The 144,179-nt window shown below is 44.0% G+C and overlaps 2 long non-coding RNA genes across 2 annotated transcripts; one reads left to right on the top strand and one right to left on the bottom strand.

Moving 5' to 3' along the window:
- Positions 1-29,284: 29,284 nt before the first annotated feature.
- LOC306643760 lies at positions 29,285-95,528 on the bottom strand. The gene is made up of 3 exons (XR_013759041.1): positions 95,387-95,528; positions 93,194-94,707; positions 29,285-29,701 (listed from the first exon to the last, which is right to left on the bottom strand). It is a non-coding gene; the product is annotated as an uncharacterized lncRNA (long non-coding RNA).
- LOC306643763 lies at positions 35,127-113,343 on the top strand. The gene is made up of 3 exons (XR_013759045.1): positions 35,127-35,201; positions 81,721-81,966; positions 112,156-113,343. It is a non-coding gene; the product is annotated as an uncharacterized lncRNA (long non-coding RNA).
- The last annotated feature ends 30,836 nt before the right edge of the window (positions 113,344-144,179 follow it).

Consider the following 144,179-nt stretch of genomic DNA (forward strand, 5'->3'; position numbering starts at 1 on the left):
TTAGTTTTGTGCTCTTCTCTTGTTCCTCTTACACCTCTTTGCATTTCTGGCTAGAAACACTTATCATGTATCATGCCATGACTTCCAGGAGTCAGGCATGGAGGAAGCCTCTCTGGAATAAATACTGTGCACAGGAACCCAAAGTAGGATGTCTTTAAAATCTGTTGTGGGTGGTGGGGTTGTGATAGAGCTAATGACCACCTCTCCATTGGAAATGGGCAGGAGAAGTGTGTCCTGAACTCTGATGAGAGGAAGAGGTCACTCCACTCACAGGAAAGAGGGATGGTGCAGTGGTTTTTCTCTTGGGGAAACACATTCCCTCTAGGCAAAATCTATGCTGCCCTGGTCTTTACTGGGACACCTGGTGACACTTGACCAGGGCTGAGTGACAGAGGAGCCACCCTGCAGCTGTGCCCAGCATGCTCAGCCCTGCTGATTTGCATGCACCCAGAGCACAGCCCACTGCCCTGAGGATTTCTTAGTAGGTTGCTCACACCCTGTGCAGGAGTCAGTCCCAGTCAGGACACAGCATGGACATGAGGGCCCCTGCTCAGCTCCTGGGGCTCCTGCTGCTCTGTCTCCCAAGTAAGGAGGGACAAGTGGGGACTTGCTCAGATCAATGTGATAACTCCTGCCTGGTCTTCAGGGAAATACTCTTATAACATGGTTAATTGTGTGCATATTTCTTTTCATGTGTCCAATTTCAGCTGCCAGATGTGACACCTTGATGACCCAGTCTCCATCCTCCCTGTCTAAATCTCCAGGAGAAAGTGTCTCCATCACTTGCAGGGCCAGTCAGGGCATTAGCGGTTACTTAAGCTGGTACCAACAGAAGCCAGGGCAAGCTCCTAAGCTCCTGATCTATTATGCAAACCTTTTGGAATCTGGGGTCCCCACAAGGTTCAGTGGCAGTGGATCTGGGACAGACTTACAGTCTCACCATCAGCAGCCTGCAGCCTGAAGATATGGCCACTTATTTCTGTCTACAGCAGAATAGTTACCCTCCCACAGTGATACAGGCCATGACAAAATCCTCTCAGAGAAGAAGAAGTGTGAGGCTGGGCTGCCCCAGCTGCTCCTCCTGCTGCCTCCACCTGCTGACCGCACTTCTCAGAGGCACCAGGCACTCAGGGTCACTGGGAGGTTCTGTTAGGCTCAGAGAAGGTCCTCTGCACCCTGTTCCTATGTTCTTGTCAGGCCCAGCACTCACCCATCAAATCAGACCCATGTGAGTGGATGTTCCTGAAGGTGTGCATGCCCTGCTCAGTGCAGTACTGCTCCTCCAGCCTATGATTGACAGGAAGCACAGGAGGCCAATCAGAAGAAGCACCATGAAGAGTTCTTACAGTATGGGTGGAGGACCCTGGTGCTGGTGAGCCCAGCCAGGGGCCCAGTGGATCTAACCAGGTGTCCGGGTACAGGTGGGTGCCTAGACAGTCAGCTTTTGTGACAAAGATGACACTGCAAGAACTGTGGACAGGACCTCTTCACAGGAAAGGTTCTCTGTCAGCCTCATATGAAAATGGGCATCTAGTATGTGAATTGTGCTCAGCTTCAATAATCATCAGAGTGAAAGTTGCAACAAACCACCAGCAACATTCACATAAAAGACCTTGAAAGTAAACCATGAAGATCATTGAGCACAGCATGGGGAATGATGCGATCACTCTCCTGTGTTTGGGAATTTGAATGCACCTGAGTTGGAGGACTCCCTGACCATGCACAGGCCCTGTGATCCAGGTGTTCCTCTCAGAGCACACAGATGTGGGCACGTACCCATGTGCAGTGACCTCACATCATTATCTGTGATAACTGTGCACTGAAAGAGCTAAGTGCTGATCAAGAGTAGAATGGATACATAAAAGGAGGAAAGTGCATGTAATGAAATACTATACACCACTGAACACCTTCACTGCCTTCAAGAACCCTGCAAGAGCAAGAGGCACAGGATCTCATTAGCTAGCATCCAATTGTTATGGACTCAAGGACTGGCAACATTTTTATCATTGTTAAAGTTTACTTAGAAATTGTATGGAGAAAGGTGCAATGGTTGACTGGTTATTCTTGGTTCAGTTATCCTAGCATTTTGTGTGTATGGATTCTCTTTGCTCCTGCCTGCATATTTCTTCTGAGAAACCTCTGATAGTCCTGTGGAAGTTCCCGAGCATGTTATGGGCTCATTTTCTCCTTTCTTTTCAACACTGTCTTTGTCTTTATGTTTTCATCATTTCTTTACAATATACGCTAGTGCGACATTCTTTTTCTATTTTTTTTAAGTTTTACTTGTTCTAATTAGTTGTACATGGCCATAGAATGCATTTATACATTTTGATAGATCATACAGAAATTCAGTGTAATCTCTCATTTTTCTGATTATACATATTGTAGGATCACAGAAGTCACACAGTCAAACATGAACAGGAGGCAATCATGTCTGCTTCACTCTACTCTCATTCCTAGGTTGGTTTTATCTGGGAACTAGAAGCTCACTTATTTTGAATGTCCATATTCTTCCTAAATTCTGGGAAAGTTTCAGCCATTTACTCCACAGAGGCTGAAAATTTTCTGTCCCCATGTGTTTGTACCATGTGGAGCACATGGCTTGTCACTGTGCTGTGGGAAAGGAGCCCAGAAACGAAGCTACTATTTTTACCTGTAAAGAAAAACTCATTCTTAAAAGCAAAGTAATATATAAGTAAATAAGTCACAGTTTAACAAGTCAAACAGTAGAAGAGACAAAATAGAACAACCCTCATTTTGTCAGATAAACTCATGTCAGCTGACCTCTGCAAGGCTCTGTGAGGTTGTACTCTAGTTCAGTGTGATTGATGACCCAGTGAAGCACTGTTGTTCATGGAGCCATTGAAATTGTAGTGTTGTCAATACTTTGGTGAACTTCTTTTTATACCTCTGCATGCACTGTGTGTTTCTGTGTAAAACATTGCCCCAACCAGCAGCTTAACTATTAGCCTTTCACTTTGCCTGCTCTTTCTGTGGGTGAAGAATCAGGAGTGGCTCCTGGGTGGTTTTGGCTCCAGGTGTGTCTTCAGGTGTGTGGGACATGAGCCACAGGTGCAGCAGGGAGAGACTTCTCTGCTGGATCTCCAGGGGCCTCCCCTTCTTTGGCCAGTGGAAGCTGCTATTGGCCAGGGCCTGGGGTTCTCACTGTGCCCTGCCCTGGGCTGCCTGGGGGTCCTCACCAGGTGACCTCTGGCTTCCCCTGGAGCAGGTCTCCTCCTAGAGTGGTCAGCAGGCAAGAGTCTCAGTGTCCTGGCCTCTCAGGTTACTCACAGATACTTTCTGGCACTGGCTTGGGAACAAGCCAACTCTGTCCTGTGTAGAGGGAGAGTGTTGGACAACTGGAGGTGAAACCGGAGGCAAGGCACTGGGCCTCTGGGAGGCTGAACCTTTTCCTGACTCTCCCCTGGAGGCCTCCTGCCTGGAGCTTCCTCTCAGTATTTTTGCCCCATGATTCTGCAGGAAAGGGTTTTCAATTGTGCTGCTGTCAGGCATTTGACTCTAGAATGTTACACACCCCATGCTGCCCTGCTATAGTTGTGAGAACTCTGTCGATTAAATATTAAAGACATTAAGATAAAAAAGGCAGTTTTGTCAATCTTTCCTTATTTTACCTCCACTGTGCAATGGAGACCTTGCTCTGCTGCCACCTGCTTTTGCCTGAAAGACTCATGTGGTCATTTCCTGTGCTATGCAAAGACCCATGCGTTCTCAAGGTTTTGTGTGAAAAGGTGTCTACATCTCCACTGAAACCTCCATTTTCAGGCTACAGAATTTGTGTTTGAAAGTCATTTTCTAAGACATTGTTTTGGCTCCTCTCCCTCCACTGTCTCACTCCCTCCCTCCACTCTCCCTCTCTCCCTCCACTCTCTCCCTCCTTCTCTCTCCTCTCCTCTTACATACTTTGTTGTTTTCCAGCATGTTTTATTATTTGACCCCCATTAATAATGTAAGGTAGTTAGCTTCACAGTTCAGGTACCCAGTCCGCTAAAGTCATTTTTTGAGTTACAGTGGAAGCTCTTGTTATGGGCTGATTTGGAAATTAAGCTAACCTGACCCCGTTTTGATCAGTCATCTCACACTGTGTGAAATGGCCCCCCTTTTTGTGATTTCACTGCCATTGAGCGAGCACCTCCCCACTTCCTCCTTGCACCCTGACCAGCTTATCCTTGACTTGTGGGATGTAAACTTGCCCTTCTAAACATGTGCTGAGGACTTCTGAAAAAACATGTTTTATGTAACATGTGGTTGTAACTGCCACCCCCTCCCAATTTCTTTGTGTATTCCCAGTTAAGGGGCAGTCAGCAGCCCATGCAGGTGTCAAAGCCTGCAGAACTCTTTGCTTTCTGCTTCTCTGGCCCTGGCAAGAATGAATTCTTTGTCTTTTACTTCAAAAGAACCCAGAGTTACTTTGGATACTGGAAAAGTGCCTTAAGATTTGGAGGCCCCAGTGAGATATCCTCCATGGTTCAGGCTGTGGCTCTGAGCTGCTCAGGACCCTGACCCCACACACAGATAGGAGTGCCCCCCACTGTGGTTTTGCTGTCGTTTGGATCCTACATGGTGACTGATTCGAGTCCAGGCATGAAAGAAGAACAAATGAGACTATGTGCTGATCATTTCCCATATGGGGACCTATGGCTAGATTTAGTTTTGGACTGTCAAAAATGGTTGTGAAAGTCCCTTAAGGAGACAGCTTAGTCAGCCAAGAGTCTGACCCTGAGGGTAATAAAGATTTCCACAGTTATCAAAAAGATTAAGAAGTTCTATATATAAAATATGTTAAGTGAAAAAGAGGAAAACATTCCTAGGTAAGATAGTCTTTAGATGGTAAAAAAATAGAAGGTCTAATTAAGTGATAAAAATGTTTTGTGTGTGACTAAGTTAATTATATATAAGGAACTCAATCAGTTGGTTTTTCACAAAAGTCAAATATTAATGTATTGATATAAACCAAAGGTTAATCTGTATGTTAAAATGATAAGTATTTCGTAAAACATTGTCTCATAACATTATGTCTGTTAAATTTTACTTTCTGAAACCAGTATTCTTAAAAATTAGTGTTTGTACAACACTGGTTTAAAAATAACTGTTATTTTGAGTCTAGTTCTATATTACAAACTCTACATATAGTTTTAAAAAACTGAGTTTGGTTGGTATAAAATCAGCAGTGTAGTTGTGGTGCTATTCTTCTTTTTATATAAAAATGTTCATATCTCCATGCATACAAATATTTAACATAAAAGGGTAAAGAAACATTGTATCCTGCAGAACAAACCCTTGACATACACCTCTCTCTTTCCCTCTCTACCCCTCCCTCTCTGCCTCTCTCTCCTTCCCTCCTCACTCCCTGCCTTTCAGATGTGCATTTCTGGTGAAGTGCACTCTAAGAGGTTCCCTGCTCTGCCTTCCCTTCTGGCCCCTGTCCTCTTCTCCTCACTCCTGTCCTCTGTTCTCATCATTTCCTTTTTATTTCCATAGTTTATTGTACAATTTCATAATAATAAGGACCTGGTCCAAAGCTGAATGGCTACTCCAGGTCAGGGCCTTTGGCCTCGTGATGATATTTCCATTCTCCACACATTCTTCTTCTTTTTTAAAATTGTAATCAAATGGGATACATGTTCTTTCTCTGTTTGTACATGGAGTAAAGGCATGCAATTTGTGTAATCATAAATTTATATAGGGTAATGTTGTTTGATTCATTCTGTTATTATTTCCCTTCCCCCCACTCCTCCCACCCCTGATTTCCCTCTATACAGTCCTTCCTTGCTCCATTCTTGCCCCCATCCCTAACCCTAACCCTAAAAGTAACCCTAACACTAATCCCTCCCACCCCCTATTAGGAGTCATCATATGCTTATCAGCGAGATCATTCGTCCTTTGGTTTTTTGAGATTGGCTTAACTCACTTAGCGTGATATTCTCTAATTTCATCCACTTGCCTGCAAATGCCATAATTTTATCATTCTTTATGGCTGAGTAATATCCCATTGTATATGCATTCCACTGTTTCTTTATCCATTCATTTATTGAAGGACATCTAGGTTGGTCCCACAATCTGGCTATTGTGAATTGAGCAGCTATGAACATTGATGTGGCTGTATCTCTGTAGTATGCTAATTTGAAGTCCTTTCGGTATAGGCCGAGGAGTGGGATAGCTGGGTCAAATGATGGTTTCATTCCAAGCTTTCTGAGGAATCTCCATACTGCTTTCCAGAGTGTCTGCACTAATTTGCAATCCCACCAGCAATGTATCAGTGTACCTTTTTCTCCACATCCTCGCCAACACCTATTGTTGCTTGTGTTCTTGATAATCACCATTCTAATTGGGGTGAGATGAAATCTTAGGGTAGTTTTGATTTGTATTTCTATTATTACTAGAGATGTTGAACATTTTTTCATATGTTTGTTGATTGCTTGTAGATCTTCTTCTGTGAAGTGTCTGTTCATTTCCTTAGCTCACTTGTTGACTGGATTATTTGTATTCTTCGTGTAGAGTTTTTTGAGTCCTTTATATATTCTGAAAATTAGTGCTCTATCTGAAGTATGAGTGGCAAAGATATTCTCCCACTCTGTAGGCTCTCTCTTCACATTACTGATAGTTTCCTTTGCTGACAGAAAGCTTTTTAGTTTGGATCTAACCAAGTTGTTGTGTCTTGCTTTTATTTCTTGTGCTATTGGAGTCCTGTTAAGGAAGTCTGATTCTAAGCCAACATGTTGAAGATTTGGACCTACTTTTTCTTCTATAAGATGAAGTGCCTCTGGTCTGATTCTGAGGCCCTTGATCCATTTTTTGTTAAATTAAAAATCATAAATTTACATAGGGCAATGTTGTTTGATTCATTCTGTTCCTTGATCCATTTTGAGTAGAGTTTTGTGCAGGGTGAGAGATAGGGGTTTAATTTCATTCTGTTGCATATGGATTTCCAGTTTTCCCAGTACCATTTGTTGAAGAGGCTATCTTCTCTACATTGCATATTTTTGGCATCTTTGTCTAGTATGAGAATATTATATTAATTTGGGATTGTGTCCATGTCCTCTATTCTGTACCATTGATTTACCTGTCTATTTTGGTACCAATACCATGCCATTTTTTTACTATTGCTTTGTAGTAGAGTTGAAGATCTGGTATTGCGATACCCCTGCTTCGCTCTTTCTGCTAAGGATTGCTTTAGCATTTTCTTCCAGATGAATTTCATGATTGCTTGCTCTATTTCTGTAAGTTACGTCATTGGGATTTTAATTGGAATTGCATTGAATCTGTATAGCACTTTTGGTATTATGGCCATGTTGACAATATTAATTCTGCCTATCCAAGAACATGGGAGTTCTTTCCATCTTCTATGATTTTCTCTAATTTCTTTCTTTAGTGTTCTGTTGTTCTCATTGTAGAGGCCTTTCACCTCTTTTGTTAGATTGATCCCAAGTATTTTATTTTTTTTTGAAGGCTATTATGAATGTGGTAGTTTTCCTAATTTTTCTTTCTGAAGATTCATCACTTATGTATAAAATGCTTTGGATTTATGAGCATTGCTCTTGTAACCTGCTACATTACTGAATTCACTTATGAGTTCTAAAAGTTTTCTGGTGGAATTTCCAGGTTCCTCTAAATATATAATCATGTCATCAGTGAACATGGATAGTTTGAGTTCTTCTTTTTCTATTTGTATCCTTTTAATTTCTTTGGTTTATCTAATTGCTCTGGCTAGAGTTTCAAGGACCATGTTGAATAGAAATGGTGAAAGAGGGTGTCCTTTCCTTTTTCCAGTTTTTAGGGTGAATGCTTTCAGTTTTTCACCATTTAGAATGATATTGGCCATGGGATTAGAATAAAGGACTCTGCAATATTTAGGAATGTTCCCACTATCCTTATTTTTTTATAGTGTTTTGAACATGAAGGGATGCATTATTTTAATGAATGCTTTTTCTGCATCTATCGAAATAATGATGTGATTCTTAACTTTAAGTCTGTCGATATGGTGAATGACATTTATTGATTTCTGGATGTTGAACTTGGTAGCATCCCTGGGATAAAACCCACTTGATTGTGGTGCACTATCTTTTAAATACATTTTTGTATGCGATTTGCTAAAATTTTGTTGAGAATTTTTGCATCAATGTTCTTTACGGATATTGGTCTGAAATTTTCTTTCCTCGATGTGTCTCTGTCTGTTTTAGGTATCAGGGCGATATTAGCTTCATAGAATGAGTTTGGGAGAGTCCCCTCCTCTTCCATTTCATGGAATACTTTGAGGAGTATTGGAATGAGCTCTTCTTTAAAGGTTTTGTAGAACTTGGCTGAGAACCAGATTGAGAAGTCATCTCGTCCTGGACTTTTCATTGTTGATAGGCATTTGATGACCTCTTCTATTTCATTGCTTGAAATTGATTTATTTGAGTTGTGTAGGTCCTCCTGGTTCAGTTTAGGTAATTCATGTGTCTCTAAAATCTTGTTGATGTCTTTGAGGTTTTCTGATTTGTTGGAGTATAGACTTTCAAAATAGCTTCTAATTATATTTTGTATTTCACTTGTGTCTGTAGTGATATTTCCTTATTCATTCTGAATTTTAGTAATTTGAGATTTCTCTCTCATTCTCTTTGTTAGTGTGGCTAAGGGTTTATCAATTTTGTTAATTTTTTTGATTGTTTCTTTTGTTTCAATTTCATTGATTTCTGCTCAGATTTTAACTATTTCCAGTCTTCTACTACTTTGGTGTTGGTCTGCTCTTTTTCTAGGGCTTTGAACTATAGGGTTAAGTCGTTTATTTGTTGATTTTTACTTCTTTTGTTCAATGTGCTCCATGAAATAAATCTTCCTCTAAGAACTGCTTTCGTAGTGTCCCAGAGATTTTGATATGATGTGTCTTTGTTCTCGTTTACTTCTAAGTATTTTTTAATTTCCCTCCTGATGTCTTCTGTTATCTGTTCATCATATAATAGTGTATTATTTAATCTCCAGGTATTGGAGAAGTTTCTGTTTTTTATTCTGTCATTTATTTCTAATTTCAATCCATTACGATCTGATAGAGTACAAGGTAGTATCTCTATCTTCTTGTATTTGCTAACAGTAGCTTTGTGGCATAAAATATGGTCCATTTTAGAGAAGGATTCATGTGCTATTGAGAAGAAAGTGTATTCATACTTTGTTGGATGGTATATTCTATATATGTCCGTTAAGTCTAAATTGTTGATTGTGTTATTGAGATCTATGGTTTCTTTATTCAATTTTTGTTTGGAAGATCTATCCAGTGGTGAGAGAGGTGTGCTAAAATCACCTAGTATTATTGTGTTGTGGTCTGTTTGATTTCTGGAAATGAGAAGGATTTGTTTGACATACATGGATGAGCCAATGTTCGGGGCATAGATATTTATGATTGTTATGTCTGCTGATTTATGCTTCCCTTAAGCAGTATGTAATGTCCTTGTTTATCCCTTCTGACTAGTTTTGAAGTCCACATTATCTGAAATGAGGATGGATACTCCAGCTTTTTTGCTGTGTCCGTGTGCATGGTATGTTTTTTCCCATCCTTTCACGTTTAGTCTAAGGGTATCTCTTCCTATGAGATGAGTCTCTTTCAGGCAGCATATTGTTGGATTTTTCTTTTTAATCCAATCTGCCAGTCTATGTCTTTTGATTGATGAGTTCAGACCATTAATATTCAGGGTTATTATTGTGATATGATTTGTATTTTCAGTCATTTGAATCATTTTTGTTTTTTGACATGATTTGGTTTCTCCTTTATATGGCTATTCCTTTAGGCTTGTTCCTCCTATTGCTGATTTGCAGTGTTGTTTTTCATCTTTACCTCATGGACTATTTTGCTGAGAATGTTCTGTAATGCAGCTTCCTTTTTGTAAATTCTTTTAGCTTTTGTTTATCATAGAAGGATTTTATTTCATCATCAAATCTGAAAGTAAGTTTTGCTGTGTATAAGATTCTTGGTTGGCATCCAAAAGGTAAATGTTGATAAATGTTGTTCCATGCACTTCTAGTTTTTAGAGTCTGGATTGAATAATCTGCTCATATTCTTATTGGTTTCCCCCTGAATGTAATTTGATTCTTTCCTCTCATGGCCTTTAAAATTCTGTCTGTTTTTTGTATGTTACGTATTTTCATAATTATGTGCTTTGGTGTGGGTCTGTTGTAATTTTGTATATTTGGAGTCCTATAAGCCTCTTGTACCTGGTTTCCCATTTCATTCTTCAGATCTGGGAAATTTTTTGATATTATTTCATTGAATAGATTGTTCATTCCTTTGGTATGTTTCTCTAAGCCTTCCTCAATCCCAATAATTCTTAAAGTTGGCCTTTTCATGATATCCCACAATTCTTGTAGATTCTGTTCATGATTTCTTACCATCTTCTCTGTTTGGTCAATTTTGTTTTCGAGATTAAATATTTTGTCTTCAGTGTCTGAGAATCTGTCTTCCAGGTGTTCTATCCTATTGGTTATGCTTTCTATGGAGTTTTTAACTTGCTTTGTTGTTTCCTTCATTTCAAGGATTTCAGTTTTCTTTTTTTTCAGTATTTCTACCTCTTTATTGAAATGATCTCTTTCTTCCTGTATTTGCTCTTTTAACTGTCGATTGGTACAATCATTTAATGCCTGCATTTGCCCTTTCATCTCCTCATTTGTGTCCCTGACTGTTTTAATTATGTACATTCTGAACTTCCTTTCTGACATTTCTTCTGCTGTGCTGTCATTGGGTTTTATTGATATAGTATGTAGGTTTGTTTTGAACATTTTTTTTCCCTTGTTTTCTCATATTGTTCAGATATCAGTGGGACTCTGAGATATTGCAGATTTCCTCTATTGGCTTATAGTGTCCCTGTAGATTTCCAGTATATCACCTCCGAGCCTTCAGTAGCCTGAAGTCTTGGAGGAACTTGATAATACAGTGCTTCCAAAGAAAGCTGCCCCTAGCCCGCTACTGGGTCCAGGGCTGGGGCCTGGTTCTGCGTGGAAATCCTCTCACTGGGCGGTCCTGCTCCTAGAATCTGGCTATAGACAGGGCTTGCCCCTGCCTGAGGGAGCCAGGCTGTTCAGGAAAAGCCTCTCCCTGCCCTGCTTTGTCCCAGAAGTTTCCTGAGGGCCGGGGCCAACAGCTGGGTTCAGGGCTTGGGGTTGGCTCTGTGTGGAAAAGCTCTCACTGGGCAGGCCTGGTCCTAGAACCTGGCTGTGGATTGAGCCTGCTTCTGGAGAGAGCAGGGCTGCTTGGGGAATACACTCGCTCTCCTGCCCTGCTCCGAGAAGCTGCCCCTGTCCAGGCCTGCCGCCTGGGCCAAGCTTCACCCGGTGGGAGAGTCTCACCATGCAGCTCTATGTTGGTCCAATCTCTCAATACCACCCCTTTTCGAATCCTGAGTTCAGGAGCAAGAGGAGATGCAGTAACCCTCTAGTCCATCATCTTGGTTCGAGGATTAGAATCTTGAGTTTGCATCATAAGCATTTTCTGTGATATTGGGTGAGTAAGGTCACTTTCCCCAGGCTTCATTTTCTCATCTGAAACCTTGGAGTAATAACATCTCTCTTTGAGAATTGCCAGATGAGTAATGAAATAGCACCAATGAATTATGTAGCTCAGTGCTTGGGTCTACCATATAGTTAATAATCACTAATTTTGCTGGTTAGATCTACTTTCATGGAAAGCAATTCTAGAGATTCATGCTTGGTGGTCAATGGGTTTTATAATATTCTCCTTCATACAGTAGCCAGATCATCTCCAAGTAACAAAGAGGCTGAACTTGGTGATGCACCTGGATTCCCAGTGACTCAGGGTATTAAGGAAGTAGGGCTGCAAGTTAGATCCAGTCTGTGGAACTTAGCCAGATTCTTATCAAGATAAAATAAAAACCAAAATCCCCAAACAAGGCATGTTCTCCCCTGTGTAACCTCCTTGAAGCTCTCTCACTGAGCTTAGAAGCTCACTGTCCTTTTCCTAGGCTGACACCTGCAGTTCCCACCCCTGGCCTCTGAATTTGGAACCTCACAGAGAGCTCTGTAAACTCTTGCTGCCTGGATGTGAGCTCCCAGAGTCAGAGGAGGCTGTTCTGGTGAGGGTGGAAACGGCATTTTTTTTTTTTTTCTTTTTCACAATTCTGGGCATCAAAGAAATATCTCCCACATGCTAAGTAGAACATGACCTGGAGCTTATCCTCAGAATTGTGATTTCAGTGATCTCTGCAGGTGGTTGCAATGATCAGCCCTGATCTCAGCTGCTGCCTGGTGGTGTTTCTTATCAGGCTCCTGTACCTGGAGCCTTCTGTGTCCATCCTGTGGGCTGAACTCCTTTGTGACCATCCTTTGGGCTGAACTCTCTCCTGAGGAGTCTGGTTTGGTGGTTTTAACCTGCAATCCCTCCCTGGGGGAGCCAGAAGCCCTGCACCTTCCATGCAAAGGGAGCTGATCCCAGGCCAGTCTCCAATTCATGAAGACAGGTTCTCTTGGGCATAGAACTCACCTGTGCAATTGGCATCCTAGGACATGCTCCAAACTAGGCTGAGGCCATAGAGGCGAGATGTCCCTGTCTACCTCCTGCATGAGGTCCAGGCAGTGTCCTCAGCTGGTGTGGGCGTGGTGTGTCTTTTGGTCTTTACTATCACGGTCAGCTTACACTCTTACCAGAAATGTTTATTTTTTCACTAGAATATAGCTTTGATTTCCATCATTTCTATAAGTGGCATAAGTGTTCCCTTCACTTGATTTTCACTTTTATCATTTCACTATATACATGGTGTGCACATGGGTCATTTGTAAAGCTGGAGCTCAGTCTGGCATCTTTCCCTTCCTTATCTCTACTGGCCATCAGTGTCTTGGTCCCTTTCTCAGTTTTCTAGTTTTGTTTGGACTAATCAGTCCCAATTCTATTTTTACTTTTGGTAATGTGATAGTTATTGACTAGTTTATAATCTAACTGTGATTATTACTCCAATTGCTACAAAAATCTTGTGAAACATTTGTGTTGCTGGTGGAGATCAGTGATGGAGTGTGTGCCTGGTGTGCAGGAGTCCTGCATCCATTCCTGACACTTTCAAAAATTAATTTTAGCACTTTTATGAAAATCTGTCTTTGAGTTCCATTCATTCTTCTTCCTTGTATTCATACTATTGTTTCCTCTTCTCCAGATGTAATACATCTCAAACTCTGCTATACATTACAAGCAATGTTGATGCAGGTAATAACAGTTTACCTTCATCCATTCATTCATAATTTCCTGTTCTCATCACTTAAACATCTCATCTTTCCAATTTTCCAGTTAGGGATTCCTTCTCTCCATAGCACAGGATTCTAGCATTGCTTTCATAGAGTAGTGATAACTTTCCTTTTGAAAACAAAAGAACAAAAAAAAAAAACGCCAAATATTTTCTTCTGCCATGTTTTATTTCCTTCCTCTTTTGGGATTGCAAAAAAAATTTCTTACTCAGAAATTTTTAAAAAAATTTCAAAATATGGAGTTTATTATATTTTCCAGAAAATTTTCCCACATAAACCTTGAAATGAATAATGATATATTGGGTCTTGAATTGCATGCATTTGGTATGGGAAGAAAGTACCTGGGTCAGGTGACAGAGGAGACAGCTCCCATTCCCAAGGAACTGTGCCCAGGACTCCACCTAGAGGTTCCTGTTGTACTTGGACTCCCCCCATCTCCTGCTGACTGTTGCAGCCCAGCTCTGCCTTGGGTTGAGCATCACCTTCACCTTGACCATAACAGCTCTCTTCAGGTCATGGTCAGGCTTCTGGGGAGGGCAGAAACCCCTTTTGGAAGCTCATCTGTGCTGCTCTGACCAGACTGGGAACACATGAGATGACCAAGGAAACAACAGTGATACCTCATTTGTGTACAATGAATGAAAATAAATAAATGAAATAAATAGATAAGAAAACAGGAAAAGCAGCACACAGAGAGACGAGTGCTGACCTTCAGCGTGGAAGGGCCATCCTTGACATTAGCAGACCTGGGTCAGAGGACAGGAAGAGCCTTCAGAGTGTAGGAGGATGATGGTTCAGCTGGGATGGCAGGACAGCTTATGTACATGGTGAACGTCCTTCCGTTCTTACAAGCACCACCCCTGAGCTTGATTAGTTTTGTGCTGGTCTCTTGTTCCTCTTACACCTCTTTTCTTTTCTGGCTAGAAACACATATTATGTATTATGCCATGTCTTCCAGGAGTCAGGCATGGAGGAAGTCACTTTGGAATAAATACTGTGCACAGGAACCCAAAGTAAGATATCTTTAAAATCTGTTGTGGGTGGTGGGGTTGTGATAAAGCTAATGACCTCCTCTCCATTGGAGATGGGCAGAAGTTGGTCCTGAACTCTGATGAGAGTAAGAGGTCACTCCACTCACAGGAAAGAGGGATGGTGCTGTGGTTTTTCTCCTGGGAAAACACGTTCCCTCTAGGCAAAATCTGTGCTGCCCTGGTCTTTGCTGGGACACCTGAGGAACTTGGCCATGGTTGAGTGACAGAGGAGCCACCCTGCAGCTGTACCCAGCCTGCTCAGCCCTGTTGATTTGCATGTTCCCAGAGCACAGCCCACTGCCCTGAGGACTTCTTAATAGGCTGCTCACACCCTGTGCAGGAGTCAGTCCCATCAGAACACAGCATGGACATGAGGGCCCCTGCTCAGCTCCTGGGGCTCCTGCTGCTCTGCCTCCCAGGTAAGGAGGGACAAGTGGGAAATTGCTCAGATAAATGTGATCATACCTGCCTGGTCTTCAGGGAAATCCTCTTAAAACTTGATTAATTGTGTGTATATTTCTTTTCATATGTTCAATTTCAGCTGCCAGATGTGACATCTTGATGACCCAGTCTCCATCCTCCCTGTCTAAATCTCCAGGAGAAAGTGTCTCCATCACTTGCAGGGTCAGTCAGGGCATTAGCAATAACTTAAACTGGTACCAACAGAAGCCAGGGCAAGCTCCTAAGCTCCTGATCTATGGTGCAAACATTTTGGAATCTGGGATCCCTACGAGATTCAGTGGCAGTGGATCTGGGACAGATTTCACTCTCATCATCAGCAGTCTGGAGCCTGAAGATGTGGCCACTTATTTCTGTCAACAGTATTACAGTTACCTTCCCACAGTGATACAGGCCATGACAAAAAGCTCCTAGGGAAGCAGAAGTGTGAGGCTTGGATGCCCCATCTGCTCCTCCTGCTGCCTCCACCTGCTGAGAGCACTACTCTGAGGCACCAGGCTCTCAGAGCCACTGGGAAGTTCTGTTAGGTCAAAGAAGATCCTCTGAAACATGTTCCTATGTCCTTGTCAGCCCTAGCACTCACCCATCAGATCAGACCCTCATGAGTGGATGTCCCTGAAGGTGTGCATGCCCTGCTCTGTTCAGTACTGCTCCTCCAGCCTATGATTGACAGGAAGCACAGGAGGCCAATCAGAAGAAGCACCATGAAGAATTCTTACACTACCGGTGCAGGACCCTGGTGCTGGTGAGCCCAGTCAAGGTCCCAGTGGATCTAACCAGGTGTCCAGGTACAGGTGGGTGCCTAGACAGTTTTTTTGACAAAGGTGACACTGCAAGAACTGTGGACAGGACCTCTTCAGAGGAAATGTTCTATGTCAGCCTCATATGAAAATGGGCATGTGAAGTGTGTTCAGCATGAATAATCATCAGAGAGTGAAAGTTGGAACAAACCACCAGCAACATTCAGATGAAACACCTCAAAATAAACCATGAAGATCATCGAGCACAGCATGGGGAATGATCCATATCACTCTCCTGTGTTTGGAAATGTAAATGTACCTGAGTTGGAGGACTCCCTGACCATGCATGTACCCTGTGATCCAGGTGTTCCTCTCAGAGCACACAGATGTGCACTCGTCTCCATGTGCAGTGACCTCACATCATTATCTGTGATAACTGCACACTGAAAGATCTAAGTGCTGATCAAGAGTAGAATGGATAATAAAAGGGGGAATGGGTATGTAATGAAATACTATACACCACTGAACACATTCACTGCCTTCAAGAACCCTGCAAGATTAAGCAAGAGTAGGAGGCACAGGATCTCCTTACCTAGCATCCAATTTTTATGGCCTCAAGGACTGGCAACATTTTGATAATTGTTAAAATTTACTTAGAATTTGTATGGAGAAAAGTGCAGTGGTTGACTGGTTATTCTTGGTTCAGTTTTCCTAGCATTTTGTGTGTATGAATTTTCTTTCCTCCTTCCTGCATATTTCTTCTGAGAAACCTCTGATAGTCCTATGGAAGTTCCTGAGGATGTTAAGGGCTCATTTTCTCCTTTTCCTTTCAACACTGTCTCTGTCTTTATGTTTTCATCATTTTTTTTTTTTACAATATACGATAGTGTGACATTCTTTTTCTATTTTTTTAAGTTTTACTTGTTCTAATTAGTTGTACCTGGCCATAGAATGCATTTATATATTTTGATAGATCATACAGAAATTTAGTGTAATCTCTCATTTTTCTGATTATACATATTGCAGGATCACAGAAGTCACACAGTCAAACATGCACAGGAGGCAATAATGTCTGCTTCACTCTTCTCTCATTTCTAGGTTGGTTTTATCTGGGACCTGGAAGCTCAGTTATTCTGAATGTCCATATTCTTCCTAAATTCTGGAATGTTTCAGTCATTTTTGCTCCACAGATGCTGAAAATTTTCTGTCCCCTTGTGTTCGTACCAGGTGCAGCATATGGCCTGTCACTGTGCTGTGGGAAAGGAGCCCGGCAAGGGAGCAACTATTTTTACCTGTAAAGTAAAACTCATTCTCAAAAGTAAAGTAATAAATAAGTAAATAAATCACAGTTTAACAAGCCAAACAGTAGAAGAGTCAACATAGAACAACTCTTCATTTTATCAGATAAACTCATGTCAGCTGACCTCTGCAAGGTTCTATGAGGTTGTACTCTAGTTCAGGGTGATTGATGACCCAGTGAAGCACTGTTGTTCATGTAGCCATTGAAATTCTAGTTTTGCCAATACTTTGATGAACTTCTTTCTGTTCCTCTGCATGCACTCTGTGTTTCTGGGTAAAACGTTGTCCCAACCAGCAGCTTAACCATTAGCCTTCTACCAACTGAGCTATATCCACAGCCCTTCAGTACATCTTTAAAGTCAGCTTAGAAATTGCATGGGGAAGAGAGGGGTCATTGGTTATTCTTGGCTAATTTTTATCTCTAGCATTGCATGTATTATTCTCTTTCCTCCTTTCTGCATAGTTCTTCTGAGATGTCTCTGTTAGCCCTATGGATGTTCCCTAGAATGTCAAGGGGCTCCTTTTTTACTTTTTCTTTCAAAAGTGTCTCTATCTTTGTTTTAATCCTTTCTTTATAACATATTGTAGTGTGACCTTCTTTGTCTGGTTCTATTTGGGATTTACATTCTTAGCATCCTGAAGGTCCATATTCTTTCTAATGTCTGGGACAGTTTCAGCCAGTTTACTCCACAGAGGCTGAAAAAGCTCTGTCTCCTTGTGTTCAGTCTTTTGCTGAAAAAGTTTCCTTCACCAACATATATTTTGGCTGCTTTGTTGAGAAACAGGTGGATTAAGTGGGTGGGCTTATATCTGGCTTTCTTTGTAATTCCATTGGCTATGTGGCTATTTTTATGCAGTTCTATGATGCTTTTCTTACAGTGGCACTATGGGAAATTTGAATCAGGAATGGTGATGGTCTTTTTGCTCAGCATGGTTTTGGTGGTGTTGTTTTTTTTTAATATTTCTAAATAAATTTTAGGATTTTCTTTTAGTTCTTTTAAAAATTCCATTGGTTTTATGAAGGTCTTATTGATTCTGATGATTTTGTGGATAGCAGGTCATATTAACATTAATTCCCCAATCCATAAACATGGCAAGTTATTCTTTTTTCATGTCTTCTTCACTTTATTTTTTTCTGTGGTTTACACTTTATCAATAGTTTTTCACCTCCTTTGCTTGGTTTATTCCAGGGTACTTTATTTTGAGGCAATCATGAATGGGATTGTTTCCCTGATTCTATCTCAGTGATTTCACTGTGGGTGTGTAGGAGTGCTACTGATTTTTGTAAGCAACTTTGTATCCTGTTACTTTGCTGAATTTATTTATCAGATCTTTGAGAAGTTTGGTCAGTCATTAGGATTCTCATGCATCAAATAACTTAATCTGAAACAGAAAAATTCTTAAATAAATATGTCTGTTTGTCCCACCCCATTCTTTATAATTTAATGATTTTCATACTAAATCAAGAGCTCAGGGTACAATTTTCCAATGAGTTTTCTAGATTCAGTTGTATTTTTCCAAGAAAATAATTTTAAAATTAAAGGAATATATTCTTAGCCTTTTCAAATATAAGTTCATATGTATATATGTGTTTGTGTATGTGTGTGTATATATAAGTATATATATATATATATTAGTAGTAGCTGGATTCAATACTTTCAGTTTCTTTTTATGTGGTGCTTAGGATTAAATCCAAGGCCCCCACTTGCTAATTGAGCACTCACTCTACCATTGAGCCACAACCAAAGCCTCTGAAAGTTCTTTGACTAGTTAAAATTATTAATTACACATTTTAGACATAAACTTACATTCTTAAAAATATATTTGAATTTTCAATACTAATATTTGTTCAAACTTGCAAAGAAGTCTTCCATAGTTGTTCAGAAAAGTCAGAATTGTGATATGTTATATTCCTACATTAATTCAGAAAACTTTGTGTCTAACCAAAAATTAAATACTGTGTTCTATATTTATTACTTCTCCCTTTCCACTTATTTACTGTTCTTGGACATTTTTCTATGATGGCTTCAATGTGTTCCAAGTTGAAAGAGATAAATAAAAATATATATAAAACTCTTAATGCTCATTTTAGAAGAGAAAGGAGAAAAATTTTATATCAATACTCCATGTTTGTCCCTGAACATATTAATAAAACAGATTGAACCAAACCCAAAGCAAGCAAAAGCAATTCAATAAACTAATAATGCCAAATCCTGAGTTGGCTCAGGGTGTGGACTAACGTGTGGCTGCACTGTCTACCTGCCCCTCAGCTCAGGATTCCAGATGGGAAGCTGGGACTCCCCCTTGGACCTCTGCCCTGAGCTCCTGTGGGAGCAGCACGTCCACTGTGAACACTCTCCAGTCCACACTGTCCTGTGCTGAGGGGCAGGGGGCTGAGAGCTATGGCACCCAGCTTTGGCTCCAGGCCACCAGGGCTGGCATGACGTGAGACACACAGAAGTCAGATTCACAACTCCTAGACGGGGTCTAAGGTGACAGATTCCAATGAAAGGTGAGGAATGGCACCACAGCACAAGCAGGGACAGCCATCCTTGCTGACAGTGTGAACAACTCAGCAGGAACAAGCCCTCTGTTTCTCATTAAGAGTTTCCCTCCAAACTAAACCTAAACAAATGAAATAAGAAGCAAAACAAAAACAACCTCCCAAAACAAGCAAATAAGTATCCCTTTGTTAAAAATTAGACTTAAAATTTTATATTTTTTAATTGTTTTCCTTTCTGTGTGATTGTGTCTGTGTGTATGTATGTGTGCAATTGTCTGTCCTTATGGCACTGATAGGTTTGAGAATATATATTCATGTACTTTTTCGTTCACTTAATTTCTGTTTTCTTCATCTGTTATATTGCCTTGTTTTTACTTTGGTGGGGCAAAGTTTATGTGGGTTTGAATTTTTGTGTGTTTATTATCTGTTTTAGTTCCTCTTATTAATCCTCCACATTCTTCCCCCCTCACAGCCAAATGTTCTTGTTCCCCTTTCCCCTTTCTCTAATTTATAATTTTATTTATTTTTATTTCTTCTTTATTGCCATCACCGGCTGCCCATGTCCCAATTCCCCTCTGTTAAGATTTCAAATATTTCAAACTTGACATTTTACCTTATTTTCTCTTCACATAAGAAGCAGTTATTTCCCTATATGATACAACTGTTTAGTTTTTGTGATCTATTATATGAATTCATATTATTGTGGTCATCAATACAGTGGACACCATAGTTGACACCTGTTTTCTAATGTCTTGATTTAGGTCACAGCTATTTATTGTTGGTGCTGTTGTTAAATGTTGACCCCACCATATCTGTCCAGGTGACAATAAGTGTTATAGACATCACAGTAGGAACTGGACATCTATTCTAAGACTCTACATTGGTTGCTCCCATTATTCTTATTTATTTTTTCTTCTTTCTCTAGAAGGGGTTGGAAAGTGATTAGAATGTTATAAGTATTCATGGTATTGATCCTGCTGCTTAGCTGTGCCCACAACTCAGTCAGGTAACCAAAGAACTCACTCCACACTCAGATTAGCCCCACTGGAGCTTCAAAACTACTTCAATATACAAAACAAAGGATTCAAAAACCTAAAAGTAATTAATAGACCATAACTAGAACAGCTAGAAGAGGAATCTCTTGTCCCAGTACTGGACATCTGCTTGTGTAGGAAAAATAGAGTGAAGACCCTAGAAAAAAGAGATAAGTATATACTAGAAAAATATGCAAAAAAAAAAAAATAAGATATAATCCATTCCAATAAAAGCACAAATCTCAAACTTCTGAAAACACTAGGAAAAAAGCATACCAATTTCATACCCAAATTTACAATTACCCAAATTGGAAACCAGATATAGAAGCAGTTAAAATTCTAGAGACAGACTTCAAAAACTCATATTTAAAGGCTTCAATGAGATAAATAATATTTAAGGAAAAAATTAAAGGAGGAAATTCAGAGGGTGAAAGGATATTTCAATGAAGAAATGAAGATAATTAGAAGAATCCAACTGGAAAACAAAATGCAATAAATCAAATTAAAAATTTGTTTCAACTATCACCAACAGATTATTTAGCATAGAAAAAGCCCACAGAACTTTAAAGTGTACTAAATGAACATAAGTACTGACTATGCAACACCCTGGGATTCAGGCTGCAGTGTGCCCTGAGGACTGAACTCTGAGCACCTCTGCGATGAGTGCTGCACAGAGGAGAGGCCCAGGGCCTGAGTTCTGGGACAGGTGGAGAAGGAGGAACCAGGAAGGTGATTGAGAAGGGGCCATGGGGAGGGAGAGTGGCAGGAGGGAGTGAGTCTTGAAGCTCAGGGAGAAAGTGCCTGAGGAGGGAATGTGGCTGAGGTACTGAAAGATGCAGTGACCTGAGGTTTGTAACTTCCTAGTTTCAGGTTGAGCCTCCAGCCACATGTGAATTACACTTCAGGTTTCCCTGCCCTGTCCCTGTCTCTTAGATGTTCCTGCCTGTGGGTGTTTGCTCTGGTGAGGGTGATTCCCAGCATCTGCCCACTGCCATCTGCCCTCTGCCATCTGCCCTCTGCCTCCCCAGTCTTGGGTAGTGTCTGGTCCTGGGGCCTCACTTCCCTGATGGGGTCCAGGGAGTTGTTGAGGTTCAGTTGGCTCAGCCTTTGCAGGTGGCTGCTCCTTACCTGGTGCCTGGAATGCTCTGCTCTCCCTACCAGCATCTTCAAGTCCATCCAGGTTCATCAATTCTCACTATTGAAGAAGATTTCTGGTTCCCTGACCATCTGCTGTCAGGAGATGTCCCTATCTGTCTCCTCCCTGAGGTCCAAACCCCTGTCCTTAGCTAGTCTGGGAATGGCGAGTGTTTTGGTCTTCAATCTCACAGTCAGCTCACTCTCTTACCTGAAGTGTGTATTGTGTAACTAGCATGCAGCTTATATTTCGATCAATTTTATATTTATAACATTTTCTTAAAAATATAATAAAATTACTTGGAAAGATGAAGCCAAACATGGCTTAATTTCATTTATTTTTTCTATTTTCCCACCTGTTTTGTGTCCATTTCTCTGCTTTCTTGATTTTCTTTGCATTGATTACTTTCTTATTATTTTTCCTCTGGAAACTTGTTAATTATACATGCTTTTATAATCTTGCAGGCATTGTTACCTCATTTTTCCTGAGGGAATATTTCAAATGTGTATTTCAGGTGTAGATCATGGTGGAGCATAGGGAAAGCCCAGCTGATCTGGGCATTTGCATGGAGCCTCCTTAACAGATGGGACAGGAGCTGAGTCCTTGACTCTGGGCTGGGATTCTCCATGGACATAAGCTGTGCTCAGGGAAGGGAGAGGAGGCTGGGTCACAAGCAGAGGAAACCTTTCCCCCATTGCCATGGACTTGAGCAGGATACTGCCTGCTTTTGGTCTCTGTGGGCCTCCGTAATGAACCAGGGCCTTCACTGCATCTTCTCCTGACCTTCCTAGGCAAGATTGGCCATGTGGTCAACAACATCGTCACATTGACCACAAGGATTCTCCTGCGTGACCATCTCCCTCAAGTCATGCCCAGGCATCTGAGTGGGTAGAATCCCATTTTGGAAGCTCACCTGTGTCCTGCTGGCCTCATAGGAACATGTGAGTTGACCTGAGGGGAAGCTTGCCAGGATGTTTAGGAACCACATGGGCAGTAGAGACCCAGAGTTTGCATGAAGCCCACTTCCCCAGCTCAGGCAAAACCTTCCACCCTCTAGGTGACTTATGGGGGCCTTTTCCAACACAGATCCTTCCCAAGATGGAGGTAGGCAGTCGAGGGGTGACAGGCAGAGTGACTGCCATCTGTATTATCACAGTAACCCTGGTGGATCCTGGAATAATTACAAATGCAAGCTTGATTGCCACTTAAAAAACATTTTTATGATTTACCTTTAATTAGTTTTCGCAGGCTAACTCCTTTTTGAGTTAGTGATAAGGCTATATCCCAATTTTAGAAAGTACAGAATTTGCAAGCACCAGGGGACATCTAGAAGTTCCCTAGACCATTGCCAGAGTCTCACCCAGGACACAGGACAGGTCCTGCTCAATGGGCAGTGTTCATGCTCATCCTGTCTATTCATCAGAGGTGCCTGGACCCCTCTGCTCCTGTCCTCCATGTGCCAGGCCAGGCTGTTGCAGCTGACAGGGCCATGAATGGGTTTGGCCTGAGCTGTGGCCCAGGCAGTCATGGTCCACAGCCCTCAGCTGCACCCTGTTCCCTGAGTCCCCAGCATCCTCCTCTCACACACTCAGAGCATCTACTGAGGTGCTACCAGACCAGCAGCACATGTGGCAAGAGGTTTTTGTTCAGAGCTGCACCTCTGTGGGAGGAGAATGTGTACCTTGCATGCAGTAATAGACTCCAGCATCCTCAGCCTCCACCCTGCTGATTTTCAGTGTGAAGTCTGTCCCTGACCCATTGCCACTGAACCTGTCTGGCATCCCTGAGTCCAGGGTGGAAATCTGATATATTAGTCTCTGTGGAGACTTGCCTGGCTTGTGTACAACCCAGTGCAAATAGGTTTTTCCATTACTGTGTAGGACGCTCTGGCTAGACTTGCAGGAGATGGAGGCTGGTTGTCCAAGGGTGACAGGCAGGGAGAGAGGAGTCTGGGTCAGCAGGATATCCCCGCTGGATCCTGGAAAAAGAGAGAAACAAGGTATTTACAAGTATTTTGAGAGTGATTTGTATTTCTTTGTATATTTCAATAGAAACAATGTTCGTGAGTTTTATTTATGTGGCCCAAGTATTCAAATGATAGAAAGAAAACAAGTTCTTAAGCCATAAGTGACTCTGAGGAATCACCTTCAATGTTTCCCTCTTTTGCCGTGACAATCTACATCAGAGACCAAGTCCTTGCTCAGTCTGGAATGTCTGTGTCTCACACAGATCTGAACAGCACATGTACATCCTGGAAGGGAGACCTGCTCACCTCTCCTGGACAGAACACACATGTGCAGAATGGGGGCCACAGGGCTCACCTCCCTCCCCATTCTCCACCCTCTTCCCCTCTGTCCTCACCAGGGATCCAGAGCATCAGCAGCCTCAGGAGCTGAGCAGGGAGCATGATTTTGAGAAGTTGAGCTGAGGAGTCCTGGTGAGTGAAGCCCAGGTTAGAGCTGAGCTCTTATTTCACCCTTGCAGGCAGGTCCTCCCCAGGGGGCAGCATGCAAATGCCCTGGAGGTTGCTGAGTTGGACAAATTAAGGGAGGGTGGAGTCTTCCTTGTGAGCCCAAGGGACATATAATATCTCTATATTTGGAGAAAATACAGTAGAGAAAGTGTCCAGGCTGCCTGTGGTCTGGACAGTATGCACCATAATTGAAGCCTGGCTGAGTGGGGGTTACCTTGCCCTAGGCCTGCCACCCTAAGACAGCACAGACCCAGGAATAGTGATGTTGCCTGCAGGACAGTCCTTCAGAAGGAATGTCCATGCTGCTGGCTCTATCCCACCTAAGGATACAGGCTGGCAAGTCCCACCTCACAGGTATTGATTTTCTGAAATTCTTCTGCCCACAACATGGAGTTCTGGGAGTTGAAGATCTTCTGGTGTCTGCTGTCACCTGGAGAAACACAAGAATGTCAGGAGCAGTGTTAGCCATCATCTTTTCCTGGCCTAGTCATTGAAATTGGAGCACAAGTATCAAAACAAGCTGGTGGAAAAGAAATCTGTGTTTCACCGGAGATCCATCAGCCCTGCCCAAGGCCGGAGGAGAAGGGAAATGTCCTCCTGAGGCAGTGAGTGTGATATTCTGGGGAGCTAGATCTATAAGTTGGTGGACATCCTGTCCTAGTCAAGTGCATTTCTGATATTCACAGTAATCAGAAGACTTCCCTAGAGAAGAACCCTTTCAGGCCACTGGAGAGAGTGGACAAGGGACGTTTCTATGTTATTTCTTCTTATGGTTGAAAGACAATTCCTTCCTCCCTCTGCTGTCCCTTGTCAGACACCCTGGGCTGCACGTGCCACAAATCCTGGTTTAACAGGAGATTCCCTAGTTAGAACAGGACTGAGTCTGTGCTCTTTACGTCTCAGGGTGATTCCATCTGTACTGATGTTCTTCTCGGCCTTGTTCCAAGGGGCTTTCTGTGCTAGGTAGCTGTGTCCACTGCACAGGGACATTAGTTTCCTTCTCCCTTTTCTTCCTTCTGTGTCTACCACTTTTTCACTGGTGTGTTGTAGAAACATGTGGAGCTGGAAATCCCTGGGCTTATTTAGTTTCTGTGTCCATACACAAAGTGTGATGTGGTCATATCCATTCCACATTTCCACCCCTCCTTGTTCTCTAACATCCCTGCATCTCTGTCTCCTTCTCCCTTGTTCTTCCCTCTGCCAAGCCCACATCCTGGGACACACATGTTTTGTGTGAGTGATATTCTCACATGGAGTATGAAGACAAGGGACCTACCAGGGGTCAGGATCCTCATAGCTGAATATTCTGAGATGCTGAAGCAGCTATGTCCCTTGGCTCCTGATCACAGTACATCCTCATGAAGAGGAAGTCTGCCGAGCCACGTTCCTGGAAGCATGCAATGTCGGAGAGTGGTGGCAGACAGGAGCACTGAGACCATCAATTTCAAGGTCACCTTCTGGTCCTCCAACTTTGCAGGGAGCTCTGAATGGTGTCTTCCCCATGCCTGGACCATGCTCTGGAGAGTAAGAGGACCCTGGGTCATGGATCTGGATGGAGCAATCGACTGTGATCCTTTTGCACATGCTGGTCTTGATGAAAAAATGTCATTTAGATACCCCTTTTCTTACTGCTCTTCTGAAATTCGAGTGGGTAAAGCTCTAGCACACTAGGTGGTGTGAGCTGGGCACCATGAAGCCAGGTGACCTCATGAAGCATCTTTCTGGAGTGTCCTCTTACTTGAATGTCTCAGGGAAGAAGTGTCACATTTAGTCATGAACACATCCAGAATAAAATGCACAAGTTGTGTTACTTGCTATGAGAAGAAGACACAATTCCCTGCTGAGCCTCAAACTGCTCCAAAGACAGCAGTGGGGATGGAAGGTGTTTTCTCACTTCCCGCTGATCTTAGATGAGAAAAGCAGAAACCCAGGCTCAGAGCATGAAAAGACATAAATCCATCACATTTAGAACCTTCATATTGAATGTGTTGTACACTATTGTTTTCTAGACTCAGGACTGGAAGAGGATGGACACTAGATCAGTCTTTGACACCTGGTTTTGGCCTCAGCTCTCCTGAACTCAGTGAGTGGCCTGGTGAGTCATTTCTGCTCTGGCCTCTTCCCCGGTTCCCAGGTATGACAGCTGGTTTCTGAGCTTGTCCCTGGGTCTGAGTGTCTGTGTCATCGAGATGGACAGGTGGGTGGCTGTCCTCTTGGAGCTGAAGAAAACCAATGTGCAGAGCAGAGGGCACAGGACCCTGTGGACACAGGGGCTCACCTACAGGTTCTTCTCTCCTAGCTCTATGTAAGATGTCCCACTTTTGCCTACAAGAAGGTGACATGAACCTGCAAAAAATCCTCACCACAGCCTTGAAAGGCTGATCTGTTTCAAGCATGAATGTAGTTTCCCATTTTTACCTGGTAAGACAGCAGCATTATAGAAAGTGAAGAGGACCCCGTGGTCTCTCACTGCAGCCACTCAGGTTTTATTTTGTTCCTTCATAGCACTCAGGGAGTGAGGAGGTCATCACTGTCCCATTTTCACAGTTGACACCAGTCTGTGTCCTGAAGGGTCACGCAGGGGCTGCTTCAAACTGTCATGCAGGGACTCAGGATGGGGAGGCACTGTCCCATTATGTGGACACCATGTGGACTCCATGTCCTGTCACTGTGGCCTGAGGAAATTGAGTGAGTTATTGAACAAGAGTTTTATCTTTGAGAAAAACTCTTTTCTTGAAAAAAAATCACAGTTTAACAAGTCAAATAGTAGGTTAGATAACAAAGAACAACTCTGTATTTTTTCAGAAAACCTCATATAATCTAACCCATGTAAGGTTCTAATATATTGTACCATATGTCAATGTGTATATTTATCCAGTGAAGCACTGTTGTCAATATTTTGTTGTACTTCTTGCTATTCCTCTGCAGGCACTGTGTGTTTCTGTGTAAAACATTGTCCCAACCAGCAGCTTAAACATTAGCCTTTCACTCTCCTGCCTCTTTCTCTGAGTGAGAAATCAGGAGTGGCTTCCTGGGTGGTTTTGGCTCCAGGCGTGCCTTCAGGTGTGTGGGACATGAGCCACAGGTGCAGCATGGAGAGACTTCTCTGATGGATCTTCAGGGGCCTCCCCTACATTGGCCAGTGGATGCTACCATTGGCCAGGGCCTGGGGTTCTCACTGTGCCCTGCCCTGGGCTGCCTGTGATCTTCACCAGGTGTCCTCTGCCTTCCCCTGGAGCAGTTTCTCCTCCTAGAGTGGTCAGCTGGCAAGAGTCTCAGTGTCCTGGCCTCTCAGGTCACTCACAGATACTTTCTGGCACTGGATTTGTCCTGTGTGGAGGGAGTGTTGAACAGCTGGAGGGCACTCAGTAGGCAGGGTGCTGGGCCTCTGGGAGGCTGAGCCTCTTACTGATTCTCCCCTGGAGGCCTCCTTCCTGGAGCTTCCTCTCAGCATTCTCTGCCCCATGATTCTGCAAGAAAGGGTCTTGAATTGTGCTGTCGTCAGGTGTTTGACTCTTGGATGCTACACACTCCATGCTGCCCTGATATAGGTGTGAGCACACAGTCAACTGAATATTAAAGACATTTAGATAAGAAAAGGCAGTTTTGTCAGTCTTTCCTTGTTTTACACAACTCTGTGCAATGGAGGCCTTCCTTGGCTGCCACCTGCCTTTGCCTGGAAGAGTCATGGGATCATTTCCTCTCCTGTGCAAAGGCCCGTGATGTGTTCTCCAGGTTTTATGTGGAAAGGTGTGTATATTTCCTTTGAAACCTCAATTTTCTGGCTACAGAATTTTCTGTAAAAAAATTGCTCTCCCGTATTTTTAAGACATTGTTTCTCTTCCTCTTCCTCAGCTGTCTCCTTTTTCCCCTCCTTCTCTCTCCTGTCCTCTTTACATACTTTGATTTTTCCAGCATGTATTATTCTTCAACCAGAATTAGTATGTAAGCTTCATGATTGTGATTCCGAGTCCTTTTCACGTTATTTTTCAGTCACAATAGTAGCTCTTGCTATGGGAAGATTTGAACATAATTTAAGCGGACCCCGTTTTGTTCAGAGACCTCACCCTACGTGAGATCATCCCCCTTTCCTCCTGAGCCCAGTCCAATGGAGGTAACACTTCCATGTCCCCTCTTGCATACTGACCTCCTTATCCTTGACCTGAACATGTGCTGAGGTTTTGTGTAAAAACATGTTTTGAGTAACCTGTGGTTGTAATGCCACCCCCCTCTTCCTTTGTGGATTCTCAGTTTTGAAGGGGCAGTTGGCACTCCATGGGGGTATCAAATCCTGAAGATCTGTTTGCTCTTTGTTTCTCTGGCCCTGACCAGAATATATCCTTTGTCATTTAATTCAAAAGGACTCAGAGTTATTTGGGATAATGGAAAGGCACCTGAACATTCAGAGGCCCCAGGAGATGTAAACCAGAGTCCAGGCTGTGTCTCTGAGCTGCCCAAGACCCTTGACTCCCCCTGCACACAGAGGAGTGCCCTCCACTGTAGTTTTCCTGTGGTTTGGATCCGACATGGTGAATGATTTAAGCCCAGCATGAAGAGGAGACAGATGAGACTAAGTGCTGGTAGGTTCCTTATTTGTTCTCTCCATTTGGTGTGAATGTAAAGCCCAGAGGTGTCTCAACTAGGTTGGTGCTAAATCCTCTGTGGTGTTTCACCTCCAGTGAATGCAGAGTCAGAGGTGTGTCAAATAGATTGATGGTAAAGCCTTGTAGGTGTTTCAGTTAGTTGGTTTTCTGATAAGGGAGCAGCTTGGCACAGTCCTCTGATAAATATGTGGTGACAATGGTTTGGAGACTGGGATGGGAGAAGAGATCTCTTATTTTTCTTGGAAAATTGTCTTTAGTTGATCGTGGTAGACTAGTTGTCTCTGAAGGTGCTCCCTCATTGTTGCCCTGGGGAGAAAACCTTTTCTCCCTGAATGGGACACATCAGTGACTCACTGTCTCACTTCTGGTTAGATTTTCTTTCAGTTTCCCCTATTTTTGCCTTTGTTCTAACCCTCAGCTTTACCATGGGATCTAACCAGTCTCTCTGGGCATCTGACCCTCTGGAGTGTATGTTCACACATTCTCACCAGGGTTCCATGTTGATTATGGGGTGCCTTTATCACAGGGACTCCTCTACCCTATGTGAATTAGAATGACCCACTTCAATGTGGGATGGTCAAATGGGGGACTGTGGACCCCTGAATTGTCCAGAAGTTCTGGAATATGGCAGCTGGTACACCTGGCCATTCTGTCCACTTCCCATGCAGGGACCGATGGCTGAATGTAGTTTTGGACCTCCCAAAATGGCTACAAATGTGCTTTAAGGAGACAGCTCAGTCAGCCAAAGTTCTCAATGAGTGACCCGAACTCTAAACCAGAACCAGTCACCATGTTGTCTTTGCTTCATATCCTAAACCAGCCTTCCTTCCCTCCCACACTATTTACCAGAAGAAGAGAAGGCTAATGAGAAGTGGGAGAGAAATCAGAAGTCTGGTGAATCCTGCCTGATTCCAGACTAATGATACCCCAGGTTTGGGAGAAAAAACCTTAATACTGGATTACGTAAAACAACTCATTTTAGAGAGAACAAATTAGCTTCCTTTCTTTCTAAAAGTGATAGGTGCTAGGTGATCCATGCATTTACCTGCTGCTATTTTGTGGGCCTGATATACTCCTTACAAGGCAAGTCTTTATCCATTTGAAATCCTGCATTGGAGGCAACCCCTTTGTTCCCCTGGGTGTCTGATGTTCATGTGGCTGAAGTCAGCCAGCAGTCTCTTGTGAACTACCTTAAGTCTCTCCAGCAGATACAAGAGAGGCTCATAAATTCCTTCTTGAGAACCAATCCAGAGGATCCACTGGTTTCCAACACTTGTTCCAGCCAGGAGACATCAAAGGATTCCAAAAGCAAGGATAACACCCAGCTAGAGAGGACCTTACTCCATCATCTTGATCACACTGATGGCCATCAAGGTGGATCGACTCAGTGCATGGATTCATCATAATCAACTAAAACTTGTGAAGACAACTCCTACAAAGGAATGGATCACTCACTGAGACCCCAATCATACTCAAATGGTAAAACTTTAAATGATGCTAATTATGTTTTTCTCTTGCTTGGACTGTGTACTAAAGCAAGGCTACTGAACTCCCTAGGTATAGTTTTACCATATCTTCTTCCCTTGGAATTCTACCTCAAGTGGGTGGTAAATTCCTAGACCAGGGCAGACACACCTCAATGAGCCTTTGTTGACTGTACATTTGTGTAGTGTTCTTCCCCAATTTAGTGACAATCCTTTTACTCTGAGTTGGAAGCTACCCAAATAACTTTCAGTGAATTTGAGCATTAGCAGCCAATTTCATAATTTTCCAATTATCATTGATTGCATGTTAAGTCATCTTTATGACTAGGTTTCTACCCCACTTTCAAGAAGAACATCATTTGCAAGCACCAGGGGATGTCCAGATATTCCCTAGACCATCACCTCCCTGAGCCAGGTTCTTGCACAGGGCACAGGTCCTGCTCCTTCACAGTGTTCACACTCACCTTGTCTGTTTTTCAGGAGGTGCCTGGACCCCTCTGCTCCTGTCCTCCATGTGCCAGGCCAGGCTGCTGCAGCTGACAGGGCCAAGAATGGGTTGGCCTGAGCTGTGGCCAGGGCAGTTGTGGTCCACAGTCCTCAGCTGTACCCTATTCCCTGAGTCTCCAGCATCTTCCTCACACACACAGAGACTCTGCTGTGCTGCTGCCAGACCAGCAGCACATGTGGCAGCTGGGTCTCCCGGGGAAGAGGTTTTTGTTCTGGGCTGCACCACTGTGGGAGGAGAATGTGTACCTTGCATGCAGTAATAGACTCCAGCATCCTCAGCCTCCACCCTGCTGATTTTCAGTGTGAAGTCTGTCCCTGACCCACTGCCACTGAACCTGTCTAGGATTCCAGGTAACCTGTTGGGAACCTGATATATTAGGCCCTGTGGAGACTGACCTGGCTTGTGTACAACCCAGTGCAAATACGTGTTTCCATCACTGTTTAGGAGGCTCTGACTGGACCTGCAGGAGATGGAGGCTGGCTGTGCAGGGGTGACAGGTTCAGAGAAAGGAGTCTGGGTCAGCAGGTTATCCCCACTGAATCCTGAAAGAATGACAGAGAAATAAAGTGTTGCATACACACCTCATTAGATATTTTTAGTTTTCATTCTTTTTTCCAATTTAGGCTAAATTATTTTTGGTATTTTGGTTTATATGCCAAATTATTCAATTTTGAAAAAAGGAGCCAAGTTTTATGATTTATTAAGGACTCTCAAGTATTCACCCACAGCATTCCCCTCTTTTGAATAACAGTTTTCTGGAATCTTCTTCCTTCCTACAGTCTCAGCCTCACCTACCTCATCCTGGAGGACAGACCTGTTCACCTCTCATGTGGATAGAGCACATGGGCAGAATGGGAGCCCAGGGCTCACCTCCCCCCCACTTTTCCTTCCTCATCCCTCTGTCCTTACCAGGGATCCAGAGCATCAGCAACCCCAGCAGCTGAACAGGGAGCCTCATTTTGAGAAGCTAAACTGAGGCATCCTGGTGAGTGAATGTCCTGTTAGAGCTGAGCTTTTATGTCAGACTTGCAGGCAGGTCCTCCCCAGGCAGCATCATGCAAATGTCCTGGTGGGTTCTTGTGGTGGAAAGAGTGAGGGAGGGTGGGGACATCAAATGTCTTGGTATATTTGGAGAAAAAACAGTAGAAGAGGAAACCACGCTGTCTGTGGCATAGCTAGGAGAGCCCCACGTGGAAGCCTCTCTCTGAGGGAGGTTATGGGGAACAGTGCCTGTCACCCTAACAGCACAGACCCAAGGATATGGATGTTGCGTGCAGTGCAGCCCTTGAGAGGGGAATGTCCCCCCTGCTGCCCTTCTCTCAGCTAAGGAGAGAAGGTGACAATCTCACATCACAAGTATGGACCTTCACATTTTCTTCCAGCCTCAGCATAGAAGTGGCTGTTTCCAGAGCTTCTGGTGACAACTGTCACCTAGAGAAACAAGAATGTCACGGACAGTGTTAGACGTCGGCTTTTCCTGATCTAGTAATGAAATAAGAGCGCAAGGGTCAAAAGAGGCTGGTGAGATAGAACCCCATGTTTCAGCTGGAGACACAGCAGCCCTGCCCAAGGACAGAGAAGGGACGTGTCCAGCTGGGGCAGTGAGGGGAAATTCCTGGGTGCTGTGTCTATGAACTGAGGGATCCTGTCCTAGTGATCTCCATGCGTGTGACACTCAGAGTCATCCAAACAGTTCCCAAGAGACGAACCTCTTGAGGCCATTGAAAAGAGTGGGCAAGGGAGGATTCTGTGAGCTCTTTCTCACTGATGATAGAGAATTCCTCCCCCTCTGCTCTTCCTTGTCAGGGACCCTGGGCAGCTGGTGTCATGGTGTAAGTTTTTAATAGATTCCATGTATGAGAAGAGGTGAGAGTGCAGACTATTTCTCTGATTCAGGTTGATTCCATCTGCACTGCTTTTCTCTTGGCCTTTGCTCCACATGGTCACTTTGGGTGGGTTCTGTGTCCACTGCACAGGGACATTAGTTTCAGACTTCCTTCTCCCAAGGTGTTAGAGACTGAGCCTGTGTTGTTCTGGCCAACAAGTCTGTGCTGCTTCTCCCCAGAGCCCAGGTCATCTGACACACCTTCTCCACAGGTGGAATCCTGGTGTGTGGGCCTTGAAGCAGTTAAGGGCCTGTTATGGTTTCTCCAAGCTTAAACAAACCTCTGAGGCTCTCCTCCTGTCCTGGGTGTGCAGCCTCCTCTGGACACTGAGGAGCAGGCCTTTCTGCATGGTGGCATTTCTAGTTTCTGGAGACCTGGCTCTCCGTCTGCCTTATCTTAATGAGTAGAAATAAATGAAGTGAAGGAAAATGAGTTGGAGCTCATTGGAGGAGCTACAAAGCAGAAGCTCAGAGTTCATCAAAGATCCAGAGGGTAGGACAACCTGTCAGAAACGGATTTGGACAGATGTCCTTTCTTCACTTCCTTGTCCTCAGGAACTGGAAACTTCCTCATGCCATGCTCTGTGTGGCTCACACCTGTGTGACCTGCACTCCAAGTGAATTTGTCTGATTATGAATCCATTTTACTCTATCGTACCTGATATTATAACGTCACATACTTTCTGTTTGTGGCAATCTTAAGGGGCAGTTCACACTGATTAAATGGGAAAACCAGAGAACATATTTGGTTGTGGAAATTCTTTCTGGATTAGGGTAAACTTTATGATCAAATAAGTAATTTGTTTTGCATGTGAAATATACTCAGGTGTTAATAATATCCAGTTTATTAATGTGTTTTAATTTTTTAGTTTCTGGTACTTAGCCTATCATGTCAGAAGCATAAATTTTTTCTTAATTTTTTCATAATTCTAAATCTGAAGTCTGGGGAGATTTGGTCTGTTTGATCTTCTATGTTGAATTCTGATTATTCTGTCACAGAGGTAGACTATCTGTGGTGGGATTTTTGTATCTTGATTGACATCTGACCTTCCCCAACCAACAGTCCAGCAAGCTGCTTTCCTATATTTGCTGATGACCTTGCATTGGCCCCTGCAAACCAGCTGCCTGCATTTTATAAACAAGGAATTTGTCACGAGTTCTGAGCTCATCCAGCAGGCCAGGCCATAGGATGGTGTCTGAGACACTTGGGAGCATGTTCCTGTGACTCTGGGCCTCAGGTGAGAATTCAAAGTGATGCAGTGGCTTAATAATATCTTTGTAGTGTTGGAAATGTAATTAAATGTTGTACTGAAAATTATGGCCATTTTCATTATGGGCCTAGTTTTGTGCTGACCCATAATACCCCCATAAAATGGATTATATATGCTATTTTATAGTATATATGATAAAATCTGTGCGTTTGCATGTGTGTGTGCATGAGTGTATGTGTGTGTGTGTGTGTGTGTGTGTGTGTGAGAGAGAGAGAGAGAGAGAGAGAGAGAGAGAGAGAGAGAGAGAGAGAGAGAGAATGAATCATTGTCAATTCCTGATTACAGGTGCCTGTGGGGACATCAACATGACACAGGCTCAGGGCTCCCTGGCTGTGCCTGCAGGACACATGGTCACCATCACCTGCAAGTCCAGCTTGGGTCTCTCATCCAACCAGAAGTACCACATGGCCTGGCAGCAGGAGAAGCCAGGAGAGACTCCCAGGCTGCTCCTCTCCTGGACATCCACATGGGCAGCTGGGGTACCATGGAGGGTCAGGAGCAGTGGTTCATGGACCGATTCCCCCCCATCAGCAGGCCCCAGCGTGAAGACATGACAGGTTATCACATGAGCAGCAACCCAGGATTCCTGCCCCAGAGCTTCAGGCTCACACACCAATCTCCCGCCAGGCAGCAGGTCAGTGAGGCTTCTTAGCAGCTCCTTCTCACAGGGCCTTGAACTTTCGTGTGTGCCTCCTGCCTGAGAGGTCACATCTTTCTAATTCATTCCTTGGAGGTTCTCTATGCCCAAAGAATATTAAAGAAATCGGACCTTTGTAGATTCTAATGTATGTAAAATCAAAACACTGTGACCTAGCAATCCCTCTGCTAGGTAATACTCAAGAGAACGTGGTCACCATCTGATAAAGGGGGCCACACTGTCCTGATCACTGTAAATTTCTTCACAGGGCCTCTGAGGACACAGTCAAAGCCTACATTGTGGGTGACTGGAGAAGGAAATAGGCTCTTTCTGCAGAGAAAGACAGGAGAGAGAACAGTTAGGGGGCCATTGGGAACATCCAGGCCAGGCATGGTGGTTTCCTTGATTCACCATTATGAAAGTGGAGGGAGCAGGGAGTGGTCTATTTGGAGATAGAGATTCAGGACAGGCTGGTGTTTAGGTCATAGGATGTGAGAGAAGTAGTCTTAGGATATCTATTAAATCTGCCATGAAAACCCAGAAGGGTGGAGCTGCCATTTGTCTGATAGTGAAGACTGTGGAGCGAGGCCTTGGGGAGAGATGAGGAATGTGGCTCTGGACATGTTGGGCTGCCATGTGCATTAGACTTGCAGGTGCTTGTCAAGCAGCACCTTGGGTGTTTGAGTCTGGGATTCCAGCTGAGGTGTTCCCTGGGTACTGAGTTCTGTGCACCTCTGCAGTGAGTGCTGCACAGAGTAGAGGCCCAGAGCCTGAGTTCTGGGACAGGGTGGAGAAGAAGGAGCCAGGAAGGTGATTGAGAAGGGTCTGTCGGGATGGGGGAATGGCAGGAGGGAGTGAGGTCTTGAAGAACAGGGAGAAAGTGCATGAGGAGGGGTGTGGCTGAGGTGCTGAATGCCACTGGGCATCTTGTAGGATGAGGATGGGTGTGAGCTCTGCACTGGGCCATGTGCAGGTCTCAGGTGACCTTGAGCAGGAGTTTCTGGGAGACCCTGGGGTAACCCCTTCAATGAGGAAGACTGACACACAACTGAGTGCAAGTGTTGGGCATGGTGACCATGGACAACTGTCACCATGATCTTTATAGTGAGGCACAGAGACAGGCCATGGTGGAGGGGGTGTTAGGTGAAGAGCTTTTCTCATTCATAGAGCTCTGGGCAGAGTCTCATGCCCCAGTGTGACGATCCATCCTTCCTGCTGGGTCTGGTTCTGGTTCTGACTCTGCTGAGTCTCTTCACACTGCTCTTTTGGAATTTCAGTGTGACTCTCACTGTGTTCTTGAGAGCAGAACGTGACTCACTGGTTCAGCGAAGATCCTCAGACAGGCCTCTGATCCTGTGTTGGTGAAGAGAGGAAATGCTGCCTGGTCCTGTGAATTGGTGTCTGTCTTTCTCAGTGGTGGTAGGATTGAGCTCTGGGCCTCACATGTGGTGGGTAGTCCTCTTCCTCTGAGCTGCACCCCAGTCCTGGGCTAGTCTTTTCCAGATCTTTTTGAAGAAGAAGAGAATGCTTTGACATATTTCATAATTGGTGCTTTCCGCTCCTTTGTTGAAGTATCGTGCTGTTTTCTGTGAGATGCTTCTGAGTTCCTGGAGGTAGGATCCCCAGCAGTTTGGGGCTCCTGGGTCACGTGGGGTTTTGAACTCTTCCATTTCCAGGTTGTGCCTCCAGCCACATGCCAATTACAGGTCAGGTTGTCCTGCCCCGTCCCAGTATCCTAGAGGCTCCTACTTGTGGGCATCTGCTTTGGTGAGGGTGATTCCTTGCATCTGCCCTCTGCCATCTGCCCTCTTCCTCCCCAGTCTTGGGTAGTGTCTGGCCCTGGGACCTCACTTCCCTGATGGGGTCCAGGGAGTTGTTGAGGGTTCAGTTGGCTCAGCCTTTGCTGGTGGCTGCTCCTTACCTGCTGGCTCCCATGCTCTGCTCTCTCCTACCAGCATCATGAAGTCAATGTAGGCTCAGCATTGTAAGAGATTCCTGGAAGCCTGACACCTCTGCTGTCATGAGATGTTCCTCTCTTCCTCCTGCATGAGGTCCAGGCAGTGTCCTCAGCTGGTGTGGGCATGGTGTGTCTTTTGGTCTTTACTCTCATGGTCAGCTTACACTCTTACCAGAAATGTTTATTTTTTCACTAGAATGCAGCTTTGATTAAATCTCAAGGAGAAATGTCACTGGCTCTGCTGTACAAAATCCCTGGATATTTGTCACCGCCTGCAGCAACAATTTGCATGGGTTTTATGGGTGGTGGACTGGAAACTGAGCTACTTCTATCTTTCTCTTTAGTGCACTGCTTTCTTGCTTGTTTGTTTATAGAGGATAGAGGAAATGAGGTTTACTTGCTTTGAGAGGAGAGAGAGAGAGAGAGACTTTGAGAGAAGGACAGACTTTGCTTAGAGCTTAGAGGAAGAGAGACTTGCTACACCTTAAAGTCTGCTGCTTCTTACTGGTGCGTCCTGCATGCTGTGAACTAAGGGTACGTCTACCTAAGGTGCTTTAGTGATGCATCTCAGTTCTCTGCTCTGTGATCTGCCTTCCACCGCTTCTTTCTACTAGCTGCCGCCATGTTCCTTTCTTTCTTCTTGCCCTATTCCTGCTAGCTGCTGCGTTCTTCTTTCTACTAGTTGCCGTGTCTATCTGCTAGCTGCTGCTGTGTGTCTCACTCCACCTACGCTTATATCACCTCCAGGAGGTGGAGAGTAGGGCCACGCCATTTACGCAAATATTAGGTCAGACACTAGAAGTCGGAGCAAGCACAATTAGGAGTGCTCGAGAACACATGCGCATACATTGTGTGCGTGGACGATAAATCACCTGAGTGTGCTTATGTCAATTAACCTCCTCGCTGCCGATGTGATCAGGCACCGCCCTGGCGCAGTCAACATGGCACAGCCCCCAACAGAGAGAGAGTCACCATCACTTGCAGGGCCAGTCAGGCATTAGCATTTACTTAAACTGGTACCAGCAGAAGCCAGGGCAAGCTCCTATGCTCCTGATCTATGGTGCAAACAGGTTGAAATCTGGGGACCCCACGAGGTTCAGTGGCAGTGGATCTGGGACAGATTTCACTCTCACCATCAGCAGCTTGCAGCCTGAAGATGTGGTCACTTATTTCTGTCAACAGTATGGCAGTTCCCCTCCCACAGTGATACAGACCATGACAAAAACCTTCCAGGGAAGCAGAAGTGTGAAGCTGGGCTGCCCCAGCTGCTCCTCCTGCTGCCTCCACCTGCTGACAGCACTTCTCAGAGGCACCAGGCACTCAGGGTCACTGGGAGGTTCTGTTAGGCTCAGAGAATATCCTCTTCACCCTGTTCCTATGTCCTTGTCAGGCCCAGCACTCACCCATCAGATCAGACCCTCGTGAGTGGATGTCCCTGAAGGTGTGCATGCCCTCCTCAGTGCAGTAGTGCTCCTCCAGCCTATGATTGACAGGAAGCACAGGAGGCCAATCAGAAGAAGCACCATGAAGAGATCTTACACTATGGTTGCAGGACCCTGGTGTGGTGAGACCAGCCAAGTGCCCATTGGATCTAACCAGGTGTCCAGGTACAGGTGGAAGCCTAGACAGTCAGCTTTTTTGACAAATGTAACACTGCAGGAACTGTGGACAGGACCTCTTCACATAAAGGTCTCTTTCAGGCTCATAGGCAAATGGGCATCTAGTATGTGAAGTGTGATCAGCATCAATAATCATCAGAGAGTGAAAGTAGCAAAAAACCACCAGAAACTTTCAGAAGAAAGACCCTCAAATATAAACCATGAAGATCATTGAGCACAGCAAGGGGAATGATCCAGATCACTCTGCTGTGTTTGGGAATGTGAATGCACCTGAGTTGGAGGACTCCCTGACCATGCACGTGCCCTGCACATGATACAGAACGTCCACTCAGAGCACATAGATGTGCACACATCCCCATGTGCAGTGATGTCACATTGTTATCTGTGATAACTGTACACTGAAAGAGCTAAGTGCTGATCAAGAGTAGAATGGATATATAAAAGGAGGAAAGTATATGTAATGAAGTAGTGTATACCAATGAACACCTTCACTGCCTTCTAGAACCCTGCAAGAGTAAGCAAGAGCAAGAGGCATAGGAGTTTATTACCCAGCATCCCATTTTTATGGTCTCAAGAACTGGCAATATTGTGATAATTGTTAAAATTTACTTAGAAATTGTATGGAGAAAAGTGCGGTGGTTGACCTGTTATTCTTGGCTCAGTTATTTTCCTAGCATTTTGTGTGTATTAATTCTCATTCCACCTCCCTGCATATTTCTTCTGAGATACCTCTGATAGTCCTATGGAAGTTTCTGAGGTTGTTAAGGGCTCATTTTCTCCTTTTCCTTTCAACACTGCCTCTGTCTTTATGTTTTAATAATCTTTACAATATATTTTAGTATGACCTTCTTTTTCTATTTTTAAAAATTTTATTTGTTCTAATTAGTTGTAAATGGCCATAGAATGCATTTTTACATTTTGATAGATCATACACAAATGCAGTGTGATCTCTCATTTTTCTGATTATACATATTGCAGGATCACAGAGTTCATGCAGTCATACATGCACATGGGGCAATAACGTCTGCTTCACTCTATTCTCATTCCTAGGTTGTTTTTATCTGGGACCTGGAAGCTCAGTTATCCTGAATGTCCACATTCTTCCTTAAATCTAGGAAAGTTTCAGCCATTTTTATTCCACAGAGTCTAAACATTTTCTGTCCCCTTGTGTTTGCACCAGGTGCAGCACATGGCCTGTCACTGTGCTGTGTGAAAGGAGCCTGGAAAGGAGTGAATATTTTACCTGTAAAGTAAAATTCTTTCTCGAAAGTGAAATAATAAATAAATAAATAAATAAATAAGTAAATAAGTAGATAAATCACAGTTTGACAAGTCAAACAGTAGAAGAGACAAAATAGAAACCCCTCATTTTGTCAGATAAACTCATGTCAGCTGACCTCTGCAAGTTTCTAAGAGGTTGTACTCTACTTCAGCGTGATTGATGATCCAGTGAAGCACTGTTGTTCATGGAGCCATTGAAATTGTAGTGTTGCAAATACTTTGCTGAACTTCTTTCTGTTTCTTTGCATGTACTGTGTGTTTCTGTGTAAAACATTGCCCCAACCAGCAAAGTCAACCATTAGTCTTTCACTCTCCCTGCTCTTTCTGTGAGTGAGGAATGAGTAGTGACTTCCCAGGTGTGTCTGACTCAAGGTTTGTCTGAATAAAAGTGTGTCTTCAGGTGTGTGGGACGTGAGCCATAGGTGCAGCATGGAGAAACTTTTCTGCTGGATCTCCAGGGGCCTCCCCTCCATTGTCCACTGGATGCTGCCATTGGCCAGGGCCAGGATTCTCACTGTGCCCGGCCCTGGGCTGCCTGGGGGTCCTCACCAGTGTCTTCTGGCTTCCCCTGGAGCAGTTCCCCTCCCAGAGTGGTCAGCTGGGAGGATCCTCAATGTTCTGGCCTCTCAGGTCACTCACAGATACTTTCTGGCACTGGATTGGGAACAGGCCAGCTCTGGCCTGTGACAAGGCAGAGTGTTGAACAGCTTGAGGGGACTCTGGAGGCAGGGCACTGGGCCTCTGGGAGGCTGAGCCTGTTCCTGACTCTCCCCTGGAGGCCTCCTGCCTGGAGCTTCCTCTCAACATTCTCTGCCCCATGATTCTGCAAGAAAGGGATTTCAATTGTGTTGTTGTCAGGCGTTTGACTCTTGGATGCTACACACCCCATGCTGCCCTGGTACAGTTGTGAGCACACAGTCCATTAAATATTAAAGACATTTAGATAAGAAAAGGCAGTTTTGTCAATCGTCGCTTGTTTTACCCTCCTCTGTGCAATGGAGGCCTTGCACTACTGCCATCTGCCTCTGCCTGGAAGAGTCATGTGGTCATTTCCTGTGTTGTGCAAAGACCCAGGATGTATTCTCCAGGTTTTATATGAAAAGGCGTCTACATCCATTGACACCTCCATTTTCAGGCTACAGAACTTGGGTTTGAACGTCATTTTTTAAGACATTGTTTTGTCTCCTCTCCCTCCACTCTCTCCCTCCCTCCACTCTCTCCCTAATTCTCTCTCCTCTCCTCTTACATACTTTGTTTTCTTCCAGCATGTTTTTTTTTTTATTTGCCTTGCATCAATAGTGTAATTTATTTTGCTTCACAATTCAGGTACTGAGTTCACTACAAGTCATTTTTGAGTTACAATGGAAGCTATTGTTATGGGCTGATTTGAAAATTAATCTGACCCCGTTTTGATCAGTCATTTCACTGTGTGAAATGTCCCCCCTTTTCTCGTGAGTCCACTGCCATTGAAGCCAACACCTCCCCCCTTCCCCTGACCAGCTTATCCTTGACTTGTGGGATGTGAGCTTGCCCTTCTAAACATGTGCTGAGGATTTCTGAGAAAACATGTTTTATGTAACGTGGTTGTAAGTGCCACCACCCTCCCCAATTCTTTGTAGACTCCCACTTTTAAGGGGCAGTCAGGACCCCATGCTGGTATCAAAGCCTGCAGAACTCTTTGCTTTCTGCTTCCCTGGCCTTGGCTAGAATGAATTCTTTGTCTTTACTTCAAAAGGACCCAGAGTTATTTTGGATATTGGAAATTGCCTTAACAATTAGAGATCCCAGGGAGATATCCTCCATGGTTCAGGATTTGGCTCTGAGCTGCCCAGGACCATCACACCACAAACAGAAAGGAGTGCTGTCCACTGTGGTTTTGCTGGGGTTTGAATCCTACATGGTGACTAATTCGAGTCTAGGCATGAAGAGGAGACAGATAAGACTAAGTCCTGGGAGGTTCCTTATTTGTTCTCTCCATTTGGTGTGAATGTATATTCCAGAGGTGTCTCAACTAGGTTGGTGCTAAATCCTCTGTGGTGTTTCACCTCCAGTGAATGCAGAGTCAGAGGTGTGTCAGCTATGTTGAAGGTAAATCCTTGTAGGTGTTTCAGTTAGTTGGTTTTCTGACAAGGGGTATATTTGGCATAGGCCCTCTGATTAATAGGCTGTGACAATGGTCTGGAGACTGGGATGGGAGGAGAGAGTCTCTGTTTTTCTTTGAAAATTGTCTTTAGTTGATTGTGTGTTTGCCTAGTTGTCTCTGAAGCTGCTCCCTCATTGTTGCCCTGGGGAGAAAACCTTCTTCTCTCCCTGACAAATAGGAACCTTCAGCCACTTGCTCTCTCACTGTCTGGTTAGATTTTTGTCTGTCAGTTTCCCCTATTTCTGCCTTTGTTGTAACCCTTAGTTCTATCACGGGATCTAACCAGTCTCACTGGGCATCTGACCCTCTGGAATGTATGTTAACAAATTCTCATCAGGGTGCCATGTTGATTATGGGGTGCCTTTCACACTGGGAGGCCTCCAAACCCTCTGTGAATTAGAATGAGCCAGCTCAATGTGGGATGGCCAAATGGGGGATCTGTGGACCCCTGAATTGTCCAGAAGGTCTGAAATATGGCAGCTGGTGGACCTGACCATCCTGATCATTTCCCATATGGGGACCTAAGGCTGGATTTAGTTTGGACCCTCAAAAATGGTTGTGAAAGTCTTTTAAGGACACAGCTCAGTCAGCCAAGATTCTGACCCTGAGGGTAATGAAGATTTCCACAGTTATCAAGAAGATTAAGAAGTTCTACATATAAAATATGTTTAGTGAAAACAAGGAAAACATTCCTAGGGAAGATAGTCATTATATGGTAAAATGATGGTAAAGAAATAGAGGGTCTAATTAAGTGATAGAAAAGTTCGTTTGTAACTAAGTTAATTATATATAAGAAACTCAATCAGTTGGTTTTCTCCTAAATTGAAATATTAATGTATTGATATAAACCAAAGTTTAATCTCTATGTTAAAATAAGTATTTCTTAAAACATTAATTTACTCATAACATTATATTTATTAAGTTTTACTTTCTAAAACCAGTATTCCTTTGTTTTTCATTCACTTTTTCTTTTATTGTAAACAAAATGGGATACATGTTGTTTCTCTGTTTGTACATGGCGTAAAGGCATACCATTTGTGTAATCGTAAGTTTACATAGAGTAATGTTGTTTGATTCATTCTGTTATTTTTTCCCTTCTCCCCCCCCCCTCCCACCCCTGTTTACCCTCTATACAGTCCTTCCTTCCTCCATACTTGCCCCCCTCCCTAACCCTAACTCTAACCCTAACACTAACCCCTCCCTCCCCCCATTGTGTCCTCATCCACTTATTAGCAATATCATTCGACCTTTGTTTTTTTATTTTATTCTTTTTAATTTTTTAATTTTTTTAAATTTTAATTAAAATCATAAATTTACATAGGGCAATATTGTTTGATTCATTCTGTTATTTTTTTCCCTTCCCCCCCACTCCTCCTACCCCTCTTTTCCATCTATACGGTCCTTCCTTCCTCCATTCTTACCACCCTCCTTATCCCTAACCCTAAACCTAACCCTAACCCTAACGCTCACCCCTCATATCCCCCCTTATATGTCCTCATCCGCTTATCAGCGAGATCATTAGTCCTTTAGTTTTTTGAGATTGGCTTATCTCACTTAGCATGATATCCTCCAATTTCATCCATTTGCCTGCAAATGCCATAATTTTATCCTTCTTCATGGCAGAGTAATATTCCATTGTATATATATGCCACAGTTTCTTTATCCATTCAACAACTGAAGGGTTGGTTCCACAATCTGGCTATTGTGAATTGAGCAGCTATGAACATTGATGTGGCTGTATCTCTGTAGTATGCTGATGGAGAAAAGATAGCCTCTTCAACAAATGGTGCTGGGAGAATTGGAAATCCATATGCAACAGAATGAAACTAAACCCATATCTCTCACCATGCACGAAACTAAACTCAAAATGGATTAAGGATCTCAGAATCAGACCAGAGACCCTGCAAATTATAGAAGAAAAAGTAGGTCCAGATCTTCAACATGTTGGCTTAGGACCAGACTTCCTCAACAGGACTCTCATAGCACAAGAAATAAAAGTAAGAATCAATAACTGGGATAGATTCAAACTAAAAAGCTTTCTCTCAGCAAAGGAAACTATCAGTAATGTGAAGAGAGAGCCTACAGAGTGGGAGAAAATCTTTGCCACTCATACTTCAGATAGAGCACTAATCTCCAGAATCTATAAAGAACACAAAAAACTCTACACCAAGAATGCAAATAATCCAATCGACAAATGGGCTAAGGAAATGAATAGACACTTCACAGAAGAAGATCTACAAGCAATCAACAAACATATGGAAAAATGTTCAACATCTCAATAATAAGAGAAATGCAAATCAAACCACCCTAACATTCCATCTCACCCCCAATTAGAATGGCAATTATCAAGAATACAAGCAACAGCAGGTGTTGTCGAGGATGTCGGAAGAAAGGTACACTCATACATTGCTGGTGGGGCTGCAAATTAGTGCAGCCACTCTGGAAAGCAGTGTGGAGATTCCTTAGAAAACTTGGAATGGAACCACCATTTGACCCAGGTATCCCACTCCTTGGCCTATACCCAAAGGTCTTAAAACCAGTATTCCTAAAAATTAGTGTTTGTAAAACACTGATTAAAAAACAACTGTTATTTTAGAGTATTGTTCTATATTACAAACTCTACATAGAGTTTAAAGACTGAGCTTGGTTAGTATAAAATCATCAGTGTAATTGTGATGCTATTCTTCTTTTTATGCAAATATGTTCATGTCTCCATGCATACAAATATTTAAAATAAAGGTTTAAAGAAACATTGTATCAAGATGGTGTTCTCCAAACTAAAGTCATCTATAATACTGATTTTAGATGTATAAGGATAACAAGTTTCATTAAATTTTACTTATATCATTTAATGTTCTGTAACCAAGCTCTGTTGCCTTTAAAATTGGGTAAAAATGTAAATGTATTTGTAAATGATAATGAGAGCCTGCTCAACTTAAATGTTTATAATATAAACCATGAAAACTTTGTGCCAGTTTTGCACTCACACTCACAAAGAAAATTAACATCTCACTCAACATTTCTTTAATTCATACTTTAAATATAATGTTATGTTAACTAACATTCATATAGACTCAGAAAACAATATATGTAAACTTTATAAAATGACATCAAAAGAGACAAAATTCAACTTCCAAGAGATATTATTAAGTCCTTCAATTTGTTTATGGAAGAAAAACAAAAACAAAAACAAAATCAAATTTGCCAAGGGTGTTCTCACCTATGATCCAGTGTCTAAAAGGCCTATGCTTATCTCTTCCAAAATATTAAACCCAGTGGCGTCTGGATGGCCTTCCCACTTAGGTATCATAACAACCACTACCCTTATGGTCTGAGAGGGGATGAGTTAACCTTGGGACACTCCCTCTCAGTGACAACCCCACCCTGTGCAGAGACCCTCCTAAATGGAGCACCAGATAGATGGGAGGCTAGTCACATTACTCAATGTCAGAGTGCTCCTAGACCACCTGGACTCACCTTTGTCCCCACAGGGCCCTCAACACAGCCTGGCTGAAGCCCAAGAGCATCCACACAAACTCCTGCATGACTGTGAGGATATGCGACCAAGTGAACTCAGGACGGCCTGACTGACCCCTGTTCCTCTGACTGAGGCCGAAGCCATCCTGTTCACAGATGGCAGCAGCCAAGTCACAAACAGGGCTCAGAAGACAGGAGCTGTGGTCACAAGGGAAACAAGTCATTTGGGCTCAGCACTGCCAACAGCAGGTGTGCTTTTGCTACCCTACATGTACATGAGCCATTGATGGGGAGGGGGCCACTAACTGCTGAGGGAAAGTACATAACTGTTGGGACTAATGACACATTAACTAACTCAGGCTGACTCCTTCCTGGTGGGTGAGCAAGATCAAGGCCTCAATGGCGGTTTCAAAAGTTAATGACAATAAATTGGACCACCCTCAGAGATTGGTTAACAACAGTTCCGTGAATGAGATCAGCTGGTGCTTGCCATATATGACTCTCACCTGCATGAATCCCCCTTCCCTTCTGACCTTTAAGCTGATTGGTTCCTGCCTAGCTCTCACCCTACATAAAAGCTTTGTGATTTCCTCAATAAATGAGTTCCTGCTGTGACGGGTCCCTGACACGTCTGATTGTCCTCTGCCCAGAGGGCTGGGTGTGGGTGGTCAGTCGGCCCTACCTTTCCCAGTCTGGCCTTGTTAGGGAGTGTTCCCTTCCCTTGTCACTGGTGAAGAAGAGCAAGGGAGCTAAAGACCCCAACACATAACAAGAAAGAGGAAATATTAGCCCTCCTTTAGGTGATTTGGTGACCTAAGCAGATGACTGTCATACACCACTGGGGTCACCAAACAGGAGACTCTGGTCATCAAGGCAATAATTTTGCTGATGGGATAGCTCAACAAGTGGCCCTGGACTCCACACCAAAACCAGCCACCATGCTGCCTTTGCTCCATATCCGAAAACCAGCCTTCCTTCCCTCCCACACTGTTGACCAGAAGAAGAGAAGGCTAAAGAAAAGGTGGGTGGGAAATCAGAAGGCTGGTGGATCCTGCCTGACTCCAGACTAAGGATACCCCAAGTTTTAGGGAAAAAAAAACATTAACTTTGGATTTACATGCAACAACCCAGTGGAGAAAGATGAAATTTACTGACTTTCTATCTGAAGGATACCAGTGCTAGGTGGCCAATGCTTTTGCCATTTGCCCTTATTTGGGCCCAATGCCCCCCTTACAAGGCAGGTCTTTCTCCCTTTGAAATCCTGTGTGGGAGGCTACCCCTTTTTCTCCCCTGGGCGTCTGATGTTCATTCGGTTGAAGTCAGCAAGAAGTCTTTTGTGAACTACCTTAAGTCTCTCCTTCAGATACAAGAAAGGCTTGTGAATTCCTTCTTGAGAACCGAACCTACTGGTTTCCAACACTTGTTCCAGCCATCAAAGGATTCCAAAAGGAAGGAAAGACACTCAGCTGCAGAGGATCCTCCATCATATTGACCACCTGATGGTCATAAAGGTAGATGGACTCCCTGCATGGATTCGTCCTATCCAAATGAAGCTTGTGATGTCACCTCCTACAGAGGAATGGATCACTCACTGAGACCCCATTCATTTAAAGATAAAACAATTAAATCCTGAGGCCCAGGCTATTGAACTCCCCCAGGTACAATTTTACCATGTCTTCTCCTCATGGAATTCTAGCTCAACTGGATGGATTCCTATGCCAGTTCAGACAGCCCTAGTTGAACCTTTGTTGATGGTACATTTGGATAATGCTCTTCTCCAATTTAATGGCAATTCTTATCCCCTGAGGAGGCATTATGTGTGTGTGTGATTGTGGTCCAATCCTGATTTTCCTGATTGCAGGGGCCTGTGGGGACATGAAGATGACAAGTCTCCAGGCTCCCTCGCTGTGTCTGCAGGAGACATGGTCACCATCAGCTGCAAGTCCAGCCAGTCTCCTCTCCAAGCAGAAGGATAACTTGGCCTGGCCCCAAGAGAAGTCAGGACAGGCTCCTAGACTGTTCACCTGCTGGGCCTCCACATGGCCAGCTTGGGTCCCATGGAGGTTCATTGGCTGTGGTCAGGGACAGATGTCCCTCTTCCACTAGGCGTGTCCAGGTGAGGACATGGCAGTGCTCCTGGGGGCTCCACAGTGCTCCTCCCACAAGCTCAGCCTCAGACTCAAACCTCCCCCAGGCTGCAGGTCAGGGAGCCTTTGCTGCCCAGGCTGCTTCTCCTCACAGGGCCCTGAGCTGTCCTGCCTCCTTTCTCTTGACAAGTCCCATGATTTGATTTATTGCTTCAAGATTTGTAGGACCCAGGAGAAAATAGGGATTCAGGACTTTTCTGGGTATTTATTTATGTATTCACTTATCTGATGGGAGTCCTCAAGCACAAATGCTGGGAGGTCTCCTGGAGACAGTCAGGAGCTTTCAGGTCACAGGAATCTGCAAGTTTCCAAGACACATCATGTTACTGAGCCAGTCTTCAGTCTTCACCATACCAGAAGAGCCTAGTGGACTTCCACACACTGAGGATGAATTCTTCCCTGTGCCACCTCTGATCTTGCCTTATCCATTTGATTCCTTGTTCTCCTGGTCTCCCTGTTGACCTGTGATCACCTTCACCTGCATCTCTCATGTAACTCTTCTATCCTGCAGCTCAAACCCGTGTCATACGCCCACCTCCCTCTCTCCCCATCCCTTTCTGTCCTCCCCCTCCCTCTCTCTCTCCCTCTTCCCCTTTTTCCCCTCCCACTCTCGGCGCTCTCTCTCTCTCTTCCTTCCTCTCTGTCTCTCCCTCCCTCTCCTCCCCTTCCATCTGTCCACCTCCCTCTCTCTCCCCCTCCCCCTCTCTCCCTTTTCCTCCCTCCTACTCTTCCTTCTTCCCTCTCTCTCCTTCTTCCCTCATTCCCTGGACTTTCAGGTGAGCCTTTCTCCTGAGGTGCACTCTCACTGGTTTCCCTGCTCTGCCTCCTGTTCTAAGCCTCTGGCCTCCTCTCACTTCTGTCAGCTGTTCTCAAAATTTCCTTTATTTCCATAGTTTATTCCAAAATTCCATAACAGCAAAGGACTGAGAAAAACTGAAGGCCGCTCCACGTCAAGGCCCTGGCTCCCTGCTGAGGATATTTCTGTCCTCCTCATGTTATCCTGATCTCAGGTGTGCTCCTTCTTCCACGGGTTGTTCTGCAGTTCCTTAGCTCTGTCCCTCTAGACACAGACAGCAGCTCTGTACCTCTAGACAGGAGATGGCATATTCCCTGATGTTCCTCATACTGTGTCCACTTTCTATTCAGGTCCATCCCTGGGTGTTGGAGTCTGATGTCCTGATGGAAGGAGGTGGTGTTCAAGTCCCCTCCAGCTGGAGAGTTCAGATAGCATTTGGACCATGTGCACATGCAGGGCACCAGGGTGTTGTCAAATGTGGGTTGGCCCTCTCAGGAAGGGAGGGAGTGTGATGGTGCCCCTTAACTCAGACACTGGGAGTCAGGTTCTGTGACGCAGACTCAATTTATTCAGGAAGTGCAATAGTTTATATATGAAGTGAGAACCAATCATTTTAATGAGATAGCCAGGCCACTGCTCAGGTTACATGTTTTACACTACCGTACTACAGAGAAGAGCAGACTTCTTACTGGGCACCAGGGAGGCCAAGAGGCATTGGGGTCATCACAGAGTGTTCTCATGTGACATGAAGAGAGGCCCAGTGTTCTGTGCTGAAGCCAGTCCATACCTTGGATCCAAGCCTGGTACACCCCAGATTGCTCCTCCTTTCCCCCCTTTTTCTCTTTTGCCATCATAAGCTGAGTTAATATGACCTGTCTAGTCTCAATTTTTGAGGTTCTGTTACAAAGGCAGCAAATACATAGAAATGATATTACAATGTCAGCAAGGGAAAGGCCAATTAATGTAACATTTAACAGGATCAAATATGGAGGTGATTTTGTTCCATAATCATGTGAAGAAAGAAGCATTTAGTACACGTTGGGCTCAGGTTTTATTGATTGACAATGATTGCATGTCCTAGTTTGAGCGTTAAGTTTTGAAATCAGGAGTTCCAAGGACCCTTAAATATATACTGAATTCTTGCCTCCATTTAGTCACATTGTCAAGTGTTGCCATAGTTTCAGAAACATAGGGTAATGTGGGATTACATTGCAGATGCATTGTCATTTGCATAATATCTTTCCTTTCATTCGTGAGATCCATTTGTTGCTGTAAATTTAGGATACCTCCTTGTATTAGTTTATTAGTTTGGTGTTGAAGAGCGAAGTCTTCACTGACTCTAGTAGCCTGTGCATTTAGCACTGCAGCATTGGCAGCAGTCTGTACTATGGCTACCGTGGCAGCAGTTTGAAGCAGCTAGAGCAGCAATGATGATACCTGCAAGCAATGCAGTAAGTCCAAAATCTCTTTTAGCACATATTACTGTACATTTTAGTAAGAAATATTGGTTGAATAGTATGAGTATCATTTGATATAGCCCAAAATGTAAGGAGGTACTCTAGCTAACAATGCAGTTGAAAACCCAGGAGAGCAACAATTGGTGAGGAAGCCACTGTATAGAATTATCACAATATACAGACAAATTGGTGGTTTGATTAGAACAATGAAATAAATGGATGCCGAACACTGAGAGGTGCATTAAACATTTGTGAAGATGTTCCATTAAAAACGAGTACCCATTGAGGAAAAAGCCTAGCTCCTATATCTAAACATCTCTGCTGATTGCATAGCAATTGAGTACCTAACAGTGAGGCACTTCCAGAATAATTATAATACATTTTCTGTGAGCTTGGGACAGGTTTTGAGACATTTATTACTAAAGTCTTGGCAAAGGATGAAAGCTGCTGGGTAACTCTAAAGGGACCATGACTTTGCACACACTGGTGGGGATGGATGTCTGCCAATGGCCTAATTTTGTTTACATTTTTAGTGGCATTGGCAGAAATCCATGGGCAGACAGGCCAAACCAGGGAAGGCATTTGTAGAAATATTCTTAGATACGAAGTTAATTTAACCAGCCTGAAGACCTGTGAGGTTTCCTACAGTATGATCTAGGAGAGTATCAGGGCATAAACACATCACTTGATCACATAATGAGAGCTCAGAAGTAGAGGAACAATTGGAAAACTTCATGAATAGCCAAACTACCAGTAGTGTTACAGTAGTATTAAATCGAACTCAACGAGGAGGTGCTGAAGTGGCAGGAATGCCCATGGAAGAACTAGAGGTCAAAATAGAAGGCAGGACATCTGTATCTAAGCCTAATGGCATCACCATGGATGGATTTGGGATCCCAATTATTGTTGCACCAGTGTGGTGAGAATTAGCAGTGATAAAAGCACACATTAGTAAAAACAAAGTGGATGGGGAAGTATCATCTTCAGGAGTCATTTTGTTGAGCCTCCTGAACTACTTTTTTAATCCCCCCCAAGTTACTGCAGGTACACAGTGACCTCTTTTCTTTCTTCATTTTCTTGTGTTTTGACGATTGTCCTTGTCTGGCTGAGGAGCCCTCTGTGTCCTCAAGGCGGAGCCTCTTCAGTTCCTCCGTCGGGGTTTGCGAACGTCTTTTCTTGTTGCCCTCCATATGACGTAGCAGGTTTGATCGATCTGGCTGGCATCCAAATTGGCATAGATCAGCTTCTGGGAAAACACAAGCAAACCTCGCCCCGAGTTAGTAAGGATTGCAGTCCACGAAGGGCAATTGTGATAGGGCGTCCTTCCAATACACAACGGCAGAGGAGTTTTACTGGGAAAGGAACCCCAATGCTTGATTACTGGTGAAATACTGTGGTCATCAAAGGTTAGGAAGTTCAGAGTGAACAGAATGTGATTGAGTGGTGTATGACAGGGACATATGCGTTCCCTCTTCTCCCCCTTTTTCATTTTGCAGCTGAGTTTTTATAGTATGGTGTGTTCCTTCTACAATTCCTTGACCTTGTGGATTGTATGGGGATTCCTGTAATTACTTGATGATTCCAAGTAGATGCCCAACTTTTGAATTTGTTTGAAGTATATGCAGGTCCATTGTCTGTTTTGATGGCCCAAGGCACACCCATAAATAGTATGGCACCCATGCATGCTTGAACAACATGTTTGCAGTTTCACCAGTTAATGGAGTGCATGTGTGAATTTGGAATACGCATCTACAATGACGTGTACATACTTAAGCTTCCCAAATGATGGTATGTGAATGATGTCCATTTGCCATAACTTATTAGGTGAGAGGCCCCTAGGATTTACACCTTGTGGCTGTAATGGTCCCAAAGGCAATAGAGGGGCACATTTACTGCATGCCTGTGTGGAGATGCCTGCATTGTTGGATAGTCAATTGGGGATACAAAGTTTTTATGGCCTTACTGGAAAAATGGAACTTGGCATGTAACTCACGTGCCTGTTGTAAGGCTTCTTGTTGTGTTAACATTATGTATCTATCAACTTCATCATTACCTTCAGAAATAGGTCCTGGAAAATAGGAGTGTGCTCTCACATGTTGTATATACCAAGGAAATTGCCTATGTTCCAAGATGAACTTCAATTTCTGTAAATAAGGATCTATTATCTTGTATTGAACACGAAATGAGGAGTGAGCTATGCCCTTACTTACTTGGACAACATAAATGCTATCTGAGAACACATTTAGAGGCTCCTTTTGAAATTGCTCTAAGGCTAAAGAAAGTGCTCTTAATTTTCCTTGTTGAACTGAGCCTCCATGGGGGGCTATGTGCCTTATAGGTGAGGAAGGTCCGTGATAAATGAATCCACAATTGTATTTATTAGCATCTGTAAAAGAGTTGCAGCTCCTGGAATAGGTTTACCAGTGGGTCAACAAAAGGGAGTGGGTTTTAATTGTAATGTTTTTAATCCCTGTATAAGTCTATCAGGAGGATAATGTGAATTGATAATGCCTGGGAATCCACTAATTAGAGTTTGGAAAAGTGGTTCAGTTATAATAAGATGATCTGCTATATGTTTTTCTAATGGCATGATAAGGATATCAGGGTCCTTATTAAAGACCTTTTGAGTTAATTTTGTAACTGTAGACCCAGAAGCCCCAAAAGCTGTATAAAAGGTGTAATTTTGTGTGTTTTCTGTAAGCTAAATGCACCCAATATATTGGACCTTGTTGGCTATGCATATGGCTTGTATGGGGAGACTTGAATCATATCTGTTTAACTGAGCTTGCTTTAAAACATCATTTATTTTGTTAATAACTTTTTTAGCCTGGGTTGTTAGGTGTCTCTTTGGTAGGGTCAACATTCCCCTTTAATAAGCTAATAATGGTGCCAACTGAGCAGTGGAAACAGGAATACAACTCCTTAACCAATTGATTTGGCCACACAATTGTTGCAGTTCAGCTAATGAATAACTGTTCTGTACTAACAGTTGTGGTCTTGCCAGAGAAATAGATTTCCATAATTTAAATCCTAAAAATGTAAATGGGGCTACTTTTTGAATTTTTTCTTCTGCAACTTTAAGACCCAGTATTTCTAAATTTATGAAAAGTTGTTGAAGGCACTTATTTAAGCAGTCTTGTTCCTGATGTGCTAATAAGATATCATCCATGTAATGTATAATAAGGCTTTTTCTTGTAGGGGCCTTGTGGCATGACTGACATAATGGACAAATGGTTGGACTATTTTTCATTCCTTGAGGCAATACTTTCCAATGATACCTTTGCATAGGGAGCTGATGATTGGGCTCGTATACTGAGAAGGCAAAGTAAGGCCTATCTTTTTCATGAAGAGGAATGGAGAAAAAAACAGCCCCTAATATCAAGTATAATTATGTGAAATTAAAGGGAATGGCAGCTGGGTGTGGTAAACCAGGCTGTAAAGTTCCCATTTTTTCCATGTGAGCATTTACAGCTCTTAGATCATGTAATAGTCTCCATTTTGATTTATCTTTTTTGTATGACAAAAATTGGTGTATTATGTGGAATTGTAGATGGCTCAATATGACCTTGTCTAGCTGTTCTTGTACTATGAGCTTTAGGTGTTTTAGTTTTTCATTTGGTAAGGCCACTGTTCCACCCAAATGGGATCTTGAGTGTCCCACTGCAATGGAATAGGTTCAGGTTTTTGTACTAATGGAACAGTGGCCCTTAGAATTGGGGGTGCTGATTACTGCACCCTGTTTTGTCTTGCACAACAATATATTGGTAAAATTCTCTATCATCAGTGGTTAGCACAGCATCCATCTTCTGCAGAATATCCCTGCCCCACAAGTTCATCGGCAAACCTTCTGCACCAAGGGCTTAATGGCTCCCGTTTCCCCATCGGGATCTTTCCAGATGACAGGGTGAATTACTTCCCTGTTGGGCTGTAGTCCTCCTACTCCTTGAATATTGGGACCAGTTTTAGTTTTCCATTTCCTTTTTTCTGCTTCTTCCATCCTGATAATAGTAACATCAGCTCCTGTATCAACAACACCCTTGAAAGGAACTCCAGCTAATTGGAGTACCATCTGAGCTTTGGCCTCAGATATTGGAATGGTCCACATAATTTTGGGATGTCCTCTTACTTGCAGGGCTGAGGACTGCCCCATGCCCCATTTAAAGGCTTTCTATCAACCTTCTCTCTACAACGACAATCATGTGCCCAGTGGAACCCCTTTTTGCACATAGGGCATTTAGAGTGTGGTAATCTTGGTTTTGCTCTAATCTGTGTACTCCCCAGCCTACTAGGGCACTCTTTCTGGCAATGGCCTAACCCCCCACATCAAACAAGATTGATTTTTAGTCCCCCTGTTGCTCTTGGTTTCCTTTAACTTCATGCATGCAGAAAAAGCTTCAGCTAAAGCAGCAGCGTGGGCTGATGCGTACCCAGGGCCTTGATTGCTATAATCCAGTCATCAATAGAGCCACCCTTAAAGGGAGTAATAGCTCTCCTAGCTTCTGAGGTGGCTCCTTCCCATAATATCTCCTTCAAGAGAGCTCCCAGCCTCTGCCTATTGAATCTTTCGAGCTATTGCCTCAGAGGCATGCGCAACAAAATCTGAGAAAGGTTCAGTAGGCTTTTGTACTAACTGTTTTAATGACTTAGTTCCTCCTTTGCTAGGGATCTGTTTTAAGGCTTGCAGGGCACATAGTCACACTTGATCGAAGTACTGATGTGGGCCTTGTGCCTGCACAGCTGATGAAGCATAGATTCCTTCTCCCTGTAAACATTCAGCATCTAACTCTACTCCTGCCCTATTCCTTTCAGCCTGATGCTCACATTGATCATGGAACCCTGCTCTCCATAGGAGGTACTCACCAGAGCCTAGTATCATATGACACAAATCTTTCTAATCTTTGGGAGTGTAGATCTAGACTAAAATTCTCTATTAACTGAGTAGCATAAGAGGAATGAAGACCGTGCTCTTGAACTGCTTTTCTACTAGTAGTAACTGTCTTTTGTTCATGAGGATGCAAATGCAAAGGTCGCTGTGCTGTTCTATTGAGATTTACTGGAAATGCTTGTAAAGGAATCCCCCAATTACGATCCCTAGTTTGACATAAATCATTAAAATGTGGTCCCCACGGGCTACTGTTTGAATATGCCAGAGGAGCAGAAACAGATTCTTCAGCTACCCATGGTGGTTCCTTACTGTCATTTGATGGTGATGTGACACTCTGGCCACAAGCTGGCAATACAGGATAAAGCTTAATAGACTGTGACTGTGGATGATCCTCATCTTTCTTATCTCTAAATTCCTGTGGTTTTTCTAGCTCTTGTTTTTCCCTTTTTCTACCATTGCCTGGTGACTGGCGTGCATACTTTTGTCTTCCTTTTCACTGTTCCCGTGCTCTACTTGAGCAGCCGAATGTCTTGTAAGCCTAAGTGCTTTTCCTCAGGGATCCCCCTAAGGCAGCTAGAAGAACAGTAACAATTGGGTAAAAAGTGAGAGGGTAAGTTTTAACCTCCTGTTTCTTTTCTATGGGCTAAATGTAAACCCTCTCCCATGACTCAGGATCCCATATTTTATCTATGCCACCCATGGGGCACATTTATAACATTGTCCATATATTTATAGCCTCCTTGCCTCTGAGGACACAGTCAAAGCCTACATTGTGGGTGACTGGAGAAGGAAATGGCTCTTCTGCAGAGAAAGAAGGAGAGAGAACAGTTAGGGGGCCATTGGGAACATCCAGGCAGGCATGGTGGTTTCCTTGATTCACCATATGAAAGTGGAGGGAGCAGGGAGTGGTCTATTTGGAGATAGAGATTCAGGACAGGCTGGTGTTTAGGTCATAGGATGTGAGAGAAGTAGTTAGGATATATTAAATCTGCCATGAAACCCCAGAGGTGGAGCTGCCATTTGTCTGATAGTGAAGACTGTGGAGCGAGGCCTTGGGGAGAGATGAGGAATGTGGCTCTGGACATGTTGGGCTGCCATGTGCATTAGACTTGCAGGTGCTTGTCAAGCAGCACCTTGGGTGTTTGAGTCTGGGATTCCAGGAGGTGTTCCCTGGGTACTGAGTTCTGTGCACCTCTGCAGTGAGTGCTGCACAGAGTAGAGGCCCAGAGCCTGAGTTCTGGGACAGGGTGGAGAAGAAGGAGCCAGGAAGGTGATTGAGAAGGTCTGTCGGGATGGGGGAATGGCGGGAGTGAGGTCTTGAAGAACAGGGAGAAAGTGCATGAGGAGGGGTGTGGCTGAGGTGCTGAATGCCACTGGGCATCTTGTAGATGAGGATGGGTGTGAGCTCTGCACTGGGCCATGTGCAGGTCTCAGGTGACCTTGAGCAGGAGTTCTGGGAGACCCTGGGGTAACCCCTTCAATGAGAGACTGACACACACTGAGTGCAAGTGTTGGCACTGGTGACCATGGACAACTGTCACCATGATCTTTATAGTGAGGCACAGAGACAGGCCATGGTGGAGGGGGGTGTTAGGTTGAAGAGCTTTTCTCATTCATAGAGCTCTGGGCAGGAGTCTCATGCCCCAGTGTGACGATCCATCCTTCCTGCTGGGTCTGGTTCTGGTTCTGACTCTGCTGAGTCTCTTCACACTGCTCTTTTGGAATTTCAGTGTGACTCTCACTGTGTTCTTGAGAGCAGAACGTGACTCACTGGTTCAGCGAAGATCCTCAGACAGGCCTCTGATCCTGTGTTGGTGAAGAGAGGAAATGCTGCCTGGTCCTGTGAATTGGTGTCTGTCTTTCTCAGTGGTGGTAGGATTGAGCTCTGGGCCTCACATGTGGTGGGTAGTCCTCTTCCTCTGAGCTGCACCCCAGTCCTGGGCTAGTCTTTTCCAGATCTTTTTGAAGAAGAAGAGAATGCTTTGACATATTTCATAATTGGTGCTTTCCGCTCCTTTGTTGAAGTATCGTGTGTTTCTGTGAGATGCTTCTGAGTTCCTGGAGGTAGGATCCCCAGCAGTTGGGCTCCTGTCACGTGGGGTTTTTGAACTCTTCCATTTCCAGGTTGTGCCTCCAGCCACATGCCAATTACGGTCAGTTTGTCCTGCCCCGTCCCGTATCCTAGAGGCTCCTACTTTGTGGCATCTGCTTTGGTGAGGGGTGATTCCTTCATCTGCCCTCTGCCATCTGCCCTCTTTCCTCCCCAGTCTTGGTAGTGTCTGGCCCTGGGACCTCACTTCCCTGATGGGGTCCATGGGAGTTGTGGAGGTTCAGTTGGCTCAGCCTTTGCTGGTGCTGCTCCTTACCTGCTGGCTCCCATGCTCTGCTCTCTCCTACCAGCATCATGAGTCAATGTAGGCTCAGCATTGTAAGAGATTCCTGGAAGCCTTGACACCTCTGCTGTCATGAGATGTTCCTCTCTTCCTCCTGCATGAGTCCAGGCAGTGTCCTCACTGGTGTGGGCATGGTGGGTCTTTGGTCTTTACTCTCATGGTCGCTTACACTCTTACCAAATGTTTATTTTTTCACTAGAATGCAGCTTTGATTAAATCTCAAGGAGAAAATGTCACTGGCTCTGCTGTACAAAATCCCTGGATATTTGTCACCGCCTGCAGCAACAATTTGCATGGGTTTTATGGGTGGTGGACTGGAAAACTGAGCTACTTCTATCTTTCTCTTTAGTGCACTGCTTTCTTGCTTGTTTGTTTATAGAGGATAGAGGAAATGAGGTTTACTTGCTTTGAGAGGAGAGAGAGAGAGAGAGACTTTGAGAGAAGACAGACTTTGCTTAGAGCTTAGAGGAAGAGAGACTTGCTACACCTTAAAGTCTGCTGCTTCTTACTGGTGCGTCCTGCATGCTGTGAACTAAGGGTACGTCTACCTAAGGTGCTTTAGTGATGCATCTCAGTTCTCTGCTCTGTGATCTGCCTTCCACCGCTTCTTTCTACTAGCTGCCGCCATGTTCCTTTCTTTCTTCTTGCCCTATTCCTGCTAGCTGCTGCGTTCTTCTTTCTACTAGTTGCCGTGTCTATCTGCTAGCTGCTGCTGTGTGTCTCACTCCACCTACGCTTATATCACCTCCAGGAGGTGGAGAGTAGGGCCACGCCATTTACGCAAATATTAGGTCAGACACTAGAAGTCGGAGCAAGCACAATTAGGAGTGCTCGAGAACACATGCGCATACATTGTGTGCGTGGACGATAAATCACCTGAGTGTGCTTATGTCAATTAACCTCCTCGCTGCCGATGTGATCAGGCACCGCCCTGGCGCAAGTCAACATGGCACAGCCCCCAACAGAGAGAGAGTCACCATCACTTGCAGGGCCAGTCAGGCATTAGCATTTACTTAAACTGGTACCAGCAGAAGCCAGGGCAAGCTCCTATGCTCCTGATCTATGGTGCAAACAGGTTGAAATCTGGGGACCCCACGAGGTTCAGTGGCAGTGGATCTGGGACAGATTCACTCTCACCATCAGCAGCCTGCAGCCTGAAGATGTGGGCCTTTATTTCTGTCAACAGCAGAATAGTTACCCGCCCACAGTGATACAGGCTATGACAAAAACCTTCCAGGGAAGCAGAAGTGTGAGGCTGGGCTGACCCAGCTGCTCCTCCTGCTGCCTCCACCTGCTGAGAGCACTGCTCAGAGGCACCAGGCACTCAGGGTCACTGGGAGGTTCTGTTAGGCTCAGAGATGGTCCTCTGCACCCTGTTCCTATGTCCTTGTCAGGCCCGGCACTCACCCATCAGTCAGACCCACGTGCCTGGATGTCCCTGAAGGTGTGAATGCCCTGCTCAGTGCAGTACTGCTCCTCCAGCCTATGATTGACAGGAAGCACAGGAGGCCAATCAGAAGAAGCACCATGAAGAGTTCTTACACTATTGGTTGCAGGACCCTGGTGTGGTGAGACCAGCCAAGTGCCCATTGGATCTAACCAGGTGTCCAGGTACAGGTGGAAGCCTAGACAGTCAGCTTTTTTGACAAATGTAACACTGCAGGAACTGTGGACAGGACCTCTTCACATAAAGGTCTCTTTCAGGCTCATAGGCAAATGGGCATCTAGTATGTGAAGTGTGATCAGCATCAATAATCATCAGAGAGTGAAAGTAGCAAAAAACCACCAGAAACTTTCAGAAGAAAGACCCTCAAATATAAACCATGAAGATCATTGAGCACAGCAAGGGGAATGATCCAGATCACTCTGCTGTGTTTGGGAATGTGAATGCACCTGAGTTGGAGGACTCCCTGACCATGCACGTGCCCTGCACATGATACAGAACGTCCACTCAGAGCACATAGATGTGCACACATCCCCATGTGCAGTGATGTCACATTGTTATCTGTGATAACTGTACACTGAAAGAGCTAAGTGCTGATCAAGAGTAGAATGGATATATAAAAGGAGGAAAGTATATGTAATGAAGTAGTGTATACCAATGAACACCTTCACTGCCTTCTAGAACCCTGCAAGAGTAAGCAAGAGCAAGAGGCATAGGAGTTTATTACCCAGCATCCCATTTTTATGGTCTCAAGAACTGGCAATATTGTGATAATTGTTAAAATTTACTTAGAAATTGTATGGAGAAAAGTGCGGTGGTTGACCTGTTATTCTTGGCTCAGTTATTTTCCTAGCATTTTGTGTGTATTAATTCTCATTCCACCTCCCTGCATATTTCTTCTGAGATACCTCTGATAGTCCTATGGAAGTTTCTGAGGTTGTTAAGGGCTCATTTTCTCCTTTTCCTTTCAACACTGCCTCTGTCTTTATGTTTTAATAATCTTTACAATATATTTTAGTATGACCTTCTTTTTCTATTTTTAAAAATTTTATTTGTTCTAATTAGTTGTAAATGGCCATAGAATGCATTTTTACATTTTGATAGATCATACACAAATGCAGTGTGATCTCTCATTTTTCTGATTATACATATTGCAGGATCACAGAGTTCATGCAGTCATACATGCACATGGGGCAATAACGTCTGCTTCACTCTATTCTCATTCCTAGGTTGTTTTTATCTGGGACCTGGAAGCTCAGTTATCCTGAATGTCCACATTCTTCCTTAAATCTAGGAAAGTTTCAGCCATTTTTATTCCACAGAGTCTAAACATTTTCTGTCCCCTTGTGTTTGCACCAGGTGCAGCACATGGCCTGTCACTGTGCTGTGTGAAAGGAGCCTGGAAAGGAGTGAATATTTTACCTGTAAAGTAAAATTCTTTCTCGAAAGTGAAATAATAAATAAATAAATAAATAAATAAGTAAATAAGTAGATAAATCACAGTTTGACAAGTCAAACAGTAGAAGAGACAAAATAGAAACCCCTCATTTTGTCAGATAAACTCATGTCAGCTGACCTCTGCAAGTTTCTAAGAGGTTGTACTCTACTTCAGCGTGATTGATGATCCAGTGAAGCACTGTTGTTCATGGAGCCATTGAAATTGTAGTGTTGCAAATACTTTGCTGAACTTCTTTCTGTTTCTTTGCATGTACTGTGTGTTTCTGTGTAAAACATTGCCCCAACCAGCAAAGTCAACCATTAGTCTTTCACTCTCCCTGCTCTTTCTGTGAGTGAGGAATGAGTAGTGACTTCCCAGGTGTGTCTGACTCAAGGTTTGTCTGAATAAAAGTGTGTCTTCAGGTGTGTGGGACGTGAGCCATAGGTGCAGCATGGAGAAACTTTTCTGCTGGATCTCCAGGGGCCTCCCCTCCATTGTCCACTGGATGCTGCCATTGGCCAGGGCCAGGATTCTCACTGTGCCCGGCCCTGGGCTGCCTGGGGGTCCTCACCAGTGTCTTCTGGCTTCCCCTGGAGCAGTTCCCCTCCCAGAGTGGTCAGCTGGGAGGATCCTCAATGTTCTGGCCTCTCAGGTCACTCACAGATACTTTCTGGCACTGGATTGGGAACAGGCCAGCTCTGGCCTGTGACAAGGCAGAGTGTTGAACAGCTTGAGGGGACTCTGGAGGCAGGGCACTGGGCCTCTGGGAGGCTGAGCCTGTTCCTGACTCTCCCCTGGAGGCCTCCTGCCTGAGCTTCCTCTCAACATTCTCTGCCCCATGATTCTGCAAGAAAGGGATTTCAATTGTGTTGTTGTCAGGCGTTTGACTCTTGGATGCTACACACCCCATGCTGCCCTGGTACAGTTGTGAGCACACAGTCCATTAAATATTAAAGACATTTAGATAAGAAAAGGCAGTTTTTGTCAATCGTCGCTTGTTTTACCCTCCTCTGTGCAATGGAGGCCTTGCACTACTGCCATCTGCCTCTGCCTGGAAGAGTCATGTGGTCATTTCCTGTGTTGTGCAAAGACCCAGGATGTATTCTCCAGGTTTTATATGAAAAGGCGTCTACATCCATTGACACCTCCATTTTCAGGCTACAGAACTTGGGTTTGAACGTCATTTTTAAGACATTGTTTTGTCTCCTCTCCCTCCACTCTCTCCCTCCCTCCACTCTCTCCCTAATTCTCTCTCCTCTCCTCTTACATACTTTGTTTTCTTCCAGCATGTTTTTTTTTTATTTGCCTTGCATCAATAGTGTAATTTATTTTGCTTCACAATTCAGGTACTGAGTTCACTACAAGTCATTTTTGAGTTACAATGGAAGCTATTGTTATGGGCTGATTTGAAAATTAATCTGACCCCGTTTTGATCAGTCATTTCACTGTGTGAAATGTCCCCCCTTTTCTCGTGAGTCCACTGCCATTGAAGCCAACACCTCCCCCCTTCCCCTGACCAGCTTATCCTTGACTTGTGGGATGTGAGCTTGCCCTTCTAAACATGTGCTGAGGATTTCTGAGAAAACATGTTTTATGTAACGTGGTTGTAAGTGCCACCACCCTCCCCAATTCTTTGTAGACTCCCACTTTTAAGGGGCAGTCAGGACCCCATGCTGGTATCAAAGCCTGCAGAACTCTTTGCTTTCTGCTTCCCTGGCCTTGGCTAGAATGAATTCTTTGTCTTTACTTCAAAAGGACCCAGAGTTATTTTGGATATTGGAAATTGCCTTAACAATTAGAGATCCCAGGGAGATATCCTCCATGGTTCAGGATTTGGCTCTGAGCTGCCCAGGACCATCACACCACAAACAGAAAGGAGTGCTGTCCACTGTGGTTTTGCTGGGGTTTGAATCCTACATGGTGACTAATTCGAGTCTAGGCATGAAGAGGAGACAGATAAGACTAAGTCCTGGGAGGTTCCTTATTTGTTCTCTCCATTTGGTGTGAATGTATATTCCAGAGGTGTCTCAACTAGGTTGGTGCTAAATCCTCTGTGGTGTTTCACCTCCAGTGAATGCAGAGTCAGAGGTGTGTCAGCTATGTTGAAGGTAAATCCTTGTAGGTGTTTCAGTTAGTTGGTTTTCTGACAAGGGGTATATTTGGCATAGGCCCTCTGATTAATAGGCTGTGACAATGGTCTGGAGACTGGGATGGGAGGAGAGAGTCTCTGTTTTTCTTTGAAATTGTCTTTAGTTGATTGTGTGTTTGCCTAGTTGTCTCTGAAGCTGCTCCCTCATTGTTGCCCTGGGGAGAAAACCTTCTTCTCTCCCTGACAAATAGGAACCTTCAGCCACTTGCTCTCTCACTGTCTGGTTAGATTTTTGTCTGTCAGTTTCCCCTATTTCTGCCTTTGTTGTAACCCTTAGTTCTATCACGGGATCTAACCAGTCTCACTGGGCATCTGACCCTCTGGAATGTATGTTAACAAATTCTCATCAGGGTGCCATGTTGATTATGGGGTGCCTTTCACACTGGGAGGCCTCCAAACCCTCTGTGAATTAGAATGAGCCAGCTCAATGTGGGATGGCCAAATGGGGGATCTGTGGACCCCTGAATTGTCCAGAAGGTCTGAAATATGGCAGCTGGTGGACCTGACCATCCTGATCATTTCCCATATGGGGACCTAAGGCTGGATTTAGTTTGGACCCTCAAAAATGGTTGTGAAAGTCTTTTAAGGACACAGCTCAGTCAGCCAAGATTCTGACCCTGAGGGTAATGAAGATTTCCACAGTTATCAAGAAGATTAAGAAGTTCTACATATAAAATATGTTAGTGAAAACAAGGAAAACATTCCTAGGGAAGATAGTCATTATATGGTAAAATGATGGTAAAGAAATAGAGGGTCTAATTAAGTGATAGAAAAGTTCGTTTGTAACTAAGTTAATTATATATAAGAAACTCAATCAGTTGGTTTTCTCCTAAATTGAAATATTAATGTATTGATATAAACCAAAGTTTAATCTCTATGTTAAAATAAGTATTTCTTAAAACATTAATTTACTCATAACATTATATTTATTAAGTTTTACTTTCTAAAACCAGTATTCCTTTGTTTTTCATTCACTTTTTCTTTTTATTGTAAACAAAATGGGATACATGTTGTTTCTCTGTTTGTACATGGCGTAAAGGCATACCATTTGTGTAATCGTAAGTTTACATAGAGTAATGTTGTTTGATTCATTCTGTTATTTTTTCCCTTCTCCCCACCCCTCCCACCCCTGTTTACCCTCTATACAGTCCTTCCTTCCTCCATACTTGCCCCCCTCCCTAACCCTAACTCTAACCCTAACACTAACCCCTCCCTCCCCCCATTGTGTCCTCATCCACTTATTAGCAATATCATTCGACCTTTGTTTTTTTATTTTTATTTCTTTTTAATTTTTTAATTTTTTTAAATTTTAATTAAAATCATAAATTTACATAGGGCAATATTGTTTGATTCATTCTGTTATTTTTTTCCCTTCCCCCCCACTCCTCCTACCCCTCTTTTCCATCTATACGGTCCTTCCTTCCTCCATTCTTACCACCCTCCTTATCCCTAACCCTAAACCTAACCCTAACCCTAACGCTCACCCCTCATATCCCCCCTTATATGTCCTCATCCGCTTATCAGCGAGATCATTAGTCCTTTAGTTTTTTGAGATTGGCTTATCTCACTTAGCATGATATCCTCCAATTTCATCCATTTGCCTGCAAATGCCATAATTTTATCCTTCTTCATGGCAGAGTAATATTCCATTGTATATATATGCCACAGTTTCTTTATCCATTCAACAACTGAAGGGTTGGTTCCACAATCTGGCTATTGTGAATTGAGCAGCTATGAACATTGATGTGGCTGTATCTCTGTAGTATGCTGATGGAGAAAAGATAGCCTCTTCAACAAATGGTGCTGGGAGAATTGGAAATCCATATGCAACAGAATGAAACTAAACCCATATCTCTCACCATGCACGAAACTAAACTCAAAATGGATTAAGGATCTCAGAATCAGACCAGAGACCCTGCAAATTATAGAAGAAAAAGTAGGTCCAGATCTTCAACATGTTGGCTTAGGACCAGACTTCCTCAACAGGACTCTCATAGCACAAGAAATAAAAGTAAGAATCAATAACTGGGATAGATTCAAACTAAAAAGCTTTCTCTCAGCAAAGGAAACTATCAGTAATGTGAAGAGAGAGCCTACAGAGTGGGAGAAAAATCTTTGCCACTCATACTTCAGATAGAGCACTAATCTCCAGAATCTATAAAGAACACAAAAAACTCTACACCAAGAATGCAAATAATCCAATCGACAAATGGGCTAAGGAAATGAATAGACACTTCACAGAAGAAGATCTACAAGCAATCAACAAACATATGGAAAAATGTTCAACATCTCAATAATAAGAGAAATGCAAATCAAACCACCCTAACATTCCATCTCACCCCAATTAGAATGGCAATTATCAAGAATACAAGCAACAGCAGGTGTTGTCGAGGATGTCGGAAGAAAGGTACACTCATACATTGCTGGTGGGGCTGCAAATTAGTGCAGCCACTCTGGAAAGCAGTGTGGAGATTCCTTAGAAAACTTGGAATGGAACCACCATTTGACCCAGGTATCCCACTCCTTGGCCTATACCCAAAGGTCTTAAAACCAGTATTCCTAAAAATTAGTGTTTGTAAAACACTGATTAAAAAACAACTGTTATTTTAGAGTATTGTTCTATATTACAAACTCTACATAGAGTTTAAAGACTGAGCTTGGTTAGTATAAAATCATCAGTGTAATTGTGATGCTATTCTTCTTTTTATGCAAATATGTTCATGTCTCCATGCATACAAATATTTAAAATAAAAGGTTAAAGAAACATTGTATCAAGATGGTGTTCTCCAAACTAAAGTCATCTATAATACTGATTTTAGATGTATAAGGATAACAAGTTTCATTAAATTTTACTTATATCATTTAATGTTCTGTAACCAAAGCTCTGTTGCCTTTAAAATTGGGTAAAAATGTAAATGTATTTGTAAATGATAATGAGAGCCTGCTCAACTTAAATGTTTATAATATAAACCATGAAAACTTTGTGCCAGTTTTGCACTCACACTCACAAAAGAAAATTAACATCTCACTCAACATTTCTTTAATTCATACTTTAAATATAATGTTATGTTAACTAACATTCATATAGACTCAGAAAACAATATATGTAAACTTTATAAAATGACATCAAAAAGAGACAAAATTCAACTTCCAAGAGATATTATTAAGTCCTTCAATTTGTTTATGGAAGAAAAACAAAAACAAAAACAAAATCAAATTTGCCAAGGGTGTTCTCACCTATGATCCAGTGTCTAAAAGGCCTATGCTTATCTCTTCCAAAATATTAAACCCAGTGGCGTCTGGATGGCCTTCCCACTTAGGTATCATAACAACCACTACCCTTATGGTCTGAGAGGGGATGAGTTAACCTTGGGACACTCCCTCTCAGTGACAACCCCACCCTGTGCAGAGACCCTCCTAAATGGAGCACCAGATAGATGGGAGGCTAGTCACATTACTCAATGTCAGAGTGCTCCTAGACCACCTGGACTCACCTTTGTCCCCACAGGGCCCTCAACACAGCCTGGCTGAAGCCCAAGAGCATCCACACAAACTCCTGCATGACTGTGAGGATATGCGACCAAGTGAACTCAGGACGGCCTGACTGACCCCTGTTCCTCTGACTGAGGCCGAAGCCATCCTGTTCACAGATGGCAGCAGCCAAGTCACAAACAGGGCTCAGAAGACAGGAGCTGTGGTCACAAGGGAAACAAGTCATTTGGGCTCAGCACTGCCAACAGCAGGTGTGCTTTTGCTACCCTACATGTACATGAGCCATTGATGGGGAGGGGGCCACTAACTGCTGAGGGAAAGTACATAACTGTTGGGACTAATGACACATTAACTAACTCAGGCTGACTCCTTCCTGGTGGGTGAGCAAGATCAAGGCCTCAATGGCGGTTTCAAAAGTTAATGACAATAAATTGGACCACCCTCAGAGATTGGTTAACAACAGTTCCGTGAATGAGATCAGCTGGTGCTTGCCATATATGACTCTCACCTGCATGAATCCCCCTTCCCTTCTGACCTTTAAGCTGATTGGTTCCTGCCTAGCTCTCACCCTACATAAAAGCTTTGTGATTTCCTCAATAAATGAGTTCCTGCTGTGACGGGTCCCTGACACGTCTGATTGTCCTCTGCCCAGAGGGCTGGGTGTGGGTGGTCAGTCGGCCCTACCTTTCCCAGTCTGGCCTTGTTAGGGAGTGTTCCCTTCCCTTGTCACTGGTGAAGAAGAGCAAGGGAGCTAAAGACCCCAACACATAACAAGAAAGAGGAAATATTAGCCCTCCTTTAGGTGATTTGGTGACCTAAGCAGATGACTGTCATACACCACTGGGGTCACCAAACAGGAGACTCTGGTCATCAAGGCAATAATTTTGCTGATGGGATAGCTCAACAAGTGGCCCTGGACTCCACACCAAAACCAGCCACCATGCTGCCTTTGCTCCATATCCGAAAACCAGCCTTCCTTCCCTCCCACACTGTTGACCAGAAGAAGAGAAGGCTAAAGAAAAGTGGGTGGGAAATCAGAAGGCTGGTGGATCCTGCCTGACTCCAGACTAAGGATACCCCAAGTTTTAGGGAAAAAAAAAACATTAACTTTGGATTTACATGCAACAACCCAGTGGAGAAAGATGAAATTTACTGACTTTCTATCTGAAGGATACCAGTGCTAGGTGGCCAATGCTTTTGCCATTTGCCCTTATTTGGGCCCAATGCCCCCCTTACAAGGCAGGTCTTTCTCCCTTTGAAATCCTGTGTGGGAGGCTACCCCTTTTTCTCCCCTGGGCGTCTGATGTTCATTCGGTTGAAGTCAGCAAGAAGTCTTTTGTGAACTACCTTAAGTCTCTCCTTCAGATACAAGAAAAGGCTTGTGAATTCCTTCTTGAGAACCAACCTACTGGTTTCCAACACTTGTTCCAGCCATCAAAGGATTCCAAAAGGAAGGAAAGACACTCAGCTGCAGAGGATCCTCCATCATATTGACCACCTGATGGTCATAAAGGTAGATGGACTCCCTGCATGGATTCGTCCTATCCAAATGAAGCTTGTGATGTCACCTCCTACAGAGGAATGGATCACTCACTGAGACCCCATTCATTTAAAGATAAAACAATTAAATCCTGAGGCCCAGGCTATTGAACTCCCCAGGTACAATTTTACCATGTCTTCTCCTCATGGAATTCTAGCTCAACTGGATGGATTCCTATGCCAGTTCAGACAGCCCTAGTTGAACCTTTGTTGATGGTACATTTGGATAATGCTCTTCTCCAATTTAATGGCAATTCTTATCCCCTGAGGAGGCATTATGTGTGTGTGTGATTGTGGTCCAATCCTGATTTTCCTGATTGCAGGGGCCTGTGGGGACATGAAGATGACAAGTCTCCAGGCTCCCTCGCTGTGTCTGCAGGAGACATGGTCACCATCAGCTGCAAGTCCAGCCAGTCTCCTCTCCAAGCAGAAGGATAACTTGGCCTGGCCCCAAGAGAAGTCAGGACAGGCTCCTAGACTGTTCACCTGCTGGGCCTCCACATGGCCAGCTTGGGTCCCATGGAGGTTCATTGGCTGTGGTCAGGGACAGATGTCCCTCTTCCACTAGGCGTGTCCAGGTGAGGACATGGCAGTGCTCCTGGGGGCTCCACAGTGCTCCTCCCACAAGCTTCAGCCTCAGACTCAAACCTCCCCCAGGCTGCAGGTCAGGGAGCCTTTGCTGCCCAGGCTGCTTCTCCTCACAGGGCCCTGAGCTGTCCTGCCTCCTTTCTCTTGACAAGTCCCATGATTTGATTTATTGCTTCAAGATTTGTAGGACCCAGGAGAAAATAGGGATTCAGGACTTTTCTGGGTATTTATTTATGTATTCACTTATCTGATGGGAGTCCTCAAGCACAAATGCTGGGAGGTCTCCTGGAGACAGTCAGGAGCTTTCAGGTCACAGGAATCTGCAAGTTTCCAAGGACACATCATGTTACTGAGCCAGTCTTCAGTCTTCACCATACCAGAAGAGCCTAGTGACTTCCACACACTGAGGATGAATTCTTCCCTGTGCCACCTCTGATCTTGCCTTATCCATTTTGATTCCTTGTTCTCCTGGTCTCCCTGTTGACCTGTGATCACCTTCACCTGCATCTCTCATGTAACTCTTCATCCTGCAGCTCAAACCCGTGTCATACGCCCACCTCCCTCTCTCCCCATCCCTTTCTGTCTCCCCCTCCCTCTCTCTCTCCCTCTCCCCTTTTTCCCCTCCCACTCTCGCGCTCTCTCTCTCTCTTCCTTCCTCTCTGTCTCTCCCTCCCTCTCTCCCCTTCCATCTGTCCACCTCCCTCTCTCTCCCCCTCCCCCTCTCTCCCTTTTCCTCCCTCCTACTCTTCCTTCTTCCCTCTCTCCTTCTTCCCTCATTCCCTGACTTTCAGGTGAGCCTTTCTCCTGAGGTGCACTCTCACTGGTTCCCTGCTCTGCCTCCTGTTCTAGCCTCTGGCCTCCTCTCACTTCTGTCAGCTGTTCTCAAAATTTCCTTTATTTCCATAGTTTATTCCAAAATTCCATAACAGCAAAGGACTGAGAAAAACTGAAGGCCGCTCCACGTCAAGGCCCTGGGCTCCCTGCTGAGGATATTTCTGTCCTCCTCATGTTATCCTGATCTCAGGTGTGCTCCTTCTTCCACGGGTTGTTCTGCAGTTCCTTAGCTCTGTCCCTCTAGACACAGACAGCAGCTCTGTACCTCTAGACAGGAGATGGCATATTCCCTGATGTTCCTCATACTGTGTCCACTTTCTATTCAGGTCCATCCCTGGGTGTTGGAGTCTGATGTCCTGATGGAAGGAGGTGGTGTTCAAGTCCCCTCCAGCTGGAGAGTTCAGATAGCATTTGGACCATGTGCACATGCAGGGCACCAGGGTGTTGTCAAATGTGGGTTGGCCTCTCAGGAAGGGAGTGAGTGTGATGGTGCCCCTTAACTCAGACACTGGGAGTCAGGTTCTGTGACGCAGACTCAATTTATTCAGGAAGTGCAATAGTTTATATATGAAGTGAGAACCAATCATTTTAATGAGATAGCCAGGCCACTGCTCAGGTTACATGTTTACACTACCGTACTACAGAGAAGAGCAGACTTCTACTGGGCACCAGGGAGGCCCAAGAGGCATTGGGTCATCACAGAGTGTTCTCATGTGACATGAAGAGAGCCCAGTGTTCTGTGCTGAAGCCAGTCCATACCTTGGATCCAAGCCTGGTACACCCCAGATTCTCCTCATTTCCCCCCTTTTTCTCTTTTGCCATCATAAGCTGAGTTAATATGACCTGTCTAGTCTCAATTTTTGAGGTTCTGTTACAAAGGCAGCAAATACATAGAAATGATATTACAATGTCAGCAAGGGAAAGGCCAATTAATGTAACATTTACAGGATCAAATATGGAGGTGATTTTGTTCCATAATCATGTGAAGAAAGAAGCATTTAGTACACGTTGGGCTCAGGTTTTATTGATTGACATGATTGCATGTCCTAGTTTGAGCGTTAAGTTTTGAAATCAGGAGTTCCAAGGACCCCTTAAATATATACTGAATTCTTGCCTCCATTTAGTCACATTGTCAAGTGTTGCCATAGTTTCAGAAACATAGGGTAATGTGGGATTACATTGCAGATGCATTGTCATTTGCATAATATCTTTCCTTTCATTCGTGAGATCCATTTGTTGCTGTAAATTTAGGATACCTCCTTGTATTAGTTTATTAGTTTGGTGTTGAAGAGCGAAGTCTTCACTGACTCTAGTAGCCTGTGCATTTAGCACTGCAGCATTGGCAGCAGTCTGTACTATGGCTACCGTGGCAGCAGTTGAAGCAGCTAGAGCAGCAATGATGATACCTGCAAGCAATGCAGTAAGTCCAAAATCTCTTTTAGCACATATTAACTGTACATTTTAGTAAGAAATATTGGTTGAATAGTATGAGTATCATTTGATATAGCCCAAATGTAAGGAGGTACTCTAGCTAACAATGCAGTTGAAAACCCAGGAGAGCAACAATTGGTGAGGAAGCACTGTATAGAATTATCACAATATACAGACAAATTGGTGGTTTGATTAGAAACAATGAAATAAAATGGATGCCGAACACTGAGAGGTGCATTAAACATTTGTGAAGATGTTCCATTAAAACGAGTCCCATTGAGGAAAAGCATAGCTCCTATATCTAAACATCTCTGCTGATTGCATAGCAATTGAGTACCTAACAGTGAGGCACTTCCAGAAGAATTATAATACATTTTCTGTGAGCTTGGGACAGGTTTTGAGACATTTATTACTAAAGGTCTGGCAAAGGATGAAAGCTGCTGGGTAACTCTAAAGGGACCATGACTTTGCACACACTGGTGGGGATGGATGTCTGCCAATGGCCTAATTTTGTTTACATTTTTAGTGGCATTGGCAGAAATCCATGGGCAGACAGGCAAACCAGGGAAGGCATTTGTAGAAATATTCTTAGATACAGAAGTTAATTTAACCAGCCTAAGACCTGTGAGGTTTCCTACAGTATGATCTAGGAGAGTATCAGGGCATAAACACATCACTTGATCACATAATGAGAGCTCAGAAGTAGAGGAACAATTGGAAAACTTCATGAATAGCCAACTACCAGTAGTGTTAACAGTAGTATTAAATCGAACTCAACGAGGAGGTGCTGAAGTGGCAGGAATGCCCATGGAAGAACTAGAGGTCAAAATAGAAGGCAGGACATCTGTATCTAAGCCTAATGGCATCACCATGGATGGATTGGGGACCCCAATTATTGTTGCACCAGTGTGGTGAGAGTTGGCAGTGATAACAGCACACATTAGTAAAAACAAAGTGGATGGGGAAGTATCACCTTCAGGAGCCATTTGTTGAGCCTCCTGAGCTACCCTTTTTAATCCCCTCCAAGTTACTGGAGGTACACAGTGACCTCTTTTCTTTCTTCATTTTTCTTGTGTGTTTGACGATTGTCCTTGTCTGGCTGAGGAGCCCTCTGTGTCCTCAAGGCAGAGTCTCTTCAGTTCCTCCATCGGGGTTTGTGAACGTCTTTTCTTGTTGCCCTCCATATGACATAGCAGGTTTGATCGATCTGGCTGATATCCAAATTGGCATAGATTCAGCTTCTGGGAAAACACAAGCAAAACCTCGCCCCTGAGTTAGTAAAGGATGCAGTCCACGAAGGCAATTTGATAGGGCGTCCTTCCAATACACCAACGGCAGAGGAGTTTTACTGGGAAAGGAACCCCAATGCTTGATTACTGGTGAAATACTGTGGTCATCAAAGGTTAGGAAGTTCAGAGTGAACAGAATGTGATTGAGTGTGTATGACAGGGACATATGCGTTCCCTCTTCTCCCCCTTTTTCATTTTGCAGCTGAGTTTTTATAGTATGGTGTGTTCCTTCTACAATTCCTTGACCTTGTGGATTGTATGGGATTCCTGTAATTACCTTGATATTCCAAGTAGATGCCCAACTTTTGAATTTGTTTGAAGTATATGCAGGTCCATTGTCTGTTTTGATGGCCCAAGGCACACCCATAAATAGTATGGCACCCATGCATGCTTGAACAACATGTTTTGCAGTTTCACCAGTTAATGGAGTTGCATGTGTGAATTTGGAATACGCATCTACAATGACGTGTACATACTTAAGCTTCCCAAATGATGGTATGTGAATGATGTCCATTTGCCATAACTTATTAGGTGAGAGGCCCCTAGGATTTACACCTTGTGGCTGTAATGGTCCCAAAGGCAATAGAGGGGCACATTTACTGCATGCCTGTGTGAGATGCCTGCATTGTTGGATAGTCAATTGGGGATACAAAGTTTTTATGGCCTTACTGGAAAAATGGAACTTGGCATGTAACTCACGTGCCTGTTGTAAGGCTTCTTGTTGTGTTAACATTATGTATCTATCAACTTCATCATTACCTTCAGAAATAGGTCCTGGAAAATAGGAGTGTGCTCTCACATGTTGTATATACCAAGGAAATTGCCTATGTTCCAAGATGAACTTCAATTTCTGTAAATAAGGATCTATTATCTTGTATTGAACACGAAATGAGGAGTGAGCTATGCCCTTACTTACTTGGACAACATAAATGCTATCTGAGAACACATTTAGAGGCTCCTTTTGAAATTGCTCTAAGGCTAAAGAAAGTGCTCTTAATTTTCCTTGTTGAACTGAGCCTCCATGGGGGGCTATGTGCCTTATAGGTGAGGAAGGTCCGTGATAAATGAATCCACAATTGTATTTATTAGCATCTGTAAAAAGAGTTGCAGCTCCTGGAATAGGTTTACCAGTGGGTCAACAAAAGGGAGTGGGTTTTAATTGTAATGTTTTTAATCCCTGTATAAGTCTATCAGGAGGATAATGTGAATTGATAATGCCTGGGAATCCACTAATTAGAGTTTGGAAAAGTGGTTCAGTTATAATAAGATGATCTGCTATATGTTTTTCTAATGGCATGATAAGGATATCAGGGTCCTTATTAAAGACCTTTTGAGTTAAATTTTGTAACTGTAGACCCAGAAGCCCCAAAAGCTGTATAAAAGGTGTAATTTTGTGTGTTTTCTGTAAGCTAAATGCACCCAATATATTGGACCTTGTTGGCTATGCATATGGCTTGTATGGGGAGACTTGAATCATATCTGTTTAACTGAGCTTGCTTTAAAACATCATTTATTTTGTTAATAACTTTTTTAGCCTGGGTTGTTAGGTGTCTCTTTGAAGTAGGGTCAACATTCCCCTTTAATAAGCTAAATAATGGTGCCAACTGAGCAGTGGAAACAGGAATACAACTCCTTAACCAATTGATTTGGCCACACAATTGTTGCAGTTCAGCTAATGAATAACTGTTCTGTACTAACAGTTGTGGTCTTGCCAGAGAAATAGATTTCCATAATTTAAATCCTAAAAATGTAAATGGGGCTACTTTTTGAATTTTTTCTTCTGCAACTTTAAGACCCAGTATTTCTAAATTTATGAAAAGTTGTTGAAGGCACTTATTTAAGCAGTCTTGTTCCTGATGTGCTAATAAGATATCATCCATGTAATGTATAATAAGGCATTTTTCTTGTAGGGGCCTTGTGGCATGACTGACATAATGCTGACAAATGGTTGGACTATTTTTCATTCCTTGAGGCAATACTTTCCAATGATACCTTTGCATAGGGAGCTGATGATTGGGCTCGTATACTGAGAAGGCAAAGTAAGGCCTATCTTTTTCATGAAGAGGAATGGAGAAAAAAACAGCCCCTAATATCAAGTATAATTATGTGAACATTAAAGGGAATGGCAGCTGGGTGTGGTAAACCAGGCTGTAAAGTTCCCATTTTTTCCATGTGAGCATTTACAGCTCTTAGATCATGTAATAGTCTCCATTTTGATTTATCTCTTTTTTGTATGACAAAAATTGGTGTATTATGTGGAATTGTAGATGGCTCAATATGACCTTTGTCTAGCTGTTCTTGTACTATGAGCTTTAGGTGTTTTAGTTTTTCATTTGGTAAAGGCCACTGTTCCACCCAAATGGGATCTTGAGTGTCCCACTGCAATGGAATAGGTTCAGGTTTTTGTACTAATGGAACAGTGGCCCTTAGAATTGGGGGTGCTGATTACTGCACCCTGTTTTGTCTTGCACAACAATATATTGGTAAAATTCTCTATCATCAGTGGTTAGCACAGCATCCATCTTCTGCAGAATATCCCTGCCCCACAAGTTCATCGGCAAACCTTCTGCCACCAAGGGCTTAATGGCTCCCGTTTCCCCATCGGGATCTTTCCAGATGACAGGGTGAATTACTTCCCTGTTGGGCTGTAGTCCTCCTACTCCTTGAATATTGGGACCAGTTTTAGTTTTCCATTTCCTTTTTTCTGCTTCTTCCATCCTGATAATAGTAACATCAGCTCCTGTATCAACAACACCCTTGAAAGGAACTCCAGCTAATTGGAGTACCATCTGAGCTTTGGCCTCAGATATTGGAATGGTCCACATAATTTTGGGATGTCCTCTTACTTGCAGGGCTGAGGACTGCCCCATGCCCCATTTAAAGGCTTTCTATCAACCTTCTCTCTACAACGACAATCATGTGCCCAGTGGAACCCCTTTTTGCACATAGGGCATTTAGAGTGTGGTAATCTTGGTTTTGCTCTAATCTGTGTACTCCCCAGCCTACTAGGGCACTCTTTCTGGCAATGGCCTAACCCCCCACATCAAACAAGATTGATTTTTAGTCCCCCTGTTGCTCTTGGTTTCCTTTAACTTCATGCATGCAGAAAAAGCTTCAGCTAAAGCAGCAGCGTGGGCTGATGCAGTACCCAGGGCCTTGATTGCTATAATCCAGTCATCAATAGAGCCACCCTTAAAGGGAGTAATAGCTCTCCTAGCTTCTGAGGTGGCTCCTTCCCATAATATCTCCTTCAAGAGAGCTCCCACTGCCTCTGCCTATTGAATCTTTCGAGCTATTGCCTCAGAGGCATGCGCAACAAAATCTGAGAAAGGTTCAGTAGGCTTTTGTACTAACTGTTTTAATGACTTAGTTCCTCCTTTGCTAGGGATCTGTTTTAAGGCTTGCAGGGCACATAGTCACACTTGATCGAAGTACTGATGTGGGCCTTGTGCCTGCACAGCTGATGAAGCATAGATTCCTTCTCCCTGTAAACATTCAGCATCTAACTCTACTCCTGCCCTATTATTCCTTTCAGCCTGATGCTCACATTGATCATGGAACCCTGCTCTCCATAGGAGGTACTCACCAGAGCCTAGTATCATATGACACAAATCTTTCTAATCTTTGGGAGTGTTAAGATCTAGACTAAAATTCTCTATTAACTGAGTAGCATAAGAGGAATGAAGACCGTGCTCTTGAACTGCTTTTCTACTAGTAGTAACTGTCTTTTGTTCATGAGGATGCAAATGCAAAGGTCGCTGTGCTGTTCTATTGAGATTTACTGGAAATGCTTGTAAAGGAATCCCCCAATTACGATCCCTAGTTTGACATAAATCATTAAAATGTGGTCCCCACGGGCTACTGTTTGAATATGCCAGAGGAGCAGAAACAGATTCTTCAGCTACCCATGGTGGTTCCTTACTGTCATTTGATGGTGATGTGACACTCTGGCCACAAGCTGGCAATACAGGATAAAGCTTAATAGACTGTGACTGTGGATGATCCTCATCTTTCTTATCTCTAAATTCCTGTGGTTTTTCTAGCTCTTGTTTTTCCCTGTTTTCTACCATTGCCTGGTGACTGGCGTGCATACTTTTGTCTTCCTTTTCACTGTTCCCGTGCTCTACTTGAGCAGCCAGAATGTCTTGTAAGCCTAAGTGCTTTTCCTCAGGGATCCCCCTAAGGCAGCTAGAAGAACAGTAACAATTGGGTAAAAAGTGAGAGGGTAAGTTTTAACCTCCTGTATTTCTTTTCTATGGGCTAAATGTATAACCCTCTCCCATGACTCAGGATCCCATATTTTATCTATGCCACCCATGGGGCACAATTTATAACATTGTCCATATATTTATAGCCTCCTTTTCCAAGGCTTTTACTTGCTTAGTCCTTAACAGCACTTGTAAACTCGTGCCTGGGGAACTCTAACCCAAGGCTATAGATGCCCCATAAGGAGGTTACTCACCCAGCAGCTCTGTGGCCTTCATCTTCCTCTGAGGCCCCACATTGGGCACCAAAATATGGTCAAATATGGGTTGGCCTCTCAGGAAGGGAGTGAGTGCAACAGTGCCCCTTAACTCAGACACCGGGAGTCAGGTTCTGTGATGCAGACTCAATTTATTCAGGAAGTGCCATAGTTTATATATGGAGTGAGAACCAATCATTTTATTGAGATACCAGGCCACTGCTCAGGTTACATGTTTATACTACCATACTACAGGGAAGAGCAGACTTCTACTGGGCACCAGGGAGGCCCAAGAGGCATCGGGTCATCACAGAGTGTTCTCATGTGACATGAAGAGAGCCCAGTGTTCTGTGCTCAAGCCCAGTCCATACCTTGGATCCAAGCCTGGTACAACCCAGATTCTCCTCACTGGGGCACCACCTTGAGAGTCTGGAAGTTGCCTTTCCACCTGTGATGGTTCCCAGATGGAGGTGGGCTCTCCAGGTTGAGAGGCATGGAGAGTGGAGTGGATACTGCTGGATCCCAGATAAATAAGATAGAGCACAAGACTGATTAGGAGCACTAGCAGTCAGATCCATAAATTTTCTATTTTTTAATTATTGCAGTCTAAGTCATTAATGTGTTTTTTTATTAAGTTTGAACCTCATTTTCAGAGAGAACAGAATTTGAAAAACTAGGTGTCCCCTAGACCTTCCCTAAACCATCACTCTCCTGTGCCAGAGTCTTTCCCAGGGCACAGGTCCTGCTCAGTGGACAGTATTCATGCTCATCCTGTGTGTTCATCAGAAGGTGCCTGGAACCATCTGCTTCTGTCCTCCATGTGCCATGCCAGGCTGCGGCAGCTGACGGCCATGAATGAGTTTGGCCTGAGCTGTGGAAGAAGCAGTCATGGTCCACACCCCTCAGCTGCACCCTGTTCCCTGAGTCCCCAGCACCTTTCTCTCCCATACTCAATCTGCTGAGCTGCTGCCAGACCGGCAGCACATGTGGCAGCTGGGCCACGCAGGCAGGAGGTTTTTGTTCAGGGCTGCACCACTGTGGGAGGTGATCGTAAATCTTGCCAGCAGTAATAGACTTCAGCATCCTTAGCCTCCACCCTGCTGATTTTCAGTATGAAGTCTGTCCCTGATCCACTGCCACTGAACCTGTCTGGGACCCCAGTGAACCTGTTGGAAACCTTGTATATTAGGCTCCGTGGAGACTGGCTTGGCTTGTGTACGACCCACTGCAAATAGGTGTTTCCATCACTGTGTACGAGGCTCTGGCTGGACCTGCAGGAGATGGAGTCTGGCTGTCCAGGGGTGACAGGCTGAGAGAGAGGAGTCTGGGTCAGCACAATATCCCCACTGGATCCTGAAATGATCGCAGAATAATGCAAAGTTATATATAAAGTTTAAGACAAATATTTGTATTTTTCCTTTTTTGTTTATTTTATGCTAAATTATTTTCTATTAAATGAAATAATATCAGATAATATCCCAAATCTGAAGAATGAAATGGGAAATCAAGTACAAGAGGCTTGTAATACCCCAAATACACACAATTACAATAGACCCACACCAAGGCACATTATAATGAAATACCTAACATACAAAATGAAGACAGAATTTTAAAGGCCCCAGAGAAAAGAATCAAATTACATTCAGGGGGAAACCAAGAAGAATATCAGCAGATATTTCAACCCAGATCCTAAAAGCTAGAAGGGCCTAGAACAACATTTTTCATGCTGTGAAAGAAAATGGATGCCAATAAAGAATCTTATACCCAGCAAAACTTACCTTCAGATTTGACGACGAAATAAAATCCTTCCATGATAAACAAAAGCTAAAAGAATTTACAAAAAGAAAGCCGGCATTACAGAACATTCTCAGCAAAATACTCCATGAGGAAGAGATGAAAATGAACAAGGTATATCAGCAAAGGGAGAAACTACCCTAAAGGAACAACCAAATAAAGGAGAAATCAAGTTGTGTCAAAAAAAAAAAAATCCAAATGACCTGGAATACAAATCATATCTCAATAATAACCCTGAATGTTAATGACCTGAACCCATCAATCAAAAGACATAGACTGGCAGATTGGATTAAAAAGAAAGATCCAACAATTTTCTGCCTGCAAGAGACTCATCTCATAGAAAGAGATAACCACAGACTAAAGGTGAAAGGATGGGGAAAGATCCAACAATTTTCTGCCTGCAAGAGATTCATCTCATAGAAAGAGATAACCACAGACTAAAGGTGAAAGGATGGGGAAAAACATACCATGTACATGGACACAGCAAAAAAGCCAGAGTATTCATCCTCATATCAGATAATGTGGACTTCAAGCCAAAGTTAGTCAGAAGGGATAAAGAAGGACATTTCATACTGCTTAAGGGGAGGATAAATCAGCAAGACATAACAGTCATAAATACCTATGCCCCAAACAGTGGCTCATCCATACACATCAAACAAATTCTACTCAATGCCGGAAATCAAATAGACCACAACACAATAATACTAGGTGATTTCAACACACCTCTCTCACCACTGGACAGATCCTCCAAACAAAAATTGAACAAACAAAGCATAGATCTCAAAAACGCAATCAATAGTTTACACTTAACAGATATTTATAGAATATACCATCCAACAAAGGACGAATACACTTTCTCCTCAGCAGCACATGGATCCTTCTCTAAAATAGACCATATATTATGCCACAAAGCTACTGTTAGTAAATACAAGAAGATAGCGATAATACTTTGTATTCTATCCAATCATACTGGATTGAAATTAGAAATTAATGACAGAGTGAAAAACAAACTACTCCAACCCCTGGAGATTAAATAATACACTGTTGTATTATGAATGGATAACAGAAGACATCAGGAAGGAAATTTAAAAATTCTTAGAGGTAAATGAGAACAAAGAAACAACATATCAAAATCTCTGGGACACTATGAAAGCAGTTCATAGAGGAAAATTTATTTCATGAGTGCATTCAATAAAAGAAGAATAAAATCAACAAATAAACGACTTGACACTACAGTTCCAAGCCCTAGGAAAAAAAAAGAACAGAGCAACACCAAAAGTAGTAAAGACAGGAAATAGTTAAAATCAGAACTGAAATCAACGAAATTGAAACAAAGAAAACAATCAGAAAAATTGACAAAATAAATAGTTGGTTCTTTGAAAGACAAACAAAATTGATAAACCCTCAGCCACACTAACAAAGAGAAGGAGAGAGAAAACCCAAATTACTAAAATTCAGAAAAACAAAACCAAAAAAATAACAATAGACATGAGTGAAATACAAAACATAATTAGAAGGTAGTTTGAAAATCTGTACTCCAACAAAATAGAAAATCTCGAAGATATCAATAGGTTTCTAGAGACAAATGAATTACCTAAACTGAATGAGGAGGACATACACAATTTAAATAGATCAGTTTCAAGAAATGATATAGAAGAAGTCATCAAAAAGCCTACCAACAATGAAAAGTCCAGGACCAGATGGGTTGTCAGCCGAGTTCTACAAAATCTTTAAAGAAGAGCTCAATCCAATACTTCTCAAAGTATTTCATGAAATAGAAGAGGAGGGAACCCTCCCAAACCCACTCTATGAAGCCAATATCTCCCTGATACCTAAACCAGACAGAGACACATCGAGGAAAGAAAATTTCCGAGCAAGATCCTTCATGAACATTGATGCAAAAATTCTCAACAAAATATTAGCAAATTGCATACAAAAATATATTAAAAAGATAGTGCACCATGATCAAGTGGGTTTCATCAGAGGGATGCAAGGTTTTTTCAACATCCGGAAATCAATAAATGTCATTCACCATATCAACAGACATAAAGTCAAGAATCACATGATTATTTCGATAGATGCAGATAAAGTTTGATAAAATACAGCATCCCTTCATGATCAAAACACTAGAAAAAATAGGGATAGTGGGAACATTCCTTAACATTGTAAAGGCCATTTATGCTAAGTCCATGGCTAATATCATTCTAAATGGAGAAAAACTGAAAGCATTCTCCCTAAAAACTGGAACAAGGCAGGGATGTCCTCTTTCACCACTTCTATTCAACATCGTCCTTGAAACTCTAGCCAGAACAATTAGACAGACCAAGGAAATTAAAGGGATACAAATAGGAAAAGAAGAACTCAAACTATTCCTATTTGCTGATGATATGATTATATACTTAGAGGAACTAGGAAATTCCACCAGAAAACTTTTAGAACTCATAAGTGAATTCAGTAAAGTAGCAGGATATAAGATTAATGCTCATAAATTGGATGTGTTCTTATACCTAAGTGATGAATCTTCAGAAAGAGAAGTTAGGAAAACTACCCCATTCACAATAGTTTCAAAAAATAAATAAAATACTTGGGAATCAATCCAACAAAAGAGGTGAAAGTCCTCTACAATGAGAACTACAGAACACTAAAGAAAGAAATTAAAGAAAACCTTAGAAGATGGAAAGATCTCCCATGTTCTTGGATAGGCAGAACTAATATTGTCAAAATGGCCACACTACCAAAAGTGCTATACAGATTCAGTGCATTTCCAATTAAATCCCAATGACATACCTTACAGAAATAGAGCAAGCAATCATGAAATTCATCTGGAAGAATAAGAAACCCAATATAGCTAAAGCAATCCTTAGCAGGAAGAGTGAAGCAGGGGGTATCACAATACCAGAACTTTAACTATACCAGAAAGCAATAGTAACAAACATGGCATGGTATTGGCACCAAAATAGACAGATAGATCAATGGTACAGAATAGAAGACACAGACACAAACCCAAATAAATAGGATTTTCTCATACTAGACAGTGGTGCCAAAAACATGCAATGGAGAAAAGATAGCCTCTTCAACAAATGGTGCTGGGAAAACTGGAAATCCATATGCAACAGAATGAAACTAAACCCATATCTCTTACCGTGCACAAAAATCAACTCACAATGGATCAAGACTCTCAATGGATCAAGGATCTTGAAATCACACCAGAAACCCTGCATCTTATAGAAGAAAAAGTAGGTCCAAATCTTCAACTTGTTGGCTTAGGATCAGACTTCCTTAACAGGACTCCCATAGCACAAGAAATAAAAGCAAGAATCAATAACTGGGATAGATTCAAACTAAAAAGCTTTCTCTCAGCAAAGGAAACTATCAGAAATGTGAAGCGAGAGCCTACAGAGTGGGAGAATATCTTTGCCACTCATACTTCAGATAGAGCACTAATTTCCAGAATATATAAACAACACAGAACACTCTACACCAAGGATACAAATAACACAATCAACAAATGGGCTAAGGATGTGAACAGACCCTTCACAGAAGATCTACAAGCAATCAACAAACATATGAAAAAATATTCAACATCTTTAGTAATAAAAGAAATGCAAGTCAAAACTACTTAATATTCCATCTCACCCCAATTAGAATGGCGATTATCAAGAATACAAGGAACAATAGGTGTTGGAAATGATGTGGGGAAAAAGGTACAGTCATACATTGCTGGTGGGGCTGCAAATTAGTGCAGCCACTTTGCAAAGCAGTGTGGAGACACCTAAGAAAACTTGGAATGGAACCCACCATTTGACCCAGCTATCCCATTCCTTGGCCTATACCCCAAAACCTAAAATCAACATACTACAGAGATGCAGCCACAAAAATGTTCATAGCTGCTCAATTCACAATAGCCAGAATGTGGAACCAACCTAGATGCCCCTCAGTTGATAAATGGATAAAGAAACTGTGGTATATATATATACAATGGAATATTAATCAGACATAAAGAATAATAAAATTGTGGCATTTGGGATAAATGGATGCAGTTGGAGAATATCATGCTAAGTGTGAAAAGCCAATCTCAAAAAACCATAGGACGAATGATCTCACTGATAAGTTGATGATGACACATATAGGGGGTGGGAAAGGGGCAAGAATGAAGGAAGGAGGGACTCTATAGAGGGATAAGTGGGGTGGGGGTGAAGAAAAAAATAACAGAATGAATCAAAAACTATTACCCTGGTTAAATGTATGATTACATTTAACCTCTATGATTTACATTTAGCCTCTACTTCATGTACAGAGAAACAAGATTTATCCCGTTTGTTTACAAAAAAATGAATTAAAATAAATAAATAAATAACAGATTCAATGAGAAATATAAGATTTAAGAAAGGAATAAAGGGAGCAAATTCAGGGGGTGAAAGGATATTTCAAAACAAATGAAAATAATTAGAAGAAACAATCTGGAAAACAAGATGCAATAAATCAAATTAAAAATTCTTTTCCAACTATTACCAACAGATTTTTTAGAATAGAAAATCTCCACAGGCCTTTAAAGTAAAGTAAATGAACTTAGTACTGACTATGCAATACCCTGGGATTCAGGCTGAAGTGTGCCCTGAAGACTGAGCTCTGAGCACCTCTGCAGTGAGTGCTGCACAGAGCAGAGGCCCAGGGCCTAAGTTCTGGGACAGGGTGGAGAAGGAGGAACCAGGAAGGTGATTGAGAAGGGGCTGTGGGGAGGGAGAGTGGCAGGAGAGAGTGAGTCTTGAAGCTCAGGAAGAAAATGCATGAGGAGGGGATGTGGCTGAGGTGCTGAAAGATGCAGTGACCTGAGGTTTGTAACTTCCTAGTTTCCAGGCGGAGCCTCCAGCCACATGTCAATTACAGTTCAGGTTTTCCTGACCTGTCCCTGTCTCTTGGACGCTTCTGCCTGTGGGTGTCTGCTTTGGTGAAGGTGATTCCCTGCATCTGCCCTCTGCCATCTGCCTCCCAGTCTTGGGCAGTGTCTGGTCCTGGGGCCTCACCTCCCTGATGGGGTCCAGGGAGTTGTTCAGGGTTCAGATGGCTGAGACTTTGCTGGTGGCTGCTCCTTTCCTGCTGGCTGGAATTCTCTGCTCCCCCAACCAGCATCTTCACGTCCATCCAGGTTCATCTCTTCTTGGTATTGGAGGTGATTCCTGGTGCCCTGACCATCTGCTATCATGAGATGTCCCTGTCTGTCTCCTCCCTGAGGTTCAAACCCCTGTTCTTATCTAGTTTGGGAATGGCGTGTGTTTTGATCTTCACTCTCACAGTCAGCTCACTCTTTTAACTGAAGTGTGCATTGAGTAACAAGCATGTAGCTTAGATTTTAATCATTTTTATATTTATAACATTTTCTTTAAAATATAATAATTTACTGGGAAAGATGAAGCCAAACATGGCTTAATTTCATATATTCTTTCTATTTTCCCACCTGTTTTGTGGTCCATTTCTCTGCTTTCTTGATTTTTTTCCATTGATCACTTTCTTATTATTTTTCATCATTGTACCTTGTCAATCATACATGCTTTTATAATCTTTAGGGATGGTTAACTCACATTCCTGAGAGAATATTTCAAATATGGGTTTCAGTTTGAGATCATTGGGGGAACATAGGTAAGAGGCCAGCTGACCTGAGCATTTGCATGGAGCCTCCTTAACAGATGGGACAGCAGCTGAGCCCTTGAGTACAGGCTGGGATTCTCCATGGACATGAGCAGAGCTCAGGAAAGGGAGAGGAGGCTGGGTCAGAAAGCAGAGGAAACTTCTTTGCCATGGACTTTCCCAGGATGCTGCCTGCTTGTGGTCTCTGTGGGCCTGTGGTATAGACCAGGGCCTTCACTGCATCTTCTGCTGACCTTCCCAGGCAAGATTGGCCTTGTTGTCAACAGCATCTTCACCTTCACTACAAGGATTCTCCTGAGTGACCATCTCCCTGAAGTATACTGAGGCATCTGAGTGGGGTAGAATCCCATTTTGGAAGCTCACTTGTGCCCTTCTGGCCCCATAGGAGCATGTGAATTGACCTGAGTGGCAGCTTTCCAGGGTGTTTAGGAACCACAGAGGCAATAGAGACCCAGAGTCTGCATGAATCCCACTTTCCCAGCTCAGGCAAACCTTCCACCTTCTAGGTGACTTGTGCGGGTCTTTTCCTACTCAGATCCTTCCCAAGATGAAGGCAGGTGGTCGAGGGGTGACAGGCAGGGTGACTGCAGTCTGTATCATCGTAGTATCCCTGGTGGATCATGGAATAATGAGAAATGGCAGATTGATTGCCACTTAAAATACATTTTCATGATTTTTCCTATCATTAGTTATTGCAGGCTAACTCCTTTTTGAGTTAGTAATGAGGCTATATCACAATTTCAGAAAGAACAGAATTTGCAAGCACCAGAGGAACTTTAGATATTCCCTAGACCATTGCCTCCCTGTGCCAGAGTCTTGCCCAGGGCACAGGTCCTGCTAAATGGGCAATGTTCACACTCATCCTATTCATCAGAAGTTGCCTGGATCCATCTGCTCCTGTTATTCATCAGAAGTTGCCTGGATCCATCTGCTCCTGTTCTCCATGTGCCAGGCCAGGCTGAATCAGCTGACAGGCCCATGAAAGGGTTTGGCCTGAGCTGTGGAAGAGACAGTCATGGTCCATCGCCCTCAGCTGCACCCTGTTTCATGAGTCCCCAGCATCTTCCTCTCACCCAATCAGAGAATCCGCTGAGCTGCTGCCAGACCAGCAGCACATGTGGCAGCTGGGCCACCCAGGCAGGAGGTTTTTGTTCGGCGCTGTACCACTGTGGGAGGATGTTGTGTAGCTTGCCAGCAGTAATAGACTCCAGCATCCTTAGCCTCCACCCTGCTGATTTTTAGTGTGAAATCTGTACCTGACCCACTGCCACTAAACCTGTCTGGGACCCCAGTGTACCTGTTGGAAACTTTGTATATTAGGCCCTTTGGAGACTGGCCTGGCTTGTGTACAAACCAATACAAATAGGTGTTTCCATTACTGTGTAGGAGGCTCTGACTGGACCTGCAGGAGATGGAGGCTGGCTGTCCAGGGGTGACAGGCTGGGAGAGAGAAGTCTGGGTCAGCAAAATATCTCCACTGAATCCTGAAAGAGTGACAGAAAAATTCAAGGTTATATAGTCCTATTATGAGACATACTTGTATTTTTCCTTTATTTTTTCTAAATGCAAGTTCTTTATTTTGATTTATATAAAAATTATCAATTTTTAAAATGACTTATATTTTGTAAGCTATAACAGTCTCTCTATGATTCACGTAGAGCATCTTCCCCTTTGTTTGTGACAATCTTGATCAGAGGCAGGTTGCTTGATCCTTCTGTCTTCTATCTCACATTAATCAAATCACCTACCTCATCTTGAAGGACAGACCTGCTCACCTCTCATGTGGACAGAGCACACATGGGCAGAATGGAGCCCAGGGCTCACCTTCCTCCCCTTCTCCTTCCTCATCCCCTCTGTCCTCACCAGGGATCCAGAGCATCAGCAGCCCCAGGAGCTGAGCAGGGAGCCTCATTTTGAGAAGGTGAGCTGAGGAGTCCTGGTGAGTGAAGGGCAGGTTAGTGCTGAGCTTTTATGTCAGCCTTGCAGGCAGGTCCTCCCCAGGGAGCAGCATGCAAATGTCCTGCTGGGAGCTGGGGTGAATAGAGTGGGAGAGGGTGGGGCCTTTAGAGCCCAGGGACATGAATTTTCTTCTTTATTCAGAGAAAATAAAATAAAGAAACTGCCCAGGCTGTCTGAGGTGTGGACAGGAGGCCAATCATGGAAGCCTGTCTATTTGGGGGGTCATGATGTCCAGGGCCTGCCACTCTCTGATAGCACAGACCCAAGGATGTGGAGCTGGCCTTCAGGTCATCCTTGGAAAGGCATTGGCCACCCTGCTGTCCCCTTCTCATCTAAGGACACATCATGATAAGCCCCACCTCACAATTCTTGATCTTTTGAATTTTCTTCTATCCAGAGCATAAGGTTGAGGTAGCTGCAGATCTTCCAGTGTCTGCTGTTACCTGGAGAAATACAAGAATGTCTGTGTAGGGGTCATCTTTTCCTGGCCTGGTCAGTGAAATAAGAGCCCAAGAGTGAAAAGAATATTGTGGAAAAGAAACATGTGTTTCAGCTGGAGATCCAGTAGCCCTGCCCAAGTCCACAACTGGGGGACATTCTGTCCCAGTGATTCTGTGCATGTGACACTCAGTCATCCAAGCACTTCCCAATAGATGAACCCCTTGAGGCCACTGGGGAGAGTGGACAAGGGAAGTGTCTATGTTAGTTTCTTCTCATTGATGAGAAGGAATTCCTTCCTCCCTCTGCTGTTCCTTGACAAAGATCATGGCTCACATGTGTCACAAGTCCTGTATTTAATAACTGATTCCCTGTTAGAACAGGACTGGGTCCAGGCTCTCTGTGTCTCAGGGTGATTCCATCTGCACTGATGTTCTCCAGGTCCTTGTTCCAAGGGGCTCTCTGTGCAAGGTGAGTGCATCCACTACACAGGGACATTAATTCCTTCTCCCTTGTCTTCCTTCTCTTTATTTATGTACTTCTTTCTTATGGGTGTGTTATAGATACATGTGGAGCTTGTGGTCATTCAGCATCTGTATCCATGCATGTGGTGGGATGGGGTGACATCCATTTCACATTTCCTCCCTTTTCTTGTTCTCTAATATCCCTCCATCTCTATCCTTCTCCACTGTTCTCCTCTGCCTTATGACATTGGGCTCCCCCTTTTTACCCTTCCTTTGCTGTATCTTTTTCACAGGAGAGAAAACATTTGATGCCTGACTTTGAGTCTGGCTTATTTCACTCAGCATGATGCTCTCCAGTTCCCTCTATTTACCAGCTAATGCCATCATTTACCACTTCTTTCTGCCCCGGAGTTCACCCTAGATTTTGTGGGTGTGGACATAATCCCACAAATTTGGGAGGATCTGTATGGCAGAAGAAGGTAGAACCTGATCACAGTGCCGAGCAGAGAGCTGAGCATCCTCTCAGCTATGAGTCACATGGGACGATTGCTTCTTGTGTTTTGTTTTCTGATCCTCCTGTTGAGATGTGGCAGCTTGATATCTGTCCTCTTTGTCTATTGCTGAGCAACAAGTGTCCAACTGTGAAACAAAGTCTTCCTTCACCGGACTGACCCCCAGGGGTCTCTGCTGGGTTCTCAGCTCAGATCTGACAAGAATGAATTGGAGCCATCAGTGGGCAGCGCTCCTTGCTGAGTTCCAGGGTCTCCTTCCAGCTCAAATGTCTGTGGTAGTCAAGTTCCCCCAGTTGTAGGCTGAGGTCTGAATGTCCCTTGTGGCCATCAGCATACAGCTGCTGCAAGCTGCCCTAAGAGCTTTCAGCCTGGCTTCTGAAACCTCCAAGACCAGCATTAGAGCAACACCCCACATTCAATCTTCCATATCATGAGATCGCCTTCCTCTCTATATGCCGATGTGAAAAGCTTCCAAGATGAAGGGCAGTCTAGTTGGGTCACTCTGCCTCTCATAAGGTCACCTTATTAAATACATCTCCAAAATGCTTCATAAGAAAATTTTCCAAAATTCATGTTGCAAAACCTAGGAAAGGTGTTGATAGCAGGACATCAGTTTGGGGCAAACGATTTTGAATCTTGTCCACATACTGCCAATGTTTATAACTTAGCATTGTGACTGAATTCCTGTTGGATATTTGGAAGTGGGCATTGTTTGGAGGATTCAGTTCTTCTAGGATCAGTTGATTCCACAGAAGGAGAGGATACAGGGCTAATCTTCCTCAACACAGGAATCACAATGTCTTCCTCCTTGTTCACATCATACTGCTGTTTATCACTTATCATCATGATTGGGTTTCTGTTGGATATTTGAAGTGAGTATTGTTTCAAAGATTCGATTCTTAATATGATCAGTTGATTCCAGGTAAGGAGAGGATACATGGCAAACTGTCCTCAACACAGGAATCACAAAGTCTTCCTCCTTCTTCCTGAAGCTTCAGCTGCACCAGGCACTAAATACTCAGTGAGCACATGACCTGCTTCTCTCCTCCACCCACAGGTGCTCACTGCCCTCAGCACAGGCCTCAAGCTCCCAGGCAGAGCTCCATGGCCTCCCAGCCTCAGGCCCCTGTCAGGTTCCACACACTGATTCTCCTTTTGTCTTCAGCAGGACCAGCTCCTCCTCCTCCCAGCCGTGAATGAGGCTGGTGTGCAGCCTGGGAATGTGGGGACAAGCCATGCAGTGTCCTTCCAGGCTGGCCTCCCAGGTATCAGTCTTAGTGAATTCACCTGTGGATTCCCACCACGGACCTGCAGGCTCACAGCCCCATGGTGCCATTTCAGATGCCTGTGGATTCATCCTGATGTCACATGCTGATCTCCATGCAAACCAGACCCCTAGTCTTCCTGCAGTCAGCCTGGCGGACTCCTCTGGCGTCAGGTTTCTTCCCAGATGCAGGCAGCATAGCATGGTCAGTGTAGCACCCACCCAATGAGGATTAGAATCTTGAGTGTGCTTCTGAAGGATGGTGTGTGACATTGCGTGAGTTATGTCACTTTCCCCAGGCCACAGTTTCTCCTCTGAAACATGGGAGTAATGTCATCTCTCTTTGAGAATTGCCAGAAAAGTAAGGAACTAGCACCTGTGAATTATGTAGCTCAGTACCTCCGCCCACACTACAATTATTATTAATCACTAATTTTGCTGGTCAGGTACATTTCATGAGAAGCAAATGTAGAGATATATGGTTGATGGTCAATGGTTTTCCATAATATTCTCCTTCACACAGTAGCCAGAATCATCTTAAAATAACAAAGCAACTTAGCTTGGTGGTGCATCTGGATTCCCAGTGACTCTGGATATTGAGACAGGAGGGTTGTAAGTTAGAGCCAGCCTGGGCAACTTTGCCAACTCCTTATCCATGCAAAAATAAATAACAAATTCCCCCCAAGAAGGTGCATTCTCCCATGTGTAACCTCCTTGAAGTTTTCTCACTTAGCTTACAAGCTCACTGTCCTATTCCTAGGCTGACACCTGCAGTTTCCACCCCTGGTCTCTGGGTTTGGAACCTCACAGAGTGCTCTGTCAACTCCTGCTGCCTGGATCTGAGCGCCCAGACTCAGAGGAGGCTATTCTGGTGAGGGTGGGCACAGTATTACTTTTTCTTTTTTCAATTCTGTGCATCAAAGAAAGTGTCTCCCACATGCTAAGTAGAAGGTGCCCTGGAGCCTATCCTCAGAATTTGGATTTTAGTGATCTCTGCAGGTGGTTGCAATGATCAGCACTGATCTCAGCTGCTGCCTGGTGGTGTTTCTTATCAGGTCCCCATCCCTGGAGCCTTCTACCTCAGCCTCCTATGTTACCATCCCTTCTGCTGAGCTCTCTCCTGAGGAGTCTGGTTTGGGAGTTTGAACCTGCAGTCCCTCCCTGAGGGAGCCAGGGACCCTGAACCTTCCATGCACAGGGAGCTGATCCCAGGCCAGTCTCCCCTTCATGAAGGCAGGGTCTCTTGGGCTTAGAACTCATCTGTGCTCTTGGAATCTTGGCACATGCTTAAGACTAGGCTGAGGTCACAGAGGCATTTAGTTTGCAGTCCCATCTGTAGAAGGTCCCCAATGTTGCTATTTGGAACATTATATGTTAATGCAGTTTTGAAAATTTTCAATGAATGCAAAACATTTCAATATTAAAAAAGTGAAAATTTTCAGAAACATAGGATCTATATTGTGCAGAAGGACATATCAATAATTAAGGGTTTGGACTGTGGTATTTTGTTTTGAAAAAGATTTCCACCTGTGCATTTTTTTTTCTCTGTCACCAGGTGCGGATGGCAGGTGAGGGAAGAGTAGTCAGCTGGTAGTTAAAGACCATCTCAGCAGCAGACAGCAAGCAGCTGCAGTGCACAGAGCAACCAGTGTGTGGCGCTGTCTGCCCTGGGCTGTGAGGAATGTGTCTCCCATGAGGGCAGAGCACTAGGAATCCCATAGGATGGACCAAGCCACATCACATGTTCTGTGTGAGCCCGTTTCCAACATGAAGATGAAGACAAAGGACTGGTGAGGGGTGGGGCTTTGCATAGCTCAACACCCTGAGATGCTGAAGCAGCTCTGCAGCTTGGCTCAGCATCACAGGAGGGCCTCAGGAGAAGGAAGGCAACCTTTCTGGAAGAAGGAGGGACATTTTGGAGAACATGCAGTGTGGGGCCTTCCCAGCAGGTGGCAGCAGTGAGCACTGGCCTTTGACAGTTCCCTTCAATCCTGCAGCTGTTTGGGAGGCTCTGTGACCTGCATGAAGAGTATCTGGACCATGCTCCTGAGCTGGAGAGTGCAGAGAACACCAGGCATTTCTCCTGATGGAGTCTGGATGCTTCTGCAGACTCTGGTCTTGCTCCTCATGCTGCCACTAGTGGGAGGTTTCTTCATTGCTCTTCTCAAGTGAGGGTGGCCAAAGCTCTGTAGCACACTAGGTGCTGTGAGTCTGGGCACTGTGAAGCCACTTGACCAATGGGCATCACTCTGAGTGACCTCTTACTTGGAAGTCTCATGGAGGAAGTGTCATGTGTAAGTTCACACACACACAGGATAGGAGACAGAAGTTTTGTTATTTGCTGTGAGAAATAGACAAGGTTCATTAGCTAAGCTTCACACTGTCTCAGCAGACAACCAGTATGGTGAGGAAGGCATTTGCTCACTTCACATGATCTTAGAGGAGAAAAGTAGCCTCATCCTAAAGCATCTGATTAAATAAGTTCAGAGTATTTTTAAAAGTTTATGCTGAAATACTTTACCCTGCTGTCTTTCTGGCTACTTGACTGGAGAAGGAGGGTGGGGCAGGAGATTAGCAGGTGACTCCTGGTTTTGGCCTCAGCTCTCCTGAACTCAGTGGGTGACCTGGTTAGACATTTTGGCTCTGGCCTCTTCCCCATTTCCCAGGTATGACAGCTGGTTTCTGAGCTTCTCTATGGGTTTGAGTGTCTCTGTTATCGAGATGGACAGGTGGGTGAGCTGTCCTCTTGGAGCTGTAGAACATCAGTGTGGGGAGCAGAGGGGGCACAGGATCCTGTGGACACAGAGGAGGCTCACCTTGATGTTCCTCTCACTTAATTCTGTGTTAAGATGTCCCACTTTTGCCCACAAGAGGGCGACATGAACCTGCAAAATTCCTCACCAAGGCCTCAGCCCTTGAAAGGCTGATGTGTTTCAAGCATGAATGTAGTTTCACATGTTTACCTGGTAAGACAGCAGCATTATCGGAAGTGAAGAGGACACCGTGGTCTCTCCCTGCAGCCACTCAGGTTTTCTTTTGTGCCTTCATAGCACTCAGGGGTGAGGAGGTCACCACTGTCCCATGTGTCATAGTTGACACCAATGAATCTTGCCCAGGTTGTGTCCTGGAGGGTCACACAGGGGCTGTTTCAAACTGTCATGCAGGGACTCAGGATGGGGAGCCTGTGTCCCATTGTGTGGGCACCATGGCCTGTCACTGTGGATGGAGGAAATTGAGTGACTTATTGAATAAGAGTTTTACCTTTGAGGAAAGCTCTTTTCTTAAAAATAAATTTCACAGTTTAACAAGTCAAACAGTGGACTAGATAACAAAGAACAACTCTGTATTATGTTAGAAAACCTAACATAATCTAAACTATGTAAGGTTCTAATACCTTGTACCGAATGTCAATGTGTATATTCATCCAGTGAAGCTCTGTTGTCAATACTTTGTTGAACTTCTTTCTACTCCTCTGCATGCAGTGTGTGTAAAACGCACAGTAAAACATTGTAAAACATTGCCCCAACCAGTAGCTTAAACAGTAGCCTTTCACTCTCCCTGCTTTTTCTGTGGGTGAGGAATCAGGAGTGGCTTCCTGCGTGGTTCTGGCTCCAGGTGTGTCTTCAGGGGTGTGGGACGTGAGCCACAGGTGCAGCATGGAGAGACTTCTCTGCTACATCTCCAGGGGCCTCCCTCACATTGGCCGGTGGATGCAGCCATTGGCTGGGGCCTGGGGTTCTCACCCTGCCCTGCCCTTGGCTGCCTGGGGGTCCTCACCAGGAGTCCTCTGGCTTCCCCTGGATCAGTTCTCCTCCCAGAGTGGTCAGCAGGCAAGAGTCTCAGTGTCCTGGCCTCTCAGGTCACTCACAGATACTTTCTGGCACTGGATTGGGAACAGGCCAGCCCTATCCTGTGTGGGGGAAGAGTGTTGAACAGCTGGAGGGGACTTGGGAGGCAGGGTACTGGGCCTCTGGGAGGCCGAGCCTGTTCCTGACTCTCCCCGGAGGCCTCCTGCCTGGAGCTTCCTATCAGCGTTCTCTGTCTCATGATTCTGCAAGAAAGGGTCTTGAATTGTGCTGTTGTCAGGTGTTTGACTCTTGGATGCTACACACTCCATGCTGCCCTGGTACAGGTGTGAGCACACAGTGGATTAAACATTAAAGACATTAGATAAGAAAAGGCAGTTTTGTCAACCTTTCCTTGTTTTACCTTCCTCTGTGCAATGGAGGCCTTCGTTGGCTGCCACCTGCCTTTGCCTGAAAGAGTCATGGGGTCATTTCCTCTCCTGTGCAAAGACCTGTGATATGTTATTCAGCTTCTGTGTGAAAAGGTATCTATATTTCCTTTGAAATCTCAATTTTCTGGTTACAGAATTTTAGTTAGCCTCTCTCCCTCCTTCTATCTCCTCTTCTTTACATACTTTGTGTTTTTTCCAGCATGTTTTATTCTTCAACCAGTATTAATAATGTAAGTTTTATGATTGGGGTTCTGAGTCCTTTTCAAGTTATTTTTGAGTCACAATAGTAGCTCTTGCAATGGGCTGATTTGACCATAATCTAAGTAGACCCCATTTTGTTCAGAAAACTCACCTTATGTGAGATCATCCCCCTTTCCTCCTGAGCCCACTCCCATGGAGGTAACACTTCCATGTCCCCCGTTGCACACTGACCTCCTTATCCTTGACTTGCAAAATGTGTGCTTGCCCTTCTGAATGTGTTCTGAGGATTTCTGTGAAAACAAGTTTCATGTAACCTGTGGTTGTAATGCCACCCCCCCTTCCTTTGTGGATTCTCAGTTTTTAAGGGGCAGTCACCACTCCATGGGGGTATCAAAGCCTGAAGAACTGTTACTCTTTGGTTCTCTGGCCCTGGCCAGAATATATCCTTTGTCATTTACTTCAAAAGGACCCAGAGTTATTTGGGATAATGGAAAGGCACCTGAACATTAAAGGCCCCAGGAGATGTAAACCAGAGTCCAGGCTGTGGCTCTGAGCTGCCCAGGACCCTCACCCCACACACACAGAGGAGTGCCCTCCACTGTGGTTTTCCTGTGGTTTGGATCCGACATGGTGACTGATTCGAGTCCAGGCATGAAGAGGTGACAAATGAGACTACGTGCTGAAGGTTCCTTATTTGTTCTCTCCATTTGGTGTGAAAGTAAAACCCAGAGGTGTCTCAACTAGGTTGGGGCTAAATCCTCTGTGGTAGTGAATGGAGAGTCAGAGGTGTGTCAACTAGGTTGATGGTAAAGGCTTGTAGATGTTTCATTTAGTTAGTCATCTGAAAATGGACCAGCTTGGCATAGGCCCTCTGATAAATAGGTGGTGACAATTGTCTGGAGACTGGGATGGGAGAAGAGATCTCTATTTTTCTTGGAAAATTGTCGCTAGTTGATCATGTGTTTGCCTAGTTGTCTCTGAAGGTGCTTCCTCATTGTTGCCCTGGGGAGAAAACCTTCTCCTCTCCCTGACAGACGGGACCCATCAGTGACTCACCGTCTCAGTTCTGGTTAGATGTTGTCTGTCAGTTTCCCCTATTTCAGCTTTGTTCTAACCATCAGCTTTACTATGGGATCTAACAAGTCTCTCTGGCATCTGACCCTCTGGAATGGATGTTAACACATTCTCACCAGGGTTCCATTTTGATTATGGGTTGCCTTTATCACAGGGAGGCCTCTACCCTTTGTGAACTAGAATGAGCCAGTTCAATGTGGGATTGCCAGATGGGGGACTGTGGACCCCTGAATTGTCCAGAAGGTCTGGAATATGGAAGCTGGTAGTCTTGGCCATCCTGTCCACTGTCTATGTGGGGATGAAATCAACTTCCTTGCTTTCTACAAGTGATAGGTGCTAGGTGATCCATGCATTTACCTGCTGCTCTTTTGTGGGCCTGATACACTCCTTACAAGGCAAGTCTTTCTCCCTTTGAAATCCTGTATGGGAGGCCACCCCTTTGCTCCCCTGGGTGCCTGAAGTCAGCCAGCAGTCTCTTGTGAACTACCTTAAGTCTCTCCAGCAGATACAAGAAAAGTCTTGTAATTTCCTTTTTGAAAACCAACCCAGAGGATCCACTGGTTTCCAACACTTGTTCCAGCCAGGAGACATCAAAGGATTCCAAAAGGAAGGATGACACTCAGCTGGAGAGGACCTTACGCCATTATCTTGAGCACCCTGATGGACAACAAGGTTGATCAACTCACTGCATGGATTCATCGTATTCAACTAAAACTTGTCCAGACTCTTCCTGTAGAGGAATGGATCACTCACTGAGACCCCCTTCATACTCAAAAGATAAAACTTTAAAAAATGCTAATAAAGTTGTTTCTCTTGCTTGGACTGTGTCCTATGGCCAAGGCTGCTGAACTCCCTAGGTACAGTTTTACCATATCTTCTTCCCTTAGAATTCTAGCTCAAGTGGGTGGTGGATTCCTAAACGAGGTCAGACAGACCTGGATGAGCCTTTGTTGACTGTATGTTTGGATGATGATATTCCCAATTTAGTGGCAATTTTTTACTCTGAGGTGGAAGCTGCCCAGATAGCTTTCAGTGTGGCTGCTGTCCCCTCTAAGAACAGAACTATAGAGTCTGCCCCATCGAATCTTCCATGTCATGAGATCCCCTTCCTCTCTCTATGCAGATGTGAAGGACTTCCATGAAGAGGCAAGTCTAGTCAGGTACACTCTCCATCTTTTAAAGGAGACTTATTTGATTATTTCTAAAATACTTCATAGGAAATTTTCCCAAAACTCTTGTTTAATAATCTGGGGAAGGTGAGATTACCAGGACATTGGTTTTTGGGCCAATGATTGAGGATCTTGTCCACAAACTGCTGTTATCACTTGCCACAGTGACTACATCCCTGTTGGATATTTGGAAGTGGATATTGTTTGAAGGATTCAGTTCTTCTCTAATCAGTTGATTCCATATAAGGAGAGGATACAGGTCTAACATTCCTCAACACAAAAATCACAATGTCTTCCTCCTTCTTCCTGGAGACTCAACTGCACCAGGTACTAAATACTCAGTGAGCACATGACCTGCTTCTCTCCTCCAGCCATAGGTGCTGACTGCCCTCAGTACAGGCCTCAAGCTCCCTGGCAGAGCTCCATGGCCTCCCAGCCTCAGGCCCCTGTCTGCCTCCACACAGTGATTCTCTTTCTGTCTTCAGCAGGACCAGCCCATCTTCCTTAAAGCCCTGAACATGGCTCCTGTGCAGCCTGGAATGTGGGGACCAGCCATGCAGTGTCCTCCCAGGCTGGCCTCCCAGGCATCAGTCTTGGTGAATTCAAATGTGGATTCCAACCATGGCCTGCTGGCTCACAGCCCCTTGGTGCCATTACAGATCCCTGTGGATTCATCCTGATGCCACATGCTGATGTCTCCTTGGAAACCAGGGCCCTGCCTTCCTGGAGGCTGTGGGCTTTTACCTCTCATGCTTCCCAAGATGGTCGTGGGCTCTCCACATGGCAGTTAGAGATTGTGTAGTCTGAATCCCCACTGCATGCCTGCTGGCTCCTGGAATAAAAGAGATAAGTGAGAGGAATTTTGAGCATTAGCAGCCAATTTCATGATTTTCCAATTATTAATGATAGCAGGTTAAGTCATCTTTATGGCTAGGTTTGTACCCCCCCCTTTCAAGAAGGACATCATTTGCAAGCACAAGGGGACATCTAGATGTTCCCTAGACCATCGCCTCCTGTGCCAGAGTCTTGCCTAGGGCACAGGTCCTGCTCCTTCACAGTGTTCACACTCACCTTGTCTGTTCATCATGAGGTTCCTGGACCCCTCTTCTCCTGTTCTCCATGTGCAGGGCCAGGCTGGTGCGGCTGACAGGGCCATGAATGGGTTTGTCCTGAGCTGTGGCTGAGGCAGTTGTGGTCCACAGTCCTCAGCTGCACCCTGTTCCCTGAGTCCCCAGCATCTTCCTCTCATGCACTCAGAGCATCTGCTGAGCTGCTTCCAGACCAGCAGCACATGTGGCAGCTGGGCCATCCAGGCAGGGGGTTTTGTCCAGGATTGCACCACTGTGGGAGGAGATTGTAAACCTGCCAGCAGTAATAGACTCTAGCATCCTCAGCCTCCACCCTGCTGATTATCAGTGTGACATCTGTCCCTGACCCACTGCCACTGAACATGTCTGGGATTCCTGATAACCTTTTGGGAACCTGATATATTAGGCCCTGTGGAGACTGACCTGGCTTTTGTAAAACCCAGTGCAAATAGGTGTTTCCATTACTGTGTAGGAGGCTCTGACTGGACCTGTAGGACATGGAGGCTGGCTGTCCAGGGTGACAGGTTCAGAGAAAGGAGTCTGGGTCAGCACGATATCCCCACTGGATCCTGAAAGAAACACAGAGAAATAAAGTGTTGCATACACATCTCATTAGACATTTTTAGTTTTCTTTTTTGTTCTATGTTAGTTGAAATTATTTTAGTATTTTGGTTTATATGCCAAATCATTCAATTTTGAAAAAAGGAGTCAAGTTTTGTAATTTCCTAAGGACTCTCAAGTATTCACCCACAGCATTTCCCTGTATTGAATAAATTCCTTCCTACAGTCTCAGCCTCACCTACCTCATCCTGGAAGACAGACCTTTTCACCTCTCATGTGGACAGAGCACACATGGGCAGGATGAGGGCAATAGGACTCTCCTCCCTACCCCTTTTCCTTCTTCATCCCCTCTGTCCTCACCAGGGATCCAGTGCATCAGCAGCCCCAGGAGCTGAGCAGGGAACCTCATTTTGAGAAGCTGAACTGAGGTATCCTGGTGAGTGAAAGTCAGGTTAGAGTTCTGCTTTATGTCAGCCTTTCAGGCAGGTCCTCCCCAGGGAGCACCTTGTAAATGACCTGGTGGGTTCTTGGGGTGGAAAGAATGAGGGAGGATGGGGACATCAAATGTCTTGCTATATTTAGAGAAAAATCAGTAGAAGAGGAAACCACGCTGTCTGTGGCATAGGTAGGAGAGACCCTCATGGAAGCCTGTCTCTGTGGGAGGTTATGGGAACAGTGCCTGTCAACCTAACAGCACAGACCCAAGGATATGGATGTTGCCTGCAGTGCAGTCCTTGAGAGGGGAACGTCCCCCCTGCTGCCCTTCTCTCAGCTAAGGAGAGAAGGTGACAATCTCACATCACAAGTATCGACCTTAACATTTTCTTCCAGCCTCAGCATAGAAGTGGCTGTTTCCAGAGCTTCTGGTGACAACTGTCACCTGGAGAAACAAGTATGTCAGGGACAGTGTTAGATGTCATCTTTTACAAATCTAGTAATGAAATAAGAGCGCAAGGGTTGAAAGAGGCTGGTGAGAAAGAAACCTGTGTTTCAGCTGGAGACACAGCAGCCCTGCCCAAGGACAGAGAAGGGACGTGTCCAGCTGGGGCAGTGAGGGGAAATTCCTAGGTGCTGGGTCTATGTACTGAGGGATCCTGTTCTAGTGATCTCCATGCGTGTGACACTCAGAGTCATCCAAACACTTCCCAAGAGACGAACCTCTTGAGGCCATTGAAGAGTGGGCAAGGGAGGATTCTGTGAGCTCTTTCTCACTGATGATAGAGAATTCCTCCCCCTCTGCTCTTCCTTGTCAGGGACCCTGGGCAGCTGGGGTCATGGTGTAAGTTTTTAATAGATTCCATGTGTGAGAAGAGGTGAGAGTGCAGACTATTTCTCTGATTCAGGTTGATTCCATCTGCACTGCTTTTCTCTTGGCCTTTGCTCCACATGGTTGCTTTGGGTGAGTTCTGTGTCCACTGCACAGGGACATTAGTTTCAGACTTCCTCCTCCCAAAGTGTTAGAGACTGAGCCTGTGTTGTTCTGGCCAACAAGTCTGTGCTGCTTCTCTCCAGAGCCCAGGTCACCTGACACACCTTCTCCACAGGTGGAATCCTGGTGTGTGGGCCTTGAAGCAGTTAAGGGCCTGTCATTGTTTCTCCAGGCTTAAACAAACCTCTGAGGCTGTCCTGTCCTGTGCAGCCTCCTCTGGACACTGAGGAGCAGGCCTTTCTGCAGGGTGGCATTTCTAGTTTCTGGAGACCTGGCTCTCCGTCTGCCTTATCTTAATGAGTAGAAATAAATGAAGTGAAGGAAAATGAGTTGGAGCTCATAGGAGGAGCTACAAAGCAGAAGCTCAGAGTTCATCAAAGATCCAGAGGGTAGGACAACCTGTCAGAAACAGATTTGGACAGATGTCCTTTCTTCACTTCCTTGTCCTCAGGAACTGGAAACTTCCTCATGCCATGCTCTGTGTGGCTCACACCTGTGGGACCTGCACTCCAAGTGAATTTGTCTGATTATGAATCCATTTTACTCTATCGTACCTGATATTATGTCACACACTTTCTGTTTGCAGGAAAATTAAAGGGCAGTTCACACTGATAAAGTGGGAAAACCAAAGCATATTTTTGGTTGTGGAAATTCTTTCTGGATTAGGGTAAACTTTATGATCAAATAAGTAATTTGTTTTGCATGTGAAATATACTCAGGTGTTAATAATATCCAGTTTATTAATGTGTTTTAATTTTTTAGTTTCTAGTACTTAGCCTATCATGTCAGAAGCATAATTTTTTTCCTTAATTTTTTTCATAATTCTAAATCTGAAGTCTGGGGAGATTTGTGTGTTCATTATTCTATGTCGAATTCTGAGTATTCTGTCACAGAGTTAGACTATCTGTGTATCTTGACTGACATCATTCCTTCCCAAACTCACAGTCCAGCAATTTGCTTGCCTATATTTGCTGATGACCTTGCATTGGCCCCAGCAGCTCAGGTGCCTGCATTTTATTAACAAGGACTTTGCCATGAGTTCTGAGCTCATCCAGCAGGCCAGGCAGCATGATGGTGTCTGATACCCTGGTGAGCATGTTCCTGTGTCTCTGGGCCTCAGGTGAGAATTCAAAGTGAGGCAATGGCTTAATGATATCTTTGTAGTGTTGAAAATGTAATTAAATGTTGTACTGAAAAATTATGGCCATTCTCAATATGGGCTTAGTTATGTGCTGACCCATAATACCCCCATAAATGGATTATATATGCTATTTTACAGTATATATGATAAAGTCTGTGTGTGTGCATGTGTGTGTTCATGAGTGAGTGTGTGATTGTGTGTGTGTATGAGAGACAGAGAGAGAGAGAGAGAGAGAGATAGAGATAGAGATAGAGAGAGAGAATCATTGTCAATTCCTGATCACAGGTGCCTGTGGGGACATAAATATGACACAGGCTCAGGGCTCCCTGGCTGTGCCTGCAGGACACATGGTCACCATCACCCGCAAGTCCAGCTTGGGTCTCTCATCCAACCAGAAGTATGACATGGCCTGGCAGCAGCAGAAGCCAGGAGAGAATCCCAGGCAGCTCCTCTCCTGGACATCCACATGGGCAGCTGGGGTACCATGGAGGATCAGGAGCAGTGGTTCATGGACCGATTCCCCCCCATCAGCAGGCCCCAGCATGAAGACATGACAGGTTATCACATGAGCAGCAACCCAGGATTCCTGCCCCAGAGCTTCAGGCTCAGACACCAATCTCCTGCCAGGCAGCAGGTCAGTGAGTCTTCTCAGCAGCTCTTTCTCACAGGGCCTTGAACTTTTATGTGTGCCTCCTGCCTGAGAGGTCACATCATTCTAAATCATTCCTTGGAGGTTCTCTATGACCAAAGAACATTAACAAAATCGGACCTTTGTAGATTCTAATGTATGTAAAATCAAAACACTGCAACCTAGCAATCCTTCTGCTAGGTAATACTCAAGAGGACATGGTCACCATCTGATAAAGGGGGCCACACTGTTTTCATCACTGTAAATTTCTTCACAGAGCCTATGAGGACACAGTCAAAGCCTCCACTTGTGGGTCACTGGACAAGGAAATAGGCTCTTTCTGCAGAGAAAGATAGGAGAGAGAACAGTTAGGGGGCCATTACCAACCTCCAGGCCAGGCAGGGTGGTTTCCTTGGTCCACCATGATTAAAGTGGAGGGAGCAGTGAGTGGTCCATTTGGAGATAGAGATTCAGGACAGGCTGGTGTTTAGGTCATGGGATGTGAGAGAAGGAGTCTCAGGATATCTCTTAAATCTGCCATGAGATCCCAGAAAGGTGGAGATGCCTTTTGCCTGATGGAGAAGACTGTGGAGAGAGGCATTGAGGGATGAGGAATGTGAATCTGGACGTGTTGGGCTGCCATGTGCATTAGAGTTGCAGGTGCTTGTCACGAAGCACTGGGGTGTTTGAGGCTGGGACTCCAGCTGAGGTGTGTCCTGGGACTGAGGTCTGTGCACCTCTGCAGTGAGTGCTGCACAGAGTAGAGGCCCAGGGCCTGAGTTCTGGGACAGGTTGGGGAAGGAGGAACCAGGAAGATGATTGAGAAGGGGCTGTGGAGAGGGGGAATGGCAGGAGGGAGTGAGGTCTTGAAGCTCATGGAGAAAATGCATGAGGAGGGGTGTGTCTGAGGTGCTGAATGCCATTGGGGGTCTAGTAGGAGGAGGATGGGTGTGAGCTCTGTACTGGGCCATGTGCACGTCTCAGGTGACCTTGAGCAGGAGTCAGTGAGACCCTGGGGTAGCACCTTCAATGTGGAAGATGACACAGAACTGAGGGCAAGTATTGTGCATGGTGACCATGGACAGCTGTCTCCATGATCTTTATAGTGAGGCACAGAGACAGGCCATGGCACAGGGGGTGTCAGGTGAAGAGCTTTTCTCATTCATGGAGCTCTGAGCACAGAGTCTCACTGCACTCTGTGAGGATCCATCCTTCCTGCTGGGTCTGGTTCTGGTTCTGACGCTGCTGAGTCTCTTCACACTGCTCCTTGGACTTTCAGTGTGACTCATCGTGTGTTCTTGAGGGCAGAATAGGATGCACTGGTTCAGAGGACCTGCTGGAGACAGGCCTCTGATCCTGTGTTGGTGAAGAGAGGAAATGCTATCTGGTCCTGTGCCTTGGTGTCTGTCATTCTCTGAGGTACTGGGATTGTGCCCCTGAACTCCCATGTGGTGGGTAGTCCTCTTCCTCTGAGCTGCACCCCAATCCTGGGCTAGTCTTCTCCAGACCATTTTGAAGAAGACAATGCTTTGGCTTATTTCATAATTGGTGCTTTTCCTCCCCATTGTTGAAATATGGTTCTGTTTTCTGTGAGATGCTTCTGAGTTCCTCGAGGTAGGACCCCCAGCAGATTGGGGCTACTGGGCAATGTGGGGTTTTGAGCTCTTCCATTTCCAGGTTGTGCCTCCAGCCACATGCCAATTAAAGGTCAGGTTTTCCTGCCTCTCTCCCTGTCTCCTAGAGGCTCCTACCTGGGGCTGTATGCTCTGGTGAGGGTGATTCTCTGCATCTGCCCGCTGCCATCTGCCCTCTTCCTCCCCAGTGTTGGGCAGTGTCTGGCCCTGGGGCCTCTCTTCCCAGATAGGTCCAGGGAGTTGTTGAGGGTTCAGTTGGCTCAGCCTTTGCTGGTGGCTGCTCCTTTCCTGGTGGCTGGTATGCTCTGCTCTCTCCTGCCAGCATCTTGAAATCAATGTAGGCTCAGCATTGTAAGAGATCCCTGGAAGCCTGACACCTCTGCTGTCATGAGATGTCCCTGTGTACCGCCTGCATGAGTCCAGGCAGTGTCCTCAGCTGGTGTGGGCATGGTGTGTCTTTTGGTCTTTACTCTCATGGTCAGCTTACACTCTTACCAGAAATGTTTATTTTTTCACTAGAATATAGCTTTGATTTCAATCATTCCTGTAAGTGGCATAAGTGTTCCCTTCACTTGATTTACACTTTTATCATTTCACTATATACATGGTGTGCACATGGGTCGTTTGTGAAGCTGGGGTGAAGTCTGGCATTTTTCCCTTCCTTATCTCTACTGGCCATCAGTGTCATGGTCCCTTTCTCAGCTTTCTAGTTTTGTTTGGATTAATCAGTCCCAATTCTAGTTTTACTTTTGGTAACGTGATAGTTATTGACTAGTTTATAATCTAACTGTGATTATACTCCAATTGCTAAACAAATCTTGTGAAACATTTGTGTTGCTGGTGGAGGTCAGTGATGGACTGTGTGCCTGGTGTGCAGGAGTCCTGCGTCCATTCCTGGCACCTCCAAAAATTGATTTTAGCCCTTTTATGAAAATCTGTCTTTGAGTTCCATTCATTCTTCTTCCTTGTGTTCATACTAATGTTTCCTCTTCTCCAGGTATAATACATCTCAAACTCTGCAAGACATTACAAGCAATGTTTATGCGGGTAATAACAGTTTACCTTTATCCATTCATTCATAATTTCCTGTTCCCATCACTTGAACATCTCATCTTTCCAATTTTCCAGTTAGGGATTCTTTCTCTCCATAGCATAGGATTCTAGCATTGCTTTCATAGAGTAGTGATAACTTCCCTTTTGAAAACAAAAAAACAAAACATAAAAATATACCCAAATATTCTCTTCTGCCATGTTTTCTTTCCTTCCTTTTTTGGGATTGCAAAAAGAATTTCTTACTCAGAAATTTTTTTTAAAAAATTCAAACAATTGAGTTTATTATATTTTCCAGATAAATATTCCCACATAAACCCTGAAATTAATAATGATATATTGGGATTTGCATTGCATCCAATTGGTATGGGAAGAAAGTACCTGGGTCAGGAGGCAGAGGAGAAAGCACCCATTCCCAAGGGACTCTGCGCAGGGCTCCACCTGCAGAGGTTGCTGTAAGCCTGCCTGTTGTACCTGTCCTCTCACCACATCTCCTGCTGACTGTGGCATCCCAGCTCTGCCTTGGGTTGAGCATGACCTTCACCTTGACCATAACAGCTCTCCTCAGGTCATGGGCAGGCATCTGGGGAGGGCAGAAATCCCTTTTGGAAGCTCATCTGTGCTGCTCTGACCAGACTGGGAATACGTGAGATGACCAGGGAAACAGCAGTGATACCTCATTTGTGTACAGTGAATGAAAATAAAGAAATGAAATAAATAGATAAGAAGACAAGAAAAGTAGCACAGAGACAGATGGGGTATTGACCGTCAGGTGTGTAAGGGCCATCCTTGACATTAGCAGACATGGTCAGAGGACAGGAAGAGCCTTCAGAGTGTAGGAGGATGAGGGTTCAGCTGGGATGGCAGGACAGCATATGTACATGGTGAATATCCTTCCTTTCTTACAAGCACCACCCCTGAGCTTGATTAGTTTTGTGCTGTTCTCTTGTTCCTCTTACACCTCTTTGAATTTCAGGCTAGAAACACTTATCATGTATCATGCCCTGTCTTTCAGGAGTCAGGCATGGAGGAAGCCTCTCTGGAATAAATACTGTGCACAGGAACCCAAAGTAAGATATCTTTAAAATCTGTTGTGGGTGGTGGGGTTGTGATAGAGCTAATGACCTCCTCTCCATTGGAGATGGGCAGAAGTTGGTCCTGAACTCTGATGAGAGTAAGAGGTCACTCCACTCACAGGAAAGAGGGATGGTGCTGTGGTTTTTCTCCTGGGAAAACACATTCCCTCTAGGCAAAATCTGTGTTGCCCTGGTCTTTGCTGGGACAGCTGAGGAGCTTGGCCATGGTTGAGTGACAGAGGAGCCACCCTGCAGCTGTACACAGCCTGCTCAGCCCTGTTGATTTGCATGTTCCCAGAGCACAGCCCACTGCCCTGAGGACTTCTTAATAGGCTGCTCACACCCTGTGCAGGAGTCAGTCCCATCAGAACACAGCATGGACATGAGGGCCCCTGCTCAGCTCCTGGGGCTCCTGCTGCTCTGCTTCCCAGGTAAGGAGGGACAAGTGGGAAATTGCTCAGATAAATGTGATCATACCTGCCTGGTCTTCAGGGAAATCCTCTTATAACTTGATTAATTGTTTGCATATTTCTTTTCGTATGTTCCATTTCAGCTGCCAGATGTGACATCTTGATGACCCAGTCTCCAACCTCCCTGTCTAAATCTCCAGGAGAAAGAGTCTCCATCACTTGCAGGGCCAGTCAGGGCATTAGCTATAACTTAAACTGGTACCAACAGAAGCCAGGGCAAGCTCCTAAGCTCCTGATCTATTATGCAAACAATTTGGAATCTGGGGTCCCCACAAGGTTTAGTGGCAGTGGATCTGGGACAGATTACACTCTCACCATCAGCAGTCTGGAGCCTGAAGATGTGGCCACTTATTTCTGTCAACAGTATTACAGTTCCTCTCCCACAGTGATACAGGCCATGACAAAAACCTCTCAGGGAAGCAGAAGTGTGAGGCTGGGCTGCCCCATCTGCTCCTCCTGCTGCCTCCACCTGCTGAGAGCACTACTCTGAGGCACCAGGCTCTCAGGGCCACTGGGAAGTTCTGTTAGGTCAAAGAAGATCCTCTGAAACATGTTTCTATGTTCTTGTCAGGCCCAGCACTCACCCATCAGATCAGACCCTCATGAGTGGATGTCCCTCAAGGTGCGCATGCCCTGATCTGTTCAGTACTGCTCCTCCAGCCTATGATTGACAGGAAGCACAGGAGGCCAATCAGAAGAAGCACCATGAAGAATTCTTACACTACGGGTGCAGGACCCTGGTGCTGGTGAGCCCAGTCAAGGTCCCAGTGGATCTAACCAGGTGTCCAGGTACAGGTGGGTGCCTAGACAGTTTTTTTGACAAAGGTGACACTGCAAGAACTGTGGACAGGACCTCTTCAGAGGAAATGTTCTATGTCAGCCTCATATGAAAATGGGCATGTGAAGTGTGCTCAGCATGAATAATCATCAGAGAGTGAAAGTTGCAACAAACCACCAGCAACATTCAGATGAAACACCTCAAAATAAACCATGAAGATCATCGAGCGCAGCATGGGGAATGATCCAGATCATTCTCCTGTGTTTGGAAATGTAAATGTACCTGAGTTGGAGGACTCCCTGACCATGCATGTACCCTGTGATCCAGGTGTTCCTCTCAGAGCACACAGATGTGCACTCGTCTCCATGTGCAGTGACCTCACATCATTATCTGTGATAACTGCACACTGAAAGATCTAAGTGCTGATCAAGAGTAGAATGGATAATAAAAGGGGGAATGGGCATGTAATGAAATACTATACACCACTGAACACATTCACTGCCTTCAAGAACCCTGCAAGAGTAAGCAAGAGTAGGAGGCACAGGATCTCATTACCTAGCATCCAATTGTTATGGACTCAAGAACTGGCAACATTTTGATAGTTGTTAAAGTTTACTTAGAAATTGTATGGAGAAAAGTGCCATGGTAGACTGGTTATACTTGGTTCAGTTATCCTAGCATTTTTGTGTGTATGGATTCTCTTTCCTCCTTCCTGCATATTTCTTCTGAGAAACCTCTGATAGTCCTGTGACAGTTCCTGAGGATGTTAAGGGCTCATTTTCTCCTTTTCCTTTCAACACTGTCTCTGTCTTTATGTTTTCATAATTTCTTTACAATATATGCTAGTGTGACATTCTTTTTCTATTTTTTAAGTATTACTTGTTCTAATTAGTTGTACATGGCAGTAGACTGCATTTATACATTTTGATAGATCATACAGAAACTTAGTGTAATCTCTCATTTTTCTGATTATACATATTGCATGATAACAGAAGTCACACAGTCAAACATGCACAGGAGGCAATAATGTCTGCTTCACTCTACTCTCACTCCTAGGTTTGTTTTATCTGGGAACTGGAAGCTCAGTTATTCTGAATGTCCATATTGTTCCTAAAATCTGGGAAAGTTTCAGACATTTTTACTCCACAGAGTCTGAAAATTGTCTGTCCCCTTGTGTTTGCACCAGGTGCAGCACATGGCCTGTCACTGTGCTGTGGGAAAGGAGCCCGGAAAGGGAGTGGCTATTTTTACCTGTAAAGTAAAACTCTTTCTTGAAAGCAAAGTAGTAAATAAGTAAATAAGTCACAGTTTAACAAGTCAAACACTAGAAGAGACAAAATAGAACAATTGCATTTTGTCTGATAAACTCATGTCAGCTGACCTCTGCAAGGTTCTGTGAGGTAGTACTCTCTCTACTTCAGGGTGATTGATGACCCAGTGAAGCACTGTTGTTCATGGAGCCATTGAAATTGTTCTGTTGCAAATGCTTTGCTGAACTTCTTTCTGTTCCTCTGCATGCACTGTGTTTCTGTGTGAAACACTGCCCCAACCAGCAGCTTAACCATTAGCCTTTCCTTCTCCCCACTCTGTCTGTGGGTGAAGACTCAGGAGTGATTTCCTGGGTGTTTCTGGCTCCAGGTATGACTTCAGGTGTGTGGGATGTGAGCCACAGGTGCAGCATGGAGAGACTTCTCTGCTGGATCTCAGGGGCCTTTCCTAGGTTGGCCAGTGTGCTGCCATTGGCCAGGGCCTGAGGTTCTCACTGTTAGTATTTCATTGAATAGATTGTTCATTCCTTTTGTTTGCATCTCTGTGCCTTCCTTGATCCCAATATTTCTTAAATTTGACCTTTTCATGATATCCCTTAATTCTTGTAGATTCTGTTCATGATTTCTTACCATCTTCTCTGGTCAATTTTGTTTTCAAGATTAAATATTTTGTCTTCAGTGTCTGAGGTTCTGTCTTCCAGGTGTTCTATCCTACTGGTTATGCTTTCTATGGAGTTTTTAATTTGGTTTATTGTTTCCTTCATTTCAAGGATTTCTGTTTTTTTTTTTTTCAGTATCTCTAACTCTTTATTGAAATGATCCTTTGCTTCCCCTATTTGCTCTTTTAACTGTTGATTAGTGCAATCATTTAATGCCTGCATTTGCTCTTTCACCTTCTCGTTTGCTTCCCTAACTGTTTTAATTATGTACATTCTAAGCTCCCTTTCTGACATTTCTTCTGCTGTGCTGTCATTGGGTTTTACTGATATAGTGTCTAGGTTTGTTTGGGACATTTTCTTCCCTTGTTTCCTCATATTGGTCAGATATCAGTGGGACTCAGATATTGCAGGTTTCCTCTATTGGCTTATAGTGTCCCTGTAGATTTCTAGTATATCCCCTCCCAGCCTTCAGTTGCCTGACGTCTTGGAGGAACTTGATAACGCAGTGCTTCCAAAGAAAGCTGCCCCTAGCCCCCTACTGGTTCCAGTGCTGGGGGCTGGTTCTGTGTGGAAATCCTCTCACTGGGCGGTCCTGCTCCTAGAATCTGGCTATAGACAGGGCCTGCCCCTGCCTGAGGGAGCCAGGCTGCTCAGGGAAAGCCTCTCCCTGTCCTGCCTTGCTCCCAGAAGCCACCTGCGGGCCTGAGCCCGCTGATGGGTTCGGGGCTTGGGGTTGGCTTTGCGCATTAAAGCTTTCACTGGGCAGGCTGCTCCTAGAAGCAGGCTGAGGACCCCGCCTGCTGCCTAAGGGAGCCGGGCTGCTTGGGGAAGGCTCTTGCTGCCCTGCCCTGCTCAGAGATGCTGCCAACTGTCCCGGCCTGCTGCCCAGGCTGAGCTTCACCCAGTGGGAGAGGCTCTCCCCACGGCTCTATGTTGGTTCGAGTCTCTCAATACCTCCCCTTCTTGAATCCTGAGTTCTGGAGTGACAGGAGATTCAGTCACCCTCTAGTCTGCCATCTTGGATCTCTAAAAATGTCAGTTTCATAATCAGCTGACAGTTGAGGAGCAGCCAGGCTAACATTTACATATCATGGGCCCCTGATACCCAAGAGTCCCAGTGCCCTCTCAGGTGTGGTGGTGCCTCTGTGCACAGCCTGGCTGCCCTCTCTGGGGTGCTCCCTGTGCTGTGTGCTGCCCGCTGAGCTCAGGGGCCCTGGACTGGCTGCACTGAGAGCAGAGCTGCCTTGTCTGTTTCCAGGACCCTCCTCCCTCCCCTGTCACAACCCAGGGCAGTTTCCCAGGTCACAGCCTCTTGCTCTTGATCTGACCTTGGAGCAAACTGACACTCAGGGGCCTTGTCTGATGCAGCCTCTTAGGCTTATTCTGATCCAGACTTTTATTCCAGGGCCATCCTCTTTGTTTGGAGGAAGAAACTTATTTTTATTTAAATTTTTATATTTTCACAGTATGAGAAGTAGAGTCACCAGTCAGAGCTTTATGCTGATGAGCTGTGGGAAATGAGGTCAAATGACAGGAAGAGGGGAGAGTGTGGAGGTTCCCACGCTAAGAACCAGGCCATCCAGTTGGTGCCCTGGGAAATGCAGGGACCTTTGTCTTTGGATGATGTTGGAGTAACCTGAACACCTCATGGAGGCCTGGTGTTGCCCCAGTGCATGTGCAGAAGGCCTGGGCAGTATGGTGACAAGAATGGCAGTAAACACTCAGGAATAAGCTCAGCAGCCTCTTGAGGAATGCTTGTGTGTTAAGTGGAAATTTCCCACTTAGAGAAAGGTTGTTGTACAGCTCACAGCACTCTGTGGTCCTGGGTCATCTGAGAGCAAGTGACCTGAGAGCCCACCCTCTGGAAACTTCTTCCTTCATAACCCTGAACCAAGTATGAAATAAACATCAGCACTAGTGCATCACTCCATGAGACCTTCAGATTCATTTCAGACTATGGGAATTGCCTGATTCTGTCTGTTATAATTCATCCGTTACGTCCTGCATCATGACCCCCTTTACCTGCCATGGTCTCCTTCAGGTTGGAACAGTCTATTCATCTTTTCCTAATCTTCATGATCTCACCAGTTTGGAGAGTACACACTGGTTATTTGCAGACATGAATAGTTAGGATTTGTGTCTTCCCCTCATGTTAGAATTTAGCCATAGCATCTCCAGCAGGAAACTCTAGAAATGTGCTCTCCTCGTACAGCTTTCTGTTGGGTGGTGCCTGATTTCAATCTGTCTCATTATTTCTAATGTTCATATGGATTTTTGGTTTAAAGGAATATTGACAGACTTCTCTCCTGTACAGATTCTTTGATTATTTGAAATTATCACGGGACTGGGGGTGTGGCTAAGTAGCAGAGCACTTACCTAGCGTGGCTAAGGTCCTGGGTATGATCAAACTCAAATTAAATTCAACAGGAAATTATTGAAATGTTCCTCAATCCTTTATGGACATCCCATTCAACACCAAAGTATCAGTATCACAATGAACTCATGGATTGTCTTCTCTTTAATATGATAGTTTATCATCATTATAAATTTTGATTCTCAAGATGACCCAGATTTGGCCACAGGGATATCAGTGCAGGTGGTTTGGCTTTACAGTTGCCACAGTCTCATCATTTTTGGAGCCTACTTGGTTTCTGATTCAAGGTGTAGACAAGATTCCTTTAATGGAAATAATCTTAGGCACTGAGTGCTTACTGGAACTCTGTAGGTTAAGGAGGATCTATCTATGTACGAATCAGTCTTTCAATAAATCCACCTACCTACCATTGCCATCTATCATCTCTTATCTGAATACACATTCCTATCTATCCCTATATACAACTCTGAGTTTATTGTGATAATTCCACTTCAAGTCAAAATCCTATTTATTCTAGTGATGTCCCTTTCAGGGTTGAGTTTCCTTCCTCCTACAGTAAGGATGGTGGCTCTGATTGTCTCTGGTGTCAACCTCCCTCTGTTGTATATTTTACATGCACATGGGCCGCCAGGTCACCACCCACATGTGAGACCACCCTCCTCACCCTGTCCAGTGTGCCCTCTACCACCCAGGTGCCTTGCCTTGGTGCAGTTCCAGCTCCTGCCTCCTACATAGCTTCCTCCTGACCCACCATGCTGTGGGTGGTGAAAGAACTTATGACCTGGTCTTGACAGGAGAGTGAGCAGGAGAAGTGGGTCCTGAACCATGATGAGAGCAAGGGGTCCCTCCACTCCCAGGAAAGAGGGATGGTCCTGTGCTGTGGCTCCTGAGGAAACACATTTACTCCAAGGAAATCTGTGGTGCCATGGTCTTTACTGGGACATCTGGTGACACTTGACCAGGGCTGAGAGATGAGAGGAGACACCCTGCAGCTGTGCCCAGCCTGTTCAGCCCTGATGATTTGCATGCACCCAGAGCACAACCCACTGACCTGAGGACTTCTTAATAGGCTGCTCACAACCTGTGCAAGAGTCAGTCCCATCAGGACACAGCATGGACAGGAGGGCCCCTGCTCAGCTCCTGGGGCCCCTGATGCTCTGCCTCCCAGGTAAGCAGGGACAATCTGACATCAGTATGATCAGTGCTGCCTGCTCTTCAAGGACATCATCATACAACTTAAATAATTATGTGCATATTTCCTTTCATGTGTCCAATTTCAGCTGCCAGATGTGACATCATGATGACCCAGTCTCCATCCTCCCTGTCTAAATCTCCAGGAGAAAGAGTCTCCATCACCTGCAGGGCCAGTCAGGGCATTAGCAATAACTTAAACTGGTACCAAAGAAGCCAGGGCAAGCTCCTAAGCTCCTGATCTATTACACAAGCAGTTTGGAATCTGGGGTCCCCACAAGATTCAGTGGCAGTGGATCTGGGACAGATTATACTCTCACCTTTAGCAGACTGGAGCCTGATGATTTGGCCACTTATTTCTGTCAACAGTATGATGAGCTCCCTCCCACAGTGATACAGACCATGACAAAAACCTCCCAGGGAAGAAGAAGTATGAGGATTGGCTGCCCCAGCTGCTCCTCCTGCTGCCTCCACCTGCTGAGAGCTCTACTCTGAGGCATCAGGCTCTCAGGGTCACTGGGAGGTTGTGTTGGACTCAGAGAAGATCCTCTGTACTCTGTTCCTATGTCCTTGTCAACCCCAGCACTCACCCATCAGATCAGACCCACGTGAGTTGATGTCCCTGAAGGTTTGCATGCCCTGCTCAGTGCAGTACTGCTCCTCCAGCCTATGATTGACAGGAAGCACAGGAGGCCATTCAGAAGAAGCACCATGAAGAGTTCTTACACTATGGTGCAGAACCCTGGTGTTGGTGAGCCCAGTCAAGCTGCCCAGTGGAACTAATCAGATATTCTGAGACTGATGGTCATTTTTTGTGACAAAGGCAACTCTCCAAATACTGTGGAGAAGTCTTCTTCATAAGAAAGTTTCTCTGTCAGCCTCATATGCAAATGGACATGTAGAATGTGAAGTGTGCTCGGTATCAATATCAGAGTGAAATTTGCAACAAACCAACACAAATATTCAGAAGAATCACTACAAAAGTAAACCATGAAGATCATTGAGCAGAGCATGGGGAATGATCCAGATCAGTTTCCTGTGTTTGGAAATGTGAATGCACCTGAGTAGGAGGACTCTCTGACCATGCTTGTACCCTGGGATCCAGGCCTTCCTCTCAGGACACATAGAGGTGCACATGTCCCCATGTGCAGTGACCTCACAGCATTATCTGTGAAAACTGCAAACTGAAATAAGTAAGTGCTAATGAAGAGTAGAATGGATCCATAAAACAAGTAAAGTACATAACACTACAGACCAGTGGAAACCTTCACTGCCTTCAAGAACCCTGCAGAGGTACGCAAGAGCAAATGGGCACAGGAGCATATGTCCTGTGATCCAGTTTTTATGATGCTTGAAAACTAGCACAATTTCAATAAATGTTTAACGTCAGCTTAGAAATTGCATCAGGAACAGTGGGGTCGTTGGTTATTCTTGGCTAAGTTTTTTCTCTAGCATTGCATGTATTATTCTCATTCCTTCTTTCTGCATAGTTCTTCTGAGATGCTGAAATATCTCTGATAGCCCTATTGAAGTTGCCTAGAATGTCAAGGGGCTTTTTTTTTGTTCTTTTCCTTTCAAAAGTGTCTCTATCTTTGTTTTAATCCTTTCTTTATAACATTGTAGTGTGACTTACTTTGGTTGGTTCTATTTGGGACTTACATTCTTAGCATCCTGAAGGTCCATATTCTTCCTAATGTCTGGGACAGTTTCAGCCAGTTTTACTCCACACAGGCTGAAAAAGCTCTGTACCCTTGTGTTTGCACCAGGTGGAGCACATGGCCTGTCACTGTGCTATGGGAGAGTGTCCTGGAAAGGGAGTGACTTATTGAATGCTTTTTTTAAATCCCGGTACAGAAAACATTTTCTTAAAAAAAAAAAAAAAAAAAAAAAGAAGGAAATTTAGTGTTTACCAAGTCAACGAGTTGAAAAGGTAAAATCAAACAGATTTGTATTTGGACAGAAAAATGTACATAAGCTAACCTCTTTGTGTGGTGCTAATGCCATGAGGGGTACTTCAATGTTAGGTAAACCCAGGGAAGCACTGTTGCTCTCTGCAGTCAAAAAAAATTGTAGTTTTGTCAATCTTTTGTTGAACTTCTTACTATTATGCTGCATGCTCTGTATATTTCTGTGTAAAACCCTTTGACTCTCCCCACTTTTCTGTCAGTGAGGAATCAGGAGTGGCTTCCTGGGTGGTCTGGATGAAGGTGTGTCTTCAGGTGTGTGGAACGTGAGCCACAGGTGCAGCATGGAGAGACTCCCCTGCTGGCTGGATCTCCAGGGGCCTCCCTTGGATGGGCAAGTGGATGCTGCCATTGAACAGGACTTGGGATTCTCACTCTGCCCTTTCCTGGGCTGCCTGGGGGTCCTCACCAGGTGTCCTCTGGCTTCCTCTGGACAAGGTCTCCTCCCAGAGTGGTCAGCAGGCAGGATTGTCAGTGTCCTGGTCTCTGGGTTCACTCACTGCTCAGGATCCACTGTCCAGGCCATTTGCTTCCCTATTTGCTGATGGCTTTGTAGCAGCCCAGGGCCTGAGTTCTGCAAAAGAGTGGAGAAGGAGGAACCTGGGAGGTGACTGAGAAGGGACCGTGTGGAGTGGAAGTGGCAGGAGGGAGTGAGGTCTTAAATCTCAGGGAGAAAGTGCATGAGGAGGGGTGTGGCTGAGGTGCTGAAGATGCAGTGACCTGAGGTTTGTAACTCTTCTAGTTTCCAGGTTGAGCCTCCAGCCACATGTCAATTACAGGTCAGGTTTTCCTGCCCTGGTCCCTGTCTCTTAGAGACTCCTGCCTGTGGGTGTCTGCTCTGGTGAGGGTGATTCCCTGCATCTGCCCTCTGCCATCTGCCCTCTGCCATCTGCCCTCTGCCTCCCCAGTCTTGGGCAGTGTCTGGCCCTGGGGCCTCACTTCCCTGATGGGATCCAGGGAGTTGTTGAGGTTCAGTTGACTCAGCATTTGCTGGTGGCTGGAATGCTCTGCTCCCCCTACCAGCATCTTCAAGTCCATCCAGGTTCATCTATTCTCAGTTTGAAGGAAATTCCAGGTGCTTAATTTCATTTATTGTTTCTATTTTCCCACCTGTTTTGTGGTCCATTTCTCTGCTATCTTCATTTTCCTTGCATTAATCACTTTCTTATTATTTTTCCTCTGGTAAATTATTAATTACACATGGTTTTATAATCTTGCAGGGATTGTTACCTCATGTTTCCTGAGAGAATATTTCAAATGTGGGATTCAGGTGTAGACCAGTGGTGGAGCATAGGGAAGAGCCAGCTGATCTGGGCGTTTGCATGGAGCCTCCTTAACAGATGGGACAGGAGCTGAGCCTTTGGCTCGGGGCTGGGATTCTCCATGAACATTAGCTGTGCTCACAGAAGGGAGAGGAGACTGGGTCAGAAAGCAGAGGAAACCTCCCCCATTGCCATGGACTCTCCCAGGGTGCTCCTGCTTGTGGTCTCTGTGGGCCTGTGGTATGGACCAGGGCCTTCACTGCATCTTGTGCTGACCTTCCCAGGCAAGATCTGCCTTGTGGTCAACAGCATCTTCACCTTGACCAAAAAGAGTCTCCTGAGTGACCATCTTCCTCAAGTCATGCCCAGGCATCTGAGTGGGGTAGAATCTCCTTTTGGAATCTTACCTGTACCCTGCTGGTCTCATAGGAACATGTGAGTTGACCTGAGGTTCAGCTTGCCAGGATGTTTAAGACCCACAGAGGCAGTTGAGACCCAGAGTCTGCATGAAGCCCACTTTCCCAGCTCAGGAAAAACCTTGCACCCTCTAGGTGACTTATGAGGGCCTTTTCCAACACAGATTCTACCCAAGATGGAGGCAGGAAGTCGAGGGGTGGCAGGCAGGGTGACAGCTGTCTGCACCATCATGGTATCCCTGGTGGATCCTGGAATAATTATAAATGGAAGATTGATAACCACATTAAAAAAGATATTTTCATGAATTTCTTTCATTAGTTATTGTAGGGTAACTCCTTTTTGAGTGTGTGATGAGGCTATATCCTGATTTCAGAAAGAAAAGAATTTGCAAGCACCAGGGGAACTCTAGAATTTCCCTAGACCATCGACCCCTGTGCCAGAGTCTTGCCCATGGCCCCGATCCTGCTCAGTGGGAAGTGTTCACACTCATCCTGTTTATCAGAAGGTTCTTGGACCCATCTGCTCCTATCCTGTCCTCCATGTGCAAGGCCAGGCTGCTGCAGCTGACGGGGCCATCAATGGGTTTGGCCTGAGCTGTGGATGAGGCAGTCATGGTTCACAGCCCTCAGCTGCATCCTGTTGCCTGAGTCCCCAGCATCTTCCTCTCACACACTCAGAGAATCTGATGAACTGCTGCCAGACTAGCAGCACATGTGGCAGCTGGGACAACCAGACAAGTGATTTTTGTTTGGGGCTGCACCACTGTGGGAGGAAGCTGTACACATTGCTGGCAATACACTCCAGCATCCTCAGCCTCCATCCTGCTGATTTTCAGTGTGAAGTCTGTCCCTGACCCACTGCCACTGAACCTGTCTGGGACCCCTGTGTACCTGTTGGAATCCTCATATATTAGTCTCAGTGGAGACTGGCCTGGCTTGTGTACAAACCAATACTAATAAGTTTTCCCATCACTGTGTGGGAGGCTCTGAGTGGACCTGCAGGAGATGGAGGCTGAATGTCCAGGGATGACAGGTTCAGAGAGAGGAGTCTGGGTCACTACGATATCTCTACTGTATACTAAAGAGATGACAGAGAAATTCAAGGTTATGTAGTCTCATGTGAGATATATTTGATTTCTCCTTTCTTTCTTTTTTTCAAACGAGTTAATTTTTATTTGAGTTATATAAAAGAACTATCAATATTTAAAAGGACTTGAGTTTTGTCAGTCACCTCAGACTGTCTTTAATTTTCCTACAGCTTTTTCCTCTTTCTTTGTGACAATCTTGATCAGAGCCAAGTTGCTTGATCCTTCTGTCTTTATCTCATATTAATCAAATCACCTACTTCATCCTGGATGATAGACCTTCTCACCTCTCATGTGGACAGTGCACATGTGGGCAGAATGGGGGCCCAGGGCTCAGCTCCCTCCCTATTCTCCTTCATCATCCCAGGGGGACCTGCATCCCTGCATCTTCCATGACGGAGTCCTGTTCCCAGGCCAGACTCCTCTTTAGGAAGATAGGGTTCTGGTGTTTAGAATTCACCTGTGCTCTTGGCATCCTAGCTCATGCTGCAGAACAGGCTGTTGCCAGGGGAGCATTTGCTTTGGAGCCAATGTTAGGAGATCTTCAAGTGTATTTGCATGAATTATATGTTAATGCAACATTAAAAAATGAAATGAATGCAAAAGTATTTCAATATTTTAAAAGTAAGAATTATGAGAAACACAGAAAGACATATATTTTGTGAAAGACAATATACTGTGCAGAAAGACATATCAATAAGGAAGGGTTTGGACTGTGACATTGTGGTTTTCAGAGAAACTTCCACCTTTGTATTTTTTTTTCTTAGTCACCAGCCAGACATGGAAGGTAAGGGAAGGGTGGTCAGCTGGTAGTTAAAGACCATCTCAGCAACAGACAGCAGCTGTTGCAGTGCACAGAGCAACCAGTGTGTGGAACTGTCTGCCCTGGGCTGTCAGGAGTGTGTCTCCCATGGGGGCAGAGCACTAGGAATCCCATAGGATGGACCAAGCCCTGTACATGTTCTGTGTGAGCCCGTTTCCTACATGAAGATGAAGACAAAGGACTGGGGAGGGGTGGGGCTCTGCCTAGCTCAACACCCTGAGATGCTGAAGCAGCTCTGCAGCTTGGCTCAGCATCACAGGAGGGCCTCAGGAGAAGGAAGGCAACCTTCCTGGAACAAGGAGGGACATTTTGGAGAACATGCAGTGTGGGGGACATCCGCACAGGTGGCAGCAATGAGCACTGCCTTTGACATTTCCCTTCAGATCTGCAACTCTTTGGGAGCTCTGTGACCTGCATGAAAAGATGTCTGGACCATGCTCCTGAGCTGGAGAGTGCAGGGGACACCAGGCATTGCTCCTGGTGGAGTCTAGATGCTGCTGCAGAGTCTGGTCTTGCTCCTCATGCTGCCACTAGTGGGAGGTTTCTTCATTGCTCTTGGGAAGTTGGAGGGGTAAAGCTGTAGCACATATGTTGGAGAGACTAGGCTCTGAGAAGCTTTGCAACCTCATGCACCATCTTTCTGCAGTGAGCTTTCACTTGAATGTCTCATGGAGGAAGTGTTAAATTTAAGTTTACACACACATTCAGAATAAAGGGCACAAATTCCTTATTTGTTATTAGAAAAAGACAAGTTTACAAGCTTAGTTTCAAGCTTGTCCAAGAGACAAGAGTGGTGAAAGGGAGGAATTTACTCACTTCACACTGATCTTAGAGGAGAAAAGAAGCCTCATCTTAAAGCATCTTCTTAATTAAATTGAGAGTATTTTAAAAGTTTATCCTGGATGTGTTTTATTCTTCTGTCTTTCTAGCTAATTGACTGGAGAAGGAGGATGGGGCAGGAGATTAGCAGCTGACTCCTGGTTTTGGCCTCAGCTCTCCTGAACTCAGTGAGTGAACTGCCTAGACATTTCTTCTCTGCTTTCTTCCCTGGTTCCCAGGTGTGACAGCTGATATCTGAGCTCCTCTCTGGGTTGGAGTGTCTGTGTCATCGAGATGGACAGGTGGGTGTGCTGTGCTCTTGGAGCTGTAGAACATCAGTATGGAGAGCAGAGGGCACAGGATCCTGTGGACACCCAGGGGGCTCACCTTCAGGTTCTTCTCACTTAATTTTGTGCTAAGATGTCCCACTTTAGACACAAGAGGGTGACATGAACCTGCAAAATTCTCACCAAGGCCTCAGACTTTGAAGGGCTGATCTGTTTCAAGCATGAATGTAGTTTTGCATTTTTACCTGGTAAGACAGCAGCATTATAGGAAGTTAAGAGGACACCGTGGTCTCTACCTGCAGCCACTCAGGTTTTCTTTTGTGCCTTCAAAGCACTCAGAGAGTGAGGAGGTCACCTCTTCCCTCAGGTCTGAGATCCACCAGAGAATCTTGCTCAGGCTGTGTCCTCCAGGGACAGGCAGGGGCTGCTGCACACAGGCAGGCAGGAGCTAGGGAGGCTCTGTGCCCTTGTGTTTGCACCATGTGTAGCCCATGGCCTGTCACTGTGCTCTGGGAAGGAACAACCAAAACTGAGTGCCTTTTTGAACAATGTGTTACCTGTGAGAAAAACTCTTTTCTTTTTTTTTTTAAATTTATTTTTATTGTAAACAAGTGGGATACATGTTGTTTCTGTTTGTACAAGAAGTAACAGCATACCATTTGCATATTCATAAATTTACATAATAATGTTTGATTCATTCCATTATTTTTTCCCTTCCCCCATACCCCTCCCACCTGTCTTTTCCTTCTATACAGTCCCTCCTTCCTCCATTCTTGTCCCACTCCCACCCCCCATTAAGTGTCATCATTTGCTAATCAGTGAGATCATCCTCTTTTGGATTTTTGAGATTGGCTTATCTCACTTAACATGATATTCTCCAGTTTCATCCATTTGCCTGCAAATGCCATAATTTTATTATTCTTTATAGCTGAGTAATATTCCATTGTATATATATACCACAGTTTCTTTATCCATTCATCAATTGAAGGGCATCTAGGTTCGTTCCATAGTCTGGCTATTGTGAATTGAGCCGCTATGAACATTGATGTGGCTGTATCTCTGTAGTGTGCTGATTTTAAGTCCTTTGGGTAAAGGCCGAGGAGTGGGATAGCTGGGTCAAAAGGTAGGTCCATTCCAAGTTTTCTAAGGAATCTCCACACTGCTTTCCAGAGTGGCTGCACTAATTTGCAGTCCCACCAGCAATGTATGAGTGTACTTTTTTCCCCACATCCTCTCCAAAACCTATTGTTGCTTGTGTTCTTGATAATCGCCATTCTAATTGGGGTGAGATCGAATCCTAGTGTAGTTTTGATTTGCATTTCTCTTATTACTAAAGATGTTGAACATTTTTTCATATATCTGTTGATTGCTTGTACATCTTCTTCTGTGAAGTGTCTGTTCATTTCCTTAGCCCATTTGTTGATTGGGTTATTTGTATTCTTGGTGTAGAGTTCTTTATATATTCTGGAAATTAGTGCTCTATCTGAAGTATGAGTGGCAAAGATTTTCTCCCACTCTGTAGGCTCTCTCTTCACATTGCTGATAGTTTCCTTTGCTGAGAAAAAGCTTTTTAGTTTGAATCTATCCCAGTTATTGATTCTTGCTTTTATTTCTTGGGCTATGGGAGTCCTGTTAAGGAAGTCTGATCCTAAGTCAACAAGGTGAAGATTTGGACCTACTTTTTCTTCTATAAGATGCAGGGTCTCTGGTCTGATTTCAAGGTCCTTGATCCATTGTGAGTTGAGTTTTGTGCAGGGTGAGAGATAGGGGTTTAGTTTCATTCTGTTGCATATGTATTTCCAGTTTTCCCAGCACCATTTGTTGAAGAGGCTATCTTTTCTCCATTGCATATTTTTGCCACCTTTGTCTAGTATGAGAAAATTGTATTTATTTGGGTTTGTGTCTGTGTCCTCTATTCTGTACCATTGATCTATCTGTCTATTTTGGTGCCAATATCATGCTGTTTTTGTTACTATTGCTTTGGAGTATAGTTGAAGTTCTGGTATTGTGATACCCCCGTTTCATTCTTCCTGCTAAGGATTGCTTTAGCTTTTCTGGGTTTCTTATTCTTCCAGTAAATTTCATGATTGCTTGCTCTATTTCTGTGAGGTACATCATTAGGATTTTAATTGGAGTTGCATTGAATCTGTATAGCACTTTTGGTAGTATGGCTATTTTGACAATATTAATTCTGCCTATCCAAGAACATGGGAGATCTTTCCATCTTCTAAGGTCTTCCTTAATTTCTTTCTTCAGTGTATTGTAGTTTTCATTGTAGAGATCTTTTACCTCTTTGGTTAGATTGATACCCAAGTATTTTATTTTATTTTTTTTTTTGAGGCTATTGCAAGTGGAGTTGTTTTCCTCATTTCCCTTTCAGCTGTTTCATCACTTGCGTATAAAAATGCTTTAGATTTATGCATGTTGATTTTATAGCCTGCTGTTTTGCTGAATTCATTGAGGAGGTCTAGAAGTTTTCTGGAGGAGGTTTTTGGATCCTCTAAATATAGAATCATGTCATCCACAAATAGTGACAGCTTAAGTTCCTCTTTTCCTATTGGTATCCCTTTAACTTCTTTAGTCTGCCTAATTGCTCTGGCTAGAGTTTCGAGGACAATGTTGAATAGAAGTGCTGAAAGAGGACATCCGTCTTGTTCCCGTTTTTAAAGGGAATGGTTTCAGTTTTTCACCATTAATAATGATGTTGGCCATGGGCTTAGCATAAATAGCCTTGACAATGTTCAGGTATGTTCCTACTATCCCTATTTTTTCTAGTGTTTTCAGCATGAAGGGGTGTTGTATATTGTTAAATGCTTTTTCTGCATCATTTGAAATAACCATATGATTCTTATCCTTAAGTCTATTGACATGATGGATTACGTATTGAGTTATGGATATTAAACCATCCTTGCATTCCAGGAATGAACCCCACTTGATCGTGGTGCACAATTTTCTTAATATGTTTTTGGATATGGTTTGCCAATATTTTGTTAAGGATCTTAGCATCCATATTCATCAAGGATATTGGTCTAAAATTTTCTTTCCTTCATGTGTCTTTTCCTGGTTTGGGTATGAGGGTGATATTAGCTTAATAGAATGAGTTTGGTAGGGTACCCTCCTCTTCTATTTCCTGGAATACTTTGAGAAGTATTGGAATGAGTTCTCCTTTGAAGGTCTTGTAAAACTCAGCTGAGAATCCGTCTGGTCCTGGGCTTTCTTGGATGGTAGATTTTTAATGGCTTCTTCTATTTCATTGCTTGATATTGATCTGTTTAAATCGCGTATGTCCTCCTGGTTCAGTTTGGGAGGAGCATATGTCTCTAGAAATTTGTCAATGTCTTCGATACTTTCTCTTTTGTTGGAAAACAGATTTTCAAAGTAGCTTCTCATTATGTTCTGTATCTCAGTGGTGTCTGTCGTGATAGTTCCTTTTGCATGAAAACTCTTTTATTAAAAAAAGAAAAATCACAGTTTAACATGTCAAACTACAGAATATATAACGAAGAACAAATCTGTATTTTGCCTGAAAAACTCATTTAATCCAACCTATGTAAGGTCCTAATACTTTGCACCATACTTCAATGTGTATTTTAATCCAGTGAAGCCTGATTACTGGTATGTAGTCAGTCAAAATTGTAGTTTTGCCAATACTTTCTTGAATTTATTACTATTATTTTGCATACACTGTGTGTTTCTGTGTAAAACATTGCCCTAACCAGCAAAGTAAACCTATAACCTTTCACTCTCCCTGCTTTTTCTGTGAGTGAGGAATCAGGAGCGGCTTCCTAGGTGGTTCTGACTCAAGGTGTGTCTTCGGGTGTGTGCAACGTGAGCCACAGGTGCAGCATGGAGATACTTCTCTGCTGCATCTCCAGGGGCCTCCGCTCCATTGGCCAGTGGATGCTGCCATTGGCCAGGGCCTGGGGTTCTCACTGTGGCCTGCCCTGGGCTGCCTGGGGGTCCTCACCATGTGTTCTCTGGCTTTCTCTGGAACAGTTCGTCTCCCAGTGTAGTCAGCAGGCAAGACTCTCAGTGTCCTGGCCTCTCAGGTCACTCACAGATACTTTCTGATACTGGATTGGGAACAGGCCAGCTCTGTCCTGTGAGGAGGCAGAGTGTTGAACCACTGGAGGGGACTTGGGAGGCAGGATGCTGCGCCTCTGCAAGGCTGAGCCTGTTCCTGACTTCTCCCTGGAGGCCTCCTGCCTGGAGCTTCCTCTCAGCATTCTCTGCCCCATGATTCTGCAGGAAAGGGGTTTCAATTGTGCTGCTGTCAGGCTTTTGACTCTTGGATGCTACACACCCCATGCTGCCCTGGTATAGTTGTGAGCACACAATTGATTAAACATTAAAGACATTTAGATAAGAAAAGGCAGTTTTGTCAATCTTTCCTTTTTTTACCTCCTCTGTGCAATGGAGGCCTTCCTCTACTGCCACCTGCCTGTGCCTGGAAGAGTCATGGGGTAATTTACTGTCCTGTGCAAGGACACAGGATGTGTTCTCCAGGTTTTGTGTGAAAAGGTTTCTATATTTACTTCAAAACCTCAATTTTCTGGCCTCAGGATTTTAGGTTGTAAATTGCTTTTTACTATTTTCAAGACATTGTTTCTGTTCGTCTTCCTCAACTGTCTCCTCTATCCCTCCTTCTCTCTCCTCTTTACATACTTTTTTTTCCAGCATGTTTTATTTTGATCAGTATTAATAATATAAGCTTCATGATTTGAGTACTGAGTCCTTTTCAAGTTATTTTTGAATTAAAATAGAAGCTCGTTATGGGCTGATTTGAACATTAAGCTAAGCTGACCCTATCTTGTTCAGACAACTCATCCTGTGTGAAATTGTCCCCTTTCCTCATGAGCCCTCTCCGATGGAAGCTATCACTTCCCCATCCCCTCTTGCACACTGACCACATACCCTTGACTTATGGGATGTGAGCTTGTCCTTCTGACCATGTGCTGAGGATTTCTAAGAAATCATGTTTCATGTAACCTGTGGTTGAAACTACCCCCCCTTCCTCCCTTCTTTGTGGTTTTCCAGTTTTTAAGGGGCAGTTGAACCCAATGGGGGTGTTGGTACTGCAGAACTATTTGCTTTCTGCTTCCCTGACCCTGACCAAAATATATCCTTTGTACTTTACTTCAAAAAGGACCCAGAGTTTTATTTGAGTTATTGGAAAGTCACCTTAAGATTTGGAGGACCCAGTGAGATATAAACCATAGTCCAGGCTGTGGCTATTAACTGCCCAGGACCCTGAACCCACACACAGAGAGGAGTGCCCTCCATTGTGGTTTTGCTGTGGTTTGGATCAGACATGGTGACTGATTCAAACCTAGGCATGAAGAGGAGACAGATGAGACTATGTGCTGGGAGGTTCCTTATTTGTTCTCTACATTTGGTGTGAATGTAAAGCCCAGAGGTGTCTCAACTAGGTTGGTGCTAAATCCTCTGTGGTGTTTCACTCACTTCCAGTGAATGGAGAGTCAGAGGTGTGTCAACTAGTTTGATGGTAAAGCCTTGTAGGTGTTTCAGTTAGTTGGTTTTCTGACAAGGGGTCAGCTTGGCACAGGCCCTCTGATAAATAGGTGGTGATGATGGTCTGGAGACTGAGATGGGAGAGTCTCTGGTTTTCTTGGAAAATTGTCTTTAGTTTATCATGTGTTTGTCTAGTTGTCTCTGAAGGTGCTCCCTCATTGTTGCTTCAGAGAGAAAACTTTCTTCTCTCCCTGACAGATGGACCCATCAGTGACTCGCTGTCTCACTCTCTGGTTACTTTTCTGTCTGCAGTTTACCCCATTTGTACCTTTGCTCTAACCCTTAGTCCTACCATGTAATCTAACCAGTCTTGCTGGGCATCTGACCCTCTGGAATGTATGTTAACAAATTCTCATCAGAGTTCCATGTTGATTATGGGGTGCCTTTAACACCGGGAGGCCTCCAAACCCTATGTGAATTAGAATGACCCACTTCAATGTGGGATGGCCAAATGGGGGACTGTGAATCTCTGAATAGCCAGAAGGTGTGAAATATGGCAGCTGGTTGGCCTGGACATCCTGATCATTTTCCATATGGGGTCCAATGTCTGGATGTAGTTTTGAACCCTACAAAATGGTTGTGAAAGTGCATTAAGGATACAACTCAAGTCAGCCAAGATTCTGACCCTAGGGTTATGAAGGTTGCCAGAGTTATAAAAAAAATTAAAGAGTTCTACATATAAAATATATTTAGTCAAAAAAAGTAAAACATTCCTCAGTAAGAAAGTCTTTTATTGATAAAGTAATGGTAAACAACAAGAGGGTCTAATTAAGTGATAAAAAGGTTTGCACGTAACTACGTTAGTTATATATAAGAATCACAGTCAGTTAAAGCTACTCAAGGTTTTTCCCTAATGTCAAATGTAATGTAGTGATATAAATGATAATTAAATCTATATGTTAAAATGATAAGGGTTTCTTAAAACTAATTTACTCTTAACATTGTGTGTGTTGTTTTACCTTCTTAAAACAGTAGTCTTAAAAATTAGGGTTTGTACAACTCTGGTTAAACAACAACTTTTATTTAAGAGTGTTGTACTCTATTACAAAGCCTAATTTGCCTTTAAAAACTCATCCTGGTTAGTATAAAGACATCAATGTAACTGTGGTGCTATTATTCTTCTTTGTATATTAAATAGGTTCATATCTCCCATGCATACAAACCTTTAACATAAAATGCTAAGGAAACATTTTATCATGTTGGTGTTCTCCATACTAAAGTGGTCTATAATATTGATGTTAGACTTATAAGGATAACAATTTTTAAAAAATTTTAATTATATCATTTAATGTTCTATAACCAAATCTAAATCTTATGTTACCTTTTACATTGGGATAAAAATGTAAATGTATTTGTAAATCATAATGAGACACTGCTCAACTGAAGGGTAATAATATAAACCATAAAAACTTTTGCCTGTTTTCCACACATAAAACTTAAAGGCTCTGTCAGCCTTTCTTTAATTCATATTTTAAATACAACGTCATGTTAACTAACATTCATATAGACTCAGGAAACATTATATGATATGTGCATTTTATAAAATGATGTATAAAAAGAGACAAAATTCAACATCAAAGTGATGTCATTAATTCCTTCAATTTGTTTATGGAAAAAAAAAAAAAAAGCAAAAATCAAACAAAGTTGTCACGCGGTTTCTGACACAAGATCCAGGGCCTAAAAGGCCTATGCTTATCTCTTCCAAAAGATTAAACCCAGTGGCCTCTGGATGGCCTTCCCACTTAGGTATCATAGTGGTCACTGCCCTTACAGTTTGAGAGGGGGTGAGTTAACCTTGGGACACTCCCTCTCAGTGACAACCCCACCCTGTGCAGAGACCCTCCTAAATGGAGCACCAGATAGATGGGAGGCTAGTCACATTATTCAATGTCTTGGTGCTGTTTGACCACCGATACTCACCTTTGACCCTACAGGGCCCTCAACATGGCCTGGCTGAAGCCCAAGTGCATCCACACAAGCCCCTCCAGGACTGTGAGTACATGCCTGACCAGGTGAGCTCAGGGAGGCCTGACTGACCCACATTCCTCTCACTGAGGCCGAAGCCATCCTGTTCACGGATGGCAGCAGCCAAGTCACAAACAAGGCTCAGAAGATGGGAGCTGTGGTCCCAAGGGAAACAAGTCATTTGGGCTCAGCACTGCCAACAGCAGGTGTGCTTTTGCCACCCTACATGTGCATGGAGCCATTGATGGGGAGGGGACCACTAACTGCTGAGGGAAAGTCCATAACAACAAAGAGGAAATATTAGCCCTCTTTGAGGTGATTTGGTGACCTAAGCAGGTGGCTGTCATACTCCCCTAAGGGTGCCTATGGGAGAGCTCAACAGTTGCCCTGGACTCTACACCAGAACCAGCCACCATGCTGCCATTGCTCCACATCCCAACACCAGCCTTTCTTTCCTCCCACACTGTTGACCAGAAGAAGAGAAAGAAAATTGGGAGAAAAATCAGAAGGCTGGTGGATTATGCTTGATTCCAGACTAATGATACCCCAAGTTTTAGGGAAAATCTTTAAATTTGGATTTACATGCAACAACCCATTTGGGAAAGAAGAAATTTATTGACGTTCTTTCTGAAAGATACCAGTGCTAGGTGGCCAGTGCTTTTGGCTGTTGCTCTTTTGTGGGCCCAATACACCCTTTACAAGACAAGTCTTTCTCCCTTTGAAATCCTGTATGGGATGCCACCCCTTTGCTCCCCTGGGTGTCTGATATCCATTGGCTGAAATCAGCCAGCAGTCTCTTGTGAACTTCTTGAGTCTCTCAAGAAGATTCAAGAAAAGGCTTGTAAATTCCTTCTTGAGAACCAATTCAGTGGATCCTCTGATTTCCAGCCAGGAGACATCAAAGGATTCCAAAAGGAAGGACAGACACTCAGCTGCAGAGGATTATCCATCATTTTGACAACCTGAGGGCCATGAAGGAGGATGGAATCCCTGCATGGATTCGTCCTATCCAAATGAATCTTGTTAAGTCACCTCCTACAGAGGAATGGATCACTCACTGAGACCCCATCCATTCTTTAAAGATGATACTTAAAAAAATTCTGAGGCCCAGGCTACTGAACTCCCCTGGTACAATTTTACCATGTCTTCTCCTCATGGAATTTTAGCTCAATTGGAAGGATTTCTATGCCAGTTCAGACAGCTCTAGATGAGACTTGGTTGATGGTACATTTGGATAATGCTCTTCTCCAATTTAATGGCATTTCTTTTCCTCTGAGGAGGCATTGTGTGTGTGTGTGTGTGTGTGTGTGTGTGTGTGTGTGTGTGTGTGTCCTGATGATTCCCCTCACATCAATGTAGGGATCGTTTTAATTTTTAATGTCCCTCTTAGTCTTGTTCAAGATAGCCACCTATAGAGATGGACCTAATGACTCAAGTTGGCTCTCAGTTTAGGCTGAAAACAACCCCAGGACCCAACTGATTCCCCACTTTACATGCTGTCCAAGAGGTTAGTAACCAGTGTTGGCCTGCACTAAACAATGACTGTTGGTTGTGTCTCAGATTCAAACCCATTAATTATGTCAGGGTCAAATCAACCTGAACACCCCTAACCAAAAGTTAACCTAACTGTGTTGTCCTGGACCACTCCTCAGCCCAGGTTAACTGACAGGAAATGCCACGTGTCTTATCTTCCCTGACCAAGGTAAATCTGGGATCAACTGCCACTCAGGGGTTTGTTCCTATAATGTTACTAGAAACTCCACAATGTCCTATTGTGCTCCCAATGAGACTTGGTCTGCACTTGACATTGGGTATCTCCCTGCATTTCCCCTACTCACAGTCCAGCTCCTTGTATTGTTGTATAAGTGTCACCCCAGGTTTATGTTTATAGGGGGCAGAGGGAACTCATCTCCTCTCAACTGGACATGTCCAATATATGAATCACAGTGTCAAAAGGGCCATTCCTAGTTTCATTCCAGCCCTAATCATGTTGGGGTAATGAGTTGACTGGGGTTTTAACAGCCAGGCTATGCAAAGGAGACCAAGGGCTGTCTCACCTAACCCAAGAGGTAAACATAGATTTGGTCCATAATGAACAAGCCCTTCATCATTTTCATGAACAGGTTCAATCTCTGGCCGAGGTCATGTTTCCAAAACAGGAGGGCCTAGGCCTATTTTTTATGTCCCAAGGAAGACTCAGTGTGGCCCTAGAAGCCTGCTGTTTCTATCAACAGACCTGGAGTCATTAAAATTTCCCTTGCCAAAGTGAGAGAAAACATACACAGGAGAGATCAGGGACTAAAACAAAATGAGTCCTGGGTGCAAAGGAGAAAGAACAGAACCCCTGGGTAACCACTGCCTTACAGGCCTAGCTGGACCTGCGGTCCTGATGTTTCAGGGAATCTCACTGGCCCTTGGCTTAAGCTGGCCTCTTAAATTCACTAAGCAACGCCTGTCTTCTGTTAAGCTTAAGTATATGCACAGTTATTACTGCCCTGTACCCAACATAGATGAAGAGTCAAAAATTTGATAGTTTCTAGCAAAGAGGGGAATGTTATGGGCTGATTTGAAAATCAAGCTAATCTCATGCCATTTTCAGCCTTTGTGAAATGACTCCCTTTCCTCATGAGCCCACTCCCATGGAAGCCAACACCTCCCTGCTCCTCCCTTGCACTGTGACCACCTTGTCCTTAAATTGTGAAATGTGAGATTGCCCTTCTGAACGTGTGCTGAAGATTTCTGAGATAATATGTTTTATGTGATGTGTGGTTGTAACTGCCACCCCTCCCCATTTCTTTATTGTTTTCCGGGTTTTAAGTGCAGTCGACCCCCATGGGGTGTTGGAGATGGCAGGGCTCTTTGCTTTCTGCTTCCCTGGCCCAGGCCAGAATAAAACCTTTGTCTTCACTTCATAGGAATTTGGCGTTTCATTTGGGGTATTAGAAAGGTGACTTAACACTCTTAACTGATTTGGCTGCCCGTTAGTAATTTTAGAGTCTACACCCAGATCCCATGTTCCAGACAATATTCTTCCCTATCTGCTGATGGCTTTGCAGAGGCCCAGCTGCCCCCATATTTTAATGGAGGACTTTACAATGGAACCTGAGCTGCATCAGGCAGGCAGGGCTGCAGGATGGTGTCCCACTCTCATGTGTGCATGTCTCTGTGACTCTGGGTCTCAGGTGAGGAATGTTAAGTACTTCAAAGGATTCACACTAATATGTTTGTAGAGTTGAAATGTAATAAAAAAATGTGCTGGGAAATAATGGTGACTACCATTATGGACCTGATTATGTGCTGACTCAAAAACCCCTGGAAAATGGATTTTAAATGATATTTCAAACTAAATATGCTAAAATGTCTCTGCTTGTGTGTGTGTGTGTGTGCTTGTGGGCCAATCCTGATTTTCCTGATCACAGGTGCCTGTGGGGACATGGAGATGACACAGTCTCCAGGCTCCCTGGCTGTGTGTAGGAGACATGGTCACCATCAGCTGCAAGTCCAGCCAGGGTCTCTCATCCAATCAGAAGGACAAGTTTGCCTGGCACCAGTAGAGCCAGAATAGGCTCCCAGGTTGCTCATCTCTTGGACATCCACATGGCCACTGACAGCCCATCAAGGTTTAGGGGCAGTGAGTCAGGGACAGATTCAGTCTCCCCAGAAGCAGGTTTCTGGCCTAGGATGTGGCAGAGTGCTCCTTTGGGCAGCTCCACAGAGCTCCTGTCACAGAGCTTCAGCCTCAGACTCAAACCTCTCATCATGCTGAGGGTCAGCAAGACTTTGTGCCCCTGCTGCTTCTCCTCACAGGGCCCTGAGCTGTCCTGCCTCCTGTCTCCTGACCAGTCCCACGATTTGATTTATTTCTTGGAAGGTTTGCAACAGAAAGGAAGGAGACAGGTCTTTTCTGGGTTTTTATTTATTTATTCATTTATCTGATGGGAGTACTCAAGCACAAATGCTGGGAGGTCTCCTGGAGACAGTCAGGAGCTTTCAGGTCACAGGAATCTGCAGGTTTCAATGGACACATCACATTACTGAGCCAGTCTTCAGTCTTCACCCTCCCGGGAGAGCCTAGTGACTTCCACACTATGAGGATGAATTCTCCCCTGTGCCTCCTCCAATCCGCACCTTGTCCATTTTGATTCCTTGTCCTCCTGGTCTCCCTCTTGTCCTGTGATCACCTTCACCTGCATTTCTCAGGTAACTCTTCATCCTGAAGCTCAAACCCTTGACATACACCTCTTTCTCTCTCTCCCACCTCCCTCTCTGCCTCTCTCTCCCTCTGTCTCCCCCTCTTCCTTCCTCTCTCTCTCCTTCCCTCCTCATTCCCTGTCTTTCAGATCAGCATTTCTGGTGAAGTGCACTCTAAGAAGTTCCCTGCTCTGCCCTCCCTTCTGGCCCCTGTCCTCTTCTCCTCACTCCTGTCCACTTTTCTCATCATTTCCTTTTTATTTCCATAGTTTATTTTACAATTTCATAATAATAAAGGCCTGGTCCAAAGCTGAATGGCCACTCCAGGTCAAGGCCTTTGGCCTCGTGATGATATTTCCATACTCCACACACTCTTTTGATCTGCATTACGATATCACTCAGGGTTCTCTAGGGGAGGAGAATCAAGAGGAAGTATGAATATTAAAAGTGGATTTATTCTATTCATTTACACAACCAGAGGCTGGATAATCCCCAGTGGCTGACAGAAGGCTGGAGAGCTGGAGGAACCAGTAGCTGGGCAGTAAAGGTGCAGGAGCCTCAGATCAAGAGGGATCAATGGTGCTATCCCATTTTGAGACTGAAGCCTTCTGGAAATGCCCTGGAGAATCAATAGTAGAGTTAACTTCATAGAGTGAAGGAGCAGAGTCTGATAACCTCAAGAAGTCTCAGCTGCAATCATGAACCCACTCCAGGAGAATCAAGCTTGCATCTCTTAATCCAATCAAGTGGACAAATCATAATAACCATTTCAGTTATGCTCCTTCTTCCACAGATTGTTCTGCAGTTCCTTAGCTGTATCCCTCTAGACACAGGTGTTGGCATATTCCCTGGCCTGTCCTCATCCTGTGTCCACTTTCTATTCAGGTCCATCCATAGGTGGTGTTGTGTGATGTCCTGAATGGAGGCATTGGTGTTCAAGTCTCCTCCAGCTTGAGTGTTCAGACAGTGTTTAATCCATGTGCACCTGCAGGGCACCAGGGCACCAGCTTGAGATCCCAGAAGTAGCCTTTCCACTCTGATGGTTCCCAGATGGAGTGGGCACTCCAGGGTTAGAGGTGGGAAGAGTGGAGTCTGCACCTCAACACAACCCTGCTGGATTCTGGACTAATAAGAGAGAAGCACAAGACTAAGTTCAAGCACTAGCCACATTTCCTTGATTATACTTTTATTAATTATTGCTGTCTAAGACATTTCATGGTGTTTGTGATTAAGTTTGAGTGAGAATGTCTCAAAGAACAGCATTTACACAACAGGCGGACCTCTAGAAGTTCCCTATACCATCACCTCCTTGTGCCAGAGTCTTGACCAGGGCACAGGTCCTGCTAAATGGGCAGTGTTCACGCTCATCCTGTCTGCTCATCAGAAGGTGCTTGGACCCATCTGCTCCTGTCCTCCATGTGCCAGGCCAGGCTGCTGCAGCTGATAGGGCCATGATTTGGTTTGGCCTGAGTTGTGGCCCAGGCAGTCGTGGTCCACAACCCTCAGCTGTATGCTGTTCCCTGAGTCCCCAGCATCTTCCTCTCACATACTCAGAGCATATTCTGAGCTGCTGCCAGACCAGCAGCACATGTGGCAGCTGGGCCACACAGGCACGTGTTTTTGTTTGGGGCTGCACCACTGTGGGATGAGATTGTAAATATTGCCAGCACTAATAGACTCCAGCATCCTCAGCCTCCACCCTGCTGATTTTCAGTGTGAAGTGTTTCTGACCCACTGCCACTGACCTTGTCTGGGACCCCAGTAAATTGGTTGGAAACCTGATACATTAGGCCCTGTGGAGACTGACCTGACTTCTGTACAAACCAATAAAAATAGGTTTTTCCTGTACTCTGTAGGAGGCTCTGACTAGACCTGCAGGAAATGGAGGCTGGCTGTCCAGGGGTGACGGGCAGTGAGAGGGGAGTCTGGGTCAGCACAATATCCCCAATTGATCCTTTAATAGTGACAGAGAAATGCAAGTTTATGTACAATTTTTATGAGTCATATTGCTGTTTCTTTTCTTTCTTTCCAAAAAATTACTAGTAATTTTGGTTTATGCAACGCAACTATTATATTTTAAACAGGATTCATGTTGTTTAAGTAGCATCTCTGGAATTCATTTTGTGCATCCTCCTTTGCCTATGTGACAGTCTTGATCAGAGCCTAGGTCTATGCTTCTTTTATATTTTATCAGTCACATTAATCAACCTCACCTACCTCATCCTGGAGGACAGATTTTCCCACCTCTCATGTGGACAGAGTACAAATGGGCAGAATGCGGGCCCAGGTTCACCTCCCTCCCCCTTCTCCTTCCTCATCCCTTCTGTCCTCACCAGGGATCCAGAGCATCAGCAGCCCCAGGAGCTGAGCAGGGAGCCTCATTCTGAGAAGGTGAGCTGAGGAGTCCTGGTGAGTGAAGGGCAGGTTAGAGCTGAGCTTTTATGTCAGCCTTGCAGGCAGGTTCTCCCCAGGGGGCAGCATGCAAATGTCCTGGTGGGTGCTGGGGTGGAAGGAGTGAGGGAGGGTGGGGCATTTTGAGCTCAGGGACATGAAGTGTCTTCAATATTCAGAGGAAATGCAATAAAGAAACTGCCCAGGCTCCCTGTGGTGTGGAAAGGAGGCCCATCATGGGAGCCTGTCTCTGTGGGGTGTCATGATGTCCAGGGCCTGCCACTCTAAGACAGCACAGACCCAAGGATGTGGAGCTGGCCTACATGCCAGCCTTGGAGGGGGGATTGGCCACCATGCTGTCCCCTTCTCATCTAAGGACACACCATGATAAGGCCCACCTCACAATTCTTGATCTTCTGAATTTTCTTCTAGCCAGAGCATAAGGTTGAGGTAGCTGCAGCTCTCCCAGTGTCTGCTGTTGCCTGGAGAAATACAAGAATGTCTGTGTAGAGGTCATCTTTGCCTGGCCTGGTCAGTGAAATAAGAGCCGAAGTGTCAAAAGAAGCTCATTGAAAAGTTTCATATGTGTTCAGATGGAGATCCAGTATCCCCACCCAAGTTCACAACTGTGGGACATTCTGTCCTAGTGACATCTCTGCCTGTGACACTCAGAGTCATCCAAGCACTTCCCAATGGACGAACCCCTTGATGTCACTGGAGAGAGTGGACAAGGGAACTTTGTGTGTCAGTTTCATCTCATTCAGGCGAGAGAATTCCCTCCTCCCTCTCCTGTTTCTTGACAGAGATCCTGGGCCACAGGTGTCACAAGTCCTGTATTTAATAACTGATTCCCTGTGTAGAACAGGACTGGGTCCAGGCTCTCCATGTCTCAGGGTGTTTCCATCTGCACTGATGTTCCCCTGGGCCTTGTTCCAAGGGCTCTCTGTGTAGGGTGACACCGTCCAGTGCCCAGGGACATTAGTTTCAGACTTCCTCCTCCCTTGCTTTGAGAGACTGTGCCTGTGTTGTTCTGGCCAACAAGGCTGAGCTGCTTTTCCCCACAGCCCAGGTCATCTGACACACCCTCTGCACAGTGTGGAACGTGGTGTGTGGGACACAATCAGCTAGGGACCCTGTCACGGTATCTCTTAGTTTAAATGAGCCTCTGTGGTTGTCCTCCTGTCCTGAGTGTAAGGCCTCCCTCTGGACACTGTGAGGAGCAGGGCTGTTTGCAGGATCTCCCAAGCCCATTCTTTATGTGTTTTGTGAATAAGCGGAAGTAAAGGAAATGAAAGAAAATGACTTGACACACACTGAGCAGGAACAGGGACAGCTCAGAGTTTAAGAAAGATCCAAAGTGTAGGACACCTTGCTGGAATGTGGGTTGGGCAGCTTCCATCGGGTGTCCTCTCCTTCCCCAATGACTTCCTCAAGCCACGTACCAGGAGACTCTCATTTTGTGCATTTTTGGTGTCCAAGGTGCAGAATAAATCTGAGTACCAGAATTTATTTTCATGTTTTATGCTGGATTTATTAATAAGGATATTTTCAGGTAACTAGATTTCACTTTGCCATCACTTTACTTTAATGCCCTATTTAATTTTAAAGAGCTTCTGTTGTTGCATGACAGTCTACATGATAGTTGGGTTCACGGGATACTTCTTACAGGCCTGGGCTTTAATTTGCTCCATGTCAGTCCACAGTGCCCAGTGCCTCCTCTTTCCCTCTATCCCCCCGACATGCTCTTTCTCTTCTCTCCTCATCTTCCATTTATTTATCTACTTCTCTTTCAGTGGTATGTTTTTGATACAGCAGGAACTGGAATTATCTGTAGTTATTTAGCATCTGTGTCCATGAGCAAGGTGTGATGTGGTCACGTCCAATCCATATTTCCTCCCCTTCCAGTTCCCAGCCCAGCCCACCATCTCTGTGTCCTTCTCCCCTTTTCTTCCCTCTGTCCTTATGACATCTGATACCCCCTTTTGTTCTTCCTTTACTGTAGCTCCTGCAAAGCAGAGATGACTTTTGCTCCCTGACTGTTTGAGTCTGGTTTATTTCACTCAGCATGATGCTCTCCAGTTCCATGCACTGACCAGCTACTGCCACCATTTTCCTCTTCTTTCTGGCTGCGAGTTCACCCTAGATTGCGTGGGTGTGGACAGGTCGGGAGGGTCTGTAAGGCAGAAGAAGGCAGATCCTGATCACACTGCTGATCAGAGAGCAGAGCATCCTCTCAGCCACGAGCCACGTGGGACAATTGCTTGCTATGTTTCATTTTCTGATCCTCCTGTTAAGATATGGCAGCTAGATATCTGTCCTCACTTTCTATTGCTGAACAACCAGTTTCCAATTGTTAAGCAAAGTCTTCCTTCACAGTTCTGTCCCTCAGGAGTCCAGGCTGGGTTTTCAGCTCAGACCTGACTGAAATGGAGCCGTCAGTGGGCAGCACTCCTTGCTGAGGTTCAGGGTCTTTTACCAGCTCATGTGGCTGTGGTAGAGTCATCTTTCCACAGTTGTAGGGTGAGGTCCAATTTCCTGTTGGCCTTCACCACCACCCTCCTGGAAGCTGCCTAGTTTGCTGGTAGTGTGGCTCCTGCCGCCTCCAGGAGCAGTATTGGAGCAGCTCCCATATCAAACCTTCATGTCATGAGATGATCCATCCTCTCTCCACATATGCAGATGTGAAGGCTTCCATGATGAGGGACAGTCTAGTTGCATAATCTCTGCCACTGTAATGACAACTGTTTTGAATACTTTTAAGAAAATTTTTCAAAATTCCTTTTGGAATTTATTCTTCTGGGGAAGGTGTTGATACTAGGACACTGCTTTTTGTGTCAACGATTTAGAATCTAGTCCACATCATACTGCTGTTTATCCCTTACCATAATGAACAGATCCATGTTGGATATTTGGAATTGGGTATTGTTTAAAACATTCAATTCTTAATATAATCATTTGATTCCAGGTAAGGAGAGGAAACAGCGCTAACCTTCCTCAAAACTCCTCCTTCCTGGAGCTGCAGCTGCACCTGCAGTAAATACTCAGTGAGCACATGACCTGCTTCTCTCCTCCACCCACAGGTGCTCACTGCCCTCAGCACAGGCCTCAAGCTCCCTGGCAGAGCTTCATGGCCTCCCAGCCTCAGGCCCCTGTCTGCCTCTACACACTGAATCTTTTTCTGACTTCAGCAAGAGCAGCTAATCATCCTCTCAGTACTGAAAAATGCTGGTGTGCAGCCTGGGAATTTGGGGACAAGCCATGCTGTGGCCTCCCAGGCTTCAGTCATTGTGAATTTACCTGTGGATTCCCACCATGGACCTGCAGGCTCACAGTCCCTTGGTGTATTTCAGATCCCTTTGGATTCACCCTGAAGCCACATGCTGATCTCTTCTGGAAACCATACCCCTAGTCTTCCTGCAGTCAGCCTGGTGGCCTCCTCTGGCCCCAGGTTTCTTCCCAGCTGCAGGCAGCATAGCATGGTCAGTAAAGCACCCACCCAGTGAGGATTAGAATCTTTTTTTTTTATTGTAAACAAATGGGATACATGTTCTTTCTCTGTTTGTACATGGGGTAGCAGCATTCCATTTGTGTAATCATAAATTTACATAGGGTAATGTTGTTTGATTCATTCTGTTATTTTCCCCTTCCACCCACCCCTCCCACCCCTCTTTTCCCGCTATACAGTCCTTTCTTCATCCATTCTTGCCACTCTTCCTAACCCTAACACTAAACCTTCCCACCCCCCAGTATGTGTCATCATCCACATAACAACGAGATCATTCTTCCCTTGTTTTTCTGAGATTGGCTTATCTCACTTAGCATAATATTCTCCAACTTCATCCATTTGCGTGCACATGCCATAATTTTATCATTCTTTAGGGCTGAGTAATATTCCATTGTATATATATACCACAGTTTATCCATTCATCAATTGAAGGGCATCTAGGTTGGTTTCACAATCTGGCTATTGTAAATTGAGCAGCTATGAACATTGATGTGGCTGTATCTCTGTAGTATGCTGACTTTGAGTCCTTTGGTATAGGTCAAGGAGTGGGATATCTGGCTCAAATGGTGGTTTCATTCCAAGCTTTCTGAGGAATCTCCATACTGCTTTCCAGAGTGTCTGCACTAATTTGCAACCCCACCAGCAATGTATGATTGTACCTTTTTCCCCACATCCTCTCCAACACCTATTGTTGCTTGTGTTCTAGATAATCACCATTCTAATTGGGGTGAGATGGAATCTTAGGGTAGTTTTGATTTGCGTTTGTTTTATTACTAGAGATGTTGAACATTTTTTCATATATTTGTTGATTGCTTGTAGATCTTCTGTGAAGTGTCTGTTCATTTTCTTAGCAAATTTGTAGATTGGATTATTTGTATTCTTGGTGTACAGTTTTTTGAGTTCTTTATATATTCTGGAAATCAGTGCTCTATCTGAAGTATGAGTGGCAAAGATTTTCTCCCACTCTGTAGGATCTTTCTTCACAATACTGATAGTTTCCTTTGCTGAGAGAAAACTTTTTAGTTTGATTCTATCCCACTTGTTGATTCTTGCTTTTATTTCTTGTGTTATGGGAGTCCTGCTAAGGAAGTCTCATCCTAAGCTGACATGTTGAAGATTTGGACCTACTTTTTTTCCATAAGATGCAGGGTCTCTAGTCTAATTCCAAGGTCCTTGATCCTTTTTGAGTTGAGTTTTGTGATGGGTGAGAGATAAGGGTTTAATTTCATTCTGTTGCATATGGATTTACAGTTTTCCCAGCACCATATATTGAAGAGGCTATCTTTTCTCCATTGCTAATTTTTGGCCACTTTGTCTAATATGAGAAAATTGCATTTATTTGGGTTTATGTCCATGTCCTCTATTCTGTACCATTGATCTACCTCTCTATTTTGGTACCAATACCGTGTTGTTTTTGTTACTATTGCTTTGTAGTAGATTTGAAGATCTGATATTGCAATACCCCCTGCTTCACTCTTCCTGCTAAGGATTGCTTTAGCTCTTCTGGGTTTCTTATTCTTCCAAATGAATTTCATGATTGCTTGCTCTATTTCTATAAGTTCCATCATTGGGATTTTAATTGAAATTGCATTGAATCTTTATCGCACTTTTGGTAGTATGGCCATTTTGACAATATTAATTCTGCCTATCCAAGAACATGGGAGATCTTTCCATCTTCTAAGATTTTCTTTAATATCTTTCTTTAGTGTTCTGTAGTTCTCATTGTAGAGGTCTTTTACCTCTTTTGTGAGATAAATTACGACATATTTTATTTATTTTTTTTGAGGATATAATGAATGGGGTAGTTTTCCTAACTTCTCTTTCTGAAGATTCATCACTTATGTATAAAAATGCATTGGATTTATCAGCATTGATCTTGTAACCTGCTACTTTAATGAAATCACTTATGAGTTCTGAAAGTTTTCTGGTGGAATTTCCGGATTCCTCTAAATATATAATCATGTCATCAGCGAACAGGGATAGTTTGAGTTCTTCTTTTTCTATTCATATCCCTTTAATTTCTTTGGTTTGTCTAATTGCTCTGGCCAGAGTCTCAAGAACGATGTTGAATACAAGTGGTGAAAGAGGGCACCCTGCCTTGTTCCAGTTTTTAGGGTGAATGCTTTCAGGTTTTCACCATTTTGAATGATGTTGGCCGTGGGCTTAGCCTGGATAGCCTCTACAATATTAAGGAATGTTTCCACTATCCTTATTTTTTCTAGTGTTTTCAGCATGAAGGGGTGCTGTATTTTTTCACATGCTTTTTCTGCATCTATGGAAATAATCATGTGATTCTTGCCTTGAAGTCTATTGATATGGTGAATTACATTTGTTGATTTCCGGATGTTGAACCAACCTTGCATACTTGGGATAAAACCCATTGATCATGGTGCAGTATCTTTTTAAATATATTTTTGTATGTGTTTTGCTAAAATTTTGTTGAGAATTTTTGCATTGATGTTCATTAAGGATATTGATGTGAAATTTTCTGTCTTTCATGTGTCTCTGTCTGGTTTAGGTATCAGGGTGACACTGGCTTCATAGAATGAGTTTGGGAGGGTCCCCTCCTCTTCTATTTTATGGAATACTTTGAGGAGAATTGGAATGAGCTCTTCATTAAAGGGTTTGTAGAACTCGGCTGAGAACCAGCACTGAGAACTCATCTGGTACCAGACTTTTCATTGTTGATAGGCTTTTGATGACCTCTTCTATTTCATTGCTTGAAATTGATTTATTTAAGTTGTGTATGTCCTCCTGGTTCAGTTTAGGTAATTCATGTGTCTCTAAAATCTTGTTGATGTGTTTGAGGTTTTCTGTTTTTTTGGAGTATATATTTTCAAAATAGCTTCTAATTATATTTTGTATTTCACTTGTGTCTGTAGTGATATTTCCTTGTTCATTCCGAATTTTAGTAATTTGAGTTTTCTCTCTCTTTCTCTTTGTTACTGTGGCTAAGATTTTATCAATTTTGTTTATTTTTTCCAAGAACCAACTGTTTATTTTGTTAATTTTTCTGATTGTTTCTTTTGTTTCAATTTCATTGATTTTGGCTCTGATTTTAACTATTTCCTGTCTTCTACTACTTTGGTGTTGGTCTGCTCTTTTTCTAGGGCTTGAACTATAGTGTTAAGTGGTTTATTTGTTGATTTTTACTTCTCTTGTTGAATGCGCTCCATGAAATAAATCTTCCTCTAAGAACTGCTTTCATAGTGTCACATCATATCAATGTGTCTTTGTTCTCGTTTACTTCTAAGATGTTTTTTTATTTCCCTCCTCATGTCTTGTGTTATCCATTCATCATGTAATTGTGTATTATTTAATCTCCAGGTATTGGAGAAGTCTCTTTTTTATTCTGTCATTTGTTTCTAATTTCAATCCATTATGATCTGATATAATACAAGGTAGTGTCTCTATCTTCTTGTATTTGCTAACAGTACCTTTGTGGCATAAAATATGGTCTATTTTAGAAAAGGATCCATGTGCTGTTGAGAAAAAAGTGTATTCCCTCTTTGTTGGATGGTATATTCTATATATGTCCGTTAAGTCTAAATTGTTAATTGTGTTATTGAGATCTATGATTTCTTTGTTCAATTTTTGTTTGGAAGATCTATCCAGTGATGAGAGAGGTGTGTTAAAATCATCTAGTATTATTGTGTTGTGGTCTATTTGATTTCTGGAATTGAGAAGGATTTGTTTGACATACATAGATGAGCCAATGTTTGGGGCATAGATATTTATGATTGTTATGTCTTGCTGATTTATGCTTCCCTTAAGCAATATGTAATGTCCTTCTTTATCCCTTCCGACTAGTTTTGGCTTGAAGTCCACATTATCTGAAATGAGCATGGATACTCCAGCTTTTTTGCTGTGTCTGTGTGCATGGTATGTTTTTTTTCCCATGCTTTCACCTTATACTGTGGGCATCTCTTTCTATGAGATGAATCTCGTGCAGGCAGGATATTGTTGGATTTTTCTTTTTAATCCAATCTGCCATTCTATGTCTTTTGATTAATGAGTTCAGACCATTAATATTCAGGGTTATTATTGTGATATGATTTGTATTCCCAGTCATTTGACTCATTTTTGTTTTTTGACATGATTTGGTTTCTCCTTTATTTGGCTATTCCTTTTGGATAGTTCCTCCCATTGCTGATTTGCATTCTTGTATTTCCTCTCTTCCTCAAGGAATATTTTGCTGAGAATGTTCTGTAATGCTGGCTTTCTTTTTGTAAATTCTTTTAGCTTTTGTTAATCATGGAAGGATTTTATTTCGTTGTCAAAACTGAAAGTAAGTTTTGCTGGGTATAAGATTCTTGGTTGGCATCCAAAAGGTAAATATTGGTAAATGTTGTTCCAGGCCCTTCTAGCTTTTAGGGTCTGAGTTGAAAAATCTACTGATATTCTTATTGGTTTCCCCCTGAATGTAATTTGATTCTTTTCTTTTGGGGCCTTTAAAATTCTGTCTTTATTTTGTGTGTTAGGTATTTTCACAATATTGTGCCTTGGTGTGAGTCTGTTGTAATTTTGTATATTTGGAGTCCTATAAGCCTCTTGTACCTGGTTTCCTATTTCATTCTTCAGATTTGGGAAATTTTCTGATATTATCTCATTGAATAGATTGTTCATTCCTTTGGTTTGTTTCTCTAAGCCTTCCTCAATCCCAATAATTCTTAAAGTTTGCCTTTTCATGATATCCCACAATTCTTGTAGATTCTATTCATGATTTCTTCCCATCTTCTCTGTTTGGTCAATTTTGTTTTCAAGATTAAATATTTTGTCTTCAGAGTCTGAGCTTCTCTCTTCCAGGTGTTCTTTCCTATTGGTTATGCTTTCTATGGAGTTTTTAACTTGGTTTAATGTTTCCTTCATTTCAAGGATTTTGTTTGCTTTTTTTTTCCAGTATCTCTAACTCTTTATTGAAATGATCTCTTGCTTCCTGTACTTGCTCTTTTAACTGTTGATTGGTGCAATTATTTAATGCCTGCATTTGCTCTTTCATCTCCTCATTTGCTTCCCTCATTATTTTAATTATGTACATTTTGAAATCCCTTTCTGACATTTCTTCTGCTGTGCTGTAATTGGGTTTTATTGATATAGTATCTAGGTTTTTGGGGACATTTTCTTCCCTTGTTTTCTCATATTGTTCAGATATCAGTGGGACTCTGAGATATTGCAGGTTTCCTCTATTGGCTTATAGTGTCCCTGTAGATTTCCAGTATATCACCTCCCAGCCTCTTCAGTAGCCTGAAGTCTTGGAGGAACTTGATAATACAGTGCTTCCAAAGAAAGCTGCCCCTAGCCCGCTACTGGGTCCAGGGCTGGGGGCTGGTTCTGCGTGGAAATCCTCTCACTGGGCGGTCCTGCTCCTAGCAGCTGGCTATAGACAGGGCCTGACCCTGCCTGAGGGAGCCAGACTGTTCAGTAAAAGCCTCTCCCTGCCCTGCCTTGGTTCCAGAAGCTTCCTGAGGGCCGGGGCCCACCGCTGTGTTCAGGGTTTGGGGTTGGCTCTGTGCGGAAAAGATCTCACTGGGCAGGCCTGGTCCTAGAAGCTGGCTGTGGATGGAGCCTGCTGCTGGAGAGAGCAGGGCTGCTTGAGGAATAGAATCGCTGCCCTGCCCTCCTCTGAGAAGCAGCCCCTGTCCAGGCCTGCCGCCTGGGCCAAGCTTCACCCAGTGGGAGAGTATCACCACGCAGCTCTATGTTGGTCCAAGTCTCTCAATACCACCCCTTTTTGAATCCTGAGTTCTGGAGCAAAGGGAGATGCAGTAACCCTGTAGTCCACCATCTTGGATCGAGGATTAGAATCTTGAGTTTGCATCATAAGCATTTTGTGTAACATTGGGTAAGATCACTTTCCCCAGGCCTCATTTATTCATCTGAAACCTTGGAGTAATAACATCTCTCTTTGATAATTGCCAGATGAGTAATGAAATAGCACCAGTGAATTATGTAGCTCAGTGCTTGGGTCCACCATATAGTTAATAATCACTAATTTTGCTGGTTAGATCTACTCCTGTGGGAAGCAACTCTAGAGATTCATGCTTGGTGATCAATGGTTTTTATAATATTCTCCTTCATACAGTAGCCAGATCATCTTCAAATAACAAAGAGGCTGAACTTGGTGGTGCACCTGGATTCCCAGTGACTCAGGCTGGTAAGGCAGTAGGGCTTCAAGTTAGATACAGCCTGTGGAACTTAGCCAGATTCTTATCAAGATAAAATAAAAACCAAAATCCCCAAACAAGGCATGTTCTCCCCTGTGTAACCTCCTTGAATGTCTCTCACTGAGCTTAGAAGGTCACTGTCCTTTTCCTAGGCTGACACCTGCAGTTCCCATCCCTGAACTCTGTATGTGGAACCTCACAGAGAGCTCTGTCAACTCCTGCTGCCTGGATCTGAGCTCCCAGAGTCAGAAGAGGCTGTTCTGGTGAGGGTGGAAACGGCATTTTTTTTTTTTTTCTTTTTCGCAATTCTGGGCATCAAAGAAATGTCTCCCACATGCTAAGTAGAACGTGACCTGGAGCTTATCCTCAGAATTGTGATTTTCAGTGATCTCTGCAGGTGGTTGCAATGATCAGTCCTAATCTCAGCTGCTGCCTGGTGGTGTATCTTATCAGTCCCATCCCTGGAACCTTCTGCCTCAGCTTCCTGTGTGACCATCCTGTGCACTAAGCTCTTTCCTGAGGAGTCTGGTTTGGTGGTTTTAACCTGCAGTCCCTCCCTGGGGGAGCCAGAAGCCCTGCACCTTCCATGCAAAGCGAGCTGATCACAGGCCAGTATCCCCGTCATGAAGACAGGTTCTCTTGGGCATAGAACTCAACTGTGTTCTTTGAATCCTAGGACATGCTCCAGACTACGCTGAGGCCACAGAGGCATTTACCATGCAGTGCCATTTGTAGAAGGTCCCCGATGTTGGTATTTGGCACATTATATGCCAAAGCAGTATTGAAAAATTTAATGAATGCAAAACAATTCAATATTAAAAAAGTGAAAATTTTCACAAACACAGTATCCATATTGTGCAGAAAGACATGTCAATAATTAAGGGTATGGACTCTGGTATTGTGGTTTTGAAAGATACTTCCACCTGTGCATTCTTTTTTCTCTGTCAACAGATGGGAATGGAAGTTGAGGGAAGGGTGGTCAGCTGGCAGGTTTGGGCAATCTCGGCAGTGGACAGGAAGCTGCTGCAGTGCACAGAGCAACCAGTGTGTGGCGATGTCTGCCCTGGGCTGTCAGGAGTGTGTCTCCCATGAGGGCAGAGCACTAGAAATTCCAAAGGATGGACGAAGAAAAGTCACATGTTCTGTGTGAGCCCGTTTCCTACATGAAGATGAAGAGAAAGGACTGGCGAGGGGTGGGGCTACAGATGCTAAAGCAGCTCTGCAGCTTGGCTCAGCATCACAGGAGGGTCTTAGGAAGAGAGGGGTAAACTTCCTGGAAGAAGGAGGAACCTTCAGGTGAGATTGCCGTGGGGCCTGCCCAGGAGAGGGCACAGGAATCCAGGCTGCTTCAAGTTACCTCAGATCCTGCTGCTGTTCAGGGATCCTGCTGCTATTTCATGCACATGTTTCCTGCATGAAAAGGTGTCTGGACCATGATCCTGAGCAGGAGAGCACAGGACAAAGTGGGCAATACTCTTGGTGGACTCAGATGCTGTGTAGACTCTGTTCTTACTGCTAATGCTGCCATTATGGGAAGTTTCTTTATTGCTCTTCTCAAGTGAGGGAGGGTAAAGCTGCTGTGATCCTGGGCACCATGAAGCCTCTTGACCTCATGGAGCATCTTTCTGGGGTGACCTTTCACTTGAATGTCTCAAGGAAGAAGTGTCATGTCTAAGTTCACACACACATATAGGAAAAAGTGTCACAAATTTTGCTATGTGTTATGAGAAAATGTCAAAAGTTTACAAGCTAATCTTCAAACTGCTCCAAGAGACAAAATTGTGGAGAGGAGGGTATGTATCACTTCACCTAGCTCAGATGAAGAACCAAGAGGCCCAAGGTGAAAACATCCAGAGGAAAAAATATGTGAGTATTTATAAGAGTTTATGTTGGATGTCTTTTCTTTTTCCTGTTTTTTTCTGGAATCTGTAGTGGAGAAGGAGGATGGGGTAGGAGATTAGCAGCTGCCTCCTGGTTTTGGCCTCAGCTCTCCTGAACTCAGTGAGTGACCTGGTTAGACATTTCTGCTCTGGCCTCTTCTCTGGTTCCCAGGTGTGACAGCTGGTTTCTGAGCTCCTCTGTGGGTTGGAGTGTCTGTGTCATCGAGATGGACAGGAGGGTGGGCTGTCCTCTTGGAGCTGTAGAACATCAGTGTGGAGAGCAGAGGGCACAGGATCCTGTGGACACTCAGGAGGCTCACCTTCAGGTTCCTTACTAAATTTGTGCTAAAATGTCCTTTCTTTACTACAAGAGGGTGACATAACCTGTAAAATCCCCTCAAAGGCTTGGGCCTGGAAAAGCTGATTTGTTTTACTAGTATAATTTTAATTTTATAATTTTAACTTGTAAGACATCAACATTACAGGAAACTAATAAGGCGCAGTTTTCTTTCATTATCAATCAGGCATTTTTTAGTTTTGGAGGCTATACTCAGATTTCCAGTCCAGTCAATTTGCTTCCCTATTTGCTGATGGCTTCGCATAGAACCAGAACCAGCCCAGCTGCAAACATTTTATAAGGGAGGATGCCGTTAATTGAAATGGAGGTCCCACTGGGGTGAGAATGGTGATGTCTCCAGTGAACACAGAAATTGGAGACCAGGCTCGGAAGACACAGATCTCATTTTACTTAGGATTTTACAAGACATATATAGACACATTATCCAATCAGATTAAGACGCTCGTTAAAATATAGAAGAACCAACCCATAGGTAAGGTATATGTTGTACTCATGTAAACACACCAAGTATCCCTAAGTGATTCTGTCTGAAAACAAGTCTGAGACAAAGACTGGGGGAAGGGTGAGCTCACTCCCCATCTTGCTGTGATGCCTGCTGAGTGAGGCTTTCCCTCAGCTCGTAGCTCAGCCTCAGTAACTGCAAAGGCCTTCAATCCATGAGTTGTTACCATTTCCTCAGTTTCTCCATCCAGACTATTTGGTTTATTTAAACCATGGTGTCACCAACTGCCATCAAGTAAGCTTGAGGAACATTCCCTACATTTCCCCCTTCATTAATTGAAGCAAGCAGGGTCTTTGCAAATACTTGTTGTGATTTGGCATGGTAAGCTAGTCACTTAGAAAGAAGTTCTAATATACGACAAAATCCACATATACATAAATGTAAGACAATAATTAGTGTGAGTGCAGTTACAAAAAGTTGCTTTAACCAAGACATGTCTGCTAACCAAGAAGTCAGTAAATCTAGGTGGATTATATTTCCAGGTTCTTGATGAAAGTTATTAACTATATCCTTTAAATGACAGCTCGTTGGAAACAGAATTATCATGATCAGTTAAGTTGGAAGACACATATTATTAAGTTCATCACAGCTCTTATAGTTTAACAGCAACAAATAATCAATAGTAGCTCTGTTTTCAGTAATAGCTTGACCATGCTGCCTTTGTTCTTCATTGAGCATTGCAATAGCCACAGAGGTATGATTAATAATTTTTACCTTGGCTCAGGCTAATTTCATGACTCTTTATACGCCCCTACATCAAGTGCAGGAACAAATAGTAACAGCAACAAATAATCAATGACAGGACTAAAATATTCTTGACATTAAATCCCTGGACAACCACAGTACGACAGTCCTGGGAGATTTCAACACATCCCTTTCACCAATAGACAGGTAAAAAAGACATAAAATACATAAAAACATTTCCAACCTAATTAATAATATAAATAAAATGGACCTAATGGACAACTGAAAATATTTCACCCTGAAAACAAATGAATTCACTTTATTCTCAGCAGCTCATGGAACTATTTCTGAAACAGACCATATTTTATGTACAATATAATTTCTCACAATGTAAAATGTATAATCTTGTGCATTTTAACAGATTATAATGGCATGAAAATAGAAATCAATAGCACAAAAAGTTATATAAATCAAAGAAATTCATGGAGATTAGAACTCACCCTATTGAGTGATTAATGGATGACAGAAGAAATGAGAGAGGAAATCAACAAATTCTTTAAAAAAATGAGAACAGAGACAAAATGCATCAAATTCTCTGAGACAGAATGAAGGTAGTCCTAAGAGGCTAGTTAATAGCATTGAGTACCACATTAAAAAAAGGAGAAAGATTTCAAAGGATCTAATGCTACACCTCAAGCCTCTAGAAAAGAAAGAAGTAGCTGATTTGAAAATTTGTGGAATACAGAAAACAAAATCAGAGCTAAAATTAGGGAAATTGAGAATGAAAAACATAAAATCAGTGCAACAGAGATTCCAACCTAATCAATGTTAAAAATTTCTAATTTTAATACTTAATTACTTTGCATTACTTTTTTCTTTCTTTCAGATAAATTTTATTTATTTGTGATGGTTGTTTTTAGCTATATATGGCAATAGAATTTACCTTGATAAAAATAATAAAAGCAAGGAATATACTTTGTTCCACAACAGGCCCCAGAAGCCTCTTCCCCTCTCACTGGCCTCCCTTGTTTCCTCCCCACTACTTACTGACCCTTCTGCCATTTACATTTACTTTCTTTACTTGGTGTCTGTGGATGTACCTGCTGCTGAGTCCACTGTGCTGTGTTCC

The sequence above is a fragment of the Sciurus vulgaris genome, assembly GCF_902686455.1.
Source record: "Sciurus vulgaris genome assembly, chromosome: 14".
Lineage (NCBI taxonomy): Eukaryota > Metazoa > Chordata > Mammalia > Rodentia > Sciuridae > Sciurus > Sciurus vulgaris.